Source organism: Heterocephalus glaber, unplaced genomic scaffold (genome assembly GCF_053883595.1).
Source record: "Heterocephalus glaber isolate CG9 unplaced genomic scaffold, H.glaber_assembly_v1.0 deba00001729, whole genome shotgun sequence".
Lineage (NCBI taxonomy): Eukaryota > Metazoa > Chordata > Mammalia > Rodentia > Bathyergidae > Heterocephalus > Heterocephalus glaber.
The window spans coordinates 7,354,202-7,498,380 of NW_028258440.1; the positions used below are offsets into that span (position 1 = coordinate 7,354,202).

At 34.6% G+C, this 144,179-nt stretch overlaps 1 pseudogene; it reads right to left on the reverse strand.

Annotated features, from left to right (window-relative positions):
- Nucleotides 1-5,832: 5,832 nt before the first annotated feature.
- On the reverse strand, nt 5,833-48,856 carry LOC147821578 (actin-related protein T1-like; annotated as a pseudogene).
- Between the last annotated feature and the right edge of the window lie 95,323 nt (nt 48,857-144,179).

Consider the following 144,179-nt stretch of genomic DNA (forward strand, 5'->3'; position numbering starts at 1 on the left):
GTATTAATTTTTATCCATTCTACAAATGTCTGTGTTCTGATCTCACTTTGTCTCTTCTCTGAAAGCTCAACAATCAAGTAATTGTTTACATGTGCTAGTTTTCTGCATTAATGAGATTAACTGCCATATTTCCATATATATATATATATATGTTATATATATGTAACCTGCAGTGATGATAACCATATGCAAATACACTTACTTCCACATTAACCTCTTTGAGCCCTTTTCAATCCCCAGTAATCATTATTTATTTTCAGGTTGACATTTTCTCATTTTTCACAAAAGAGAGAGAACATGCAGCACTTATCCTCATATAACAAAATAACCTCCAGTTTCATCCATTTTGCTGCAAATGACAGGATTTAAATTTTTATGGCTGAACATAGTCCAGTGTGTATATGTACTATACATTCTTTATCCATTAATTAGTCGGTTTTCCCATTCCTTAGCTAGTGAGAAAAATGCTGCAATGATATGGAAGTGCAGAGGCTTCTTTGTTACTCTGATTTTATTTCCTTTGGACATATACCCAGGAGTAGAATAGTTGCATCATATAATAGTTTTATTTTTGATTGCTTGAGTAACCTCAGTACTATTCTCCATATAGTTATACTAATTTATATTCTCATTAATAGGGTATGAGAGCTTTTTTTCCCACATCCGCATCAGTCTTTATTGTTATAATTACTTTATAACAATTCTGAATAGAATGAGATGATTTATCATTTTAGCTTCAGTTTACATTTCACTGGAGGATAAAGATAATGAGAATTTTTTCTTATATTTACTTGCTTTCTGTAATTTTTCTTTTGAGAAATAATTCCTTATATAATTTCCCATTTTAATGAGATTCGTATTTTTTATTAATTTCTTGAGTGATTTATATATTCTGGACATGAACATTTTGCCAGATTAATGGCTGGCAAATACTGTCTTCCACTCTATAGGTTATCTCTGTATTTTGTTGATATATTTTGTTGTACAGATGCTTTTACTTTAAATTAATAGGCTTTTTCAATTTTTCCTTTGGTTTCCTGTGCTTTAGTGGTCCTATCCAGAAAATAATTGAGTGTATTAATGTCTTGAATTGTTTCTCTGAGGTTTTATTCTAGTCTTTCAGATTCAGATCTTACATTTATCTGCAAGTGGTATCTTGAGTTGATTTTTGTTCAAGGATAGAGACAGGGCTCAGGTTTCAGTGTTCTGTTTATGGATATTCATTATTCCCAATACTATTTGTTGAAGAGTCTGTCCTTTCTTCAATGTGTAATTTTTTCACATTGTCAAGAATGAGCTCCTGGGACAGAGATTTAGCTCAGTGGTTCTGGTGCCTGCCTCGCAAGCACAAGGTCCTGAGTTCAAGCTCCCCGACACCAAAAAAAAAAAAGGATGGCCTCCTTCTAGATTCACTGATACGTTATTTGGATCTATATTCTATAACAATGATATATATGTTTGTTCTTATGCAAATACCATGCTGTTTTTACTGTTGCTTTGTAGTGTGTCTTTAAATCAAGGGTTATTATGCCTCTAGTTATGTCCTTTGAATGTAAGATTGCTTTTGTTTTGGGGCATTTTTGTGTTTTCATTTAAATGTTAGGATTATTTCTACAGCTCTATGAAGAACATCATTAATATTTTGAATTGGATTGCACTGAATCTTTAAGTTGCTTTTAGTAGTATGGCCATTTTAAGAATCTTAACAATTCCTATACAAGAACATGGCAGGTCTTTCCAACTTTTAGTTTCCTCATCAGTTTGTTTTCACCAGTGTTTTGTAGTTTAGTCATAGAGGACTTTTCCTTCCTTAGTTATTTTTAATACTAATTATTTGCTATTTTAAGCTATTTTCAGTAAAACTTCTTTCATGATTTCTTTCTCAGCAAATTTATTACTGGTATGTATGAAAGCTGCTATTTTATGTGGGCTTTGTTATGCTATTTTGCTGAATTCATTTATCACTTGTCATAGTCATATGGTGGAGTCTCTAGGTTTTACTAGGTATAGATCAAATTATCTTCAAAGAGGTAAATTTGGATTCTCTCTCTTCCTATGTTCATTACCCTAACTTCTTTCTCTTGCTAAATTTCACTGGCTAAATTTTCTAGTCTACTGAAGAAGAGTAGTAAGAATGGACAGTGTTATGGTTTAAATTGAGATGTACCCAAAGAGCCTCATGTGCCCATAGGTGAAGTTTTGGGGAGATGATTGAATTATGGGGACAATGTACCTGACATGTTGTTAGGAAGCAGAGTCTGTTCATAAGAAACAGTCCACTGGAGACACAATATAGAAGGTCCTATCTCCCTTGCCAGCTCTTTGCTTCAATTCACTTCTTGGCTACCATGACATGAATAGTTTTCCCCCACTAGGCCTCTCTATTATGCTGTTCTGCCCTAAATCCAGCTACCTATGCACTGAAAATATAAGTCAAAATAAACCTTTCCTCCTTTAATTTGTGGGAGTGGGGTATTGTGCTTCAGTGATGTAAAAGTAAGCAAGACATATTTAGCAGCAGAGAAGTGGGATTGTTATTGTGACTTACTTCACCATGTGGTTTAGAAGGCTTTGGAAATGGCTTGTGGGATGAGTTTGGAAAGCATTGGAGATGCTGGCTAGTGAAGTTCTAGAATGTTGTGAGCCTAGCTTGATGTGAGATACTGGTCAGAGATCAGAAGAGCAGATGCTAATTAGAAAAGCAGACTGTAAAGTCCGGGCTCAGAAGGTTTCAGTTGGGAACAAAGATTTCATTGGCAGTTGGGCTTAAGGCCATGCATGCAATGCTCTGGCAAAAAATTGTCTACATTTTGCTGTTGACCTGAGATTTTTCAGGTGAGATGAAGGGCAGTAGACTAATCTGGAGGGGGAAATTGTAAGTCAGCACAAAGTTCAAGCTGTGGTATGGATATTGATTGGAAATTCTGGAGCAATACTCCATTTGAAAAGTTTTCAGCTTGGCTGGAAATGAAGCAAACATGGTACTCTGGAGAGTTAGGTTAGTGAAAAATATTAAAAAGAAGCCAACTACTTTGCATCAGAACAATGGGAAGATTAATTCCAAGGCATCCCAAGAGTCAATAAGACTCCACCTTTTGCAGGCTAAGAGATGCAAATGTGAAAGACTTTGCTTTGAGAAGGGACACCCATGGCACCCTCCTTGATAAGAACCACATAGGAAATTGGTTCCTTGCAATTTGTTTCATAGTGCTCCATCACTTAGGTGCTCAGAGGTTTCTCCAGCCATGACACAATGTGGCTTGTCTAATGCTTGAGCTGGCAGGAGACATTGGCATCATCCATATGTTGCTGGTTTTACAGGAATGCAGAATGAAAGAGTTTGAGATCAGAGAGACTTCCACCCAGCTTTCAACAGAATGTCTAGGACACTAGGTAGTGTACCCCAAAGAGGCCAGTGTGTGAGGCTGTGAGAGTGAAGCTGGAACCTGCAATGCCGTAGAGGCAGGGCCACCCACATGATTTGGAGTTCAGATCTTTGTCTAGGGCCCCAAATACTCAGCTTTAGGACCTAATGTTTGCACCACTGGGTTTCAGTCATGCTTTGGTTTCCTTTTGACCCCAGTATGCCTCTGTTTTGGAGTGGGAATGTTTACCCTGTGCCCTTGTATGTTGGTGATGTTTAACTTTCTTTGTGACTTTTACAGAGGTTGTTCACACATAACAGTTTGGCTTGATTGTCAGAGGACAATTTGGACTTGGAAAATTTATCACTGCTAAAACTGGAAAGACTTTGATCTTTACAGTGCATTTTAGAGATGGACTAGACACATTTTGCACAAAGAGATGCATATGAATCTTTTGAGCACCAGGATTGGAATTTTATTATTTAGCTCCAGAATGTCCTCCCAAAACCTCACCTGCTCATAAACAAGGCATTTAAAAAGTTGTTGGATCGTGGTTTCAGAGCTGAGTTAACTGTTGGAAGGTGGGGACTGAACTGAAGAGATGGACCACTGGGTGTGTGACCTGGAGGGTATGTGCCCCTCTCTCTTTACCCTTCTCCTTCCAAGCTACCATGACACGAGTAGATTTCCCATACCAGATCCTTCCAACATGTCTTCCTGCCTTAAAATTGGCCAATGATGGACTAAAACTGAGCAAAAATAACCTTCTTCTCCTTTATTTTGTGAGTGTCTAGCACTGTGACATACAGCAGTGAGAAAATGACTAAGACAAATTTTGGTATAAAGAATGCTACTGGGTCTTCCACCTCCCCAGGATGCAGATAGCCATTTTGAATTCTTCCACTGAAAATCTTCTGACTTTAGTCCTGTAAGCCTACCTCATAAATACCTTGTATAGTCATACATATATTTTATAATTAATTTCTCTCTAGTGAACCCTAACTCATATGGACATACTTGACTTGTTACTTATTTTAAAGAAAATAACTTTTTCCTCATTCAGTATGATGCCTGCTGTGGGTTTATATAGCCTTAATTATATTAAAGTATGATGTTTCTACACCTAATTTGTTCCTGGCATTTATGATAAAAGGCTGTTGAACATTATAATCAATACCCGCAAATATATGTAAATATAAAAATACATGCATTACACTGATTTATAGATATGACTATTTTCGTGGTTGAACTCAAGTTCCACTCAACATGGAGTTGGGAAGATATGTGCGAAGTATGACTCATTTAGGTGAATGCTCTCATTTCATTCAGGCTGATATTCATAATGTAGTCCTTCCTTTTGGATTTGTTCCTCCCTTTAATTCCAAATGGAAATCTGTTCCTAACATTTACCATACACAACTAATGTGTTTATTCTTCAGTGCTTTTCTCCAAGTGCTTAGCATCATATAGGAATGAATAATCATTTCTTTATGTATATACAGATAATCATGGACATATTACTATGCGAGAAAGTAGCATTGTATTGTTTATAAAAATAAATCATATTAAAAAGATTTCTTTACATTTCCCATTTATCATTCAGCAACACTTCGGTAAATATGAAATTAATGAAAGTAAATATTTATACATAAATTACTCAACAGTTACTTTTTGGACATTATGGTTTCATTCTACTTTTCGTAAAATTGTACTATGGCTATTCTTATAAGTAAAACAAACAAATATATAAAAGAAAAAATACAATAATCCAGTGAAATAATTATTAAATCCCAAATGCAAACAGAGTTTCTTAACTTAGAAAACCTGAAACAAATGATAATTTCTGTGCCCAATGTCACTTTCCATCTACTTGACAGCTTGATCTTTTTATTTTTTGCAGTACCAGGGATCGAACTCAGGACCTTGCACTTGCGAGGCAGGCACAGTGCCACTGAGCTAAATCTCTAGCCCAGCCTGATCTTTTTTTAGAGTAACAGTTCTTTTGTGGTAACTACAGACCAGCCCGATGAAATGATTTGGTGAACCCTAAGAATGAGTGACATCCATATTTTTCTTCATTCATTGTCCTTCACACACTTTCCTTGGAGATTGTATCTCAAGTGCACTGGGTCAATTATAGTCCAAAGACAGCTTCTAGGTATGAAGACCAGGCACCTTTAAATACTCCCTATAGGTACACAAAGCATCACCATGTAACACAGGGTTTTCTCTGGAGAAAACAACTTAAGAGGCTCACTTGACAATAATGGTGGATTAGAACCAATTAAAGATCCATGACTTGGAGCAGAAACTATTCTGGAGCCAAGAACAAACTGAAACCTGAAATGGGACAGCTCTTTTCAACTGAAGTGCTGGGGAGGATGTTACCTCCCAATATTAGGTATTATTCCTGTACCAGAGAATTTTGAGGTGCTGTCCAGCCGCCCCCCCCCATACTCAGCAACATTTACAAACACTTTCTCTGTACAAAAATTTATCCATAATCCTTGAAATCCACAGAGGGGCCCCACATCTGTTTGAAACTGCTCCTAAAGGCCATTATGAATGCACAAATCCAAGCAGACAAACAACTGTCAGGAGAATCCCTGAATTTGATTGGGTTCCCTCTGGAAGCCACAAATTATAATTCTTCCTTGAGCTTTTGTGCCAGCCCAGGGAAGAGTATGGAATCCCTGGAGAGTACAACATCAGCAAAAAGGCTTTTTTGGATATCTCTGTCACATTTCATGATACTGCTACAGACCGTTTTTGAGAAACCCAGGTTCTGGATGCCCAAACTGTCATGGGAAAAATCCACCTCAGGCACCTAGCACACATGGTCCCTGATGTGGATGACATTCTCATCTGGCAATTTGTATTAAGTCAGGAATGTTTGCATGGAATGCAGAATGCTTGTATCCCTTGCATGGTTCTTTCTCTGGCTCCAAGTTGATGTAGCAGAGATTCTTTTTGATTTCATCTACCAAGGCCTTGTTGTGGATGCAAGGTTGGGTATGTTCTCTGGCCAGGAAGAGCCTTATTTGGTGCGCTGTGATGTCACTTCCTGCCACATAGACCTTGGTGACTGCATGATTCAGGGAGTAACCCTCAAAGATGGGGACAATACAAGGGACTTCATCCCTGCTGTCCAGTGCCAGGCTTGTGCTCCTTTCTACTGGCACTCAGTGCCAGGCACAGAGTACTGGCACTGTACGGTGAACAGGTAGAAAGTAGGAATGTTGAGATTCTCAGACATGATTTCTATGGTCTTCCCTTCAGTATGCCTTGGATTCAAGGAAGATTCCATTATCAGTACTGGTTGTACACTGAGTTTAACTCCCAGATCCCTCTCAAAAGTATGTTTCCAGAATTTCTCCATGTCATTCTATATTGTTACCATCTCATACTCAGTGGGGTAGTTTAAATACAAGGGATCATACCGGGTTTCCTCTCCTACAAAGTATTTCTTCTTACTCGGACTTGTTGAAGAAATATTGAATTTAGGGTGATGCACACTAGAGTTAATGATATGGCTGTGTCCAATATAACCAGACAATCCTGCTTTATAGAGCCCTGAACTAATGTCAAAAATCACTGGTGGACTTTACAGTTCATGTGTAGTGGACAATTTTGTACCTGATCTGCATTTCACCAAAATAAAGACCACTTGAGCCACTTTGTGAGACAACAGGTCTCTGAAGCCACAGGATTCTAAAGTTCTCAAGTTTTCAACCTGGGAAAAGTGGCAGTTTGTAGCCTAGTCCAACAGAAAACCTTGTCTTTGGCCCATGAATGTGATCTCATTTCCAGAGGCTCAGGGACTGCTTGCCTGGGATATCATAATACAACCAAGAAGTCAATTATCTGCCGTGACTGTCAGAGGGAGGCCCCTTGAGCCAGCCATATTCCTTACTTAGTGAGATATGAAGCAGGAAAGGGCACACTATCCCAACACACAGCTGTTCTTGGCCTTAGAAACTAAAGCAGAGGTCTAGTTTTAGAACATACCAAGGTTATCACACCATGAGTTTGTTCCAGATAACTACCTTCTGTGCTCTGCTGAGCTGTGGCATGTGGGTTGACAAAAGTATTCCTTCTTTTGCCCAAGGGAGAAACTAAGCATAAAACACACAGGTTCAGGTTTGGTACAGGTAACATAATTCACTCATAAACCACTCTGCTTTATTTTTCTTACTTTTGGTTTCTTGATGGTAACTGTTTATTGAGATAAATTTCACATACCATACAATTCATCTATTTAAAGTGATTTTACTGTACTTCCATTTCCATGTGTTTAGATATTCACATATATGTTGAAACCTCAAAGAAATCAATTTTGAAATGTTTTATTCACCTCATAAAAGAATCCCAAAACAGTTTAGTTATGATCCCTCATTAGACCATCCTATTGAGTTCTAAGCATCAGTAAAACCACTTTCTCTCTTTGTAGATTTTATGTTTACTTAATTTCTCCTAAAAACCAAACAATACAATTTGTGGCCTCTTTATCTCTGGCATCATTCACTCTTTATATTTCCTGTTTTCTTCTCAGACTTGCACTATAATTCTTATAGGTATAATATCTTGAGCTAATATTTGCATGTAGTGTGAGATGTTTCCAACTTCATTCCTTTGATTGTGCCCATCCAGGTATTCTAGTACTATCTGTTGCAGATACCACATTTTCCCCCAATTGAGTGGTCCACATTCTTGTCATAAAACAGTTGACCATGGACACATGAGTTTATTATTGTACTTTCAATTCTGTTCTATCTATATTTCTATTATTGTGTCAGAAACATATTTCACTGATTTTTGTTGCCCTATTATGGATTTTTAAATTTTAATGTAATACAAATAGATAAGACTCAAATTCATGCAATTAAGAATGAAAAGGGTAAAATCACAATGAATTTTGTAGAAAAACAGAAGATCATCAATACCCATTTTAAGTGTCTGCACTCTGATACAATGGAATGCACTTAAGAACTGGACAAATTCCTAGATACATATGAATTATCAAAGCTCAATCAAGAAGGTATAAAAATGCTAAATAACCCTATATAAGTAAATTAAATTGAAGATGTAATTAAAAACCTACCAACAAAGAAAAGCCTAGGCACTGATGATTTCACTGCTGAATTCTACAAGAAATTTATTGAAGATCTAATGCCTCTCTTCAAAATCTTCAGTGACATTAAAAGGGAAGTAATACTCTCCAAATCATTTCTGGAAGCAAGTATTACCATGATAACAAAACCAGAGAAAGACCCAATCAAAAAGAAAACTACAGGTCAATCTCATTAATGAACAGATGTAAAACTCCTCAGTAAGATACTGAATACCAATCAGTAGGAAATCAAACAGAATGTAGCAAATCATGAAAAACATTACACAACATGACCAAGTAGGATTCATCCCAGGGATGCAGGGGTGGTTCAACATATGCAAATCAATAAATGTAATGCACCATATCAACAGAGCCAAAGACAAAAATCACATGATCATCTCCATAGAAGCAGAAAAACATTTGACAAAGTCCAACACCCATTCATAATAGAACCCTACAGAAAATTGGAATAGATGGTCTTTATCTCAATCTGATAAAAGCCATCTATGACAAACTAACAGCCAGCATCATATTAAATGGTCAAAACTGAAAGCTTTTCTAAAATCAGGAACAAGACAAGGATGTCCACTATCACCACTCATACTATATAGTTCTGGAAACATTATTCATAGCAATTAGACAAAAGAAAGAAATAAAAAGTATAAAGACAGAAAGAGAAAGAAGTTAAATTATAATTATTTGTGGATTACGTGATACTTTACACAGAAAACCCCAAAAACTCCACCAAAAGACTTCTAGATTTAATAACCAAATTTGGTAGCATACCTGGATACAAAGTGAAAGCTCAAAATCATTAGCATTCCTGTACACAAATAACCTATGTTAGATTTTGAAATTAGGAAGTATGAGTATTCCTACTTTCTTCTTCTTTATCAAGGTTATTTTAGATATTCACTGTCCTCTACAATTTCATATAAATTTTAGGATTATCTTCTATCAATAAATCATCTGGAATTTTGATAAAATTTGCCTTGAATCACTAAATACATTGGGGGTGTATTATCATTAACATTATCACATCTATGAATATGAGACATTTTGTCCATTTATTTAGATCCACTTTAATGTTTTAAAGTGATGTCATTTTCATAGTAAAATTTTTTACTACCTTTGTCCATATTTTTCCTGACTTTTATTAGCTTTATTTTATAATTGGAATTGTTTTCTTAAATTGATTTTCAGATTATTTAGTGCAAAATTGTAGAGAAATAATTTATTTTTATATATTAATTTATACTTTTAGATGTTGCTGAACTTAATTTATTCTAATTCTAAATTACATATGATTTAAATATATCTTATTTTATATAAATGTAAATATATATTTATAAATAAATACACATAAATTTGTATATTTCCTTCTCATCAACATATATGTAATTTTATTTTTTTCCAATATACACATCTTTTCTTTTCTTTTCTTGAATAAGTGTCCATGTCAAAATTTACAGTGAAATGTTGAATAGAATTGGTTAGAGCAAACATCTTGTCTGATGGAGGAAATCAACAATCCTTTAACATTATTATCAGAGTCATAGATTATTTATAGATGTCTTTTTTTTTTGTACTGTGGAGCGAACTCGGAACCTTGCACTTGTGAGGCAGGCAGTATAGGTGTCATTTTTAAACTGAAGGAATTTATCTTTTTTTTCTTTTAATTGTTTTAGTCATGAAAATGTGATAGTTTTTGGTCAAAGGCTTTATCTGTATATGTTGAAATGATAGCATGAATTGTAGTTTTTAATTCTACAAATGTTATAGGTGACTTGATTTTTAGATTATCAATAAACTTTTATTGCAGGCGTTAATCTCACATGTATGACACAAATCTTTATATATGTATTGCTGGATTTGGTTTGCTAGTATTTTAGTGAGAATTTTTATGTATGTATTGATAATTAATATTGATCTGTTGTATTTCCTTGTGATATTTTTATCTGGTTTTGGTATTAGGATAATTTTGACCTAATAGAAGGTAAGAGGCATTCTCTCACTCTATTATTTGAAAGAGTATATGAAGAATTGGTCTTTTTTTTAAGGTATTTTGTAGAATTGATTGAAGCCATCTGGTCCTCACCTTATCTTTTTCAGTAGTTTGTTGTTCATTAATTCAATTTCTTGTGTCTAATAGGTGCATTCAGATTGTCTAATTTTTCCAAAGTCCTTTTTAGTTCTTTGTGTCTTTCTAGGAATTTTCCATTTCACCTGTGTTATATGATATATGTCATACCATTATTAAAATTTTTTATGATTTTTATTTCTGTGAGATTATTGGTAATACTCCTTGCATTCGCTTAGCTTTTTCAAAGAATTCATGTTTGTTTTCATTAAGTTTTGTATTGCTCTTTTTATGCTGTATTTTGATAATTTCTGCTATAAGGTAATTGTGTTCCTTCTGTTATGCTTTTAGTTCACTCTTGTTTTTCTGACCCCTAAAAATGTGAAGATAAGATGTGATCATGTGATCTTTGTTCTTTTGTAACATAAACTACAAAGATTGATTTTATATACCTACTTTGCTAAACTACTGTGCCTAGTTCTTTGGTTTAACAGTAGATGATTCTTCAAGGTATTTTAGTTTAAACACCATAGACTGTCATTGTTATTATAAAATTTCAATTTATTTTGTTGAATAAGTGATCTTTCATTTGCTGCACATATTTGGGGACAATATTTTAGAAATTCAATGGTTGTTTTTAAAAATGAATTTGCCAGTTTTGATTGAAGTATATCTTTCTATAATGCCTATAAAATCAGATCAGAAAAGAAAATATGAACTGGCTCAATCATACTAATATCTGTAAATATGTTTATCAATACTTTATTTGATTGTATAGTTTCTCTATTTGACTGTAGTTTCTAACTTCTATAGCTATAATTTTAAAATATTTTTCTACTTTTCATTCATTGAGATAATTTGTTTGTGAACTGGTCTCTTATCAATTTTAAAAATCTTTTAATTTCAGCTAATATATTCTTTCTTTCATTCTCCCACTCCTCTATAGCATTCTTCCGAGCTGCGGTTGAACTTCTATTGCAATCTTTAACTATATCTTTTGCATTTGAAATCTCTTTCTATGCTCATTTCTGGATAATTTCTCTTTTTGTTTCATTAATGTTCTATGTAGTAATGTAAATTAACATGTAACAATCCATTGGATACCCAATATTATTATATTTATAATATTAATAATCACATTACCTATTTTTTTTTGATACAAGGGATTGAACTTGGATTCTTCCACTTATGAGGCAGGCGGCAGAACCACTGAGCTAAATCCCTAACCCACATTACCTATTTTTAAAAGTGTGACATATTCATTTCCAGATGTGCCTTATCATGTTTAATAGTTATATGTTCCTTTATTATACATTTTCTTATTAAAGTAATTTACTTATATGTATTATACTTTTATACAATGAAATATATATTGTAAATTCTGCAATATTGTAGGTTTAATAATGATACTTTGTGGGGTTTTTTGGTGGCTCTTATACACAATAGATTCTTTATATTTTAGTAATATTTTATTACGAAGTAACGCTCTTGGCCAATTGCTATGATTTGAATGTTTGCTTCCTCCAAAATTCATCCTAGAACTAAACCCCAAATGGGATAGTATCCAGAGGTATTTAGGAGCTGATTAGAGGGATTAGTAGCCTCATAAAAGGGTTTGAGAAAGTCTGTTATTTTCTTTGGATAGTCTACCCTTCCACCATGTGAGAATGCAGTAACAAGGCACCATCTGTGGAACATGCAGCAATCCTTAAACAGCAAATCTAATGGTTCCTTCATCTTGGACTTTCCAGCCACCTGAACTGTGAAATTAATTACTATTATTGATAAATTTTCCAACTGAAGGTATTTTGTTAAATCATTCAAACATCCTAACCCATCCTTCATCTGTAAAAATTTATTACATGCCAAATCAACCCACTGCAGACAGGCAGGTCTGCACACACCCTGCCCCTACCAAGGTCACAAGTCGCGTGGAAGACACTGAATCACTCCACTGCAGACAGGCAGCCACGTGGTTCCACACTACAAAGACGCAGAGGACACCAGACCACCAGACCACAGTACTCAGTCCCACTGCTCCCGGCCCAGAGGTAGGGGCTTCTGAGCTGCGGTCCCACTGCTCCTGGTCCAGAGGAAAGGGCTTCCCAGTCACCATCCCTCCTGCTGCCCTCGGCCCAGAGGAAAGGGATTTTGGGTCACCTTCTGTCCCGTTGCTCCTGGCCCAGAGGAAGGGGCTTCCGGGCCACCATCCCTCCCACCACTCCCGGCCCAAAGGTAGGGGCTTCTGAGCTGCCATCCCACTGCTCCTGGTCAAGAAGAAGGGGCTTAATGGCCACCATCACTCCCGCTGCTACCAGCCCACAGGAAAGGGCTTTTGGGCCACCATCCATACTGCTACTCCCGGCCCCTGTGCCACCTCTCCCAGCTCAGAGGAGGTAATCCATGCAGGCCCTAACAGCCTCCCGCCCCAGTTGAAATGAGAAAATAAGAAAATAAGTCTCAAAACCAGACTTCCAGATCACTTACAGCAACCCCAAAGGGAAATGAGATGGAACACTCTGATACTCAACCACCTAGACCCAATGAACTGGCAACAAAAGGGGATCTGGAAAAAAAGAAATCAGAAATAATTTCTCAGTTAGCAGGAGAAATTGTGCCCCTAGTATAAGACATGATTAATAAATCTAGAGAGGAGCTGAGGAACATGATGGAATCCCAAAATAGGAAACAAATGGAATCCATAAAACAGATGCAAATAGATTTCCAGGACATGAAAAAGTCTATTGAAAGTCTACACAGCAGAATGAGCCAATGTGAGGATAGAATTTCAGATATAGAAGATAAGATTGCAATTAGTGACCAGGAAAAGAAAAATTGCTTCAAAATTATAAGGGAACATGAGAAATCAATCCAGCAGCTGCTAGATGATGCAAAGAAGAATAACATAAGACTGATTGGAGTCAATGAAGAAACAGGAGAGAGTGGAGATGACATAAAAAAATCTCTTCACAGAAATAATGGCAGAAAACTTCCCAAGCAGGGGAAAAGAGCTTGACATACAGCTAAGTGAGACATATAGGACTCTAAATAGCCTTGAACAAAAAAAATCTACCCATAGGCATATAATTGTTAAGATTCCAGAAACTCAACAGAAGAATAATGTTCTACAAGCAGTCAGAGAAAAGAAACAAATCACATACAAAGGAAAGCCCATCAGAATCACAGCAGACTTCTCAACACAAACCATCAAGGCAAGAAGAGCTTGGAGTGACATATTCCAAGCCCTAAAAGAAAACAGCCTCCAACCCAGATTGATGTACCCTGCAAAACTATCTTTCAAAATTGATGGAGAAATAAGATACTTTTATGACAAAAAGAACCTTAGGAACTTCATGAATACCAAACCAGCACTCCAAAGAATTTTACACAATATCCTAGGAACAGACATTGAGGATCACAGCCCCAGGAAACAAAGCAGAATGAACCCATCTGGAATGACAAGAAATTAAATGTAAAGGGGGAGAACCCAACAAAAAGAAAAAGTCATGGAAATGACAAGTCAATAAGTTTCAGTTATAACCATCAATGTTAATCATCTCCATTCAACAATCAAAAGAAATAGACCAGCAGAATGGGTCAAGAAGCAAAATCCAACAATATTCTGCATAGGAAAAACAGACTTAATTCAAAAGGAAACTCATAGACAGAAAGTTAAAGGGTGGAAAACAATACTCCATGCAAGAGAGACCTGAAAAAAAGGAGGAGTAGCTATCCACTTTGAAGATCAAGTAGATTTCAAACCAACACTGGTTAAGAGAGATGGAGAAGGACACTACATCCTTGTAAAGGGAAGAATCCAAGAGGAAGAGATGACAACCATAAGTATCTATGCACCAAACACTAGTGCACTCAATTATATAAAACAAATACTAACAGACATGAAAAATCATATATGCACTAATACAACTGTAGTAGGGGACCTCAACACCCCACTGTCACAAATAGATCAACTAGACAAAAAATAAGGAATGAAATACTAGAACTCAATCGAACTCTTGAACAAATGAACTTAACAGATGTTTACAGAGTCTTCCACCCCACAAAATCAGAAGACGCATTCTTCTCAGCTGCACATGGATCATTCTCAAAAATAGACCACATACTCACACATAGAACATGTTTAAGTAAGTGCAAAGGAATTGAAGTTATCCCAGGTATATTATCAGAACATAGTGCAATGAAATTTGAGATCCATAGCAAAAGAAAATCAAAAAATTTCATAAACACATGGAAATTGAACAACAAACTTTTGAATAACCAATGGGTCACAGAGGAAATTAAAGAAGAAATCAGACAGTTCCTTCAATTAAATGACAAAGACAAAACAACCTATCGGAATCTGTGGGACACAATGAAAGCAGTCTTATGAGGGAAATTCATAGCAGTGAATACGCATATTAGGAAAACAGAATGAGCCCAATTAAACAACCTAATGCTGAACCTCAAGCTTCTAGAAAAAGAAGAGCAGGACAACCTCAAAGCTCATACAAGGGAGAAAATTATAAAGATCAGAGGAGAAATCAATGCAATGGAGACTAAGAGAATGATACAAAAAATCAATGAAGCCAAGAGTTGGTTCTTCGAAAGAATCAACAAAATTGACAAACCCTTAGCCAACCTTGTCAGAAAAAGGAAGAAAAGGCCCAAATCCATGCAATTAGGAATGAAAAGGATGAAATTACAACAGACCCAGATGAAATCCAGAGGATCATCAATACCTACTTCCAGAACCTGTATGCCAATAAGATGGAAAACACAGAAGAAATGGACAGATTCCTAGATACATATGAATTACTAAAGTTGAATGAAGAAGACCTAAAAATTCTGAACAACCCAATATCAACCAATAAAATTGAAAATGTAATTCAAAACTTATCAACTAAGAAAAGCCAGGGCCCTGATGGCTTGACTGCTGAATTCTACAAGACATTTAGAGAGGAACTGCTGCCACTACTGTTTAAACTCTTCAATGAAATTGAAAGGGAAACAATACTCCCAAATTCATTCCTGGAAGCAAGCATCACCTTGATCCCCAAAGCAGAGAAAGACCCAACTGAAAAAGAGAACTATAGGCCAATCTGACTAATCAACATAGATGCAAAAATCCTTAATAAGATAATGACAAACAGAATGCAGAAGATCATCAAGAAGATCGTACACCCTGATCAAGTGGGATTCATCCCAGTGATGCAGGGATGGTTCAATATATGAAAATCAATCAATGTAATACACTATATCAATAGAGCCAAGGACAAAAACCATATGATTATCTCCATAGATGCAGAAAAAGCATTTGACAAAATCCAACATGCATTTATGATAAAAACCCTACAAAAAATTGGAATAGATGGTCTCTGCCTCAACCTGATAGAAGCCATCTATGAAGAATCAACATCCAGTATCATACTAAATGGTCAAAAACTGAAACCCTTCACACTAAAATCAGGAACAAGAGGAGGATGTCCGCTATCACCACTCTTTTTCAATGTAGTTCTGGAAACATGAGCCATGGCAATTAGACAAGAGAAAGAAATAAAAGGAATAAAGATAGGTAATGAAGAAGTCAAACTGTCATTATTTGCAGATGACATGATACTCTATATAGAAGACCCCAAGAACTCCACCAAAAGTCTTCTGGACTTAATAACCAAATTCAGTCAAGTAGCTGGTTACAAGGTCAACACACAAAAATCAATAGCTTTCCTCTACACCAATGACAGACTCACTGAGAGAGAAATAGGGCAAATAATTCCTTTCACAATAGCATCCAAAAATACTGAAATATCTAGGAATCAACCTAACAAAAGAAATCAAAGACCTCTTCTCTGAAAACTATGGCACTCAGAAAAGAGAGATTGAAGATGATATCAGAAAATGAACAGATATCCCCTGCTCCTGGGTAGGAAGGATTAATATAGTGAAAATGGTCATACTTCCAAAACTGCTATATAGATTTAATGCAATTCCAATTGAGATCCCAGCAGCATACTTCACGGACCTTGAGAAAACAATCCAAAAATTCATTTGGAACAAGAAGAGACCCAGAATAGCAAAAGCAATTCTAGGTAACAGAGACATGGCAGGGGGTATCACAATCCCCAACCTGCAACTATACTACAAAGCCACCATGATAAAAACAGCATGGTACTGGCAAAGAAACAGAACCAGGGACCAGTGGAACAGACTAGAAGATGCAGAAACAACACCAGACACACTCATCCATCTCATTTTTGATAAAGGTGCCAAACACTCTCACTGGAGGAAAGATAGCCTCTTTAATAAATGGTGCTGGAAAAATTGGGCTTCAATTTGCCAAAGATTAAAACTAGACCTATATCTCTCACCATGCACTAAACTAAAATCAAAATGGATTAAAGATCTAAATATTAAAATAGAAATTCTGAACCAGTTGGAACAGAGGTTAGGTAGAACCCTTGAAGACATCGTTGTATCAAAAGTGGGATCTCTTCTTATTAAAAGGCTTCTGCACAGCAAGAGAAACCACCAGCAGTGTGAAGAGACAATCCACAATGTGGGAAAAAATCCTCACCTGTTCTTCCTCAGACAAAGGTCTACTATCTCGAATCTATAAAGAACTTAAAAAGATCAGACCTCCCAAATTTAAAGACCCAATCCAAAAATGGGCATCTGAAATGAAGAGACATTTCTCAGAAAAAGAATTAGAAGTAGCAAATAAATACATGAAATAATGTTCAACATCACTGGTCATTCAAGAGATGCAAATGAAAACAACACTGAGATTCCACTTCACTCCAGAAAGAATGGCTGCTATCATGAAATCAATCAATAACAAATGCTGGTGGGGCTGTGGGGAAAGAGGGACCCTGCTCCACTGCTGGTGGGAGTGTGGACTGGTGCAAGCACTGTGGAAATCAGTATGGAGATACCTCACAGAACTAGGACTGGAAGTCCCATTTGACCCCGCTATTCCTCTGCTGGGGATCTTCCCCAAAGAATTAAAAGAATCATACCACAGTGATATATGTGCACCCATGTTCATAGCAGCACAGTTTGTGATAGCTAAAAGTTGGAAACAGCCCAAATGCCCATCAACTGGAGACTGGATAAAGACAATGTGGTTTTTTTAATAAAATGTAGTACTACTCAGCCATAAAAAATGAGAAATTAGAGACATTTATAGCTAAGTGGATGTTCATTGAGGGAATACTCTTAAGTGAAGTAAATAGGACACACATATATAAATACCGAATAGTTTCTCTGGTGTCAGAAACTGAAAGTGTAAATAAGGAGTAAATGTATAATAGGTTATGTGAAATAGGAAGAAAAGGGGCAAAGGGGAAGGAAGTGGGAGGGCTAGGGGAAAGGATAGAAGGGAATGGGTTAATATGAGAAAATGGAAAAATAGGAACAAAATCTTGTAAATAGGGAGGAATGGAGGCTTTGAAGGGAGGGCTGGGGAAGGGTGAAAAATAAGAGCCAAGAGAGAATATGTAAAGGTGCAAATTTCCAATGATGAATGTCATTATATTCTATACCTAAAAGGTACCAATGATTAGAATGAATAATTGATAATGTAAAATAGGAAGAAATGGTCCAAAGGGGTAGGGGTAGTGGGAGGGGCAGGGGAAAGGAAAGAAGGGAAAGGAAAAATGATGAGAAATGGAAAAAATGGAAATAAAGTTTTTGTAAATAGGGAAGGGTTGAGAGGGTGAAGGGAGGGCTAGGAATGGGGAAAAAATAAGAACCAAGATGCATTATGTAAAGGTACAATTCCCAGTGAGAAATATAATTGTGTTGTATACCTAAAATGTACCAATAAAAGAATTTAATAAAAAAAATTATTACAGTCTGTATTTAAAGTGAATTTCTCTGAAGAGTACTGTATTTGCTTCCCTTTTGATACTGCAAGGCTAGGATCACTCCAATCTAAATTTGGGCTCTGTGTGTTACAAGCCATATAGGTGTAAAAAATTCTGTCCTTGTAACCTGTACATATGGAATATGTGTAAGAAAAAGGAAATGCAAAAGTTATAAAGGAAAGAATAAATTGCCACAACTCAGAGATGAGAAAATATTCTTTGAAAAACTTAAAAGTGGCTATAAAATATGAGAATTGAGACAATTTATAATGTTTGGACATAAAGTATAGTTTAAAAATTCCTTTTAATTTAATTGGATCTGCAACAATTAAAATGAATTTAGAAACTTATTTGCAACAGGATTTAAGAGTATAGTATATTTAGAAGTAATTACATGTACAAGTACTTCATGATGGAAATTTTAAATTTGTTTTAAAATTATTAAATACAATATAAAAAATGGTAAGTTTCACCTTGCTTGTTGATAGAAAAACATTCTAAATCAAAAGATGATGTTTCTCCAAACAATGATTTAAAGATTCAATATATTTCAACCTTAATTTCAATATAGTTGTGTGGTGTTATTCTACCATTTAGATGTAATATCAAAAGCAAATATATTCAAGACAGTACACAAATAGTACCAGGTTATGGAACTTCATATAAGATATTAAATATTAAAATTAAGATAATGTGGGCCGGGGATTTAGCTCAGTGGTTTTGCCACCTGCTGTGCAAGCACAAGGACCCGAGTTTGATCCCCGGTACCAAAAAAAAAAAAAAAAAAAATTAAGATAATGTGGTAATAACTCAGGGATAAATAGATAAATGTGACAATAATCAGAGTCCAAAAAGAAATATAAACTGCTTTAGAAATCTGAAGTGCTGAAATTCAGATCAGTTGAATTTGGGTAAATAGGTTATCTTCTGAAAAAAATAAGTACACATATACATCACAGCATACACAAATACACTGAGAGCATAAAGAACAGGCAAAAGACAAGGAACTGAAGGAGGAAGTGTGAAAGAGGAATAAAAAGAAAAATAATTATAGAATAATCAAGAATTCAGATATGAAAGACAATATTTACCATTTTAAATGATAAAGTACAAGAATGTCTTTTTAATTTGGGATTAGTGGCACAGATTTTTATTCTTTCTTTTAGAAAGAGTTTCAGCAGTCATTGTAGAGTCCTCAGTACAAACTTAAAATGCAAAGCAGGAAGGCAGATACTCATAAAAGCTAGATTTAGTAGCTCCATCATAGTCTGTCACTTGACAAGCAGCAAGTTGTGAGAAGTATGACCCTGGGATAAACATAGTGACTTATCTCCATGTGTAGTAGGTGAGGTTCTTGGCCAGTTAGGCCACCAGTAGTTAGATGTCTAACACATCGTTTTGACCTTCACACCAAAAAAAGTAGTCAGAATCAACAGTGCACATGGTACGGAAAAAAATGCAGAGATTAGTGCTACCCTTAATGGCCTAAGACAGACTGGGGTTGCAATTGTCATTTAATTCACTACTCTAACCAATAGAAAAGCTAGAGTAAGCCTTTACGATAGCAGTGAACTACTGCAAGTTCAAACAAATGTTCTTCCAATTCCATCTTCTGTCCCAGATGTGTTTTTTCCCTTACAGCAAATTAACATGGTCTGAAGTATGTGGTTTGCATCCAGCAATATTCTGAATGTGCTGTATTTTATCCTTATCAAAGAGGAGCATCAGAAGTAGTTTTTACTCACTCGGAAAAGGTAATTATATAAATTCATGTGAGGGGCTGGGAATTTAGCTCACTGGTGCTGACTCCTGCCTCACAAGCGCAAGATCCCAAGTTCGATCCCTGGTACCAAAAAAAAGTGAATTTTATAAATTCATGTGAATTCCTTCACCCTTTGTGGTCTAAAGGAATCTGAGCCCTCTTTACAATCTAGATTATTGGACATTGATCCAATATATTAATGTGATCATTAATTGATCTGTATGAACAAGGGACATCATCTATATTAGGTGACTTGGTGCAAACCATGTATTCAAAAGGGTGCCATATAAAATTTAAATCAAAGGCTTGTCTCATCCCTGAAATTTTGAAAGTTCCAAAAGTCTGAAAAATTCTTGGCATACTCTCCAAAATAAAAGACAAATTATTAGTTCTTTTTTTTTTTTTTGATACAAAGGATTGAACTCGGGACCTTGCTCTTGTGAGGCAGGTGCTGGAACCACTGAGCTAAATCCCTGGCCCAAATTATTAGTTCTTGTAACCTCCACTACTAAGAAGGAAGCATGAGGCCAGATAGACCTTTTTAAGAACTGGAAATATATCCCACATTTGGCAATACTACTCCAACCAATGTACTACATTTACACAAAAGGCAGTCAGATTTAAGTGAGTCACATATGAAAGCATTTGATCACAAGTCCAGGTTGCTGTTTAAGGAACGCTGCTGCTCACCCCAAATGAATTAGTACTCTATGGTACTACACTAGTCATGGGAAAAAGGACACTATGAAATATATGGAGAATCCCAAAAGGATATTCACAGCATAGACATCTTATGCATATTTTTTCTGATGTTTTCACTATACTAAATGCTCAAATAATTTTTTCACTATAGATTACAAAAAGAGAAACATATTCTAGGCCTATTCAAGTTATGTTTATTGTTGACTGTATGGTGCTCTTGGCTTGTCCCAAACTGCATGGGATTTTATGTTATCTTCCCATAGCTAATAATTTGTTTCCAAAAATCAAGGGTAATTTAATACAGATTTCCGTATCTCAACATCTGCCTAACTCAATCTTTTCAAATACCTGGTCATACCAACATGCAAGGTGCATCAGAGTCCCTGTAAACTAATCAATTTCTCCTCAAACAATGAAATTATCTGTTTTGTTTGGATTCCTTCTTTCTGTCCCAATGTCTCAAAAATTCTTGAAGGCAGAAAAAATATTATGATTGATCACTCCTTTCATTTACTTTTTCTCAGTGATCCATGTTTTAAATTATATGTTTGTGTATAGGAGATCTTTTTTCTCTGTTTTTCTAGGTTTTGTGTTTTACATCAAGGCAACTGATTTATGGTACCATTTACAATGATGTGATTGAAGTACAGTTTATGTATTGTTTGAAAATAGACTTATTAAATTTGTATGTCAGAAAATACATTAGCTTGACATACCCACTGACTGTAGGGTTCTCAAAGTTCTGCATGAAATATTAAAGGCTCATATACAACTGTATGATTTTATATTAATTTATAGGTTAAATTATATATATAGTTGAAATATCTGAAATGAAGGCAATCTTCATACATAACAAATTAAATACTAATACAGTTTTAAAATAAAAATTAGAGCAGAGTTTTCTCGATAGCACTTTGGCATTGTTTTGATGAACTTTAAAGTGACAAAAGGTAATGTTTAGTATTCCTATGTATTAGGAAGTAAGATGTAAGAACGTTTGATAAAGTCACAAATTCTTAAGTGCTATAGTCACAATCTAAATGTAAAAATACAGAGCTAGGGCTATAGCTCAGTAGTAGAACACTTACCTAGCACATAAGCTTTCTGTTGCAACTTCACACCAAAATAATAAATAAATTAAAATAGAAAGAAAAACATACTACAGAAGACAATGAATGTATTCTAATTCAACCATTATACAGAGAAAATGAAAATAAATACTCTCTCATAAATGCGCAAGTATTTTGTGATATGTGATTCAGATTCTGAGAATATTATGTTCAAAGATACACAAGACAAAAATTTAAGTTATTTACACTTCAGTGTCTTATTAGTTAATTACCGATCTTTAGTCTCTCCAAATCAATGCACACTTATCCCAAAGCTCAAGTATTTCTTCAGATACGATTCCAAAATTCCTTGCATTTTCTTCTTACATGCAAAAGCATAAATCATAAGGATGGGTTTATATAGATAAACAAGAATGAATGAAAGTCATTTAAGAAAAAAATAAACAAATAAAGTCACAAAATAAGATTAAAATATTATGGTTCATGTCTAGATGTCCCTCCAAAGTCTCATGTGCTCATAAGTGGAGCTTTTCAGAGGGGGCTGGATCTGGAGTGTGAGGATTAAAGATGTGATGCTGGGAATAATTCATGGCACAATGCTAGGATTAAGGGTACCACACCCTGGATGTGAGTGCTACCTACCCTAAGGGTTGGTAGCTTGGACAGAATATAAGGGACAGAAAAAGGGCCACTGCACTCACTTACTGCTTGCTGCCTTCTGGTTGCCATCAAATGCTTCTGCTGTGTGATCCCCCTCTACCATGCCACCCCGCCTTGGAGCCAGCCAACTTTGGACTGAAACCTCTATAAACTATGAGTCAAAATAAACTTTTCCTCCTTTAACTTTGTGCATTGGGTATTTTGTCTCAGCAATAAATAAAGTAACTAAGATACAAGGAATCAATTCAACAAGAGTATATAATGACATAAATTAATATGCACCATATATTGTTATACAGCTTCATAAAACACATACAATTAGACCTAAGGGAACATATAGGCTCTAGTATAATAATAGGGGGTGATGTTACCATCTCACTGTCATAAATAGATCATTCATACCCAAAGTTAAAGAAATATAAGAAATAATCTAGACTATAGATGAATTATACTTTACAGACATTTACAAAGCATTACATCCAACATCTGAAGAATGTATATTCTTTTCACTAGTGCATGGAAATTTTTGAAGAACAGATCATGTACTAGGCTACAAAATATGCCTTACAAATTTAAAAACAAAGTGAAATTTTATTCAGTAATATTTTTGATAACAGAATAAAACTAAAAGTCACAAAGGGAAGAATTTTTTTAAATTATACGAATAACTGAAATCTGATCAATACTCTTCAGAATAAGTAATGGCATGGAAACTATCAACTGGGAAATCTGAAAACATTTCTCACTACATACAAAAATAAAGAAATAACTTCCAAAAATTACAATCAACAAAAAAACAACTTCCAAAAACTTGAGACACAATGAAAGTAATGAAAGTGAAGTTTATAGCAGTATCTCTACAAGAAACATTAAAAAGATTTCAAATAAACAATGCATCATATAAATCTAGAAAAGCAAGGAGAAACCAGAGAATTAGAAGAAAATAAGTAACATAAATGAGAACCGAAATAATCAAATCAAGACTAAAGGCTTAAAATATATAAGTGAAACAGAATTAGTTCTTTGAAAAGTTCTGCAAATCATTAGCTGGACTAATCAATAAGAGAAATGACCCAAATAAATAAAATCATAAATGACAAAGGAGACATTACAACTGATACCACAAAAATAAAAAGAAAGCATCAATAAGGAATGTTATGCAAAAATGAATGTTAACAATATGGGAAACTTACCAAAATGGACAAGCTTCTGGACACATATGATCTAGAAAACTTGAAACTTGCAGACATGCAAAACCTGAATAATATAATAACAATTAATGAGATTGGGTCAGAAATTAAAAGATTCCCAACAAAGAAAAGCCCAGGATCTGATGGTTTTATTGATGAGTCTTGCAATATTATAAAAGAAGAAGCAATGCCCTTTCTCTTCAAACAAATCAAGATAATTGAAGTGCCAATAACCTCTAAAACTAATTCTATGACATCAATATTAACTTGTAACCCAAACCAAACTAAAAAACAACAAAAAATAAATCTATTCATTAATATCACTGACAAATATAGAAGCAAAAGTGTTCAAAAAATCAAATTATAATGAACATCAAAAAATAATTCACTATAATCAAATTGGTTTCATTCCAGATATGTGAGGAATGGTCAACACATATAAATCAATAAACAGAATATATTCACATCAGTGGAATGAAGGATAAAATTATATGATCACTTCAATGATGCTGAATATTATTTGATAAAATACACTACAAAAGTCTTAAGAAATCAGAATATAGAGCAATCATACCTCAATATATAATAAAGACTATATATGAGAAACCCAGAGGCAACATCATACTGAATGAGGAAAAGTTGAAACCATTTTCTTTAAGATCAAGATGAAGACAAGGTTGTGTACTCTCACCCTCTTATTTGTTGTAGTTCCAGGTATTTTAAATATGCTAAAAAGTAAGAGAAAAGAACAAAATGAAAAAATTGGAAGAGAGACAACCAAATCACACTTACCTTCTTGTGATATGATTTTCCATACAGAAAACCCTAAGGCCTCCACTAAAGCACTATTAAAATTGGCAAGCAAATTCAGTAGTCAGAAAAAGAAATCATGAAGCAATCTCATTTATAATAGCTACAAAAATACTAAAATACCTAGGAATAAAGCTAACTAAGAAAATTAAAAATCTCTAAATGAAACTAACAAATACTAATGAAAGAAACTGAAGAAAATGCTAAAAGATGAAGACGTCCCATATCAGGAATTGAAAGAATTAATATTATTAAAATGTCCATACTACTCAAAGCAACCCAAAGATTATGTGTAATTTCCATCAAAATACCAATGACATTCTTCACATAGTGGGAAAAAAACAAACCTAACGTTCACATAGAACCAAAAAATTCCATAAATAGTCAATGCACAAAGCAAGATGCTTCATAATGCCTGATTTGGAGGCATACTATTGAGCTAAAGTAAACAAAAGAACATGGCTTTAACATAAAAACAGCCAAACAGAGCATGGAAACAGATTAACATACCTATGAATAAACCAAAGAATCTACAGCTAATTTATTCTTTACATAGGTGTGTAAGATATATTAGAGAAAAGACAGCCTATTCAACAAATAATGATGGGTAAAAGTGGATATTCATATGGGAAAGACAGAAACTTAACAACTATTGTTCACCCTGTATGAAAATCAACTCAAAACAATAAGAGCTAAGTATAAGATCTGAAACTGAACCTTCATCAAAAAAAGAAAAAAGTATAGAGAAAACACAAGATATTGGCACTTTCAATGATTTTCTGTATAGGACTCCAAAAGTATAGGAAACAAAACCAAAAATTTACAAAGGGGATTACATCAAACTGGGACACTAATCTTCAGCAACAGAAATCATGAATAAAGTGAAGAGACAAACTATAGAGTTGGAAGAAATATCCCCAAACTGTTTTTCTGATAGAGTTGCTAATATTCTGAAGATATAAAGAAATGAAATATTTAACAACGAAAAATAACTAATCCAATTAAAAGGGCAAATGTGATGAGTAGATACTTTGAAATAGAACAAATACAAATAATTAATATATGTAAAAATGGTCATATTTTAAACAGTCAAATAAATGAAACTTAAAACTACAATGAGATATTACCTAATTCTAGTTAGAATGGCTACCTACAACAAAAAACACAAATGATAAATTTTTAGATGAATTATCAAGAAAAATAACTCCTAGACACTGTTTTGTGGAAGAAAATTTAATAAAGACAGTATGGAGAACAGTATGGACATTCCTCAAAAACTAAAAACAGATCTGTTATATGATCTAGCTATTCCAATTTTGGGTATACATACAGAAGAAATGAATGTCAGTATAGCAAAGCGATCCCTGCAAGCACCATTAAACACAGCACCATTCACAATTACCAGAGTATAAAAATAGCATACAAATTTTGATAAAACATAAGGTGTATGTTTAAATATTTAAAAAATTATAGGAAGAGTTACATTGACATTTATCCTCATCAAAATACCGCCTCATTTCAAATAAAGTTATCCCATCATCCTTTCCACTTTCTGAAGCAGTTCTGGGAGTCCTCTTTTGGCAGTTGCACTGTCATGGCTGTCTGTATGTCCTGAATCAATTCAAAAAATTTACCATTCATGGTCATCTTGACTTTGGTGTAAAGCCACAAGTCATACAGTGCCAGATCCAGTGAATAAGGTGAATGAGGATACATCATCATGTTTATAAGAGCCTGCCTTTCCGTTAGGTACCACAGGACAGCAGCTTTCGCTATATTTTTGAAAATCAGACTCAAGAAAAAAAAAAAGAAAAAAAGCATTTCCAGAACTGCTTCAGAAAATTTCAAGAATAATGGCATAATTGTGTTCAAAGAGAGCATGAATATTTTCAGGGGTATTAATAGCAGTGCCTTTAATGTAGTAATTTTTAAAATTTACAAATTAAGTCTACATTTTGATTACACCTCATAGATTCTCCTTTGCAGATGAATGGACAAAGAAAATGTGGTATATATACACAGTGGAGTATTGCTCAGCCACAAAGAAATATTAAGTCCTACAATTTATACAAAAATGAGAGAAACTTGAAGACATTGTTATGTGAATTAGGCCAAAGAGAAAAACAGTTACCACATGTTTTCTTTCATACATGGAAACTAAAAGAAGTAGACCTGAAAAGTAGAATTGTGACTATTTGAAATTGTAAAGATTTTTGGGGAGGGTGGAAAAAGGGAAGTTGTTGTTAAACATTGTGTGAGGAAATACCACACTGAACTCCATTAAACTGCAAAATTAATACTTGTGAATACAAACATTAAATATATATACGCTACTTTATTGCATCTACTCAACTGCTTTGTAATATTTACTCAATTTTATTCTCACTGCCGGTTTTGGGGCTTAAAATGGGCCTCCTTAATTTATTAAAATATATCTTAAGTAATATTATTTGACTTAAATTCAAGGAAACAATTTTAGAACCTATTATTCTACTATTTACTATTTAAAATATTTTCAATAATTGTATATATATATATATATGAGTTCTATAATACCCTCAATATCACTATTGATTTTACATCACAACTCTATTATATTTAAATATCATTTTATAGTTACCCTTATAAATAACATTTCCAAGGCTTTGCTTTAATTTTTGTAGGTGCAACTTAATGTCTGGTTCATTTTCTTTTTTTTTTTTTTTCTTAAGTTCTTTTATTGGTACATTTTAGGTACACAATATGTTTACATCTATCATTGGGTGTTTGTACCTGTACATGATGTATCTTGATTTTTAATTTTCCCCGTTACCTGTGCGCCCTTCACCCCATCCACCCATCCTTATTTACATAGACATCATTTCCATTTTTTTTCTTTTCTAATAATTTTTCCTTTCCCTTCTTTCCTTTCCCTTTCCCCTCCCTTCACCCCTACCTCTTTGGACCTTTTTTCCTATTTCAAATTATCAATTATTCATTTTAATCATTTTAACCCCTATTTACATTTTCAGTTTCTCACACTAGAGAAACTATTCTGTATTTACACGTGCATGTCCTATTTATTTCACTTCAGAGTATGGCCTCAATATGCATCCATTTAACTATAAATGACTCTAGTTTCTCATCTTCATGGCTGAGTAGTACTTCATTTTATAAAAAAACCCCACATCTTCTTTATCCAGTTTCCAGGTGATGGGCACTGGGGCTGCTTCTAAGGTTTAGCTATTACACACTGTGCCGCTATAAACATGCGTGCACTATATCTCTGTGGTATGATTATTTTAATTCTTTTGGGAGGATACCCAGAAGGGGAATAGCTGAGTCAAATGGGACCAATAGTCCTAGTTCTTTGAGGTATCTCCATACTGATTTCCGCAGTGGTTGCACCAGTGTGCACTCCCACCAGCAATGGCGAAGTGTTCCTTTCTCCCCACACCCCGAACAGCATTAGTTATTGGATGATTTATTTATAACAGCCATTCTTTGTGGGATGAGTTGGAACCTCAGTGTTGTTTTCATCTGCATCTCTCGAATGACCAGTGATGTTGAACGTTTTTTCATATATTTCTTTGAGAAATGTCTGTTCATTTCAGATGTCCATTTTTGAATTGAGTCCTTGAATTTAGGGGGTCTGATTTTTTTTAGTTCTTTATCTATTCTAGATAGTAGACCTTTGTCTGAGGTACAGCTGCTAAATATTTTCCCCACATTGTAGGTTGTCTGTTAGCTCTATTGGTGGTTTCTTTTGCAGTGCAGAAGCTCTTTAATAAGATGAGATGCCAGTTGTTGATTCTTTGTGCTAATTGCTGTGCTACTGAGGTATTGTTCATAAAGTATTTTCCTATGCCAGTGTCTTCAAGAGTTCTACCTAACTTATCTTCCAGCAAGTTTAGTGTTTCTGTTTTAATATTTAGATCTTTAATCCATTTCGATCTTAATTTAGTGCATGGTGATAGAAATGGGTCTAGTTTTAATCTTTGGCAGGTTGAAATCCAGTTTTTCAAACACCAATTATTAAATAGGCTAACTTTCCTCCAATGATGGTAGTTGGCTCCTTTTTCAAAGATGAGGTGGCTGAATATGTCTGGAGTTGATTCTGCATCTTCTAGTCTATTCCACTGATCCTCAGGTCTGTTCTTTTGCCAGTACCATGCTGTTTTTATGAAAGTAGCTTTGTAGTATAGTTTCACAGATACCCCTAGCCATGTCTCTGTTGCTTAGAATTGCTTTTGTTATTCTAGGTCTCTTCTGGTTCCAAATGAATTTTGGATTATTTTCTCTAGTTCTGTGAAGTATATTGTTGGAATTGCAATTGGCATTGCATTGAATCTATATAGCAGTTTTGGAAGTATGGCCATTTTCACTATATTGGTTCTTCCTACCCTGGAAAAAGGGATGTCTTTCCATTTTCTTATATCCTCCTCAATCTCCTTTTTCAGAGTGCTGTAGTTTTCAGTGTAGAGGCCTTTTCTTCCTTTGTTAGATTGATTCCTAGATATTTCATTTTTTTGGATGCCATTGTGAAAGGAATTGTTTCCCTAATTTCTCTCTTAGTGAGTCTGCTATTTGTGTATAAGAAGGCTATTTTTTTTTTTAGTGTAGACCTTATATCCAGCTACTCTACTGAATCTCTCAACTAAGTCTAGAAGTATTTTGGTAGAGTTTTTTGGATCTTCTATGTAAAGTATAATATCATCAGCAAATAATGACAGTTTCACTTCTTCCTTTCCTATCTTTATTCCTTTTATTTCTTTGTCTTTTTGAATTGCTATGGCTAATGTTTCCAGAACTATATTGAACTGAAGTGGTAACAGTGGGCATCCTTGTCTTGTTCCTGATTTTACCATGAAAATTTACAGTTTTTGACCATTTAGTATGATGTTGGCTGATGGTTTTTCATAGCCTTAATCAGGTTGAGATAAAGACCTTCTATTCCAATTTTCTGTAGGGATTTTATCATGAATGGATTTTGGATTTTCTTGAATGCATTTTCTGCATCTATTGAGATGATCATGTGGTTTTTGTCCTTGACTCTGTTAATATAGTGTATTACATTTATTGATTTACAAATATAGAACCATCCTTGCATCTCTGGGATAAATCCGACTTGGTCAGGGTGTATGATCTTCTTGATGAACCTCTGTGTTCTGTTTGCCAGTATCTTGTTGAGGATTTTTGCATCTATGTTCATTAGGGAGATTGGCCTGTAGTTCCCTTTTGGGGTTGGGTCTTTCCCTGGTTTTGGAATCAAAGTAACATTTGCTTCCAGGAATGAATCTGGAAGCTTTGCTTCCTTTTCAATTTCCTTGATGAGTTTAAAGAGTAATGGCAATAGTCCTTCTTTTAATATCTTGTAGGTTTCAGTATTGAAGCCATCAGGACCTGGGTTTTTCTTTGTTGGTAAATTTTTTATTACAATTTCAATTTCACTCATTGTAATTGGGGTGTTTAGAATTTCCATATCTTCTTCATTTAACTTTGGCAATTTGTATGCATCTAGGAATCTGTCCATTTCTTCTGTGTTTTCCATTTTATTAGAGTCCAGGTTCTCGAAGTACGTATTAATGATACTCTGGATTTCTGTTGGATCTGTTGTGACTTTACCTTTTTCATTCTTGATTGCATGGATTTACGCCTTTTCTTTCTTTTTTTTGATAAGGTTGGCTAAAGGTTTATCAATTTTATTTATTCTTTTGATGAACCAACTCTTCAATTCATTGATTTTTTTTGTATCATTCTCTTAGTCTCCATTGCATTGATTTCTGTTCTGATCTTTAAAATTTCTTCTCTTGTAAGAGCTTTGGATTTGTTATGTTCTTCTTTTTCTAGGAGCTTGAGGTTCTGCATTAGGTTATTTATGTGAGTTCTTTCTTTTTTCCTAATATGGGCATTCACTGCTATGAATTTTCCACGTAGTACTGCTTTCATTGTGTCTCATAGATTCCTGTATTTTGTACTGGCAGTATTATTTACTTGTAGGAACTGTTTAATTTCTTCTTTAATTTCCTATGTGACCCATTGGTTGTTCAGGAGGGTGTTATTCATTTTCCATGTGTTTGTGTGTGTTTTGTGGTTTATTAGGTTATTGATCTACAATTTTATTGCACTATAGTCTGCTAATATACAGGGGGTAACTTCAATTCTTTTACATTTACCTAGACATGTCTTATGAGCTAGCATGTGGTCTATTTTGGAGAATGACCTGCGTGCAGCTGAAAAGAATGTGTATTCTGATTTTATGGGGTGGAATACTCTGTAAACATCTATTAAGTCCATTTGTTCAATAACTTGGCTCAGTTTTAGAATTTCCTTGTTAATTTTTTGTCTAGACTATCTGTCTATTTGTGATAGTGGGGTATTGAGGTCCCCTCTACAATTATGCTAGTGCTTATTTGATTTTACATGTCCATTAATGTTTGTTTTGTATAGTAGGGGCCATTCGTATTTGGTGCATATATATTCATGTTTGTCATCTCATTCTCTTGGATTGTTCCCTTCACAAGGATGTAATGACCATCTTTGTGTCTCTTAATTAGTTTTGGTTTGAAATTTACGTTGTCTGCCAATAAGAGAGCTACACCTGCTTTTTTCTGGCTTCCTGTCGTGTGAAGAAATGTTTTCCATCCTTTTACTTTCAGTCTATGAATTTCCTTTTGAGTTAGGTGTGTTTCTTGTATACAACATATTGCTGGATTTTGCTTTTTAATCCATTCTATCAGTGTATTTCATTTGATTGATGAATTGAGGCCATTAACATTGATAGTTATAATTGATAGATATTGACTCATCCTTGTCATGAAGTTTTACTTTTGTTGACTCTTTTATTTCTTTTCCCCCCTTTCCCTTTAGTTTCTTACCTTGCTTGGTGACTTCCCTCTGTTGGCCCTCATGGAGTTGTGACCTTCATTGTTTTTTTCTAGGATATTGTTTAGAATTGCTTGTAGTGCTAGTTTGATGTTCATGAAATTTTGCAGTTGTTCTTTGTTGTGGAAGTATCTAATTTCCCCATTGATTTTGAAAGATAATTTTGCAGGATACAACAGTCTATGTTGGAAGTTATTTTCTTTTAGGGCTTGAAATACTTCACTCCAGGCTCTCCTTGAGTTGAAGGTTTGTGTTGAAATGTCTGCTGTGATTCTGATGGGCTTTCCTTTGTAGGTGATTTGTTTCTTTTCTCTAACTGCCTGTAGGATTTTGTTCTTCTGTTGGGTTTCTGGGATCTTGACTATTATAGGCCTAGGAATAGTTTTGTTTTGATCATGGCTATTTGGTGTTCTATATGCCTCACTTATATGTATGTCCAATTCTCTATCTCTGTCTGTGAAGTTTTCCACTATTACTTCTGTGAACAGTTTTTTTATGTCAATTGTACTTTCTCCTGTTTTTTCGTGGACTCCTATCAGTCTTATGTTATTCTTCTTTACATCATCTAGCAGCTGTTGAATTGATTTCTCATGGCCCCTTACTATTTTTAAGAAATCTCTGTTTTCATGATCCTTCACCGCAATCCTGTCTTCTGTATCTGATATTCTATCTTCAGATTCCCTTAATCTGCTGTGGATACTTTCAATGGAGTTTTTAATCTCCTGAATGTCTGCTTGAATCTGTTTCATGGATTCCATTTCTTTCTTATGTTGGGTGACCATGGTTTCCATTTCTTTCTTATGCTGGGTATTCATGGCTTCCAGCATGTTTCTGAGCTCATCTATTTTTTTTTATCAGTTTCTGTTCTAGAGACTCTAATCATGTCTTTCACTCTGCTTACCATCTCTGTAGCTATCTGGGAGATTATTTCTGCTTTGAATTTTTCTAGAGCCTCATTCATCTGTTTTGTTACTTCCTGTGCTTTCAGTTCAGGGTGTCAAGGTGGTTGATTGTCGGACTTATCCACCTTGTTTCCCTTGGGGTTTACCCTTGGTGGGGTGGAAGTCTGAGTTTGTGCCTTCCTTAAATGTCTTCTCATTTTTGTTTTTGGTACTGTCCTTGGCTTAACTCCTGGGTTAATCCTTCAAAATTGCTTATTGTAAGTATCTTTGCTGCTTGTAATTAGAACCATTATGGAATGATTGTTTCTCAGATGTGTCTTCCAGATATAGCTAGTCTTTAAGTTTTGAGTCTCTAATGACTCTGAGATTATCTCATTTTCATTATACCAGGAAGGACCACTGACTAGATCAATAAGAACACCTTAGCCCAAGTGATACAATCAGCAACCCCATAGCATCAAGTACATCTTAGAAAATGACATTTTATGGTAGTTATTAATCTATCACCTTTAACTGTGTGAATTAAATCAAAATTGCGGACCAACCCAATATATGTTTAGAGTGAATAAAAGCTTCAATATACCAACTTCACCCTTCAGGTTGGGGAGCTAGAAGGAGTTGGGGAGGGAGGGATAGATAGGTAGAATGATAGGGGAAGGTTAGCAGTGAGGCCAGAGGACACAGGTGAGAGAAGGAAAAAGAGAATAATAGAAAAATAAGGAAGAAATCTGAATGAGGGCCAGAACAGGAACAAAAAGGGAGATGAACAATGTGAGACAGCAACAGAGTGAGTGTAATAGAGAGAGAAAGGAAAGAGAAAAGAAGAAAAAGAAGGAGAGAAAAACAAAAAAATTTCAAAGAGTAAGAAAAAAAATTAAAGTAAGAGGAGAAAAGAAACACAAATCAATAATAGTAATATTGGAAATAAAAAATAAAAGTGAAAATGAAGGGCCTCCTTCAGAGTATGTCTCGGCTGTCACAATAGACGATGTGGTTGGCAGTGTGCAGATATAAGTCAATGAGTCTCAGCAAGCCAGTTGCAGATCCATGAGATTCAGGTAGATAACTGGCTGCCAGTCCCAAGTTGTGTTCCCTGTCCTCCTGTAGGGTTGAATGCTGCAGGGTTGTACTGCAGGTTCTAACTGCTCTTCCCCTGAGGATAGTCCCGGTTCGATGGGAGGAGATGATCCCTCCAACTTACCCAGTACGGTGGTCTGGTGGTCTGGTATCCCCTGTGTCTTTGTAGTGTGGAACCAGGTGGCAGTAGAGCCAAGAGGCCAGAGAAACAGGGTGGGGGGATCCTGCAGGCAACTGCACAGCTTAGAGGATCACTGCCGGGGACAGGCTGGATGGGGCGGGTTCCCTTCAACCAGGGACCCTCTGTGGCATCCGTGGAGGAGCCAGGCTGGCGTGGGCTGGATGGGGCAGGCGCCCTGCGACCGTGGACCCCTCTGGATCATTTTCTTTTAAACTGAACTCTTCCTTTTAGGATTACTTTTTCATTTGAGTCAGCTATGAATGAATTATTTCAGCTTTGATTTAATATATCTATTTTATTTAATTTTGTTACTTGTCTATTTTTCCTTAATTTTGAAGGAAATTTTTGCTAGATATTGAACTCTGAGTTGACATTTCCTCCTTCAAGATTTTGAAGATTTTATTTTACCTTACTGTGGTCTTCAGACATTTCTCAGACAAAGTGAATGCAGAAAATAAACATATGAAAAAAAGTTTCAACATCACTGATCTTTCAAGATATGCAAATGACAACAACACTGAGATTACACCTCACCCCAGAAAGAATGCCTGCTATCAAGAAATCATCCAATAACAAACGCTGGTGGCATTCTGGGGAGAAAGGAACCCTCCTCCACAGTTGGTGGGAGTGCAGGCTGGTGCAACTGTTGTGGAAGTCAATATGGAGATACCTCAAAGAACTAGGATTAGAAGTCCCATTTGACCCAGCTATTCCTCTGCTGGGGATCTTCCTAAAAGAATTAAAAGAATCATACCCCAGTGATATATTCGCACCTATGTTTATATAAAACAGCACAGTTTTTAATAGCTAAAACTTGGAAACAGCCCAATTGGCCAACAACTGGAGACTGGATAAGGAAAAAAGAATGGGTTTTCATTGTTTCGTATGAGAAGTTAACAGTGTTTTCATTAGTACTTCCCTGAAACCACTTTCACTGTTTTCTTGACTATATTTTACATCTTCTATTCATCTTTGGTTTTGTGCCATTTGATACTATTTTCCCTAGGTATGCTCTTCTCTATAGTGTTGCTTTTTTGGATTTCTAGAGTTTTAGATTTGTATTTTATGTTTCTTTAATTTGAGGAAAAAACTCTTATAGACTCAAATACATAAAAGCTCCTAATGCTGTTCTCTTTCCCTTGTGGGAATCCAATTAGACATGTGTTAATTCATTTGAAAACATTCACTCTGACATTCATGGCTTTTCTACCTGTGCTTCACTTTTAATGTTGAATAATATCAAGTAATTGAGCTCAAGAATCTCCATTTCTAGTGTTTTTCTGATATTAAAACTATTCAATGAATGTCTTACTTCAAATATTTTCATTTTTAATTGTATAAATTTAATGGATCCTTTAAAAGGTTTTGGTTTCTTTAAATTGTCTAAATTCTTTTCACTTTCTTTTATGAAGTTTGAATACGTGTACAATAACTCGTGGGTATATTTTAGATTTCTTCTATTATCTCTTGGGTTTTGATCATATTATTTTTTCCTGTTGGAATATAGGGTTTTTTTCAAACTGGATGTTGCTTATAAATATTGTAGAAATAATTTGGGGCGCTAGATGATGTTGTTTAATTATCCAAAAAGAAATTGCATTTGTTGTGCTGGGCAAATAGTTATGATAAGAACAAAAATCAATTAGACTCAGAATATGAGATGAATTTTAAAAGGATTTTGTACCATGAAAGTCTTATTATTCCTTTTTCTATTAATATATTCTTTATCTTTTCACTTTCATTAGCTCCCCATTTCCCTGGTTCTTTAAAATCTTTGCATCCCTACAGCAACTTAGATGTATGTTATGCAATTCCTCAATATCTCTTTTTTGTGTGTGTATACCGGGGGTGGAACTCAGGACTCTGTGCTTGGCAGGCAGGCAATGCACCACTGTGCTACGTTCCTGACCCTAAATATCCCTATTATCCAAATTCCTGGCTAATATCTAAGATTTTTTTTTGTAGATCATGGTGACAAAATAGTTTTGGGCTTTGTTGGTGATTTGATGACTTCTTATCAATGGACATGTTCATATTTATTTCTTGTATATCTATACATGCAAATATAGATAAATATACAAATAAACATATAAATATTAAACTATATCTAAATCTTCTGAGTTCTGTAGGAGAGTTCTTTAAATTTTCTACTTTAAAACTATTTTAAGGCTGAACCTCCTACATTTCATTGTTGTTGCTTTCTTTAGTTGTGTTCTGTCTGGAGAAATTATTTCAAGTTGTTGGTGTGATTTGGGAAGATATGCCAGGTATGTTCTAAACTACCTGGAATTTTGTTTTATACAGAATATAAAAAACATTATATGAATCTATGACTTTTTCCATATTGTTTCACCTTTATTTCTCTCTGACTTTCAACAGTGGTACCTTTATTGTTTTTTATACAGAGAGTCTCAATGCTGCATAATATATTGACAGATTGCTTCCTGTATTGTTGGCAAATTTGTACTTATTACTTGTTATTTTCAAGTATCCTATTACAATTAGCACCTAGAGAAGCTTTTGTCACTAAGATGTGCAAAACAGTAAAAGTAAAACTTTTGAAAGTAAGGAAAATAATTCATTTTCAGTACTCTGATTTGATACTGCATTAGCCTTTACCATGGTTTCATGCTACCAAAAATTCCATTTTCATTTATGGTTTCCAAACGTTAACAGAAAAATTATAGCTATGAGCCATATATAGAGAGATTAAAGTATATGGTGAATATTTAAAAAATATTTATTATAGTAAATGAAACATTGTTTGAATCCTCCTGAATGTACTGCAACCTCAATTGAACCACTTAGTCCATCATATTTACCACTTTCTTACCATATTTACCATGTGTCTTTTACTGTAATAAATTGTTTCAATTTAATATTCAATGTATTTCTTGCTCATACCTTGTATATAACCTGAGTTTGTATCTAAAAATTAAATATTCAATGTATTTTTAAAATAGCTTTTTCTCTGCACTACCATCTTTAGCAGATTAATGGTGAAAAGTTAGATAATTCATAGTTTGTTTATTTCTCTATTTATTTATTTATTTTGTTCATTTGTTTTGCTGCCCTGGTAGCAAAATCTAATGGATTTCCTTTATTCTCAAGATTATGTTCCTCTGTCAGTAAATCTGCATACTTCTTGATTTAAGAACTAATTTCAATGCTTAAAATATCTGTTTATGAATCTATTTGTGAAAACAATGATTATTTCCAAATTTTCATGTATTTGAATATAAAGAAAATTTAACTGAACATAATTGAAACTTTGGAAAGTACTTTTTCCACAGTAATTTTTGGAAAAATATTATAAATGTGAATGGTTGATTTAATTTAAATTTAATTTTTTGTATTTAGACTTTCTCAAAGCAATATGTGCAACATATAAACCACATTGTTCTTCTTAAATGTTATTGGCACCTAATGTTGTAATAAAATTTTTGATATCTATAATAATAATTACTATGGAATTCTAAAATAATTTTAATAGCATAGATTATTTAAATTTTTTATCTGATTTTTAATTTTTTTGATATATTTAAGATGTACAACATGAATTTTGATGTATATCTACATAGTGAAATGATTACTACAAACAAAATTTTTCCCCCTTAGGAAAGAAAAATTTATTAAAATTATAGGAGACCTAGGCCAGCAATATTTAACTTAGAATATTTAAAATAACCTTCCACAGTAGATATGTATGTAGGATGGTGTTTCAAAGATGAATACAGCAGCTTAATCTGATATTTGTAGTATACCTGACACCAATTTTCCCCTTAAATGTTATTTACAAGGCTAAATTTGGAAGTATAATTTAAATAATTTTTTTAGCTTAAATTCTTTTATTGGTAGATTGTAGGTACACATTATATTTATATTTATCATTGGGTGCTTGTACCTGTACATGATGTATCTTGGTTCTTATATTTTCCCCATTACCTGTGCACCCTTCACGCCTCCACCTTTCCCTATTTACATACTTCGTTTCCACTTTTTTTTTCTTTTCTCATAATTTTTCCTTTTCATTCTTTCCTTTCCCTATCTCCTCCCATCACCCGTACCCCTTTGGACATTTTTCTATTTCAAAGTATCAATTGTTAGTTATTAAATCTTTTAATCCTTATTGCACTGTCAGTTTCTCATATTAAAGAAACTATTCAGTATTTACACGTGTGTCTTATTTATTTCACTTAAGAGTATGGCCTCAATATGCATACATCTAGCTATAAATGACTCTAGTTTCTCATTCTTTATGGTAGAGTAGTACTCAATTTTATAAAAAAATCCCATGTCTTCTTTGTCCAGTTTCCAGTTGATGGGCACTTGGGCTGTTTCCAAGCTTTAGCTATTACAAACTGTGCTGCAATAAATATGGGTACACATATATCTCTGTGGAATGATTCTTTTAATTCTTTTGGGAAAATACCCAGCAGGGGAAGAGCAGGGTCAAATGGGACCTCCAGCCCTAGTTCTTTGAGGTATCTCCACACTGATTTCCATAGGGGTTGTACCAGTCTGCACTCCCATTAACAATGGAGAAGGGTTCCTTTCTCTCCACACCCCCACCAGCATTTGTTATTGGTTGATTTCATGATAGCAGCCACTCTTTCTGTGGTGAAGTGGAATCTCAGTGTTGTTTTCATCTGCATCTCTCAAATGACCAGTGATGTTGAACATTTTTTCATATGTTTATTTGCTGCTTTTACTTCTTTGACTGAGAAATGTCTGTTCATTTGACTGAGAAATGTCTGTTCATTTCAGATGCCCATTATTGAATTGGATCTTTGAATTTGGGGGTCTGATATTTTTAAGTTCTTCATATATTCTAGATAGTAGCCCTTTGTCTGAGTTATACCTCCTAAAATTTTTCCCAACATTGTAGGTTGTCTGTTAGCTCTGCTGGTGGTTTCTCTTGCAGTGCAGAAGCTTTTCAATAAGATGAAATCCCAGTTGTTGATTCTTTGTGCTATCTCCCGTGTTACTGAGGTTTTGTTGAAAAAGTCTTTTCCTATGCCAATATCTTCAAGAGTTCTACCTAACTTATCTTCCAGCAAGTTTAGTGCTTCTGTCGTAATGTTTAGATCTTTAATCCACTTTGATCTTAGTTTTGCATGGTGATAGATATGGGCCTATTTTTAATCTCTGACAGGTTGAAATCCAGTTTTTCCAACACCATTTATTAAATAGGCTATCTTTCCTCCAATGAGGGTGGTTGGCTCCTTTGTCAAAGATGAGGTGGTTGTGTATGCCTGAAGATGTTTCTGCATCTTCTAATCTATTCCACTGATCCTCAGGTCTGTTTCTTTGCCAGTACCATGCTGTTTTTATCACAGTAGCTTTGCAGTATAGCTTCAAGTTGGGGATTGTGATATCCTCAATGATGTCTCTGTTGCCTAGAATTACTTTTGCTATTCTAGGTCACTTCTGGTTCCAAATGAATTTGTGGATTATTTTCTCTAGCTCTGTGAAGTATATTGTTGGAATTTCAATTGGCATTGCATTAAATCTATATAACAGCTTTGGAAGTATAGCAATTTTCACTATATTGATTTTTCCTACCCAGGAACAAGGAATGTCTTTCCATTTTCTTATACCCTCCTTGATCTCCTTTTTCAGGGTGCTGTAGTTTTCAGCATAGAGGTCTTTTGCTTCCTTTTTAGTTTGATTCCTAGATATTTCACTTTTTTGGATGCTATTATAAAAGGAATTGTTTTCCTAATTTCTCTCTCAATGAGTCTCCTACTTGTGTATAAGAAGGCTATTGTTTTTTGAATGCTGACCTTATATCCAGCTACTCTACGGAATCTGTCAACTAAGTCTCAAAGTCTTTGGGTAGAGTTTTTTGGGTCTTCTATGTAAAGTATCATATCATCAGCAAAAATGACAGTTTATCTTCTTCCTTTCCTATCTTTATTCCTTTTATTTCTTTCTGTTTTCTAATTGCTGTGGCTAATGTTTACAGAACTATATTAACAGGAGTGGTGATAGTAGGCATCCTTGTCTTCTTCTGATTTTAGCATGAAAGTTTTCAGTTTTTGACCATTTAGAATGATGTTGGCTCTTGGTTTTTCATAGAGAGGCTTAATCAGGTTAAGATAAAGACCTTCTATTCCAATTTTCTGTAGCGATTTTCTCATGAATGGGTGTTGGATTTTGTCAGATGCCTTTTCTGCATCTATTGAGATGATCATATGGTTTTTGTCCTTGACTCTGTTAATATAGTGTATTACATTTATTGATTTATGGATGTTGAGCCATCCTTGCATCCCTGGGATAAATCCGACTTGGTCAGGGTGTATGATCTTCTTGATGACCCTCTGTATTCTGTTTGCCAGTATCTCGTTGAGGATTTTTGCATCTATGTTCATTAGGGAGATTGGCCTGTAGTTCCCTTTTGGGGTTGGGTCTTTCCCTGGTTTTGGAATCACAGTCACACTTGCTTCCAGGAATGAGTTTGGAAGCCTAGCTTCCCTCTCAATTTCCTTGATGAGTTTAAAGAGTGATGGCATTAGTTCTTCTTTAAATGTCTTGCAGAATTCAGCAATGAAGCCATCAGGACCTGGGATTTTCTTTGTTGGTAAATTTTTTATTACACTTTCAATTTCACTCATTGTAATTGGGGTGTTTAGAATTTCTATATCTTCTTTATTTAACTTTGTCAATTCATATGTATCTAGGAATCTGTCCATTTCTTCTGTGTTTTCCATTTTATTAGAGTAAAGGTTCTTGAAGTAGGTATTGATGATCCTCTAGATTTCTGCTGCTTCCGTTGTGACTTCCCCTTTTTTGTTCTTAATTGCATGGATTTGAGTCTTTTCTTTCCTTTCTTTGATAAGGTTGGCTAAAGATTTATCAATTTTATTTATTCTTTCAAAAAACCAACTCTTTGATTCATTCATTTTTTTGTATCATTCTCTTAGTGTCCATTACATTGATTTCTGCTCTGATCTTTATAATTTCCTCTCTAGTACGAGCTTTGGGTTTGTTATTCTCTTCTTTTTCTAGGAGTTTGAGGTTCTGCATTAGGTTATTTATCTGAGTTCTCTCTGTTTTCCTATATGGGCATTCACTGCTATGAATTTCCCACATAGAACTGCTCTCATTGTGTCCCATAGATTCATATATGTTGTACTGGCATTATCATTTACTTGTAGAAACTGTCTAATTTCTTCTTTAATTTCCTCTGTGACCCATTGGCTGTTCAGGAGGGTGTTATTCAATTTCCAGGTTTTTGTGTGAGTTTTGCAGTTTCTCATGTTATTGATCTCCAATTTTATTGCACTATGGTCTGATAATACACAGGGGGTAATTTCAATTCTTTTACATTGACTTAGACATGTCTTGTGGGCTAGCATGTGGTCTATTTTGGAGAATGACCCGTGTGCACCTGAAAAGTATGTGTATTCTGATTTTGTGCGGTGGAACACTCTGTAAGTATCTCTTAAGTCCATTTGTTCAATACCTTGGTTCAGTTCTAGAATTTCATTGTTAACTTTCTGTCTAGATGATCTGTATATTTGTGATAGTGGTGTATTGAGGTCCCCCACTACAATTGTATAAGTGCTTATTTTGTTTTTCATGTCCATTAATATTTGTTGGGGACATTTGTATTTGGTTCATATATATTTAAGATTGTCATCTCTTCCTCTTGGATTGTTCCCTTCACAAGGATGTAATGACCATCTTTGTCTCTCTTAATGAGTTTTGGTTTGAAATCTACTTTGTCTGCAAATAAGATTGGTATTGCTGCTTTTTTCTGGGTTCCTGTTGTCTGGAGAGCCTTTTTCCATCCTTTTACTTTCAGTCTATGAATTTCTTTTTGAGTTAGGTGTGTTTCTTGTATACAGCATATTGCTGGATTTTGCTTCATAATCCATTCTGTCAGTCTACTTCTTTTGATTGGTGAATTGAGGCCATTAACATGGATAGTTATAATTGATAAATATTGACTCATCCTTGTCATGATTCTTTAGTGTTGTTTGCTCTTATTTCTCTTCCCCCCTTTCCCTTTAGTTTCTTACCTTGTCTGGTGGCTTCCCGCTTTTGGGCCTCATGGAGTTATGACCTTCATTGCCTTTTTCTAGGATATTGCTTAGAATTGTTTGGAGTGCTGGTTTGGTTTTTATGAAATTTCTCAAGTGTTCTTTGTCATGGAAGTATCTAATTTCCCCATCACTTTTGAAAGATAATTTTGCAGGATACAACATTCTAGGTTGGAAGTTATTTTCTTTTAGGGCTTGAAATACTTTACTCCAGGCTCTCCTTGATTTGAGAGTTTGTGTTGAGAAGTCTGCCTTGATTCTGATGGGCTTTCCTTTATAGGTGATTTGTTTCTTTTCTCTAAATGCCTGTAGGATTTTGTTTTTCTGTTGGGTTTCTGGGATCTTGACTCTTATATGCCTAGGTGTAGATTTTTTTGATCATGGCTGGGTGGAGTTCTATATGCCTCACTTATCTGTATGTCCAATTCTCCTCCTCTGTCTGAGAAGTTTTCCCCTATTACTTCTGTGAACAGTTTTTTTTTATGTCAATTGTACTTTCTCCTGTTTTTTCGTGGACTCCTATCAGTCTTATGTTATTCTTCTTTACATCATCTAGCAGCTGTTGAATTGATTTCTCATGGTTCCTTACTATTTTTAAGAAATCTCTATTTTAATGGTCCTTCAACACAATCCTGTCTTCTATATCTGATATTCTATCTTCAGATTCTCTTAATCTGCTCTGCATGCTTTCAATGGAGTTTTTAATCTCCTCAATATCTGTTTGAATCTGTTTCATGGATTCCATTTCTTTACGTTGGGCGATCATGGTTTCCATTTCTTTCTTATGCTGGGCATTCCTGGCTTCCAGCATGTTTCTGAGCTCATCTATTTTTTTTTTATCAGTTTCTGTTCTAGAGCCTCTAATCATGTCTTTCACTCTGCTCACCATCTATGTAGTTATCTGGGAGATTATTCCTGCTTTGAATTTTTCTAGAGCCTTATTCATCTGTTTTGCTACTTCCTGTGCTATCAGTTCAGGGTGTCCAGGTGGTTGATTATCAGACTTGTGCACCTCATTTCCCGCAGAAATTGCCTTTTGTGGGGTGGAAATCTGGGTTCGTGACTTGCTTAAATGCCTTCTCATTTTTGGTTTTGGTACTATCCCTGGTTTAGTTCCTCGGTTGATATTATGAAGTTGTTTATTGTAAGTATCTTTGTTGATGTATTTAAAACCCTTATGGAATAATTGCTTCTCAGAGGTGTCTACCAGATATAGCTGGTCTTTAGATATTGAGTCTCTAATGACTCTGAGGCTATCTTATTTTCACTATACCAGGAAGGAAAACTGTTTAGATCAATCACAACACCTTAGCACAAGTCATACAATCAGCAGCACCATAGCATCAAATACCTCTTAAAGAATGACAATTTGTGGTAGTTATTAATCTATCACCTTTAAAAAATAAAGGGCCTCCTTCAAGGTGTGTCTCTGCTATCACAATAGACAACATGGGCAGCAGTGTGCAGTTATAAGTCAATGAGTCTCTGTAATCCAGTAGCAGACCTGTGAGATTCAGGCAGATTTCTGGCTGCAAATCCCAAATTGAGCTCCCTGTCCTCCTGCAGGGTTGCACTCTGCAAGTTTCTACTGCAGGTTTTATCTGCTTTTCCCCTGAAGAATGTCCAGTTTCCGATGGGAGCCGATGATCCCTCCAGCTTACCAATCACCGTGGTCTGGTGTGCCTTTATTGCAGAGATTCCCTTCACTTTTCCAGTGGGCTTGTTTTCATCGGGATCCTGAGACAGGCGCTCTCTCTGTTGTTCACTTCTGGTGCTCTGGACAATGGCTTTTGTTTCCCTGTGCCTCTGCAGTGTGTAAGGAAGTAGCTGCACAGCCAAAAGGCCAGAGGCTGGGGTGGGGGGTGTTGTTGGAGGCGCTTTGCATGGCCAAGCCTTCAGCTGGTAGGCCTGCCCCGGGGCAGGGGGGAGGTCCTCCTCACACTGTCCTGGTGGCGAGCTGGTGGAGCAAGCCGGAGGAAGCAGGTCCAGGTCAGCCTCCAGCCTCTCGGCCCACTCCTCCCAGCCTGGCTCTGTTCAGCTGAGCCTTCAGCTGATCGGCCGGCCTGGGGGGCACAAACAAAATATTGACATTTAAAGTACATCAGTAGTCACTTTAAATGTCAATATTCTCATGCTTGATTGGAGGAAACGTTTCACTATGTAGATATTCATCAAAATTCATGTTGTACATCTTAAACATATCAAAAAATTAATCTCCCTCTGTTTTCTGCCACCATGATTTGTGCAGCTTTCTTCTGTCCAGGCCCTTCTACCATGCCAATCTGTTTCCAAGCCAGCCAACCATGGTCTGTAACCCTGAGCCAAATCAAACATCTCCTCTTTAAGTTGTGAGTGTCAGACATTTGTTCCAGTGATGAGCAAGTAGCTAAGACAAATGTTGGTACCAGAGAAGCGGTGTTGTTGCTGTGACTCTTACTTGACCAGAGGGTTTAGAAGACACTGGAATTGGTTCACAGAATGCATTTGGAAAGTTTTGGAGTTGCTAGTTCAAGAAGACCTAGAATGTTTCAAGCTGAGCTTAATGGGAGACTGATCAGTGCTCAGAAGAAAAGAATGCTTATAGAAATGCAGAGTGTAAAGACAGGCTCAGGAGGTTTCACTTGTAATTAACACTCTATTGGCAGAATGGAGAAGGAGACAAGACAGAATCTCATGGATTCTGTAATTGAAGAAATTATTAAAATGAGAATCTAGCCACCAAGACACTCAGAGTTTGTAGCAGAGAACTACTACATATCAGAAACTAGAGAGCTGTATAGAAAAATTGGAAATCTGCAGATAGAGGTGCCTCCTTGAGTATTCTGTCAATTAATTATAAATACATGCAAATTATATGAAAGGCTGGTGAGGAAAAATATACAGTGACGAGAGGTAAATGTGCACTGTATTAACACAGGATGGGAAACATTTCTAGTTCTCACCAATGATACTGGAAAAACTTATAATTAACAAGTCACTGGGTAAAGTACACAGAGGTGTCATACCTCATTAGTAGGGGATAATTGCCACTAAACTGAGAAAATGTGTGGTCATCCTAACAAATCTTAATAAAAAGACATAAGAGAAACAACCATTTTATAAGTAATTTCATTCCACACTAAAACAATAAAGGGTGTTTATGAAAATACAAAAGTATTCAGCCTTCAGCAATGCAAACCTCACATTATTTTCACCTAATCTAAAATTGCCAGGTATACAAAGATGCAAAAAACTATGATTCATCATTAGGACAAAAACCACTTGATACAAAATGACACAAAATGATGCAAATGTTAAAATTAGAAGAAAGCAGGTTAGAAAAGATATTGTAAATATATTCTGTTGGTTAAACTAGTTAAGTAGATCAAAGAACACATAAATCTCAAAAGGTTCGAATGAAAACTTGTAGATATGAAGAGTGCAATGTATATATTGGCTTGGTGGTAGATTAAATATCGTAGGAAAAATAAGTGTTCATTAAAACATTAATAAAATATTCCCCAAATAAACACAGCATAAAGGGAATAAAAACAATAAAAAGAGCATTAATGAGCTGTGGGAAAAAAACTTATTGCAGCCTAGTAAGTGTGTAATGGGTATACTCAAATAAAAGGAGATAGAGACCATAAAAGATATCTGGAGAAATTAGAGCTGAAAACTTTTACATTTGAAGAAAACTATTAAATTACATAAATAATGAGTTCAATGAAACCAAAGCACTACAAATGAGAAAATAGTCATCATCAAAGTAAACTGTGCTAGTTTCCCAGTGCTATTATAATAGTATACCACAATCTTAGTCCTTAGAAAAGCAACAAACAAAACAAAAACTTTTTAAAATAGTTCTGGCCAAATGTCTGAAATCAAGGTGATGCTTCCTAGCTTTTGGTTGGTCCCTGAAATGCTTGGCATTCATTGACTTATACCTACAATATTCCAGTCCCTGTATCCATCATCATATTGTTTTCTTCTAGTCACGTCAGGCCTCATATTTAGTGCCCACCCTAATCTCATACAAACATGTTTTAATTTATTACATCTTCACAAAACTTATTTTTAGATAAAATTACATTCTAAGTTTCTCCTTTTCTAAGTTAGCATGACAATTGGTGGGACATTTTTCAACCCACTCTGCTCATTATACATAATAAAGACACAGACTTACAAACTATCACAACAAACACACATTTTAAGTACAGAAAAAAAAGGTGACCACACTTTCTTGTTTCTTTGTATTTTTTTTTTTTTTTTGGTACCGGGGGATCAAACTCAGGACCTTTGGCTTGCAGGGCAGGTAGTGGCACCACTGAGCTAAATCCCCAGCCCCACACTTTCTTGAAACTATGTGACAAAAGTGTGGGACAACATGCTTAAAATACTGAGAGAAAAAAGGAATTCATGAACTAGAATTTTATATTCAATGAAGAAGCCTTTTAAGAATACATATGCATTGAAAACTTTTTCAAAAATACAAAATCTAAAATATTACTCATCAATTAATACATTAAAATATTAGAGGAAATTCTGCAGGCTGTATGACAATGATTTCAAACGAAAATTCAAATTTACACAAAAGGACACAGTGCACTGGAAATGCTAACAATGTGGCAAATGCCTCACTTTGGCTTGATACATTTCTTTCAAAGATAGTTGACTGGAAATATAAAACAATAGCACTATGGTGTGAGTTTTATAACATAAGTAAAAGAATATATTTGATAATAAGTGCAAATATCAGTAGGAGAAGAATGAAATTGTACTATTGCACAGTTATTATACTGTAAGTGAAATAGTATACTATCACTTATGTGTAGATTTTGATAAAGTAAGGATAAATAATGGCATTCTAAAGTAATCATTAAGTTAAAAATATATCATTATTAAGACAACAAAGAAGTTAAAATGGAACACCGAAGCATGTTTTGTTAATCCAAAAGAAGTTAAAACATGGGCTGGGGATTTAGCTCAGTGGTTCTGGTGACTGCCTCACAAGTGCAAGGTCCCAAGTTCGATCCCCGGTACAAAAAAAAAAAAAAAATTAGAAGTCAAAACATAAAGACCAATGTGATAACCCACACATGAGTTATAGATCATCAGTATTATTACATTGACATGAAAATTACTGAATAACCCAATTATAGCACATTTGACAAGTTGGATTAAAGTAAGGCTTATTTACAGGTAGCCTTATATTAGTCAATTTCAATATAAAAAAGTAAGGTAAAAGTCAGAAAACATATACAACTCATCTCTAATTAGCATAAAGCTGCAGTAGCTGTGATAATTTGAGACAATGTTGGGATCAGAGCAAGGAAGATTGTCAGAGACCAACACATAATTTAAAAATTTTGAAATACTAATTCATCAAGGTGCATATACATGCTAAATGGATTTTCGCACAATAACATAACTTCAAAGTATATGAAACAGAAGCTGAAATAGACAAATTCAGTCTTAATGATTTAAATATCAATCAACAGGAAAAGTGAAATTTAATGTTCATACAGAAATTTGAAAGTAACCTATGAACTTCAATTGACATCTGTAGAACATTCCACTGAATAAGAGTAAAATAAATATTGTTTACAAGCATACACCATTGTGATATTGTGATCGAATATATTTTGTTTTTGTCCCAGTTTTATGAAATGCAGCTAGACTCCTTGGAGTCGCCAGAGTGATGTGCTTTTTGCATTCTATTGAGGTGGCAGATAACTACTAGCCCCTCAGCAGCTTCAGAATGGGAACTGGTTACAAAAAAAAAAAAGAAGAAAAACCAAGGTATGAAAAGGTGGTAATTTTCAGCCCTACCCTTGACTTTTAAGCAGAGAAAGGGCCAAAAGGTTGAGTTGATCACCCATGGGCAGTGATACATTAAATCATGCCTCAGTGATGGATCCGTATTTAAGTATTAGGTTATGCTATAGCAACAAGCATATTAGAAATATTGGAGGAATAACATAACAAAGGTTATGTAGCAGATTCTCATAGAGAGAGCCTGGACACTGAGGCTTTTTCCAGAAAGTAGCTTTTATTTGTGCCACCACGGGACTCGGTGGGTTAATACTGAAAGACTGAGCCCTAAACATGGCAGGATTTTGCATTTTATACAATTTCTGTGTCTTTGTCTCCCATAAATGGTAACACATTTACATACTACAGACTAACTGGGTACAATCTATGTTACAGAGCAGCATGAGTATTATATGAGTTTCTTGATCTAATTGAGCCATGTTGTCTTTCTTGATTATGAGAAACCCCCCCACACACACACACACACACTGTATTCCTTCAGAAAGGGCCTGGATACACTCCGCCGGGGAAGAATCCTGCCATATTTCCCCCTTTGATACTCAGACCCCCTTAATTTTGGGTCAAAGAGCATCATCTTTATCTAAAGGTTTATACTTCCATAGCATCATCCAGTATGTGGCTGTTTTTCTTTCCACCAATGTCTCAATGAGGCTAGAGACAGACCTAAAACCAAGGAGTTAGGCAGGGTAGGATTAGATGAGCTCCTCAAATTAGGAGCACAACACCTATGAGGAATTTGAGTCCATTAAAGGTTGAAAACCATCCTCCAAACAATTTTCCAGGGTCCCAGCCTTTCCAGGTCTGGACCAGAATGTGAGCAATTTTTCTCATCTGATCTGTGAATTTTCTCTCATCATCTCTCTGTAGGAAGCAGTTGCTCCAGTTAAACTTTCCACAAACTCCTCCCTCTGAGACGAGCAAGTAGCCTAACCACTGCACATTTTGGACTGCTCTTTAGCCAACAAGTTAAGAGCTTTGGCAGTTTTGTTAGTCATAAATTTTACAATTGTTTATAGTCTGATTTTGTGGTTCAGCATCTACATAGGGGTGCGGTAGCCCCAAGACCTATCCTCTGCCCAGATAGCAGGGCCATAATATTGGATTATATGCTTGGGAGGCCATTCTTCATTCTTCCAGTTGCCCATTTGTAGGGAACACTGTTTTCTCTGAGTTTTTCTGTCCCCATACACCTGGACTCCCACATGGTCTCCCCAGGAAAATGGGAGTGGGAAAAAAGATGGGTGAATTGTTTCTAACACATATGATCCTGGCCAGTTCAGGGGAGTATACTGTGGGCTGTTCTCCCACATATTCAATATAGTCCACCTGGGACTCGCCATTTGATTGTTGCACCAACATTGTTCCAGGCCTCTCAGAGATGGGAGAAATTAGAGAAAAGGTGGGAATCTCGTTCAAGATAATCTGGGGACCCCTACCATTGGGTTTCCCGGGTGGTTAAGTTATAAAACATTTGACGTAGGCATGTTGGGTTTCCAATAGGGACAGTGAACCTTTTCCCCCAATGGGCAAGGCAGTTCTTTTGAATGATTGTGCTCTTGAGAAGCCAAATCCTAGGGGTACAGATGAGGTACCCTGATCCACTATAAGATTTGCTAGGATCTAATTCTCTAGCCACTCATGGCCATTGATGTCCTATGTTGGTTCCCCCACATACATAGTAAGAAGAGATCTTTAGAGTTTGGACTATAGTCTTTGCTAAAGCTAGGAACAGGTTTCTAGTTGTGACTGAAATGAGAGGGGGGCTACTTTTCACTTCCTCATAAAAAGAATGAAAAACCTAATGGAATGTGGTCGAATTTGTGGTAGAAACTCTCTTGAAATATATCCCAGTCCCTGGGTCGTTTTTCTGCCCACACAGCCAGATGTCAACAAGGATCCCTCATTGCCATCTGAAATCTCCTGGATTAATGATGGTAAAACTTCATGGTTATAGGCTTTTGATTGACAATCTAATGTAGCAGCTCCCTTGTGAAGGAACACTGTTGTGCCACCTTTTTCCCAGTTATCCCATGAAATGTAGCTCCAGCTGGGGTATAAAACTCAGGAGTATACGCACATACACCACTTTCCTCACACATGTAGTTGTCATTGAGTCGATATTCTTGCTCCCAGTCTAGGCTTCCACAAGGTATATCAAGAGTCCTTGGTCCCTGTATGGCAAGTGCCCATTTCTTTCATATGACAGTTGCTTCAGAGCCAATACTAACAACTGCACACACATCAAATTGTACTGACACTGAACATTTTGGATTATTAATTTGTCCAGTTGACCAATATCCCCCCTTCTTGGTAAGACAGGACTTCTCACCAATCTTTACTGGGGGACTATAGTTGGTCAAAACAAGTACATTGACTTCCCTGTTGACCGACAGAGTATGTTGTCTTGTTATGGGTGCAGGTTCCCTGCACCCTGCCCTGGCATGAGAAGTGGGTGTGGTAGAGTAAAGTCCAAGTAACTCCATGGCCTCACTTGATTATGTAAATACATGAGTGACATGATGGGGAGTCCAGGTCTACCAACGTGGCCTTCAGTAAAAACAGCCAATACCAGCAAAATATCCTACCCGTAAGAGGAAGGTGAGGGATAGAAGGCACCTTTTGTCCAATTTCCATTTGGCCATGGGGGTTTTAGCAAGGACTATGGCAAATATCAGAGCTAGAGTTCCAAGTACAGTTAAGAAATAGGGATGGCTGTGCATAATAGATGGCCAGTCACAGAAAGGGATGCAGTCAGTTCCTGTCTCCAGTCAATGGAGTCCTCGTGCTTCTGCAGTTTGCAGACTAGACTGCCTCCAGAGTTACTAGAGCAAGCCTATTGTCTCATGATTGTGTCTCTGAGGTAACAGCCAGCTTTTGTTCAGTTGCCAACTTACACAGCATTGAAGGGTTGAGATACACTCCTAGTTCTGAGATATGGGCTTTACTCTACTGTTGGAAATCCAGGGGACTATCTTGGCCACATTTACTGCAGTGAAGGTGGATAGGATAACAGTGCATGGACTCTTCCAAAGGGGTTTTAGGAGCTAGACATTCCATTTTTTCACCCACACAGCTTGTCTTGGTTAAAAGGAATGAGCATATGTGGTCAAACTCATAGGTAATCATTCCTTAACCCTTTGGTGTTGATTGGCAAAGATTGAACCTAACACTTGCATTTGTTGCCTTTAAGTCCCCCCTTATGCCCTTAGTAAGAGAAGGAGGTCTCACATAGAGAATTTCACAGGGGGAAAATCCCATTCATTTAGAGGGACCAGACCTAATACTCAGCAGGGCTATTGGCAAGAGTTGGTCTCAGTTGAGTTTCCCGAAAGTTTGCTCAGCTGTAGCCTTAGAGTCCAGTTAATTTTTTTCACTTTCCCTGAGCTCTGAGGATGGTATGCCATATGGAATGTCTAAGTAATCTTTACTCCTTTGGCCACCACCTGCACTACCTCTGCAACAAATGCCAGCCTGTTGCCTGGTTCTAAGGTAGTGGAGATTCAAAAATGGGGAATACTCTTTCTCAAAAAGAAGCAGGCCACCTCAGATGCCTTTTCCATACTGGTGGGGAAGTCCTCCAATCAGGCCGAGAAGGTGCACACAAAGACTAACAAATACTTGCAACTATAGGCTCAGGAAGTTCAGTGAAGTCCACAACCACATTTTCAAATGGGGATCCCCTGACATTCTCCGCCCTACGCATGGCCTTGGGTCTTTGATGCAGGTTATTGTAGAGAGTCATTCTACATAAATTTTGGGGAAAATTATTTCATAATTGAAGTATGACTATAGCTGTCTAAGACTCAATGTCACCTTGCCTGTGAGCCAGCCATAGCATGTAGAAACATAACTCCATTTTGCTTCCATTCACAGCTGAGCCCTCAATGGTCCCATGATGCTGTGGTGCCCAATGGCAAGATTGCATCAGCTGAAGACATACTGGTTCTTTGAGACCTAAGTAGTAATTTAAAAAAAAAAAGAAAAAAAGAGATAGGTTTCACCTGGAGAGGGACAAATTACTTATCAACCTAACTCTTTCCACCTTCTATTGTAAGAATGCTCTCCTTACAATCCTCAACATAAAAATCTCATGACCTAAGATCTTCATCAGCAAAAGATCCTCATCTACATAGGATTATTTTCACTCCTCTAAGTCACCTGATGTTCTCTCCAATTATTGTATGTACCCCATAAATGATGGCTAGCTTGGAGAGTCTTTGTATTTACCTGCTCTGAGGCACTGACTTCCCAGCCCTCCATATAGTTTGAAATTACACAACTCTCTATTGTCTTTTTTCACTTTCACCCTTGCCATCCCCCTTTCTAGGCAGTTGGGGGACTGATCACCCTCCAATAGGTTATGGCAGCCACATGTTTCACATTGTTCACACACTACAGGGGCTATGCTAGAGAGCCATGGGGCATAGAAATACCGACTGATGATGGTCTCAAGAGCCCTCCAGCCCATATGGGTGTCCTGATGAAACTTTTTGAGAAATGTTGGAGATAGTACTTCGGGGATTGAAACCCTGTCATCTTCAAATTTCCACCATCTACTTGGAGGTAGTTTCCATTCTCCTTCTTAAACCAAGTACTCTCATGTTATGAGTAATTAGGATCCTATTCTGCCAATGGACTAGGGAACAGTGTGGATGCCACAAACATTCGTTTTGTTCCCCTAAGGCCATGAGCTTTGGTTTCTGTCTGCTTTACAGTTTCCTGGAGCATCCACAGTGTTTCTCTTATGGTCTCTCCAACAGTACATGACTAACATCCTTTAAATGAGGCCAGTACAGCATCTAGGAGTTCAAGAATTTCTCTATAATATTTTATATTTTTCCTCCTTAGTTTATTCAACCCTTCTCATTATATAAATCTCGATGTATGTGCAAGGTGGTAAAGGCATACTTGGAGTCTGTATATATATTTACATGTATCCCTGCTGAAAGTTGCTGGGCAAGGTTTAGCGAGATAAGCTCTGCCTTTTATGCTGAGGTCCTTTTGGCAAAGACTTTGCCTCAGTGATGGAATTTGGGGTTATCATGGAGTACTCTGAAAGGCATTCTCCCTCTTTCACAAAACTGATACTGTCAGTGAAATGCTCAGTGTTGGGTCCTTCATATCCAGTCAGCTGGAGAACACCTCATACGTGACCTCAATGCAGTCATGGTCTGGCTGGCTTGACCCAACAGGCAGTAGAGTTGCTGGGTTTAGGGTCTGGACTGCTTCAAAGTGTATGCACAGATTTTCACATAGCATCCCCTGATATTTAACCATCCAGGAGTTAGCCAGTATTGTCCCTTATACTCATTAATTTCAATACTGAGTGTGACACTCAGTCATTTTTTGTACCATGGTCAGATTGTCAGCTTCTGCCACCAATAGGATCATAGATGCAAGGACTCACAAACAGGGTAACCAGCAATGAACAACAGAGTTGTTTGGAGAGGTATGACACCGGCCTATGCCATGACCCCAACAAAATAGAGCCTGGTCTGTCCTAGTCCTCCTCATATTCTCCTAGGGGCGCTAGCCTTTCAAAATCATCTTCTGGCACCCCATATGGCTTCTGAGTTGGTGGGTATCACCTCTGGACTACCTGTTCTTTGCTTTCTGGTTGGGGGTAGGGGGAAATTTTTCTATCTGGTAGGAGCATTCATTCTTCCAGTGCCTGCAACTGCAATAGTGGGCACATTGATTCCAATCCAGCTTTGTTCCCGGGTAGGGTGGCCCTTTCTGTCAGCTTCCCGTTGGGTGCCTCATTGGCCCTGCCCTTTGCCCCTGGACATATCTTCATGGGGGTGTTCAAACAGTTCCATCAGAGCAGGTGAGAGCAAGTCTGCCTTTTTCTTCATCTTGCAACCCTACTCCAGTCAGGCCTCCTGTTCTTGATTGACAAACACTTTTGCTGCGACCTCCAACAGTTGGCTGGTGTTCATTCCAGCAAAACCCTCCAGCTTCTGTAGCTTGCACTGGATATCTCCCTGAGCTTGGGTGATGAATGCCATATTTACCATCCTTTGGTTTTCAGCTGGTTCAGGGTCAAAGTTTACCAATAAAATGCCTCACATAGCCTCTTGTAGAATTGGTTTGGACTTTCACCCCCTGGAGTACCACTCATTTCTTGCTCATGTTTATGGCCCTCTTTCTCTGGCCTTCAGACCATTTAGGAGGGCCTCCTGGTACTATTTTATCTGAGTGAGGCCCCCTTCTGCAATTGGGTCCCATCAGGGGTCTTTTTCTGGGAAACCTTCATGGGCATAAGCCTGGGGGTCCAGCATTCCACTCCAGGCATTTTTTCCAACCAGTGTATGGCAGCCTGAGTGACCCAAAAATGCTCCTCAGTATTGAATAAATTCAGAAGGAGTTGTCAGCAATCAATCCATGTGGACCAATGAGTCTGGATAATAGACTGCATCAACTCTGTCATTGCCTGGGGCTTCTCTGTATATGAAGGGGTGTAATTCTTCCAATTAAGGAGGTCAGTGGTGGTGAAGGTGAAGGGTCCGTTCGCTATCATTTGTTCGCCTCCTTGGATCTGCCCTTGTTGGTCATGGTAAAGGAGTCCTAACAGTTAATGTAAGGAAGTTCAGCCTGTGTCCCCTACAGCAACCCTGTACACTTGGCTAATTATCTCCTTATCAAGTGGGGCCTCAGGAGACCAGCCCACCCCAAATGATGGCCAATCAATTTCACAGAGTGCCCAGAGTCTCCCAGGAGTTAATTTAACACCATAATCACCCGAATATCCCTTTAAAAATTTTTAAATATACACTCTAGGAAAATTGGTTTAATCAGTTCATTCTGTTTTCCACCCATATCCTCCCCCTAGCAGACAGTTTTTGCACACAAGAGAGGAAAAGGAGAGAAGGGAGAGGCTAATGTGGAGGGACACATTCCCTTCACCTGTCTGCAACCACCCTCTTCACGGAGCTATTTCAGGCACCTCTTAGCCACTGTCGGTCTCACTCACAGGCAAACACAAAAGGACTCCAATCCATTATCCAGCATCAAGCACCCAACACCTTAGAGTTGCAGTTTCCGTTTCGGTGAACCTTACTTGGACAACCCTAACCCTGGGAGATGATCAGACTTCCCTTTTGCCTCTTAGAGGCAGGTTTAACAGAATGAACCTGGGCTCTTACCAATCTGATGGATGTGCTCCCCAAGCTAGTTCCCAAACCTCACCCTTTTCCATTGGGAGGGGCCAATCTCCCTACCAATCAAAGCATCCACCACAGACAAGTTCAAATCTCCTGTTACTCTGAAGTCCACACCCCTGTGACAAAGCATGTGGAACACACTGTCTCAGACTCTCCTGGTCCCAAGTGAGACCCCCAAAAATGTAGCAGTATTCTCACAAAGAAAGCCTTGGCACCGAGGGTTTTGCCAGGAAATAGAATTTATTTGTGTTGACAGGCGCAGGACTCAGTGTGTTAATACCCAAAAGCCTGAGCATCGAACATGGCAGAATTTTTCCTTTTATACAATTTTTCTCCTAACATACTAACATACTACAGCCTGATTGGGTACAATCTATGTTGCAGAGCAGGGCTAGTACTACACATGCATATCTAGGAACTAACTGAGCCATGTTGTCTTTCTTGATTCTGAGAAAGCATTCCCCCTCCACCATATTCTTTCAGGAGGGGCCTGGCCACACTCCTCAGAGAAGCATTCTGCCACAGTTTAAAAAAAAAAATCATCAAATAAAAGGTGACTCGTTTTAGCTCCTAAATTTGATAAAATACTTCATTATTTGATACTGCGAGTCACTATTCTAGAGGCAGTTAAAAGTAAGCTTTGGACTGTCTCACATTGGCACTTAAAGGTTCTGATCAGAAAAAAAACATTCCAAAGCCCAACCCCTCAGTTGAACAAGTCAAAAGACACCATGGAAATGCAAATAAATCCAGAGAGTGCAATTCTATCACGTTCATATAGACCATGATGTTGTAAAGTTTAAAAATAATCAAAAAAACATGTTTCAGCCTTGAGAATGTATTAATGGTACCAAAAATTTACATGAATCCACAATTGATCACATGCTTAGTGATTCTAGTGAATTTAAATATTTTTCTCTTGACAGATAATAGAACCTTTATTAGTGATATCATGTAAAGCTTATTTTGTCATCAGAAACTAGAATTACAGATTTTGGTAATGTGGCAAAGTCTTTATTAGTCTTTTTCAATCTACAGTAGTTTCTGTCAGAAATTGAATATCAAACCTAAGTAATAATTTTGCATACCCATACATATTGACAGTACATAAGCAAAATAAGTCCTAACAGTGACACCAAATTGTGTCATTGTGTATTTTTGTTGTAGATTGCTATTTGAATAAATTCATAATTAAAAGTACATAGAGCATCAATAATTAATTTACAGGCAGTGTTTTTTTCAGCCTACTTTTCTGATTTTCTAATTAAAAACTATATGCAAACCAAATTCAAAAACACATTACAAAGACCATTCAGCTTGACCAAGTGAAATTCATCCCAGGGGCTCAAGGATGGCTCAACAAACATAAATGAATAAATGTTCTAACCATATTAATGGAATGAAAGATAAAAACCATACAATAATTTTAATACAAACACAAATATATTTGAAAAAATTCTACATCCATTTGTAATAAAAACGGTTACCAAATTATGTATAGAAGGAATATGCCTCAAGAAAATAAAGGCTAAATAGGACAAAAATCACAACTCATAACTTACTGTAGCAGGGAAAAGTCATACCTTTTTCTCATACGTAAAACAACAAGAATGCCCCATGTCATCCTTTGTATTGAACATATTATTAGAAGTTCTAGCCAGAGCAATTAAGCAATAAAAAAGAAATAAAAATAGTCAAAATTGAAAAAGAAAAATTATATTACATCTGCCGGCAGATCACACAATCCTACACAAAAACCTCTAAATACTCCACTAAAAATTAGAAGAAATAATAAAAATATTCAGTACAATTGTAGCATAAAATATGAACATATAAAAATCAGCTTATAAATACACACATAGTCATAGTAAAAAAAACTGTACGTGTATCAAAACTTCATATTGTACCCTATAAGTATGTTCAAATATCATTTGTAAATTTAAAATAAAATAAGGCATTTGAAAAAGGTGATGTAGCTTGATTCCTTATTATAAAGGGCTCACAATTTGCTTCAAACTTTTTGTGACCCAATTTTTGATATAATATTAGTAAAGTTAAACCAATAATATCAAAGACAAGTATAACTTTACTATATTTATATCCCTGGCTTCATATTTTATTTTTGTTATGGCACAGATATGTTTTGGCTCCTCTTGATCATCAATTGCTTCATCAAATACTGATTGTGATCATACTATATTCCATATGTATAAAAAAGGTTATTGTTTGACTTTGTGGCACTTATACTAAATAGAGGAATAAATATTAATTACATGGTTTCATTTTTTTCTTTTTCATTTCCAGTGAATACACTAAGTAAAAAGCATCCTATCTTCTATTCATAGAGTTTTTACAGTGGTGTACAGCCATATAAACTACCATCTAAAATGAGATATTAAATATTCCCAATACTTGAGAACATTCCCTTAAATCAATTTCTAATAAATACCAACTTCCCCACCCAGAAGTCCTTCCATAGATTACATATAACAGGGATAATTATTTTTAGATGGAGTTATGTTACTCAATATGGTAATGAAGACATCAGTATGTATCATTGATATATCAGCAATTTGCTTGTATTTATTACTGGTTGTTAAAATATGCCCTATTTTGTGTATTTACAGACTTTCTTTGCCTCCATCCAACACGTCTTCATCCTCCTTTTCTTTCTTCATCTTTTTCGTCTCCTTCTTTACTAGTGCGGATTCAACCTAGGGCCTCATACACACTAAGAACATGCTCTACCACTGAGCTATATCCCTAGCTGTCCAATATCTTCTTGAATATTTGATTTATTCCCAGTTGAGAGATATTATAAATAAAGATTCTAAGAACTTCTTTTAGAAGTATTTTTGGAAATATATTAATAATAATATGCATGCCTTTTACAGTTTCTCACATTTAGTTTCACTTTAAAGGCTTTCAGCACAATATTGATAATGAAATGCTGAGATGCAATAACATTGTCTTCTTCCCAAAATTATGTGAGAACAACTAATTACATGACTGTTACCTTTAATGTTTGCTATCTATTTTCCAAGAATCATTTTACTGTATTGAAGCAGGACCTTTCTTTTTCCTTTTAGTTGAAAGTTTTCATCATGAATAGATGTAAAATATTATCAAGTGATTTTCATTACTTACTAGATTTCTCCTTTTTTCTGTTAATATGTGGAAATATACTGACTGTCAAATATTATGCAAACCTTGCATTCTTGTTATAAATTACTTGGCTCTGAGATATTATTCCTGTCATATATTAATGCATATGTTTTGCTAATTTACAGTATTTTAAAATCTATATTTATGAATGATGCTGTCTCCAAAACAATCTGTATGATATCATCATGAGATCTTGATATAGCATTATACTGAGCTAATAGAAAGAGTTACAATGTTCTCACCACTTGCTTATTTTCTGAAAGAGTTTGAATAAGATTAACATAAATTTGTCCTGTACATACAAGATAATTCACTGGTAAAGTTATTAAGGATTGGATGATTATTTTTTAGGACAGTGTTCTATTAGGATATTTTACTTACTTATTACATCCTTAAAGAGACTACAGTCTGCTTAATTTGAAGGTCCAGATTTGCAAAAACAAAAACCTTTAACACTAAGGTAAAGCATTAAAACAAAGTTTAATAAACTGTTAATTGACATATACTCAAAGATACAGAAGAAAATACAGAATAAAAGACTACATCACCAGATTATAAGAGCTTCAATGCCTGAAATTCCAGTTCCAATGTCAGAGAATCCTTTTATCTGACTTCAAGATTCTGACAAGGAAAGATCTGGGCAGAATGTCCTCTCTATGGATCAGATTCCAATGTCCCCCTGCTGTTAAGGCCCTTTAAATAGCAGCTGAGACAAAAATGGCAATGTCCCAACTGTGTGGATGACCAGAGGCAGGGAGTTTATCGCCTCCGAGAATGACCAAGTGCCTGAGGGAGCAAACATCTGTGTCTTCTAGATAGGTAAGAAAGAGACTGTTCTTGGGACCAGATCAGGCTCACAAGTAGTCTGGCATCCTGACATCTAATGACATCTAATCTTTAGAACAAGGTCAGGGCACCGTTATGAACAAGGAAGATTTTTCTACATTTAATTTTAACACTTCACTTATTGGATAAATTGCAATTTTTTCTTGTTTTACCTTTGGTACACTGTGTTTATCAAGAGCTTTTCAATTTTTTGGCTGAACATAGCAGCACACATTTGTAATCCCTGTGCGCTGGTAAGCTGAGGCAGGAGGATTACGAATTCAATTGCAGCCTAGGTAACTTAGAAACCTAGAATGATTCTGTCTCAAAATTTTAAAAACAAAATGAAAAAGGGTTGGGGACATAGCTCATTGTGAAGACTATGAGTTCAATACTTAGTATTGCAAACAAACAAACAAAAAGAAATAGCTTTAAGTTTTTCAGAACATTGTATTTTAAATTATTTTTAAGTTTGTTTAGATTCTAAGAGTATTTCCCATTTTGTTTCTAACATTAGGCATTTACAATTTACTTTTCTACTTAACAGTGTTAAGTTTGTTGCCAACTTTTTTCATCCAATCAAAAAAGGGAACTTTCAGTTTTCTTGATTATAGCTACTACATTTCCATTTTCTATATCTTTGATAATTTCCTTTTAATTCTCATTCTCTTTCTCTTCCTGTTTTTTCTTCTTGTTCATAGTTGTATTAGTAAGCTTTACATTACTGTGAAAAAATAGATGAGAAAAACAATTGATTGACTGATTGATTGCGGTACTAGGAATTGAACTAAGGACCTTCTGCTTGCCAGGCAGGTGTGGTGTCACTGGGCTACACCCCTAGCCCTGAAAATAAAATTTAAAGAAGGAAAGTTCTATTTTGGCTCATGGTTTCAGAGATGTCAGTCCAGGGAGAGCTGGCTTTACTGGTTTTAGTATATGAGCTGCTGAAGCGAGAACAAGAATATGCACCTTAGATTCTACAACATACTTTTTTTTTTTTTTGGTACCAGGGATTGAACTCAGACCCTTGTGCTTGCAAGGCAGGCGGCGGAACCATTGAACTAAGTCCCCGGCCCAGGCTTTATTGGTTTTAGGCCCGTAAAGAGGTAGAAAAATCAGAGGGAAAAAGTGTGATGGAGGAAAGCTGCTCACCTCACGGAAGCCATGAAATCCAGAGAGTGTCAGAGAGGACAAGGCTGGGGACAAGATATAGGCCCCAAACTCACATGCTCAGGATGCACGCTGGTCAGTTAGGCCTCATCTTTTCTTACCTCCCAGTAATGCTATTTAATTAGAAATTCATAATATAATTAATCTAATGATGAATTTGGCTCCATCACGATAGAGTATGTTTTAAAATGTCCCATCTATGAATACATGAGATCTTTGGTGAGTATTTTTTTCAATTTTTATTTTTAAAACAACTTTATCATCAAACACACACACATACAAAAAATTAAAACCATTCAAAGAAGAATAATGCAAGGGAAAAAAAACCACAATCGTATTCAAATACAGTAGAACTCAGCCAAAACAAAACTGAAAAGCACTTAAACATGTTTCCATATAACTTAAAAAAGCATCTCAAGCACCAAGAAGCCACCAGAGGATGTGATTTGCTTCAGAAATATCCCCAAAACTAAAACTGAACAAATAACGATCTTGAAAAAAACTCCAGTTAACAGACCCCATATAAGCCAAACTTCTCCCTAGTTTAAATTTCGATACAATCATATGACAGGCAATAGAAACAAAATCCAAGAAATATGTTATTAAGCCATTTCATCCATGTGTATCCTTAATTAAAATTTCAGTTTCTCATGCAAGAGAGACTATTCAGTTTTTACACATTTGTATCCTATTGAATTCACTTAAGAGGATGGCCTCAATATGCATCCATTTAGCTATAAATGTGTCTAGTTTCTTGTTCTTCATGGCTGAGTTTTATAAAAAAATTTTATCCATTTTATAAAAAAATACACATCTTTATCCAGTTTTCAGTTGATGGGCACTTGAGATGTTTCCAACCTTTCACTATTATCAACTGTGCAGCTATAAACATGGGTGCACATTTATCACTGTGGTAAGAAAGAATTATTTTAATTCTTTTGGGAAGATACCCAGCAGAGGGATAGCTGGGTCTATCCTCGAATGAGACCTCTAAGCCTAGTTCTTTGAGGCATCTCCATACTGATTTCCACAGTGGTTGCACCAGTCTCCACTCCCACCAACAATGGAGAGGGATTCCTTTCTCCCCACACTCCTGCCACCATTTGTTATTAGATGATTTCTTAATAGCAGCCATTCTTTCTGGGGTGAGGTGGAATCTCAGTGTTGTTTTCATGTGCATCTCTCAAATAACCAGCGAAGTTGAATATTTTTTCATATATTTATTTGCTGCTTTTACTTCTTTGTCTAAGAAATGTCTGTTCATTTCAGATGTCATTTTTAAATTGGGTCTTTGAATTTGGGGAGAGGGGTCTGATTTTTTTCAGTTCTTTATATATTCTAGATAGTAGTCTTTTCTCTAAGGTACAGTTGCTGAAAATTTTTTCCCACACTGTAAGTTGTCTCTTAGCTCTGTTGATGGTTTCTCTTGCAGTGTAGAAGCTTTTTAATAAGATAAGATTCCAATTGTTCATTCTTTGGGCAAGATCCCGTGCCACTGAAGTTTTATTCATAAAGTCTTTTCCTATACCAATATTTTCAAGAGTTCTACCTAACTTATCTTCCAGCAAATTTAGTGTCTCCCCGCAGGCCCACCGGCCACCGGCTTCACTGTGCCAGTGCCTGTAACAACAGACCCACCCCCCGCCCCCGCCTCTGGTCTCTTGGCTGTGCAGCTACCCAGTTGCACACTACAGAGCCACAGGGGGACATGAAAGACATTGTCTTGAGTTTCAGAGGTGAACAGCAGAGAGAGGGCCTCTCTCAGGCTCCCTGATGAAAACTGAAGCCCACTGGAAAAGTGAAGAGAATCTCTGCAATATAGGCACACCAGACCGCCGTACCTGGTAAGTTGGAGGAATCATGACCTCCTAATTGATCCTGGACTATTTTCAGGGGAAAGACAGCTGGAACCTGAAGTAGAGCCTTGGGGGGGGGGGTTCTGCTCTGCAGGAGGGCCGGGAGCTCAATTTGGGACTTGCAGCCAGAAGCCTGTCTGAATCTCACGGGTCTATGACTGGCTTACTGGGACTCAGTGACTTATAGCTGACATTACCAAAGACAAAAATGAGAAGATACTTAAGCAAGGCACAAACTCAGACTTCCACCTCACAAAAGGCAATTTCTGGGGAAAACCAGGTGGAAAAGTCTGATAACCACCTGGACACCCTGAACTGATAGCACAGGAAGTAACAAAACAGATGAATGAGGCTCTAGAAAAATTCAAAGCAGAAATAATCTCCCAGATAACTACAGAGATGGTAAGCAGACAAAAAGACATAATTAGAGGCTCTAGAACAGAAACAGATAAAAAAAATGGATGAGCTCGGAAATATGTTGGAAGCCATGAATGTCCAGCATAAGAAAGAAATAGAAACCATGATTGCCCAACATAAGAAAGAAATGGAATCCATGAAACAGATTAAAACAGATATTCAGCAGATTAAAAACTCCAGTGAAAGCATGCATGGCAGATTGAGGGAATCTGAAGATAGAATATCAGATATAGAAGACAGGCTTTTGGTTAAGGACCATGAAAACAGAGATTTCTTAAAAATAGTAAGTGACCATGAGAAATCAATCCAGCAGCTGCTAGATGATGCAAGGAAGAATAACATAAGGCTGATAGGAGTCCACAAATATACAGGAGAAAATAAAATTGACATAAAAAAACTGTTCAAGAAGTAATAGTAGAAAACTTCCCAGACAGAGGAGGAGAATTGGACATATAGAACTCCAATTAGCCACGATCCAAAAAAATCAACACCTAGACACATAATAATCAAGATCCTAGAAACTCAAGAGAAGAACAAAATCCTACAGGCAGTTAGAGAAAAGAAACAAATCACCTATAAAGGAAAGCGTATCAGAATCATGGCAGATTTGTCAACCCAATCCCTCAAGTCAAGGAGAGCCTGGAGTCAAGTATTTCAAGCCCTAAAAGAAAAGAACTTCCAAACTAGACTATTGTATCATGCAAAATTATCTTTCAAAATCGATAGGGAAATTAGATACATTCACGACAAAGAACACTTGAGAAATTTCATGAACACAAAACCAGCACTCCAAACACTTTTAACCAGTATCCTAGAAAAAGAGAATGAAAGTCACAACTCCATGATGCCCAACAGAAGGAAGCCACCAGGCAAGGTAAGAAATTAAAAGTAAAGGGGAAAAAATAAGAAATAAAATAGCCAACAATAGTAAAACATCATGACAAGGATGAGTCAATATCTATCAGTTATAACTATCAATGTTAATGGCCTCAATTTATCAATCAAATGAAATAGACTCACAGAATGGATTGAGAAGTAAAATAAAACACAATGCTGTATACAAGAAACACACCTAACTCAAAAAGAAATACACAGACAAAATAAAACGATGGAAAACAGTTCTCCACACCACAGGAACCCAGAAAAAAGCAGGGGTAGCAATTCTATTTGCAGAAAAACTAGATTTCAAACCAAAACTATTTAAGAGAGACAAAGATGGTCACTACATCCTTGTGAAGGGAATGATCCAAGAGGAAGAGATGACAATCATAAATACATATGCACAAAATACGAATGGCCCCTACTATACAAAACACATATTAATGGACATGGAAAACCAAATAAGCCCTAACATAATTGTAGTGAGGGACCCCAATACACCATTATCACAAATAGACAGATCATCTAGACAAAAAATTAACAAGAAAATTCTAGAACTGAACCAAGATATTTAACAAATGGACTTAATAGGTGTTTACAGAGTGTTCCATCCCACAAAATCAGTATACACATTCTTTTCAGTTACACATGGGTCATTCTCTAAAATAGACCACATGCTAGCTCATAGGACATGTCTAAGTAAGTGTAAAAGAATTGAAGTTACCCCCTGTATATTATCAGACCATAGTGCAATAAAATTGGAGTTCAATGACATAAGAAATTACAAAACTCCTACAAACACATGGAAATTAAATAACACCCTCCTAAACAACCAATGGGTCATAGAGGAAATTAAAGAATAAATTAGACAGTTTCTACAAGTAAATTCTACTGCCAGTACAACATACCTGAATCTATGGGACACAATGAAAGCAGTTCCACATGGGAAATTCATAGCTGTCAATGCCCATATTTGGATAACCTAGAGAACACAAATAAATAACCTAATGCAGAAACTCAAGCTCCCAGAGTAAGAAGAGCATTACAAACCCAAAGCTCGTACAAGAAAGGAAATTATTAAGATCAGTGGAGAAATCAATACAATGGAGACTAAGAGAATGATAAAAAAATAATGAATCAAAGAGTTGGTTTTTTGAAAGAATAAATAAAATTGATAAACCTTTAGCCAACTTTAACAAAAAAAGGAAAGAAAATGCTCAAATCCCTGCAATCAAGAATGAAAAAGGTGAAGTCACAACAGATCCAACAGAAATTCAAAGCATCATCAATACCTCCTTCGAGAACCTGTACTCTAATAAAATGGAAAACACAGAAGAAATGGACAGATTCCTCGATACATATTAATTACCCAAATTAAATGAAGAAGATACAGATATTCTAAACACCCTGATTACAATAAGTGAAATTGAAAATGTAATAAAAATTTACCAACAAAGAAAAGCCCAGGTCCTGATGGCTTCACTGCTGAATTCTACAAAACATTTAAAGGAGAACTATTGCCATTACTTGATAAACTCATCAAGGAAATTGAAAGGGAAGTAAAGCTTCCAAATTCGTTCCTGGAAGCAAGTATTACTTTGATTCCAAAACCAGGGAAAGACACAACCCAAAAATAGAACTACAGGCCTATCTCCCTAATGAATATTGATGCAAAAATCTTCAACAAGATACTGGCAAACAGAATACAAAGGGTCATGAAGAAGATCATACACCATGACCAAGTTGGATTTGGTGAATATTTTATATTCAAATCATAGTACTATTCAACCTCATCTTCATTTTATTTTTATATATTTTTTTTAATTTTTAAAGTTTTTGTACCAAGAATCTAACTCAGGATCTTGCGCTTGCCAGGCAGTTGCAGCAGAGCTGAACTACATCCTTGGCTTCATTTTCTTTTATATCAGTTCTTTTTTTACACTTTTGTTGTTATTTTCCATATTCTAACTTTTAGGATTATTTATATGTTTTTACCTGGTAGTTGAAAGTAGTTTGTTTCACTGAATGTAAACATTTATTTTCTGTAAAATGGATACTAAATTGAAAAATTTACATCTATGTATGGTTTTCACAGTATCTTTCAATTTTGACATGTTGTAGCTTCTTATCATTAAGTTCAAAATATTTTATAATATTCTTCTCTGATTTGTTCTTTATCCATACTTTGTTTCAAAATGTGATATAGAATTTTAAAATATAATCTAATTTTCCAGGTGTAATACACCTGTAATTTTATCTCATTTTGGTTAAATATTTTCCGTATGATTCAAATCTTGAAACTTGAGACTTGTATATATAGTGACACATATTTTATCTTGACAAATGTTCTCTATGTCTGTGAAAAGGATATGAAGGATTACTGTGAATAAATGTATCCAAATTTAGTTTCTTTTACTGTTATCTTAATTAACTGTCACTATAAAACTACCATACATTTCTCTGTAAATGCTCTTTCTTGACTTACTTTTACATTAATATGGCCATATTAGTTTTTTTGTGGCTTATGTTATATGGCAAGATTTTCCTACCATTTTAATTTTAACCTTTGTCTCTATTTTTAAGTAAAATAATACCTACAGTATAGCGGTTGTTCACAATATTGTAGCTTAACTAATTATAATGTACTTTTAAGTACTGTAAAAGTAGACAAAAATATTGTTAGAATGCTGTAATTTATTTTACTGAAACACACATATTAGGTCCTACTCTTCATATATTTTATCTCCCTATATAATATAAATATCCTGTTAAGTTATAGTCATATTTATGTCACATTGTCAATAATCTCAATTAATTTTATAGAAGTATATTAAATGCACTTTCAGTTTCTCACACTAGAGAAACTATTCGGTATTTATACATGTGTGTCCTGTTTATTTCACTTAAGAGTATCACCTCAATGTGCACCCATTTAGGCAAAATGTCTCTAATTTCTGACTTTTTATGGCTGAGCAGTATTCTGTTTTATAAAAAAAACCTCTCATTTTCTTTTTCTTTCTTTTTTTTTTTTTTGTACAAGGGATGGAACTTGGGTCCTTGAGCTTGCACAGCAGGCAGCAAAACTACTGAGCTAAATTCCCAGCCCAAAACCTTCATATTGTTTGTCCAGTCTCCAGTTGATTGGCAATTGGGATGCTTCCAAGTTTTAGTTATTACAAATTGTGCTTCTATGAACATGGGTGCACATATATCACTGTGGTATGATTCTTTTAATTCTTTAGGGAAGATACCTAGCAAGGGAATAACTGGGTCAAATGGGACTTTCAGTCCTAGTTCTTTGCAGTATCTCCATCCTGATTTCCACTAAAAGGTATAATAGATCATGTGAAATAGGAAAAAGAGGGGCAAAGGGCAAGGGGAAGTGGGAGGGGTAGGGGAAAGGAAAGAAGGGAATGGAATTAATATGAGAAAATGAAAAAATGGAAACAAAATCTTTGCAAATAGGGAGGGATGGAAGGGTTGAAGGGAGGGTAGTGGAATGGGGAAAAAATAAGAACCATGAAAGATTATGTAAAGGTGCAAATTTCCAATGATGAATGTCATTATATTGTATACCTAAAATGTACCAATGAAAGTAATTTTTAAAAAAGAAGTATATTAAATATATATATGTATATATATGTATATATACTATATATGAAAACATAAACATGGTATATTCTTTCTTTAGGTGTACCAAATTAGCTGATGAGCCTGCTCAAGTTATCCTTCATATTCTGAAAAAATGTCAGCTTCACTTAACAAAAGGCATGATAGCAATAATCTGAAGCCTGTGGCACACTGAGGGTAAGCTTACCAACAGTAATCCTCAAATACAGCCAAACTCAAATATAGTCAAGCTCCTAAGTCTCATCTCTCATTATTATAGGCCTAGAGGAAGGAAAAACTTGTTCAGATCTAGCATATTTGCTTCATATACCAAAAAAAGGGGAATGGGATCAAGAAATGGGCAGAGGGAAGCGAAAGGGGAACAATAAAGGAATTAACATGTGTTGTGTACATGTACCAACTTCCCACAAGGAATGTAAACATTATGTACTGCAGATAAGTGAAAATAAAATATTAAAAAAACTATTTAATCTCCAGAGTCTAAAAATAGTATGTAAATTTCAAAAAGACTACTTATATACCATTAAAATACAAAACTAGGAGCCAGTCGCAGCACCCAGAAGGAAGCTCCCCCACCGCCATCCCAAGCTTCTAGGGAAGAGAAGGTGAGCCACGTGGGTGCCAGAAGCATGGCCTCCTCCGTGGAAATGAGAAGACATGTAAACAAGCCTCAAAAACAGACTTCTGGATCACCTACAGCAACCCCAAAGGGTAACAAGATGGAACAATCTGATACTCAACCACCTGGACTCTCTGAACTGGCAACAAAAGAGGATCTGGGAAAAATGAAATCAGAAATAATTACTCAGATAACAGCAAAGATTGTGCTCATGGTGCAAGACATGATTAATAACTCTAGAGAGGACACAGATAAAAAAATAGAGGACCTGAGGAACATGATGGAATCCCAACATAGGAAACAAATGAAATCCATAAAACATATGCAAACACATTTCCAGGATTAAAAACTCCATCGAAAGTCTATACAGCAGAATGAACCAATGTGAGGACAGAATTTCAGATATAAAAGAAAAGATTGCAATTAGTGACCAGGAAAAGAAAAATTGCTTTAAAATTGTAAAGGAGCATGAGAAATCAATCCAGCAGCTGCTAGATGATGCAAAGAAGAATAACATAAGACTGATTGGAGCCAATGAAGAAAGAGGAGAGAGTGCAGATGACATAAAAAAAAAAAAACTGTTCACAGAAGTGATGGCAGAAAACTTCCCAAGGAGGGGAAAAGAACTTGACATACAGATAAGTGAGGCATATAGGACTCCAGCTAGCCTTGATCAAAAAAATCTACACATACGCATATAATAGGATTCCAGAAATCCAACAGAAGAACAAAATTCTCCAAGCAGTGAGAGAAAAGAAACAAATCACATACAAAGGAAAGCCCATCAGAATCACAGCAGACTTCTCAATGCAAAAACCCTCAAGGCAAGAAGAGCTTGGAGTGATGTATTTCAAGCCCTAAAGGAAAACAGCCTCCAACCCAGATGGATGTACCCTGCAAAACTATCTTTCAAAATTGATGGAGAAATAAGATACTTTCATGATAAAGAGCACCTCAGGAACTTCATGAATACCAAACCGGCACTCCAAAAAAGTTTAGACAATACCCTAGGAGAAGACAGTGAGGATCACAACCCCAGGAAACCCAGCAGAATGAATCCATTGGGCATGACAAATTGAACGCAAAGGGGGAGAATCCAACAAAAAGAAAAAGTCATGACAAGGCTTTTAAAACTTTGAAGTTCATCTTCATAATTGGTGTATAATTCAATCTTGTTATTGTACTGATTAGTATTTTTCTGATTCTAGAGTTGCACACTTTTCCTTTTGCTGTACTGGCTATTTATCATCTTCTTGTGTCTACTTTTTAATTGGGTTGTCTATTAATGAGTTCTAAGAATTCTTTCTATATTCTGCTCATAGGTTATACGCATTGGAAATATGGTCTGTTTAAGGACTACTTTTCATTTTAATGATGTCATTTAAAGTTCTAAATTGTGATGGAATCTCATTTATAATTTTTTTCTTTTATACTTCATGTCTTTTGTAACCTAGGTAGTTCTTTCCTACCCTGAATTCATAAACATTTTCCCTCATAATTACTTCTTAAAGTTTTATACTTTTAGGCTTTCATATTTAGGTTCACAGATCCCTTCAGGTTATTTTCATGTATGGAGATAAAGGGTTGAGATTAATTTTTTATATACAGATACCAGGTGTTCTAGTGCTGTTTGCTGAAAACATTATCTTTTCCTCGGCTCTTGAATTGAGTTTATATACTATAAAATGTTAATGTTAAATAATCTTTCAAAACTCAGTGGACCATATATATGTGGTTCTATTTCTAGATTCTCTGTTTTATTCAATGAGCTATATGTCTTTCCTTACACCAACACTGCCTTGATTACTGTAGCTTTAGAAGAAGTCTTAAAATTAGGTACTAAACGTCTTCCAACATTGTTTTATTTTTCTCCTTTTCTTTTGACTTTTCTAGGCCCTTTGTACTCCTACATAACTTTTAAATTTCAATATCCAATTCTTCATTTATAGCAAGTATACATCGACCTGAATTTTATATATACCTTGTATTTTCTTATCCTGCTAAATTCAAGTACAAGTTCTCGGGCCTCCTAGAGATTTCTTAGTATTTTCTCTGTACATGATCATTTCATCTACATAAAAAGACTTTGCTTCTACCTTGCCAATACTATTCTAATTGTGTCATTTTATTGCCAGACTATTTTGATGGGGCCTAGGTTTCAAAGTTTAATGGACAGATGAAGACTAAGCATATCTGCCCTTGTTCCCCACCTTAAGGAGAAAGAATTGTATCTTCTCCATTCATATAAGGCGTTCTCACTGGAAATATGGAGTACCTGTCTTTAATCTGTTGAGAAGTTTCTGTTCTACTTCTAGTCTTCTGATAGCTTTTACCATGAACAGCTGTAGAATTTAGTCCAATACTTTTTCTCCAACTAGTGGGAGGATCATATGGCTTTTTCCTTTCCTCTGTTAAAATGATGACTTTTGGGTGTGGATCTTCCAATGCTGAACCAGCACTGCCATCTCTATAACAAAACCACTTTCTACATCCTGCCAGATCTGACTTCTAATAGTTTTGTTAAACAAATTCTATCTATGTTCATACTTTTTTCTTCTATTATCTTTTTCCAGTTTTAGAGTTAGCACAATTTTGAGTTCCTTCAATGAGGGGAGAGATGTTCCTCCTTTTTTCTGCTTTAATTGTTTGATATAACTTATCAGTTACAATGTTTATGAGCCTGCTGTTGTCATATAGGTAGGTTTTCAAACTATGAATATACTTTCTTTCATAGGTGCTATTCAAATTTTATATTTCCTCCAGAGTTAGTTTCATTAATTTGTCTTCCAAGGTACTTCTTAGAAGTTGTCAAATTTATTTCACAAAGAGTTTTGTAATATGCTTTGTATATCCTTTTAAATTCTGTAAAATCTGTGGTAATGTCTCCTAGATCTTGATATTGTAATCTAGAAAATGTATAATTGATATTGCGTACCAGGAAGAAAAGGTCTAAAGCAGCGGGGGAATTGGAAGGTGTAGGGGAAAGGAAAAAAGGGAAAAGAAAAAATATGAGAAAAGGAAAAAATGGAAATAAAGTCTTTGCAAATAGGGAAGGGTGGAGGGGATGAAAAGGTGGAAGGGAAGGGGAAAAAAAATAAGAACCGAGATACTCATGTAAAGGTACAAGATCCCAATGACGAATGTAACTGTATTTTATGCCTAAAATGTACCAATAAACTTAATGGGAAAAAATAAATAAAAAAATAAAATAAAATATAAAACTAAACAGACACTGTCCAAAGACAAAGCAATCATCAACAGACTGAGCTATGATAGAAGATTGGTGTACATGACAGAATATGTCAGTTAATTATGATTAATGTGATAAAGAATCTAATGTCTAATGGAAAAATGAGATCTAATGAAAGATCCAGTAGGGCTCAAATCTATTATGAAATATATTGGAATAAGTATGAATGAAAGATATTGATCAGTTCTGCTGCTATAAAATATCCAACACCTGCTGCTTAAACAAGGAGAGGTTTAATTTGGCTCACTACTTCACAGTTTTCAGGCCATGATTTTCTGACTACAAGGCAGGGCCATAGTGAACTAAAGGCATGATGGAAAAAAGCTGTTCAGTTCATGGTAGCTGGGAACCAGAGCACAGAGAGTTCTTGGAGAAATATGCCTTCTTAAGGTATTATATGGTTAATTATTTAAATAATTTTCATAACAAGTCTATCAGGTAAATATTCTTATTTTACCAAATATCAGGATAGTCAGTTTCCATTATTTTCCAAAAAACCCCATATTTTTAAAAGGTAGAAATGAAAAATAAACCCTGAGAAAGACAATATAACTTTGGAAAATTATCACTAGTATAATTATGCACTTATATTTAACATGCATAAGGTTTACCATACTTAGTATATATTTTCACATAACAAAGATAATTATATTTTTATTGTTGCCCATGGAAATGGGTTTCTGACTCCTTTCTCTCCATTTACACCCTATAAAACTTCAGAAAATTGCCTAACCTTCAATGACTCAGGATCACCATGTACCTGATAGCTGTAGTGATAGCAATGGTTTCACATAGGTATTTTGAAGACTAAAACACACAGGTCATTTAAGTATTTATCATAGTACCTGTAATTTAGTATAAAAGCTAATTTTAAATGTGTAAATATAAGTACTATCATTTCTTACATGTAATTTATTTCATGTGGTTGTTGCTAAAAGTAACAGAATTTTTGACTTCCTAAAAATATCAGTTATTAAACAGAAAAAAGTCCTCAATTTACTTTCTCTCATTACATTGCACATATTTTGACTCAGAGAATTAGAAAAGTTTCTATAGGCAAGAATACTGTAAGCTTGTCCGAATTATATAAAAATTGCTTCAAATGTGTACTTAAATTTTTCTACAAAGATAAAAACGTGATTTTTAAATGACTATTATAAAATTGTGTGAAAAATAGTACTTGTTTTTTATTTTGCTTCATTGGAGGTACCCTCTTATATCTAGCAGCTTTTCTCAACAGTTAGAATTCTTGCCTATTATCTCTTTCCCTGGAAAAATTAACATTTCTTTTTCAAGATCCTGAAATCTAATATTTGAAGTAAAGGAGAACAATTTAAACCACTATCACATCTGAGAGGTTAAACACAGAGAAGAAAATAATAATGACATAAATGAGTTAAAAACACAAAAGGCTACTACTATATGAAAGTTTAAAAAAAGGAAAACAAATGAAACAAATGGAGTATAAAACATGAAGGTAGAGTAAATTGTAAGAGACAAGGCAAAACAAAGAAGACATGTTATGGTTTGTGTCTACATGCCCCCCAAAGTCTAATGTGGTCATAGGTGGTTTTTGTCCAAGGTGGCTGAATCTAGAGTGTGTGATGCTAGGATTAAGAGAGTATGATTACTAAACTGGTACACTGATTGATTTGGCACTGCCATAATCCCAGTATTCTGGACAAGATAAAAGGGGCAGAAAGACAGTGATAAGATTTCCTTGCTGCTTTTGGTACCTTCTGGCTGCCATGAACTGTTTCTCCTCTGTGAAGCCCCTATGCCAAGCTACCCTGCCTTGGAACCAGCTGATTATAGACTGAAATCTCTACAAACTGTGGGCTAAATAAACCCTTTCCCTTTTAACTTTGGGTGTTGGGTATTTTGTCTCAGCAAGGAGACAACATACGTGAAAGTAAAATATTATTTGTTGTTATATAAAAAACATGAATATTAGCTGACTTATCAGATGGTAGCCAGTTACTTCTTAATTTATATTTAATACTTTTTAACTTAGTAAAATTTACAAAGCAAAAAGCTAAGCAAATATTAAATTCAAGTTAAACATTTCTACCATTCACATTATCAGATGATTTAAATTTTTTAAATACAGCAGTTATACTCCAAAAGCAAAGATTTCATATACTTAGGATTTTTATTATTGTTTATTTGCAAGATGTGTAAGTAATATAGAATGGAACAACAGTAAAACTATTGATAATATTTATTGTAACCATGTGAGGTGAAATTTCATCCAGTGTAAACCATTATAAAAGAAAGTTCCTCTGTTTTCTACCTCAGCTATCTGTTGAAAATTAGTGTCCTTTACACAGACTGTCATATTCTCTCATCACTGGTCCATTAAATTTCATTATGTATAGCTCCTTCCAAGAAATTCTCCTTAAGTAAAAATGTAGAATTATATTTAAGATGATTTTGCTAGGGAAAATACGATATTTACAGGATTACCAACATTTCTGGAAATAGTGTTCAAAAGGCTATGAATATTAGGCTAGGCATATGATATTCATTTCTATTATTTCAATCCATCACTAGAGTTTAATTTTTAGAGACTTTGTGAGTTATAACTGTAGAGAATTTAGGAATGAACCCTCAAGGATGAATTTTCAAAGCTAATGGTTTCAAGTTATCAAAAGACGACTTGTATAGGAGTAGCATGCAGACTTTGGAAATGAAACTGGGTGGAAGGGTAAGCACTACTTGGATAGACCTGTGAAAATGTAAGCATTCTTAGAAACAAATAGGGAGAGAGAATTGTTTAAAGACCTGAATTTTTATTTAGAGGAAACTATTTCAATATGAGACATTGCATAAATAAAAATGATGAATAACTTAAAGAACAAATTGCATTTTGTTATGCTCTTTTCTTGCATTATGTTCTTTAATCTATGTGTATAATGCAGTACACATAAATTAGTCACTTCTGTTATTTTATTTTTCTAGATGACATAGTTTGTATAAGGCCATACAGGTACTTAATGGCAATTACTTATTCAAATCTAGATAATCTGTTTCCAAAAGTTTCACTCTTAAAATTTATTGACTTCAAGGATATGACTTCTCTGATATATTTATTTTTTATAAGAAAAGCCAATAATTAGTAACAAAACACTTGAAGCAAAATCCAGACACATTTCAGGAAAAAGGATTTGGGTCACACTCTCAAAAGACAAAGTTCTAAGTGTCATAATTCCAAATGTTTATTGTTATCCATTTGTGATACATAATTACACTAATTTTGAAGAAAAAAATATATAGAGAGAGATTATATGTCTTGATAATTGTGATCCCCTTTGCCTCTGGTCTTTGTCACGTTCTTCATTACCTCATTGTCTGGACACGATCTCTGACAACAATTTAAAGATGAAGAAGTTTAACTTGGCTCATGATTTCTAGAGGATTCAGTCCATGCTTGGCTCACCCAGAGGGAAACATTGGTAGGGACTGGGTGGAGAACAGCTGGTGATCCTATGGAAGAGAGAAAGTAGAGAGAGTTATAAACTTTCTGGTTATGGCTCTAGTGACCCACCTCTTTAAACCAGATCCACCTCCTAATAGCACATTTACCTTTGAATTATTCAGTGAATTCATCTACTGTTGAAGAAATTGCCCACCTGACCCATCACCCCATCACCTTCCAAAAGCCCAATCTCTGGGGGGTGGGGGGGAGGAGAGGAAGGGGAGAGAGAGAGAGAGAGAGAGAGAGAGAGAGAGAGAGAGAGAGAGAGAGAGAGAGAGAGAGAGAGAAAGCATTTGTTTGAGAAACATAAAAACATACCACTTCATGGATCACTTTACATAATAAGACGAACCATAATAGCGTACTTATCTTTGCAAGCATAGGCACTCAAGAATACTTACAGTTGCACTGGTGAGACAGTTATAGTCAGACTAACCTTGAGAAATTTTTACTCATCCATTGCCCATTTTTGGAAAGAGCTTTGATGTTTATGTCTATCTTTTTGTATGTTTATATGCTCTAGATATCAGGCCTTTCTCAGAGGTGTAGCAGGCAAATTTTTCCCATTCTGTAGATAATTTGTTTATCAATTGTCTCCTTTACTGTACAGAAGATTTTTAGTTTGACATAATACATTTTCATAATTGGTGCTATTTCTTGGGAAATTTGGGTTCCCTTCAGGAAGTCATTGCTTATGCTTATGTCATCAAGAGTTTTACCAATTTCAATAAGCAAAGATAGATTAAAATCTGATATGTATCTGTAATAATTCCCCAAGAGGGGGATTATTAGTATTATAAATATATACTACTAAGAAAAAAGAAGGGATGCCTGTTTTAATACCTTTTCATTTTTTAGTACATGCTTCCAGTACGTAAAGATTATATTCATCATCGGGAGTTGGTTCCTGTACATAACATATTTTTATAATTTCTATTCCCCTTTCAACTCCTCTCTCTTCCTCTCGCTACATCTCTAGGTCCTTTGCCAATTTTCTAAAAGATCTATCTCCCTATTTCTTAATATATATCTTATTTTGTTCTTTATACTTTGTGTTCCTCACATAAAGAAGTCATTTGATATTGAAGCTTGTGTATCTTACTTATTTCAGTTAATATTACAACCTCAATTTTACAAGTTTATCCTTATTTATGATATGGTAGTGTATTGTATACCACATTTTCTTTATCCATTCACCTGTTGATGGATATATAAGTTGTTTCCAAGCTTTAGCTATTAATAAATATGGGTAAGCATGTATCTTTGTAATATGATATTTTTAACTCTTTTGGGAAGACACATAGAAGAGGCATAGCTAGGTTGAATAGAATTATTAATTTTAGATTACTGAAGAATCTCCACATTCATTTCCATAATGGTTGTCCTAGTTTATACTCCTACCAACGACGTAGAAAATGGCAGCTTCTCTGTAGCATCACCAGCCTTTGTGATTATCAATTTCTGGATGATTACCATTTTTTCAGGAGTAAGTTGAAACTTCGATTTTTTAAATTTGCATTTCTCTGTAGGACAGGGATGTTTACAATATTTTCATGTTTTTAATGGACATTTGTTCTTTAGAGAAGTGTCTATTCATTTCAGTGCCCTAATTTTCAATGGTCTTTTATTTGTAGGAAGCCAATATTTGATTTCTACTTATATTGTGATATTAGTCCACAGTCAGAGGAATAGCTGAGAAAAAATTTTATCTATTCTGTAGTTTCTCCCTTTATTATGTTGATTTTTTCTTTTGTGGTGCAGAAACATTTTAGTTTTATATAATTACACTTGTTGATTCCTGATGCCATATTTTATTCAATTGGAATAGGAGGTCCTTACCTTCTAAGGTCCTCGCTTTCAAGATATTTACCTATTTTACCTTCCAGTACATTTTGTGTTTCTGTTTTAATATTTAGTACTCCAATTCATTTTGGTTTTCCTTTGATACATGACGAAAAATATGTGTCTAGATTCAATCTTCTACATGTGTATAACAAGTTTTGTCTGCACCATTTGTTAAAGAGCTCATCTTTCTTCCAGCATATGATTTTAATCCTTTTGCAAAGACTGGATGATTTGATATGTCTGGGGCTTATTCTTGCATCAGCTATTCTGTTCTTATCATCTGTATGTCTGTTTTTATGTCAGTAGCATGCTGTTTTTTTATCATTTCTGCTTTGTAATAGAACTTTAAATATGGGATTGTGATACTTCTTGTTTTGTGCTTCTTGATGAGCATTGCTTTTTCTATTCTAGGATTCCTATTTCTCCAGAAACCATAAATTTTTTTTCTCTGATTTTGTAGGGAATGCTGTTAGGAATTTTTTGGATTGCATGAAACTTATGTATCAGTTTTTTGCTTTTTTTTTTTTTTTTTTTGGTACAGGGGATCGAACTCGGGCCCTTGCACTTGTGCAGCAGGTGGCGAAACCACTGAGCTAAATCCCTGGCCATATGTATCAGTTTTAATAGTATGGCAATTTGGACAATTTTGGTTCTGCCCATCCAGGAACACGGGTATGTTTCCATTTTCTAATATCCTCTTTGATTTCCTTTTTCAGAGTACTGTAGTTTTCAATGATATGCTTTTTTCACTTTCTTTGTTAGGTTAATTCCTAAGTATATAATTTTTTAGGTTATTGTGAATGGTATTGTTTTCTTTTTTTTTCCCAGTGGGTTAATTATTGTTGTGCAGGAACTCTATTGATTTCCTTCTGTGTTGACATTGTATCTTGTCACATTGCTCAATTTGATTATTAGTTCTGAGCTTCTTATAGTAAAATTTTCTGGATCTTCAATGTATAGTATCATGTAATCTGTGAATAAAGAGAGTTGAATTTATTTCTTTCCTATACATATCAATTTATGCCTTTTGTTGACTGGTCCATCCGTCCAAATTTTTGAGTATTATATTTAACATGAGTGATGATAGTGGACATCTTTATGTTTTTCCTCATTTTATAGAGAAAGCTTTCATATTTTGCCATTTAATATTATATTAGCAATAGGTTTATCATAAAAGGGTTTTATCAGATTGAGATAAGGTCCTAGACCTATTTCATTCAGAGTTTTTAAAATCAGGAATATATGTGGGAATTTGTCAAAGACTTTATCTGCATCTATTTATATGATTATGTATTTTTTCCTCCCTTTTGTTCTTGTGATGTAGGACACTTGTTGATTTGCTTATGTCAAAACATTATTACAGGGCTAGAGATTTAGCTCAGTAGTTCCGCCGCGTATCTCACAAGTGCAAGGTCCTGAGCTTGATCTCAGGTACCAAAAACAAACAAACAAAGAAACAAAATTATTGCATCTTTGGGATGGAGTCTACTTGGTCATGTGATATGATATTATCAACAATTTATTGCATTTTGTTCACCAATATCTTGTTAAGAATTTTTAAAATCTATGTTCTTTAAAGATATTGGCATACAGTTTTCTTTTTTAGTTGGATCTTTGTCTTGTTTTGGAATCAAGGTAATGTGAGTTGTATTTTTTCCTTTTCCATTTCATTAAAGATTTTAAGGAGTGTTGGCATTATATCTTCACTTACATTCTTACAGATTTCAGCAGTCAATCCATCGTATCTTCAGATCTTGGGCTTTTATTCATTAGTAAGATTTTATTATTAGTGCTTCAATTTCATTGCTTCTTATTGGACTGTTTATGGATTTTATATCTTCTTGATTCAGTTTTGGTAATTCACGTGTGTCCAGAAATCTGTACATTTTTTTCTAGATTGTGCAATTTTTTGGTGGTCAAGTTTTTCCAGTGATTACTAATAATATTCTAGATTTTGGTACTTTCTGTTGTGTTTGTTATCTTTTTCATATCTAATTGCATTTATATAGATCTTTACTTTCTTTTGGTAAGTTCAGGTAAGGATATGTGTATATTCTTCATTCTTTTGAGGACCAAGTACTTCAATTCCTTGATTCTTTATATTGCTTTTTTCATTCTCAATTTCATTAATTTTCACTCTGATCTTTACAGTTTTCTTCTTGTACTCAGTTTGGACTTACACTGTTGTTGTTTTTTCAGGATTCTGTGGTGCATCATTAGCTCATTTATTTGACCTTACTTTGTTTTCCTAATATGAGCATTCACAGCAATAAACTTCTCAAGTAGGACAGAGTTTTTGTGTCCCATAGTTTCTGACTTTACTGGCATTATCATTGGATTCTATGTACTGCTTGATTTCTTCCTTCAGTTCTTGTGTGATACAGTTATTATTGAAGAGTCTTAGGGTTAAAAAGGGCTTTATTTAATGTTTGCAAAATTTCTGGGCTTTCTTTTGCCATATATTTATAATTTCAGTGCACTGTGAACTGATAGTAGACCTGGGATACTTTCACATTTTTGTATTTATTTGAGCAAGCTTTATTGACTATTATTGGTCTATTTTGAAAAAAAGTTCAATGTGAATTTTTCTGTCGTTGAACAGAGCTTTCTGTGGATCTCTATTAAGTCCATTTGATCAAAAATGTGTTCATTTTTGCTGAATCTTTTCTAGTTTTTCTAACTATTTGTGAAAGTGGGGAATTAATTTTCACTGCGATGACTGTGTTTATTTTCATATAACCTTTTAGGCTCAGTAGCAATTGTTTCATGGTGTTGTGTGCACTGGTATTTAGTGTATATATATTTACAATTGTTATCTTTTTCTGTTGAATTATTCCCTTAACTAGTATGTAGTGACTTCTTTGCCTCTTCTTATCAGTTATAGCTTGAAGTCCACTTTGTCTAGAATTGCAATAACTAACCCTGTTTCCTTTCATGTTCCTTAATGATGGAATATTGTTTTCTCTCCTTTGGTTTTTCAGCCTACAAGTTTATTTGGATTAGTTATTTCTTTTGTATGCAGTATATCATCAACTCTGAGAGATGATGTCACTAACATTAAGAGTTATTACTGGGCCGAGGATTTAGCTCAGTGGTTTTGCTGCCTGCCTAGCAAGCTCAAGGACCCGAGTTCGATCCCTGGTACCAAAAAAAAAAAAAAAAAGAGTTATTACTAAAACGTATTTACTTACTCCTGTCATTATTTTTTCTTTTTCATTTATTTGTTTTAGTTTTTGTTTAACTGTTCATTCTGCATTATGTATTTATCCTATAAGTCATTTTGATATTGTTAGCTTCATAGTCTCTAGGATATTCTTAATAATGTTTTGTAGTGTTAATTTGGTGGTCATGAACTTTACAAAGTTTTTTGTTGCTGTTATTATGAAATGGCATTATTTTTGCATGAGTTCTGAAAGATATTTTGGCAGGATACATTAGCCTGGGTTGAAAGTTGTTTTATGTTATGTCTTCAGATACACTACATTCTCTCCTGACTACTAAGATTTGTGTTGAGAAGTCTGCTATAATGATAATGGGTTTAAAGTAATAAGTAATTAATTGCCTTTCTCTGACAATTTTTAGCATTCTGTCCTAGTGTTGAACTTGTGGGATTTTGACTATGACATGTACTGGAGAAATTCTGCTCTGATTATGGCTATTTGCAATTGTGAGAAGGATACAGAGGGAGGTAGTTGTAATCAGACTTTGAAAGTTTTAAATAAAATAAATAAAAATAAAGAACCAAGAACCAAAACAAAACCAAAAACAAGCAAAGAAAAAACCCTCAGGCAGTTCCTATAGCATAAAATGAAATTATCCATAAAGATCTGTTTTTCTGCAGTAAGAGACTTCAGGCAGCTCAGCCAGTTTCCCCCATCCTTTGTTTAATTGTCTGCCAAGGGGCTGTGGAGCTTACAGATGCACATGGCTCTCTTGGCCCACCTCCTGATCCAGGCTATGCTTTGGTCACTCCTAACTCTAAGCCCTTGTCTCTTTACCAAGATCAGAATATTTGAGTAAATTTGGGAAGGATATATGATGTAGTTTGTCCAACACATTTCTCTGTTGGCTTTCACCATGGACCTAGCATTTCTGCTTCCTTCACTTCAGGGAAACCCCTAAATTTTACTCCATATTAGTCTTCCAAAGGCCTTTTGCATCACCAGACATATATCATTGCAAGTCTTCTGACCTGGGTGATACTCTCTATCTCCTCACTCATGGTCCCTCTTCAGTCACTGTGCCAAGGGCTCTGCTGTCAACATGCAGATCTGGGTGTAGCCCCCAGGGTCATCCAAATCCAACTTTTACCAGCATGGCATGGTGGGCAGTGGCAGGGCTTCACCCTGTGTCAGATATTCCTGGTGATTCTGACAACAGTAGGAGTGCACCTCCTGTGGTGTGGCTCTACTGAATCTCCTGCTATCACCTCTGTCTCCTTGGATGCAGTCTGAAGCTCCATGCCAGTAAGTTCTGTGGCTCCTATGGATGCAGGGTAGGTTTGTACATAGTCAGTGACCCTCTGGTTGGGGCAGAGCCTTCCCTTGCCAATGTGGGTCTAGTGTCACACTGTCTCAGATCACCCCTGTGTTTGGGACAAGAAATCTAAGGCACTTTCTCAGGTTTTTTATTATTATTTATTTTATTTCATTTTACTTTACTAGTTTTGGTTTCTCTATTCTATTTTCTCTTTTGGACTTTCTTCTTTTTCTTTGCAAAATTTTTTTTCTACCTATTGGTTTTCTTCACTCTATCCCATTTTTATACTCAGTTATCTCTTTTCCCTTTCTTTCCAACTTCCATATGGCATATATGCAGGATATATCCTAACATGTATAGAAAAGAATAAGAATTAATCATTGCTTTGACTTAAATAGTTATGTTCTTGGGGACTTACCAAAATTATGCAAAGCAAACTAACTATAAACATATTAACAAAGTTCAACCATATCAAACTTTCAGTCTCTAGTTACAATTACCTCCCTCTGTATCCTTCTTCTCACAATTGCAAATAGCCATAATCAGAGCAGAATTTCTCCAGTGCATGTTATAGTCAAAATCCCAGAAGTCCAACACAAGGACAGAATGTTAAAAATTATCAGAGAAAGGCAACAAATCACTTATTACTTTAAACCCATTATCATTAGAGAAGATTTCTCCACACAAATCTTGGCAGCCAGGAGAGAATGTAGTGTATCTGAAGACATAACATAAAACAACTTTCAACACAGGCTAATGTATCCTGCCAAAATATCTTTCAGAGCTTACGGAAAAATAATGCCATTTCATAACAACAACAACAAAAACTTTGCAAAGTTCATGACCACCAAATTAACACTACAAAACATTATTAAGAATATCCTAGAGATGATGAAGCTAATAATACCAAAATGACTTATAGGATAAATACATAATGCAGAATGAACAGTTAAACAAAAACTAAAACAAATAAATGAAGAAGAAAATATAATGATAGAAGTAAATATGTTTTAGTAATAACTCTTAATGTTAATGGCATCAACTCTCAGAGAATAGTAGACTAGATCAAAAGAACAAAACCCAATGTTATGCTGCATACAAGAGAAATAACTAATCCAAAAAAATCTTGTAGACTGAAAAACCAAAGGAGAGAAAACAATATTCCATCATTCAGGAACATGAAAGGAAGCATGGTTACTTACTGCAATTTTAGACAAAGTGGACTTCAAGATATAACTGATAAGAAGAGGCAAAGAAGGTCACTACATACTAGTTAAGGGAATAATTCAACAGAAAAAGATAACAATTGTACATATATATATACACTAAACACCAGTGCACACAACACCATAAACAAATGCTACTGAACATAAAATAAAAGATAAATAATAGGAAACAGATTTAGACCTTGTGGAAATGACAAAGGAATCTGTGCATGGGGTGAGACAGGACAGCAGGGAAGGGAAAGTGGAATTAAAGTGATTAAGATGCAATATGTATGTGTCATACTTCCCTAAGATGAATATAATTATTATGCATCACAAATATAATAGAAAATTAATAAAACTTTTACACAGTATTAGTATTTCATTATAAAAGTGCATTATCTATTTTCCTTGTTCTTTTCCATGTGGAAAGTCATCATTTGAATATCAACTCTGTCTCTAGAAATGTTTTCATCCACTTTCCTGTACAAAAGTTCCCGTGGCTATATAATTTAAATAATCCTTTGTGAATGACTTTCTCTAAGAATAACTATGTTCGAATGCAATTGAAATTATGTTGCTTTTTATTTGGTTTAAAACTTTAACAGATTTTTCAAGAACATGAATACTACAAGTCATTTTCATATTTAACAATCTTACCAATAGTCCGTTGTTTTGGTACAACATAATTTACATTTAGAATGTTGGACATTTACCTAACCATAGCTGTTCTCTGAGCAGCAACCTTTATGGTACATTCTTAGAAAATAAGTCATCAGAATAAAATGAGTACTTAACCTGAAGCTTTGGCTTTAAATCTTGATTTATAAATTATCATCTAAGTTTTCTTGTCACTATCTTGTTACACCCAAGAGACTGTACTACCATGAAATGACATGGAGGGGACAAGAGACTATGAACTCCTGAAAATGAAATAGAAGCATGCACAAACTCACAAAAATGTATTCTTATAAAAGTTCATCCCAGAATCCATAGCTTAGCTGATCAATGAAGGGTTCTCTGTATAAGAAGCCAGTCATTATTTTATCAAATGCTCACAGGTTCAAGGAACGACCACTAAGTATGCAGAAACAGAATTAAACGACTAAAAAGAAATATGTCAATCAAATAGGCAAATAAATCTTCATGAAAATCTGAAAGAAATGGAGATATGTGAGTTATCTGAGAAGGAATTCAAAATAGCTATCTTTAAAATAATCAATGAGGTAGATGAGAGGGCAGAGATATAATTAAATATATATCAGAAAAAACAGCATATGACCAAAATGAGAATCTTAGAGATATAAAACTCAAAAAAGAACAAATGAGAAATCATGGAGCAAAATATATAATAATCAAATATGAAATTTTACTATAGGGATTCAACAGAAGACTTAAAGGAGCAAAAGAATAATTAGTGTACTAGAAAACAATCCTTTGGAAATTCTTGAAATACAGAGCAAGATCAGAAAAACAATGAATAAAGGTAAAGAGAGCATAATCGACTTCTCAGATACTATCAAATAGACAAAAAAATATATTATGGGGATTTGTGAAGCAGATCTCCCTTTGAAATTTAATTAGAAGAATCTATGAGCTCACACCTCTCTTCTTCTACTACAAACAATAACAAAATACAGTTATATGAGAGGAATAAGTTCTATTATTCTACAGAACAGTAGGTAAATATAGTTAAAAGCCATTCATTATCTATTTTATAGAGAAGTAGAAAGGAGGAGTTCAAAAGTTTCCAGCATAAAGAAATAATACACGTTTAAAAAATGAAAATTCTAATTATGCTATTTGATCAAAACACATATATCTGTATGAAATGATCACAATGTACGTCTAAGATGTCTACACATATTATGTCAAAATTAACCATAAGAATAGTAAAAACAAAATTATAAAAATAAAAAAGTATGTACTTATAAAAAATTCCAATAATTTTTAGTGTATCTTGATCCTTATATTTTGATGATTCTTTCTATAAGTTCACTAAAATAACATCAGGCAAAAGTTATGTGCAGTTTTAGTTTCTTTAGGTATTTGCCAAATTGATTTTATTGTTAGTTTTTAGTATATATTTATGTCTACAGCAATTACAAGGGGAAGGTATGGAGATATCTCATATATTCCTGCCCTTACACATGAAGACCTGTCCCTGTTGTCAATATTCCTTGGCATAGTTGCACATTTGTTGCCATTGGTGAGCCTAATTTGACACAGCTCTATCATCAATATGATTTGTTTGTTTGTTTGTTTGTTTTCTGGGTACTGGGGATCGATCTTGGGCCCTTGTGCTTGCACAGCAGGTGGCGAAACCACTGAGCTAAATCCCCGGCCCATCAATATGATTTTAATAAAGAATATTTTATATTTATTTTACTCATAGTTCTAAAGATGCCTGCCCAGTATTTTCTCCTCTTCTCTGCTCTAGACCAATCACTAATCTATGAATGTTGTAAAGCATCTTTTCAGAGAGAATTTAGGTTGCTCCATATGTTCATCAACAGATGAATGGATAGAGAAAATGTGTCATTTATACACAATAGAATGCTACTCTGCCATAAAGAAATGAGTCATTTGGAGGAAAATGGATGTGCCTTGTGACCATAATGGTAAGTGAAATAAGACATACGTGCTTCAATATTGCATGGTTTCTCTAATGTGAGAAACCCAAAATAAAAATAAAGAGCAAAATAAAAGACAGATAATAGGATGCAGGAAGACAGGTTGTTTTTAAATGGGAAGCATGGAAGAAGGGAAGAGGAAGGGGAGATGGAGAGGATGGAACTAGGATGAAAAAAGTATTAAGATGTGTTATGTTCATGTTCCAACTCCACACAAGGAATGCAAATATTATGTACTACACACATGCACTAATAAAAAATAGAAACTGGAGCAAAGAAAGAAATAAAACTTAGGTGCCACAAAAGATACAGAGTTTAAACTGGAGTAACTGGATTGACTAATGATTATTAAAGAAAAACTCTTCTGATCTTTGTTAAAGATAACAAGAAGAAATTTATTTAAGACTATAGTAATAGTGGTCAAGACTAACACAATAGTGAAGAAAACTTGACCTCAACAATACATGCAGCAAAGAAAGATAAGAATGTAGAGGATTTGGTGGATGGAAAATAACTAAGAGAACCTTGATTAAATATCAAGTGGAGGGATTCTTGCTAAACTGTCTTGTAGAATCTTCTGCTAAAATCAGGCTCTTCAGGCCAAGGTGCAGGAAAATTAAGAAATCTCAGAGATGCCGGAATCAAGTATGTTCAAGGAAGGCCTTTTTGTATTTGCATGAGCCCTTAAAGGCAGAAGGGAAATATTGAGGAGCTGATCAGAAATATGTAAAATAATCAGAAAGCTGAGAAGAAATAATGCTGAAGGAATTGTCAGTGAGACACTCAAAGTGAGAAAGACTCCACTTGGTATAGTGGGCTTTGCAGATGGAAGGAAGCTGATTAGGATATCTAGTAAGGAAATAAGGACTTCAGCCCTGCAACCTCAAAAGAATTTGATTCTGTTTAACACTGGGATGAATTGAGAAGGATTCAGATTAATCCTTTGACCTCCAGAGTGGAATACAATGTTGTTTACATCTTTATTTTGAACTCATGAGATTTAGAGCAGAAAATCAGCTTAAGCCTACCAGATTTTTGAGATAATGTATTTGCATTGTTTTAAATTTCAACATTTTGTAATAATTAGTCACTGAAATTATAGACAACTAATTCAACATTCTTATCAGTTATAAATGTAAAACATTGAATTGTATATTTTATAAGAAGACAAATATTTTGTCATGTGATTTATATGTCAATGAAGCTCATTTTACGTGCTTGCTAGCATTGGCTGATGTAAATGTAATTTTTGCAATTGTTTCTAAATCTAATTGGTGAAAATTCAAGGTGCTCTAATTTGATGAGATCTACTTATATTGAATATATTTTCATAAGTTATGGCAATTAGCACTTTCTCCTCTGTGAACTTGCTAATTCTCATTATTGTTACATTTTTCTATTGCATGTTTTTTTTTCTCACATTTACCATGGATGCTAGCTTTGTATTTAATTATGAAAATGAAACAATGACTGTCATACATATTGAAATATTTCTCCCACATACACATTTTTGTACAATTTTCATGGCCAATTGTTACATATGTCATTGTTTTAAAATTTAAGATTTTAAAGGAATGTCCAATTATATTTTTCATTATGTTTTCATTCACTTTTCAACCTTAACAAGGTCTTATCCTTCACTTTCAAAATATGTTTACAGAATTCATTTAAATTTTGTATACATTTTATAATATATTACTCTCTGTTGTATAAAATTTAATCTTGTTGACATTTATTTTTATACACCAAAAGTAAGATTCTACACTGCTTGCTTTTTTCAAAGAAATACCAATTATGCTGGTACATTATATTAAATGAATCATTTTCCTAATAAATTAAATATATATGTCAATTATGACATTTCCATAAATGAATCTATTTCTGTATTCTCCATTTGTTCTTTTGATATATTTTGGGATTATTGTATCAAATACATATATTTGGTTAGTCTAACTTTGTGAAATATAATATTTAATGCATGCATATTTATCACTATTTTTATTTTTAATGAATGAACTTTATTTGGGGAGACATTTTGATGTTTCAGAAAAATTGAGCAGAAAGGAAAGAGTTCATCACATGTGCTCCTTCACCCAATCTTCCATCCAGTTTCTGTTAATTAATATCTTATGTCTTTGCAGTACCTTTGTTAAAATTGATAAGCTCACATTAATATATTACCATATCATACAAGATAATTCCACTGCCCAAGAATTCCCCTGTGCTTCCTGTATTCATTACTGTCTCCCAGAAAACCCCTGGCAAATGCTGATCTTTTTACATTCTCCATAATTTCATCGTTACCATAATATTGTATACTTGGAAAATGCAATGTAGTTTTTGGACTGACTTTTTCAGTAGCAATGGCATTTAAGTTTCTTTCAAGTCATGTTTTCATGTCTTGATCTTTCACTATTTTAGTATGGAATGATATTCCATTTAAGGATGTATCTCTGTTTCCATTTACTTATTAAAAGATATCCTCTGCGTTTTCAAGTTTTGACAATTATGAATGAAGCTATTATAAACATAAATATGAAGGATTTGGATTAAAATAAATCGTCCAATCATTTGGGTTAATATTGAACTGTGGGATTAGTAGATCACATAGAACATATGTTGTTTTGTAAAAAAATGATGAACTCTCTTCCAAAGTGGTTGTAGAGTTTTGTGTTCACACCAGCAATGAATGAAAGGTGGTTTTACTCCTCATCTCTGCCAGCATTTGGTGTTGTCAGTATTTTTAAGTAATTCTAATGGTACTACCTTGTATTAATTCAAAAGTGCCTTATGTCCTATGATGTTGAGAATCATTTCACATGCTTACATTCTATCGTACATCTCCCCTGTTGATGTGTCTGTTCAGATCATAAGCCCAATTTTCACTGAATTTTTAAATTGTTCAAATTTAGATGTTCTTTGTATATTTTGGAAAATAGATTGTATCATATTTTTTTATGAACAGTTTCTCAGAGCCATGATTTGTATTTTCTTTCTCTTAACAGTTTATTTCACAGAGAAAAAGCTTTTAATTTTAATGAAACCCAATTTATACATTTTCCCCTGAATTGTGCTCTTGGTGCTGTGTCTAGGAAGTCATCACTAAAGTACGTATCATCAAGGGTCCCTAAGAGTTTTATAGCTTTTAATTTTATATTTTAGTTTATCAACTGTTTTCAGTTAATTTTTAATATGTAAAGTCTATGAGTTAGATTTTATTTTTAACATGTGGATGTGCAATTGCTCCACTACCATTTGTTATAAATTCTAGTCTTTCTTCATTAAGTTGCCTTTGTTCCTTTCCCAAATGGCAGTAAGATTATTTAGGTAATTTTTGATATATATCTATATTAACTTTAAAATAATCTCTTAAGTGCAAACAGAAAAGATTTTATCATATTGTATTCTATTTTCCCTTTAAGTAATATTTCTTTCAGGTGTCAGATTCTGTGTTTTTCAGTAAGCTGCTATCATCACTTCAAGTTAATCTTTAGTATCATCTTAGTTACTTTTCTCATTGCTGAAATAAAATACCTAACACTCAAAGTTGAAGGAGGAAAGGTTTCTTTTGGCTCACAGTTTTTAGAGGTTTCAGCCCATAATCATCTGGCTCCAAGGAAGCACGGCATAGCAGAGGGGCATCACAAAGGAGAAAGAGTTCATGGCAGACAAAAACATCAAGTAGCAAGAGAGACCAGCAGCAAACAACAAACAGCAAAAAGTAGCCCTCTTCTGTCCTTATATCCAGGCTACACACATTCAGGGTGGGTAACACTCATACCCAGGGTAGGTCTTCCCACTATCCACACTCAGAATTATGCCAAACCAATCAGTGGACTAATTTAGTAATCACACACCCTGAATCCCAGAATCCCACAGTCTAGATCCAGCCGTCTCTACAAAAGGTCCATCTATGACCTCATGAGGCTTTGAGGGGACATCTAGACACAAGCCATTACATATATCTTATCAGATTTGTCATTATTGTGAATGAGGTATTTTTACACAAAAATTCTGAAATGATTTTTGAAAGTATAGAAAGAAGTTAATTATTCTATATTTTAATCCATTACTCAATGTTTATGTATTTTCATTATGCTCTCTTGGGTTTTCCTGTTGAAAAATCAAATTATCTCCAAATAAACTCATTTATGTCTTTTCTCTTTCAATATTATGCAAAATATTTAACGATATTTTCTTATTGCATTTGTGAGATTTTACAAATTAACATTGAACAATTCTGATTATAGAAGAAAGCTTTTAGTTGATTATTTTTAATGGAGGTGACTTCAGAAATTTAAAGTTTAGAATAAAATTTGTTCATTCAGTTTCTAATGTGTAATATTTGTAACTTTCATTATTTTCCTTTAATTTCTACCTAACAGTGATTGATTAGAAATGTCAGAACGTTTTTTCCATTTTTTGATATTTATTCATGTAATGTGCTTTCATTTTTGTAATTATATTTATACAATAATTGATGGTCAAATAGTATTGTATTTTTACTTAACATGATGAGTTTTATTTTAATATATATGCAAATTTTATGTATTAATATTTCATTGATTTTTGGAATGCACCTATATGGGTAGGTAAGATAGCATTCTATTTTGATTTGTATTGTGTAAGGCTGCCAAATCCAATTATATCCGTGGAAACAAGAAAGGATAAATCATGAAATAATACTAATTTCTTTAAAATTATAAAACTCTGAAAGTGTCTTAATAGATTTCAGAAATATCTTGCCTCTTTGCTGGTTAGCAAATAGCAGTGGGCTTATTTCAAATGTTAGTTTAGATATTAGTTTTGATTGCGTGTGTGATGGTATATGGGGATATGTGGTAGGAACTTTGTGTGTGCCGTATGTAAAATGAATTGAAGTTTAAAGGAGAAGCTGGAGTTCAAAATTGCTAATATTTTGGATTGAAATCAGAATTATCAAAATAATTAACAAATAATTTGATCAGCTTAGTGGTATAACCATCTTCCAACTCACATTGGGAATTTTTATGCATAACTAGCAATGGAAATAAAGCTTGAAATCAGACGAAGACCGCATATTATTAGGTAGTCTATTTGTGTCTAAAATTTAGAGTATTACTTGATATTAGTCTAAATCTGAGTCCAAACTAAACAAAGTTGTAACTGAACCTATTATAAGCTCAAGATAACAAAATCAGTCATTTCACTCTCTAATCGGAGGAAGTTGTGGATAAGATTTACCTCACTGAAAAGCGCATGTGAATACAACTTAGTAAAAGCAGCAGCCTGGAAACTTTTCAACACATACTTTTTGGAATCTAAATGATTATTCCCTTACCTTAGTTACATGACATAGATAAAACTTTGCATTTTCTAAGTTAAAAAAATTAAAATATAACTAAACAACAATATTGTGCTTCAGTCTAATGTTCATCAATGTAGGAGAAAACTAGCATAGGAAAATAATCCATGAGGCATATAAATAAGAAAGAAGAGAATTTTGAATTATTGACAACCAAAATATAAGTAACAAAATCAGAAGAGCACAGGGTATAGATATTGAAATCAAAATACACAATGACTGCAGAATCACTATTAAAACAAAACAGTGGCTTTCCAGTAAAAGACGGGTAGAAGGTGTGAAGATATGGGCTTGTTCAGGAATAATATAAAAACATAGAAACAGAAAAATTGATATTTTAGAACTGAACAATACAATATTTTTGGTGAAAAATATTTTGGTTAAGTCAACAGCAGAGTGAACCCCAGAGAAAATAAATCAATGAACTTGGAATCAGGTGAACAACAATATTGCAAAGTGAAATGATGTACAAAAATACTGATATAATATGTGACTTAGAATATAATATCAAATAGATGCTTCTGTCCTAATTTTCCACAAAAGCAATTTTCATGTAACTACGGAAGCAGAGGTGAAGCAGCAGCTAGTAGTCGTGAAAACAGGCTTTGCTATTTATAGTGACACACAGAGCTGCCAGTTGGTTCCAAATTGTGCTTGCTCTATTCTGCTCTGTGTCCAATCTAGCGCATCTTCCTGAATCTTGGTCTTGTGGACCAACAAGATTCATAAGCCTACAGAGACAACATATACTCATAGATTTCTCCACCACATACTCCTTGCTATCCTGTAATGTATGCTTGCTTGCCTCATTATTTATTTATTTATTTTCTTCTGTAAAGGGTAATTTTTCAAATGCTACAACTGCCATTTTTTGACATTCCCTACTCCACATCTCTCACAGTCGTGCAATGGTAATTTCTACAATAGCCCTCTTATAATTGTAACTTACACTGATTATGCTTTTTAAAAAATTTACGTCTACAACAAAGTAAACATTTTAGATTTGCAATTGAATTAAAAACTCCTAATTTAAAAAAAAATTCCTTCATTCTAAATTTGAACAATTTAGTGTTGGATTCCTGACAAATTTCAATCTCAGTTACTTCATCCTGACAAAATAAACTTATACCACAATTGTGACATCCAAAATATTCACTTTTGCTTCCTATGTGATCAGGGATTCTTAGAATCACGAGCTAAGTAAAGTGAATGTTGAATACAACACATTGTAGAATAGAGTACTGGGCTGACACACTATAAACTTCCTTCCAAAAGGACAGTAGTGTATGTATTAACATGTTTTACCCTCAAATCTTTGTCATTCAAATAACAGAATGTGCAAAAACACTATTTATGTCTTTTATTGTGAAAATGTATGCATGATATTACCAAGTCAATCAATGTTAAGCAGCAAGCTTTTCCACAGTGCTGTACAGCCGTTAACACTATCAATTTCCCTGTCTGGAACATATTGCACCTGTCAGGAAATCTGTGCCAATTTAAAACAATGGATTTTCTCTTATATTCTATTTTCCACAAGTCTAACATTTTCTAACATTAAATACATATTTAAAATATGCTATTTCAGGGCCTGGGATTTAGCTCAGTGGTTTCCCGCCTGCTGCGCAAGTGCAAGGACCTGAGTTCGATCCCTGGTACTAAAAATAAATAAATAAATAAATAAAATATGCTATTTCAGAGCCTTGATTGATATTTCTGAACACAAGTAAATTACATTGGATTACATATGATTGTATACATATATTAAAATTGTACAAATGAGGAAAGTGATGAAAATTTAGACAGACATTAAAATATTATTCCCATACTAATAAACTTCTACTGTTATGTTTCTAATAAATATTTTAAACTTCATGGTAATGAACAAAAATATGTTTTTGTCACCTATAATTCTTTTATGTCTATATGAAATTGGCATAGATATGGATTATGCTTTTCTCCAAGAATTCACCACTCAAATATTTTCTGAAGCATTTATTCTGAAAAAATTTGGCAATTTATATGTTTTGCTATAGACACAGAATTAACGTCTCTTTCAAGCTTTACACATATATGCATATATATTTCAGTTTTGTAAAGAAGTATGACAATATTAGATAAAATATTTTAAGTAAAGTTATAGTACATAACAATAAAATAGTAAGTGATTAGGTTAGGAATATGTATTCAAAATAATCAAAGGACTTACATTTATCTCAGATCTTTTAAAAAATGATAATTTTGTGATATGAAATTGCTATCGCATTTTGATTGGAGTGGATATATTAGTTTAGTCACATGAAATTGCCATTTTTATAGGTTAAAATATTTCATGCATTATAATCAAAATAGATAAGGAAGCTAGAATAAAAAATAATAAACGTGGTAGAATAAGAATGTTCTTTCTGATAAGTGGTATACATTATTAGAGAAATTATTCCAACTATCTGAAAATAAAATTGCACATATTTATAGATTTAATAAATACATATTTGTCAGAAATATTAATCTTTCATGAAAATTGAAATACACCAGTAATTGTGTACTATATGGAGAAATAAGCATAATCATACGGATGCTATACAATAATGGAAATTGATATTGCCAAAAAATGAACTAACTGCTACTTATTTTTATATGGAAATAAGTTTCACAATTGAAAAAAGAAAATTTTAAAATGTGTAAAGCACTATCAAGTTTACATTCTTCAAATTAACTTTATTTTCAATCTACATTATTTTAATATTAACCATGTGTTGTTAACATTAGAACATTCTTGTGCTTTGCCTGAGTTCACAAAAGATAGTATTAGATTAAATGCTGGAAAGCAAAGGTATCTGTATGGTTCAAGATAATATAGTTCATAGTACAGTAACAACCACCCACTTACTTTAATGACTTAAAATATCTTCCACCTTAGTGCAGCTGAGGGCTCTGCTCCACATTGTTTTCATGCATATTCTGGAGACCACTATTTTGGGTCATTTCCTATCTGGAATAGTGTTGTCAACTGTAATGTATGAAAAACAGTATAAGCAAAAGCATACACTGAATCTGTAAGTTTCTTCCGAATAACAGGCCATAGTTTTTCCATTTGAATTTTATTAGTTATGGCAAATCTCATGATCCTGTTATGAAAAGAGAAAAAAAATACAGTATATGACCTCCAGAACTTTTGTGTCTAATTCGATGTTAAAACCATTGACCAAGGTGCTTTCCCCTGCAACCATTCTACATCAATAGCTCTTAATGTGTGTTCTAACCTTCCATTCCAGAAGTTTATGAGGTCCTATTTCTTAAACTATATATCATTTTGAGGCCAAATTATTTTCATGTAGTTCAAACAAAAAAGAAACGTGATAAAGGCGAAATGCAGATGTGAGATATTTAATCATCTTCTATTGAAATATATATTAAGAAGATTTTAAAATGTATACAGAAATTCACATCTCATATTATTTTTTTTTGCTTAAATTCTTTTATTGGTACATTTTAGGTATATAATAGAATTACATTTATCATTGGGTGCTTGTACCTGTACATGATGTATCTTGGTTCTTATTTTTTCCCCATTACCTGTGTGCCCTTCTCCTCCTCCACCCTTCCCTATTTACATAGACTTTGTTTCCATTTTTTTCTTTTCTCATAATATTTCCTTTCCCCTTTCCCTCCCCCTTCCCCTATCCCTTTGGACCTTTTCTTCCTATTTCAAATTATCAATTATTCATTTTAATCCTTATTTATACTTTCAGTTTCTCACACTAAAGAAACTATTTGGTATTTACACATGTGTGTCCTATTTATTTCACTTACGAGTATGGCCTCAATGTGCATCCATTTATCTATAAATGTTTCTAGTTTCTCATTCTTTATGGCTGAGTACTACTCCATTTTATAAAAAAAGCCACATCTTCTTTATCCAGTTTCCAGTTGATGGGCACTTGGGCTGTTTCCAAGCTTTAGCTATTACAAACTGTGCCGCTATAAACATGGGTGCACATATATCGTTGCGGTATGATTCTTTTAATTCTTTTGGGAAGATACCCAGCAGGGAAATAGCTGGGTCAAATGGGACCACTAGCCCTAGTTCTTTGAGGTATCTCCATACTGATTTCCACAGTGGTTGCACCAGTGTGCACTCCCACCAACAATGGAGAAGGGTTCCTTTCTCCACGCACCCCCGCCAGCATTTGTTATTTGTTCATTTCTTGATAGCAGCCATTCCTTCTGGGGCTCATATTATTTTTATAAGTATAATTTTCATAAAATTTTAATGTTTATATGTAGTGGGTTTATTAAATAAATATTTTAAATGATCTGGTTTAATACATGTAGTAAATATCTGTGAATATGAATCATATATACAAAAGTCTTTGTCTCTCCAATAATTTGTAATAATTCTTAGGATGAAAGTGTTTAAGGGTTGCTGTACTAGATCATTTAAAAAGATATATAAATATTAGTAACTAGATTGCATTAACAGGTTATTATCCAAAACTAAATATTTTGTTATTGAACAATACCAGTATTTTGAACTCAGTCATTTTGTTTGTGTGCTAGTGATTTAATATTTTCTTTCTTCAAGACATACATTTGAATTTATTTCAATGGTTCATTTTGATGTTTTTGTCAGAGTCAGGTGGAACTCACGTCAAATTGTAGCTCTAATATTTGCTATGTGTGGGACCTTGAAAAAATTACTTAACTTCTCTAGGCTTCAATGACTTTATCTATAAAACATAAATAATATTGCATATATGATTTATATAGTTTTTGTGAGGATATTTATATATAAAACTTTTTCAAACTTCCCGACAGATAGTATATGGTTAAATTTTTTTATTAATCTGCTCTAATAACAGATTTGATGAATAACTACGGAAATATGTCTGGAAGGAATATTTTCCACTGTCAGAAGTGATATTGGTAGTAAGGGAATCCTTTGGTGGTTTTTAAATCATACATACAATTCGTCACTAAATCTGACTAAATATGGAGCTTCCTTGACTACCTACTCCACACATCTGACAAATATGAAACACAACAATCATATATATGGAAAAATCTACCTGCTAGTAATTGTTATATTTCATAAAATAGTGCTACAGAAGAATACTAACATGAACTTCACTCAAGTTTAATATAGTTCTATTATTTTTTCTATCCAGGCACATAGTAAGATTGCATTTACTTCCTTTCCTGTTCAAGAATGACTATACACCTTGCTTAGTCCAATATATATGAGCAAAGATTATACACCTAACTTTTGTGTGGAAGAATTTGCTCAACTTCCTGTTGTCTTTTTCATGTATTTCCAACCAAAGGTGTTGTATATTTCATATAGTGTAACTATGGAACATTAAAACCTGCAATATTCTGGATTCTGAAATGTCTACATAGAGGATAAGTATATAACTGGAGTAATTGAATCTGTAGCTGAATTTCACAAATGAGAAGCCTGTGTGGGGTTAACTCACTGAGAGATAGAGATTAAAGTACCATACGGACCCTCACTAATTCCAGTCATGGCATAGATTCTGAGATGAATTGGATGCTTATCATTGTAAGGGTCTAATATCAAATAATGCATATCTAAGACACAAATAATATAATCTCCTGATTCTCGCCACAGCTGATAATCTATTCAGTACAATTTTGACATTACAACTTTTTTTCATTGGCAACATCCTTTGAATTTAGTAAAGCTTTCTAAAGCTTTCATTTTTCAATTACTCTATCTTTTCTAAAAGGCAATATGTTTTAAGTAGAGTAGACTAAATTAGCCCTTCTTACTTTTCTCTTTCTTCCTCACCAGGGCAGTAAAGTACATAGTTGAAATTCATTCTCATGCATGTGTAAGGCTTAGAAAGATTAGTGGATAATAGAGTCCAAATAAGGGGCTTTTGAACATTAATCCAGCTAGAGTTGAAGTAAGAAAATGTATCAACTTGTGAGCTATTGAGAATAATATTTAGCCAGTTAGGTTTGGAAGGATTGTATTGTACTTGGAAAGACATGTGGGCTAAGGTGGATTAAGAACTCATTTGCTTCTGCCATCTGGTACATTCACTTTTACTGCAGAAAAAATGTCTATGTTAGTGTTCTGCTCAGTGCTGTTCTCACAAACTTTGTCAATCACGTATGCTTGTACATGTCTAAATTTCCTGGTGTGACTATGATAAATAGTGATGATATCTATCTTTATGCATTCAGAAAGTGTAGTCAGGAAGGATTACACTAGGATTATTGCACTAAGGATTACATTAAAGATGATTGTTCTAAATAAACTCATTTTAAATTTGTGACCAGAAGTTATCAATAGGCATATGGTATTGTCCAATAATAATATCATATTTATCTGATGTGTTCTCTTTTCTATTATGCAATATGTTTAATTTACAGCCTGTCTCCTCAAATTTTTGTCCTTACCTTAGCTAATAACCTTATATACCCTTCGTGAATAAAAGCTGTGATTAGAAAACTCCTTCCTTTTTTTTTCTTAAATCTTGCCAACTTACCAGTTTCTATGCAAATCACTACCCTTTTTATATGATGGAAAATCACCTTCTTTATAAGTCCTATTATTTCATAATATCTTACATATTTGGGCATATTCAGGGTTACAACTATGTTCAACTATGTTCAACATGTTCAAGGTAACAACTATGTAAATGAATTTAAGTATGAGAATCCTTTTTTTCAATTGCTCAATTGTATTAGCTTACTGCCATTTCAGAGATTACACTACTGTTATTTCCTTCTTCTTGTAGCACCACTTCTGCATACCTTTTCAGAAATATCCCTCATCAAAGTTTCTATCTCAGCCTGGTGTTTGACTCATTCTGAGAATTTACCAAAGGAATTAAGCAAAAATTATGGTTCTCCTAAAATATGCTTGCATTCTCTTGTAATACTTGTTTTACTGAAAAAATAAAATTAATCAGTACTTGCCAGTATATTTATATAGGTTTTTTTGTTGATTCTAATCTAGGCTTGTTAGGATGCAAGATCCTTTCATGTAGAAATTATATTTTTCTAGAATGTTTAGGTATTAAATATGTGTAACATGGGTTGGTATAAGACCGTTCCATAATACTTTTTACTGACTTAACTCTTTTACAAGACAGTAAAAACACTAAATGATTATTTAATAATTTTATTTGAAGCAAATAGAAATTTTAAAGGAGCAAATCATTTAGCAAATATGGGCAATTTCTAAGTAATATTTTGAGATAATCTCATTGCAGATTTCTTTGGGTTTCAGTTAAGTATTTGATGGATTTAAAGTATGTATGCAGACATTCCTCATTTAATGACTGGGGTATGTTGTTGCCTCTAGATCATTAAACGACATGATCACTAAATGAGGAATTGTATATAGTATGTACACTACAACATTCAGAAGAAAAAGTGGTCAAAGGAAACTCCAACTTGATGACTTTCCTTTTATTTGCATAACTCTTACATGTAATACCTTAATGTATAAAATATAAAATTACAGTACTGCATTATACAGTAAAATTAGCAAAAATTACAGTACTCTAAAAACAAGGTCAACTGTACAGACAAGATATTGAGTTTTATAAACAAAGTACACAGAACTGTACAAAAATATAATGAGTCATAAGTCTGAGTGGAGAGTTATAAGTGTGAACAACACACCTCAGTTGTTAAGTTCAAAAATCATTAAACAGATCATTAAACAAGAAATATCTTTACTGTATTAGAAAATATATATAAAGGTAACTATTTTAATGTACACAGATTTTATAATCCAAACTTTTTATTGATAGAGTCTTGGTCAAGATTCACACTTTATTTTAAATTGTTTCATATATAACTCTATGTATCTATCTGTCATCTCTTTTGAAGTACTGAGGATTGAAGTTAGGGCCTTAGCACTGAACTATATCTTCAGCCCTGCATCCCTTTTTAAATTCTGAGACAGGGTCTCACAAAGTCAAATCTAGTTTGGACTTGTACTTCCAAACTTTCTGCCTCAGCCTATTGGAGTGCTGAAATTATATTCACAATTTATTTTAAAACTATTTCGCTAGTGTTATGATCATCATGTGTAGAAAATTGAGTGACATATTTTTATTTTATTTCCTCCCTATTCTAAAGCAGAACAATGCTCAGAAATTTATATACTCATGGTAATGAAAATACAAATATTTAAAAATTCAAGTTTAGATTTGATTGGTTAAATGACATGCAAATTCCTTAAATTTGTGTAGCTTTCTTATCAAAATCCCTAAACAAGTATTAGTGCTATACATTTTTATAGGGAACAGGGAAAGGGGACGTTACTAGAACCTCTGCAGTGAGTCCTAGTCTCCTGCGAGCCACGGCAGCACAAGGTGAATTATAGGAAAGGTAGAAAAATGAGACTGAGAAGAAGCTGAGCTTTGGGTCTGATCAGTGCTGCTCTGGGCGGCAAAGACGAAAGCCCCCAGCTTACCGCACCTTTTATTCAGTACATCGGGAGAAACAAAGTGTAACAAATGACTTGCAGAGATCTCTGTTCAGTACATCCTGCGTAAATAAGATGTAACAATCCAAGAACAAGGAGGAACTGAGTAGATGTTTGTTCCTCCCAGGATGTTTTCATCTCCCAGGATGTTTCCTGTCCTGGAGAATCACAGACAGCATCACCGGATCATTGAGGTCTCAGTCGTGACCGGAGGTCAAAATGCAATTATGTCTCAGAATTCCATAGCTGGGCTGTAGGCAGGAGAACTAGGCTAACCAAATGATTTTTCCCTAAAATTATGTAGCATTGCTCCCGACACATTTTGTTCAAATACAGGGCTGTAAGAGTTCTTATACAAACAATTTCAAATATACAAATTCTCTACCAGCTATATCCATTATTTCACATACCAAAATGCTAATAATATAACTTCATCTTCCATACACACATCTTACCTAACCCTACTCCAAGAATAGAGTTAAGATACCATATCTTGTCTTTGCTGAAGCTACACATGATCTTCTCAGTATACAGACTTATCATAGATAGATAGATAAGCAGACATCTTTATGGAAATTATCTGTTTTTAACTTCAATATTATTATCATCTAACACCATGTCTTGAATCTAATATTAACCAACTTCACTATATTGAAATAAATTTCAAATTTCTGTGATAGGGTAAAATTCGATTTGTCTTGCTTTTGTCAAATTCAACAACCCTTATAATCAAAGGCCCATTTGGAGAGTGGAACTTTTGTTCTTGGCCAGGTTCTTTTCTCAAATGAGGTCTACTTCACCTGACAAAATAGGACTGTACTCAAAGTATATCATATCTATATAATCACATGTTACTCATCACAATAAAATACTGTGATGTATGTAGAAAATTTTGTTTTCTCTATTATTTCTTTATATGTATATTCATACACTCATCATTCCAACAGCAGACCATATGTGTTCTTTACTTTGTAATTACCTGACATCACTTCCAGGGATCACTGTAGTTAGGAGGATAGATGGAGTGGTAAGGTTAGTTGTAACTGTTATGGAACAATTTTAGAAAGGCTGTAATATGAAGTCACATTGTTACAGGGACCAAGGTGTAAGTCAGGAGTAATTTTTTGCCTTACTGTGACTGTTGCTATAGCTTTCCTTTTTCAAGGGGTCTGCTTTTCAAACTTTGTTCCATAGAAGAATATCAGAATATTCTGTAAAGTTCAATTGGAATTCTTCTGTTATATCTACTTATTGAAAATATTTCATAAAATTTCTCATAAAATTCAGACATTCAGTGTAAGGACCCCCAGGCACACCCACCAGCTGCCTGTGGAGCTGCACAGGTGCCTACAACAACAGAGCACCCCACCCCCACCCCAGGCGCCTCTGGCCTCTTGGCTATGCAGCTACCTGGTTCCACACTACAGAGGCACAAGGGCACATAAAGGCCATTGTCCTGAGCTGCAGATATGAACAAGAGAGAGAGGCTCTCTCTCAGACTCCCTGATGGTAACTGAAGCCCACTAGAAAAGTGAAGAGAATCTCTGTAATAAAGGCACACTAGACCACCATATTTGGTGAGTTAGAGGGATCATCACCTCACATCAGAACCTGGACTATCTTCAGGGGAAGGGCGGCAGGAATCTGCAATAGAACCTTGCACAGTTCAACACTGCAGGAGGACAGGTAGCTCAACTTGGGACTTGCAGCCAGAAATCTGCCTAAATCTCATAGGTCTGTGACTGACTTACTGAGACTCATAGACTTATAACTGCACACTGCTGCCCACATTGTCTATTGTAACAGAACAGACATACCCTGAAGGAGTCCCTTCATTTTTATTTTTTATTTGTTATTTTCAAAATTATCACTATTTTTTGCTCTTATCTTTAAAATTTTCCCTTCTTTTTCTATTCTTTTAAAATTTTTATTTTTCGCTTTTTTCTTTCTTTTCTCTTTTCTTTCCTTCTCTCTCTCTCTCCCTCACTCCCTTGCTGTCCCACATTGTTCTTCATCACCCTTTGTGTTCCTGTTCTGGCCCTAACTCATATTTCTTCTTTATTTTTATTTTCTTCTCTTTCCTTCTCTCAACTGTGTTCTCTGGCCTCACTGCTAACCTTCCCCTATCCTTCTACCTACCTCTCCCTCCTCCCCAACTCCTTCTAACTCCACATCTAGAAGGGTAAAGTTGCTATATGGAAGAGTTTATTCACTATAAACATATGTTGGGTTGGTCCTTGATATTGATTTAATTCAGAGTTAGAGGTGATGGATTAATAACTACCACAAATGACAAAATTGTCATTTTCTAAGAGGAACTTGATGCTATTGTGTTGCTAATTGTAGGACTTGGGCTAAGGTGTACTGATCTAAGCAGTTCTTCTTCCTGGAATAATGAAAATAAGATAGCCTCAGAGTCATTAGAGACTCAAAACTTAAAGGCCAGCTATATCTGGAAGACACCTCTGAGAAGCAATCATTCCATAAGGGTTCTAAATACATCAGCAAAGATACTTACAATAAGCAACTTCAAAGTACCAACCAAGGAACTAAACCAAGGACAGTACCAAAAACAAAAATGAGAAGACATTTAAGCAGGGCACAAACTCAGACTTCTACCCCATAAAAGGCAAATTCTGGGGGAAATGAGGTGCAAAAGTCTGATAATCAACCACTTGGACACCCTGAACTGATAGCACAGGAAGTAACAAAACAGATGAATGAGGCTCTAGAAAAATTCAAAGCAGAAATAATCTCCCATATAGATACAGAGATGGTGAGTAGAGTGAAAGACGTGTTTAGAGACTGTAGAACAGAAACAGATAAGAAAAAAATAGATGAGCTCAGAAACATTCTGGAAGCCAGGAATTCCCAGCATAAGAAATGGAAACCATGATCACCCAACATAAGAAAGAAATGTAATCCATGAAACAGATTCAAATAGATATTCAGGAAATTAAAAACTCTGTTGAATGCATGCAGAGCAGATTAAGGGAATCCGAAGATAGAATATCAGATATAGAAGACAGGACTGCAGTGACGGACCATGAAAATAGAGATTTCTTAAAAATAGTAAGGGGCCACAAGAAATCTATCTAGCAGCTGCTAGATGATGAAAAGAACAACATAAGTCTGATAGGAGTCCAGAAAAAACAGGAGAAAGTATAATTGATGTAAAAAAACTGTTCACAGAAGTAATAGGAGAAAACTTCCCAGACAGAGGTGAAGAATTGGACATAGAGATAATTGAGGCATACAGAACTCCACCTAGCCATGATCAAAAATATTCTACACCTAGGCATATAATAGTCAAGATCTCAGAAACCCAACAGAAGAACAAAATCCTACAGGCCATTAGAGAAAAGAAACAAATCACCTACAAAGGAAAACCCATCAGAATCAAGACAGACTTCTCACTACAAACCCTCAAATCAAGGAGATCATGGAGTGAAATATTTCAAGCCCTAAAAGAAAATAACTTCGAACCTAGACTGTTGTATCCTGAAAAATTATCTTTCAGAATCATTTTGGAAATTAGATACTTCCAACAAAGAACACCTGAGAAATTTGATGAACACCAAACCAGCACTCAAAACAATTCTAAGCAATATCCTAAAAAAAGACAATGAAGATCACAACTCCATGAGGCCCAGAAGAGGGAAGCCACCAGGCAAGGTAAGAAAATAAAGAGAAAGGGTGAAAAATAAGAAATAAAAGAGCCAACGACAGTAAAACATCATGAGAAGGATGAGGCAATATCTATCAGTTATAACTATCAATGTTAATGGCCTCAATTCACCGATCAAAAGAAATAGACTGGCAGAATGGATTAAGAAGCAAAAGCCAGCAATATGCGCTATACAAGAAACACACCTAACTCAAAAGCAAATTCATAGACTGAAAGTAAAAGGATGGAAAACAGTTCTTCACAAGACAGGAACCCAGAAACAGCAGGCATAGCAATCTTATTTGAAGACAAAGTAGATTTCAAACCAAAAATAATTAAGAGAGACAAAGATGGTCACTACATCTTTGTGAAGGGAACATTCCAAGAGGAAGAGATGACAATCATAAATATATATGGACCAAATACAAATGCCCCCAACTATACAAAACAAATATTAATGGACATGAAAAACAAAATAAGCACTAATACAATTGTAATGGGGGACCTCAGTACCCCACTATCACAAATAAACAGATCATCTAGTCAAAAAATTAACAAAATTCTAGAACTGAAGCAAATTATTAAAAAAATGGTCTTAATAGATGTTTACAGAGTGTTCCACCCCACAAAATCAGAATACACATTCTTTTCAGCTGCACACGGGTCATTCTCCAAAATAGACCACATGCTAGCTCATAGGACATGTCTAAGTAAATGTAAAATAATTGAAGTTACCACCTGTATATTATCAGACCATAGTGCAATAAAATTAGAGGTCAATAACAGAAGAAACCACAAAATACCCACAAACACATGGAAATTGAATAACACCCTCCTAAACAACCAATGGGTCACAGAGGAAATTAAAGTAGAAATTAGACAGTTTCTACAAGTAAATGAAAATGCCAGTACAACATACAGGAATCTATGGGACACAATGAAAGCAGTTCTATCCGGGAAATTCATAGCATTGAATGCCCAAATTAGGAAAACAGAACTCAGTTAAATAACCTAATGGAGAACCTCTAGCTCCTAGAAAAAGAACAGCATAACAAACGCAAAGTTCATACAAGAAAGTAAATTATAAAGATCAGTTGAGAAATCAATGCAATGGAGACTAAGAGAAGGATACAAAAAATCAGTGAATCAAAAAGTTGGGTTTTTTGAAAGAATAAATAAAATTAATAAACCTTTAGCCACCTTATCAAAAAGGGAAAGAAAAGACTCAAACCCATACAATCAAGAATGAAAAATGTGAAGTCACAACAGAACCAGCAGAAGTCCAGTGGATCATCAGTACCTACTTTGAGAACTTATACTCTAATAAAATGGAAAACACAGAAGAAGTGGACAGATTGCTAGATACATATGCATTCCCAAAGTTAAATGATGAAAATATCGAAATTTTAAACACCCCAATTACAATGAGTGAAATTGAAAATGTAATAAAAAAATTACCAACAAAGAAAAGCCCAGGTCCCGATGTCTTCACTGCTGCATTCTGTAAGACTTTTAAAGACAAACTATTGCTATTACTCTTTAAACTCATCAAGGAAATTGAAAGGGAAGCCAAGCTTCCAAATTCTTTCCTGGAATCAAGTGTTATTTTGATTACAAAACCAGGGAAAGACCCAACCCAAAAAGAAAACAGCAGGTAATTCTCCCCAGTGAACATAGATGCAAAAATCCTCAACAAGATACTGACAAACAGAATGCAGATGGTCATCAAGAAGATCATATACCCTGACCAAGTCAGATTTATCCCAGGGATGCAAGGAGGGCTCAACATCCATAAATCAATAAATGTAATACACTATAGTAACAGAGTTAAGGACAAAAACCATATGATCATCTCAATAGATGAAGAAAAGTCATTTGACAAAATCCAACACCCATTCATGATAAAAACGCTACAGAAAATTGGAATAGAATGTCTTTATCTGAACCTGATTAAGGCTATTTATGAAAAACCATCAGTCAACATCATACTAAATGCTCAAAAACTGAAAACTTTCATTCTAAAATCAGGAACAAGACAAGGACCCCCACTATCACCATTCCTGTTCAATATTGTTCAGGAAACATGAGCCACAACAATTAGAAAAGGGAAAGAAATAAAAGGAATAAAGATAGGAAAGGAAGAAGTTAAACTGTCATTATTTGCTGATGATATGACACTTTACATAGAAGACACAAAAAACTCGGACAAAGATCTTCTAGACCTAATTGACAGATTCAGTAGAGTAGGTGGATACAAGGTCAACACTAAAAAAATAATAGCCTTCTTATACACAAATACCAGACTCATTAAGGGAGAAATTCAGGAAACCATTCTTTTTACTATAGCATGCAAAAAAATGAAATATCTCAGAATCAACCTAACAAAGGAAGCAAAAGACCTCTACACTGAAAACTACAGCACTTTAAAAAAGGAGATTGAGGAGGGTATAAGAAAATGGAAAGACATCCCTTGTTCCTGGGTAGGATGAACAAATATAATGAAAATGGCCATACTTCCAAAATTAATATATAGTTTCAAGGCAATGCCAATTGTAATTCCAACAATATACTTCGCAGACCTAGAGAAAACAATCCAAAAATTTCATTTGGAACCAGGAGAGACCTAGAATAGCAAAAGCGATTCTAGGCACCAGATACGTGGCTGGGGGAATCACGATCCTCAACTTGAAACTATACTGCAAATCTACTGTGATAAAACATCAGGGTACTGGCAAAGAAACAGACCACAGGATCAGTGGAAGAGATTAGAAAATCCAGAAACAACTCCAGACATACTCAGCCACGTCATCTTTGACAAAGGAGCCAACCACCCTCATTGGAGGAAAGAAAGATAGCCTATTTAATAAATGGTGATGGAAAAACTGGATTTCAACCTGCCAAAGATTAAAGCTAGACCCATACCTATCACCATACACTAAACTAAGATCAAAATGGATTAAAAATCTAAATATCAAAACAGAAACACTAAACTTGCTGGAAGATAAGTTAGGTAGAACTCTTGAAGACATTGCCATAGGAAAAGACTTTATGAACAAAACCTTAGTAGCATGGGAACTAGCACAGAGAATCAACAACTGGGATCTCATCTTATTAAAAAGCTTCTGCACTGCAAGAGAAACAACCAACAAAGCTAAAAGACAATCTACAATCTGGGAAAAAATTTTTAGCAGCTGTACCTCAGACAAAGGTCTAATATCTGGTATATTTAAAAATTGAAAACATTTAGACTCCCCCCAAATTCAAAGACCCATTTCAAAAACGGTCATCTGAAAAGAACAGACATTTCTCAGAAAAAAAAGTAAAAACAGCAAATAAAAATATGAAAAAATGATCAACATCACGGTCATTTGAGAGATGCAGAAGAAAACACCACTGAAATTCCACTTCATCCCAGAAAGAATGGCTGCTATCAAGAAATCAACCAATAATAAATGCTGCCAGGGCTGTGGGGAGAAAGGAACCCTTCTCCATTGTTAGTGGGAGTGCAGACTGGTGCAACCGCTGTGGAAGTCGGTATGGAGATACCTCAAAGAACTAGGGCTAGAGGTCCCATTTGACCCAGCTATTCCCCTGCTGGGTATTTTCCCAAAAGAATTAAAAGAATCATACCACAGCAATATATGTGCACCCATGTTTATAGAAGCACATTTTGTAATAGCTAAAACTTGGAAACAGCCCAAGTGCCCATCAACTTGAAACTTGATAAAGAAGATGTGTTTTTTTTTTTAATAAAATGGAGTACTACTCAGCCAAAAAGAAAGAGAAACTAGAGGCCTTTATAGCTAAATGTATTCGTATTGAGGCCATACTCTTAAGTGAAATAAGTAAGACATACATGTATTAATACCAAATAGTTTCTCTAGTGTGAGAAACTTAAAGTGTAAATAAGGATCAAAATGATTAAAATGAATAATTGACAATTTGAAATAGGAAAAGGTCCAAAGGTGTAGGGGTGGTGATAGGGGAAGGGAAAGGGAAGAAGGGAAAGGAAAAATTATGAGAAAAGAAAAAAAATGGAAGCGAAGTCTATGTAAATAGTGAAGGGTGGAGGGGCTGAAGGCGCACAGGTAATGGGGAAAACAATAAGGACCAAGATACGTCATGTACAGGTACAAACACCCAATGTTAAATGTAAATGTATTGTATACCTAAAATGCACCAATAAAAGAATTTTTAAAAGTTCAGACATTCGAGTATGTACACATTGTCTCATTTGTGTGGAGATTTCAGTAAATGAAAGCTTCCCTAGGCCAGGGATTTAGCTCAAGATCTTGAGTTCGATTCCTGGTACAAAAAAAAAAAGAAAGCTTTCCCTGATCTTTTTTCATAAATTTTAATATTGAAATCAGGAATTAGAAGTTGTGCAATGATTTATTATTGTTCAAATCTTTGGATCTCTACCCTTGCATAATTATACAAACGAGCATTTCAATAGCACACATGCCATGCTCAATAAAAATATCTGTTTTCTCAAATGCTAAAACTAATTCAAATATTTTATTGTTTAAATTACCACCTGTTGTCATGGTGCTGACTTTAATTTCATGATCTGTTTGTGCCAAGCAATTGCATCTGAAGAAAATTGAAAAAGTAAAAGCTTTGATGCTGTTTTTAAAATCCCTGTTTGATACCAAACTATCCTAAGTACTTCCTAAAATTCAGCTAATACAATTTTTAGCCTGAAAAAGGTGGTTGATAAATAGATTTGTACCATATTAAGAAGTTATATGATAAATGCATTTTGGTGCTTCATAGAGGAAGGGTAGCAAACAGAGTATGGTGTTCTATTTGTCACTTACATCTCTCTAGGTTAAAGATGAGGTATACAAGACCTGACTTTGACTAAATTCATCTTTTGAGTTTTGTGACTATTGTTAATAATCACCTTTGAAACTTATCTTGATCATACATAAATGTTTAAACCCACACTTCTGTAGAAGTACTTGTGTTTACTTTGAAATATTAGATGCATGTGTATTTTGCTCTTTGTCACAGGGACAGTTTGCTAAGACTTTATAACTGTGCCTTATATGATAAAAGTATAAGAGCAGATAGAATGCATTTTCTCTAGCTACTGCAGCCTTGAATAGTAAATATGCATGATATATATGTTATTTAAGCTATCAATTACCTACAATCAATGTAATTGGTATTTACAGCAAACATGTATTAATAAAAGTTAAAAAATAAATGTATGAAATAGAAAAAATGTAAAATATTGTGTAAAATTTCTAAAATATAATGCTGTAAATGTATAAAATTTTAATGTAGTAGTATGATTTTGTAACTTCAAAATAATTTTGATATTTCTAGAATTTTTCTGCTACCTGAGCATAAAAACTATTACTTAAACAATAACATTTATTTTTGTTTTAACAATGAACATAAATGAGTTTTTCTTCTGATTAGTGATTTTCTCTCTGTGAATTGCAGGAAACAATTGGAATATTAAAGACTTGTTTCTTGTTTTCATATTCAGAACTATGTCTAGTTTCCTTGGACAGGTATGGTTTAGTAACATACAGATTTATCACTTACATTTTAGGCATCCTCTTCATTATATTCTTTATCCATTAACATAGATAAATGCTATTATATGATCCTAATGTGAATCTGGATTTGGGAAGGAGAGTAGTGAACTGCTTTGTGAGGCTATGTAAAGATAACTTTGATGGACAGCAGTAATATTTCTTCACGAATGTGATAATTATGTCAATCTTATTGGTTCATAATATTATATTTTTAAACAACTCTATGAGTTTAGAGAATCAACAAACTTTTTCAAATAAAAAGAATACAAATTGCAATTTTCCAAAGAAATGAAAGGAGTTGTTGAACTGTTTAGAAATAGCCCAAGTTGCCAATTTACCCTTGAGGTATTATTTGCATGTGATCAGTAAAAAATGTTTAAGGAAAGTTTGAAAGCTTTGAATTTAATCAGACATGAAATTTTACAGATAACAATCCCTTACTATGTGTTCTAAAAACTTTAATCTGTGGTCATTCAATTAATCATACTCAAAAGTGCACATATGCCTGTATCCATCTGCTGAAAGCTGTCGTCAAGTAACATTGTCTGGTAACTAGATTTTGGAATTATTTGGCATGCCTACAACATCACTAAATTCTCTTTTGGCCTATAAAAGAGATGGTTCAATTGCCCTTTCCTCTTTGCTATAATGATTTATACTACTAACATACTAGACAATATTCTCCTATTTTTCTATGATATTTTCCATCAAATTCATGCTTTAGTTTTAATTTCTCTTATCACTAAAGCAAGGCCTACACTAATGGGTGGCATTATCAACAAAGAAATCACTTATTAATTTTCTATTTACTTAACATTCACTACTATTAGATAAAATCAGTATAAAATAAAAATTAGCTATGTGAAAATTAATTCTACCTATAAATTAGATTATTATTTACTAATATCTTACATATAAAATTGACTGATTTATTCTCTTTTAGTTTTTACTTTATACTTAACAGTTGTACATATTTATGAGGTATTATGTGATATTTTGATTCATGTATACATTGAGTAATGATCAGATCATAATAATTACAGTATTCATCATTATCAAATTTTATGAGGAGAAAGTACTGACACTGACTAGCCCTGTGGGGTGTATATAGCTAACAATAATGCATAATGTATCTCAGAATTGCTAGAAGAAAGAATTTTAAATGTATTCTCCATAGTTTACTGATTGAAATTTTCCAAGTCAATGAGCAACCACTATAACAATCATAAAAATCAAGATATACAATGATGTTTCCATCGTTCCTACAAGTCCCTTTCTGACCAGTGTCTTCATTGTGAAAGCCACAGATAGATGTAAAGACAAGATACAAACAGAATTTCTAAAAATTAATATGTATATACATATACATGTATATAAGTATATCTGCATGTAAAACACCATAATAAAATAGACTGTGTAACAAATAAGACCAAACAAAAATAATTAATGAATTATTAATGGATTAAATGTTAGATATGAAGGTATTTAATAAAAATGAAAAGTAAGGCATAACTATATCGCTGGAGACATGAGAATCTAAGATATGGTATGAAGTGTCTTTTCGGGAGAAATAAGATTCAGAAGTCTTTGTCCATCTTAATATCAGAAATAAGAATAATGTTCTTTTGGGGGGGGTACCGGGGATCGAACTCTGGTCCTTGCGCTTGAGCAGCAGGCGGCAAAAACCCTGAGCTAAATCCCCAACCCAGGAATAATGTTCTTTTAAATGTAACACTAACATCATGAAGAATGAGAACCTGTCCTCAAAGTTGATTACCAGGATAGAAGATGTGTTGCAGAGTTTCAAATGTTGCAGTATCTGAGGAAATTACCTTCAGCCATAACATTGGTACTATGGGAGAAATATTTTCCAAGTTTAAAAATGATCAGTAGGATTTGAAATTTTAAAAAACAAAATATTTGCCTGTATGTCACACACTTCTTATATCTGTATATTCTTGTATTATTTAACTGTATTCTTTTTCCTACATTCACACCACAATATTATTTTAAAATAGTAAATTTTTAAATATAGTACAAAATGTAAAAACATTCATCAAGTGATGTCATTTATTTTCTTACCTTAGCAAATATTTTGTTTTGTTCTAAGACAAATATATAAATTCATGATTTACCTATTTTATCTATCCATTAGCATTTAATATCAAGATAAAGAATAAGAAGAGAAAGAGATTAAATGTTTTAAAATTGTGAACGTGAAATGGAGAAATCATCTCTTATTTTTGCATATTACTTATACTTTTAAATAAGGATCAAGAGAAAGAGAATTTATCATATATTAGTGAAAGTTTGACAGTAAACTATTGCTTCTTTCAAGGTGTTTGAATGGCAATCATTTTCTATTGGTGTTCTGCCTTGAACAAAAGCTTATTTTCAGTGTATGAGAATTATTCCTCCACTCTGATCAAGTTAATTTCCCTTCAATTAGATTCAATTATGATTTTATCTATCAAATCACTCTGTTTTAGAAATACATTTTTTAATTCCTTTCATTTATTGTATCTCAAATTCATATTTAAGATTCTAGAATACATAATGCTTTTTTGACTAGGACTCATTTAAACTTTTAGAGTGCAAAAATATAATAAAATACTGATTGCCAAGGCTGATTAAAAAATAGACATTGTTTAAATGTTCTGCTTTAATGAGTACTAAGCAAAAAAATTTTGTTTAATTTTTGACATTTAATGCTTTTCTAACATGCCCGTGTTTATTTTGTACCATCTATAGTAAAATGAGCTCAATAGGTCTCTTTGAAAAATCCTATAGCCTTTCAGGGACATCAGTCAGTATGGAAATTTATATTGTATAAGTGTTTAGATGTCAAGGATGTGGGGAACTAAGCTACTTGTTTGTTAAATCTTGAGTATCTTTTAAAATATACCTGTGGGTGGAATTTTTCTTAGATTAGTATATTATTATTCTATTAGCCTTTTCTAGGTTGGTTGAAATGCCAAAAACACTGATTATTTGAGAGTTCTGGTAAATTGAATTCTAATTAACATTTAGAGCTAAATATGCAAAATATATTCTAATATATCCCCATACCTAGTGACAAAATTCTAACCCATTAATTGTTCTTTCATGTTACACAGGATAATGTACCGCTTTTCATGGAACTATGCAAAGGCCACAAAAATTTCTTCTAATTTCTGTAAGTTCATGTCACTAGTCTTCAGAAAGGTCATTTATTTTTATTACATGTCGATCTATGAAAAGCTTTGGATTTACTGTTACTAATGGAATATTATATAGTAGATGATATTTTATCTTGTCCTAAACATTACAAGTTGATACCCTTTTACTTTATGGAAAGCAGTCACTGGAAGAACGAGTCCAAATATAATACCAGATGAAACATGAGTGGAAAGAGGTCTGTCAAGCTCTCAACTAATTCCCGCTAAGGTAAAAACTTTGAGAGAAATCATTTAGGATGTTTTGCCCCAGGTAAACTTCTTGATTAATGTGTCATCTTCAGGAGTGACACCAGCACATATGCTGTTGGAAAGTACACAGAAAATTCAAGACAATCATATAATTATTATAGGTCATATTCATTGCAGTTCAAATTATCATCTATTGGATGTTTTGTTATGCATCAATGAATATGCTATACAGAAATTAATATTTGAAAATAGAATAATTCCCTAAGAAAAAACTACAACATGTATATTTGTTTTGAAAACAAATGCTGGTTAGAAGTTGAAAAGTTGATAGGGAGATTGGTCTTGGAGACCAGAATGGTAAAAGAGTCACTATTATTGAAATCTGGAAAAAAAGTATTGCACCAGAGGTAATGGAAAAGAAAGAAAATGTACCTAATAAATTTCTGAATCTGTGGGAGGAGCTTATTGGCCAGAAAATTGAAATGGTTAAATGTTTTCCACTATGATAAACATGAGAAGTAATGTAATAGAAAGCAGAGATAAATAAGAAAATTTGTATTTTCAAGTAGAATTTGGACCCCAGACATTCTCTTTAGTGGGAAAACATTTTAGAAGAAATACCAAAGCAAAAAAAAAATCATAGTGAAACCAATAAAGTGTAGCTTAAAGATTAAGATAAAATTACACTTATAACTCAAAATTATTTGTAAAGACCTTAACAATTTGTTTTAGAAGATCTGCTTCACTATACAAAATTAATACTAAGAATTTTTAAATCTGTTCTTGCAGTAGCCTGAGATTACTACAGTAATGAAATGTAAATTTGAGAAAGAATTATGAATGTAGCATGGAATGATTCCAAATAACATTCTCAGAAAACCCGTAGGTATTTTAATTTTTAATTATGTCTTCAAAACCAGTCTGTAATAAAAGTTATAGATACAACTCAAAATGAAAACAAACTGATGGCAATGAGAAGGTTAAGGAACTTGTTCAATTGCAAACATAGCCTCATTTTATGAAAAATTATGAAAATCCAAGAGAATGCAACCAAGAGGCCCTGAGAACAATGTATTATTGAGGAATTATTCCCAAAAGCAGAATTAGATGGCAATCAAGTCTTTCCACTACGAAGGAGCAATTCATTGCTTATTCCTGGCATAATTTTAATGGACTGGCATACTGGTACCTATGTGCTTTCTTTTCTCCTTTTTGAATGATAATAACTATGATGACTATTTTGCTCCTGTATTACCATAGTATGTTGAGTGTCTAGAGAAATATATCCTGTCATTTTTGTTTATCCGTTCTAGAAAAGGATGACCTATATTTAAGGGGTCTCACACACTCCCGACCTAATGCTGAGGACATTCTTGACTTTTAGTTGATGTCACAGTCGGATAAGACTTTGGAGGAAATAGTATATTTTATGTGTGAGAGAGATTGTGATTGTTGTAGCCAGAGACTGTATTGTGAAAAAATGTTTCAAATTATGCCACAAGTAATTTTGCCTATACTTGTACTGTATATTGCTGCCTATTTTCCTTCAAAATGTAGGTTCTCTACTTTCTTAATGTCTAGGCTTGGCTTTGACTTACTTTGATCAAGAAAATGTCATGAAAATTATGGCCTCACAATTCTAAACACAGAATTTTTAAAAGGTCTTGTATCCTCCAGTTTCTGTCCCTTGATAACCAGACGCCATATAAAAATGTCAAACTACTGAATGATGAAACACTACTTGGAAAAAGAGAGCAAAGGCTTGTTGCCAGCAATTCCAGATACCCTTTCTGAGGCAGCAGATGGGTGAGTGAAACTATCTTGGGCATCTTAAGCCCAACTTAGCTCAAAGAAAATATAGTTCCAGCTGAAATCATCTTGTGCAATACTGCTCAGCTGATCACAGGAAATGAAAAAAAAATGTGAGTAAAATAAACAGCTTTTACTTTAAACCACTAAGTTTTCAGAAAATTTTCTCATGTAACAATAGAAAAAGGGTACATTTCCTATTCAAGAATAATCTTCAACATGACTGGCAGATGTGTTTCTGAGGATAGTTATCACGATGGATGCATTTTTGTGGGAAGTTTTTGTTTTTCAAAATTTATTATCTTTGTAGGAATATTATGCACTGATCAAGGTTTTATGTTTGGCAAATGAAGGCATTCAAAATTTATTAATTGCTAATGGAATTATTCATTGAAATATTAAAATATTTTGTTAAATAGTGCTGTGTTTACTTGATATGATAATTAATTTACCCACATTTGCTTCCAAACTACTATAATATTTTTCTATAAATTATAAAATTCCTACTTAAAATATCTTTGTGGCCTGAAAAAAAATTCAGATTTAGACTCAGGCTTCTATCATGATAAAATACAAACACATATACACACACAGAAATACAAACACACTCAAATCACAAACATTTCTTTTTTCACAGACTAGAGGTCTAGACAAAAACCCAGAGTTTTACAGTCAAGTCATTTTCAAAAAGGTGCTATGAACATATGCTGAGAAGAGTTTGTTCAATAAATAATGCTAGCACAACTTGATTTCGATATTCAAAAGAATGATGCTAGAACTCTATTTCTAGTCACAAAAATCAACTCAGAATAGATTAAAAAATTTAATATTGAGACCTGAAACCATAAAATTAATAGATAAAAACAGGGGATATGATTCAGGTTATTGGGAAAAGCAAGGACTTTTTAGAAAAGACTCCAAAATCTCTGCAAACAATAGTAAAAGTGGGCAAACAGAATGGCATCAAACTAAAAATCTGCACAGCAGTGTAAAATATTAGCAGAATGTAGTAATAATCTAAAAACAGGAGAAAATGTTTTCAACCTATATATCTGACAAAGGATCAATATTCAGAATATATAAGAAATTTCAAAAACTCAGTAGAGATGCAAAATATAACAAAAACACAAACCCAATGATAAGCAATAGACAAATTTTTTAAAAAGTCTTAAAAATGGTCAACAAGCATATGAAAAATGCTTAACATCACTAATCATCATGGAATTTCTGATATGAAATAAAAAGACACCTTCTCCCTCTAGTTAGAATGTTTTCTTTTAAAAAAAAAGTGAAGGTTTAGAAGTGCTTGAAAGGTTTTGGAGAAAGGAGAACCATTACACACTGTTGGTAGGTTTGTAAATTAGCACAGTTATAGAAAACACAATAGAGGCTCCTCAAAAACTTAAAAATAAGACTTCCATATGATCGAGTAATCCCACTGAGTTATATTGAAAGCAGTATGTTGAAGAGACATCTTCATTCCAATGATCATTGCAGTCCTACTCATATTAGGTATGAAATGAAGTGAAACTAAGTCTCCAACAACTGATGAAAAAGAAAAGAGAATGTGAGATATGTACACACTGGAACAGTACTCAGCCATAAATTTTGTAAAATTCTGTTATTTTTAAAACATGTATGGACCTGTAGCACATTTTGTTAAGTGAAAGCTACGAAGCACAATGAGAAAACTTGTCTAAGATCTCACACATATGTTGTATTTCAAAGAGGATTATCTAAGGAATTGAAAGTAGAGTAGTGGTAACCAAAATCTGGGGAAAGTTAGAGGAGTTCGAGGAATGAGGAAAGTTTGGCCAATAGTTACTATGCTACTGTTAGATAGCAGAAATAAGTTCTGGTGTGCTATTGCATAGAAGCATGACTACAGATATTCTACTTTATATTTCAAAAAGTAGAAGAATTTTGAATGATCTCACCACAATTCCTAAAGGAATTTTTGTTGTTACTGAATATAGAATCTAGTATCGACTGATGTTTCCCTTCACTACTTTAAAAGTAGTGTGTTACTTCTGATCCTAGACGTTTCTCAGGAGATAACCACTGTTTCTAAAATTCTTTTTTTCTGGTAGCTTTCATAATTTCTTTTCTTTGCTTTTTATTTTTTTGCAGAAGTTTCACTGTCATAGATCTTGGTGTGTATTTCTTTGAGTTCATCCTGTTTGAGCTCTATTCAGTGTCGTAAATTTATACCTTTATATCTTTCACAAAGTTTTATGAGTGTTCTCAGTCACTATTCATTTAAAAATTTTCTCTCTGCCATTGTTATCTGCCCTTGAATTTTGATGACAGAAATGATATAAGTGCTCTGAATGTACCACAAATCTTTAAGGTTCAGTCAATCATTTAAAAATGTTTTTATCTATTTGCTCAGATTAGATTATTTCTATTGATATAACTTTATATGCATTGATTATTTTTTTCACATACATTCTGCTACTTTACTCTCCCTCACAATGAATTTATTTCAGTTTTAATGATGTTTATCTGTTCTAAATTTTCTAGTTTGTTCTCCTTTATAACATTTATTTATTTCCTGCAATTAATTTTTAATTACATTATCAATATATGAGTGGACAAATAAAATATGGTATAGACATAAAATGAAGCATTGGTCAGTTATATAGAAGAATGAAATTCTAAATTATGCTACAACAAAAACAAACCAGAAAATATTATGTCAAATGGAACAAGCCAAATATAAAAAGAAAAATACCAAATGATTCTATATATTGTTATTTTTTTTTTTAATATACCGGGAATCAGACTTGGGTCCTTGTGCCTGTGAAGCAGGTGGTGAAACCACTGAGCTAAATCCCCAGCCCCAAATGATTATATTTAAATGAGTCATCTAGCTTAAACAAACTCTTGTGTGTGTGTGGTTTTTTTTTTTTTTTGGTACCAGGGATCAAATTCAGGACCTTGCGCTTTCGAGGCAGGCACCAGAACCACTGAGCTAAATCCCCGGCCCTAGCTTAAACAAACTCTTAAAGACATAAAATAGAGTTTATCAGGTCTAAAAAGGAGAAAGAATTATTCTTCAGTAGATACAAGGTATCTATTTGGGAAGGTAAAAAGTTCTGGAAGTGGATAATAGTAATGGTTGTACAAACTTATGAATTATATACTTAACATTGGTTAAATAAATTTATATTTATTAAAATAATATATTAAAATAAAATTTGCATATAATGAAAATAATAATAAAGAAGACTTGAAACTACACCAGTATTAGACTAAGTATACTTAAAGCAAGAAAAAATATCAGAGATATTATAAGATAATAACAGGCCCAATGCACCAAGAAGACATGATAATTCTGAATGTGTATAAACACAATAGCACCTCAAGAATCATAAACAACAAACTTGTCAGATTTACATGATAAATAGAAAAATGAAAAATGTTATGTCAAGCAAGCCAGGAAATCACCAAACACAGGAACAAAGGCAGAGTTAAAACTAAAAGGAATTTATTCCACCCTCTAGGAGAAGTGAAGCCCAGAATCAGGGGACAGTACAGCTTTTATAGATAACTCAAACAAAGAAGTTCAGGGGGAGGCCAATATGTCCTTCAACTAGTTGCGAAATATCTTTCACAACCCAGTTCTATTTCATCCCACCTATCTTGTCAAGATAGGACATCCTGTGGCTACAAGGTTTGGCGGTTACAGGGAGGCACCAGGCACCATCTGTTCCTGGGGAGCGATAAAGCATGTTTATAGAAGCAAAGCCAGCGGCTATCTTGTGGGGAATTCCAGCACTCTATAAGGGGAGGAGTATGAGGGGAATTCATTCTCAGGCCAAGATGTCGTTTCTTAGGTTCACTTTGGTCTCACAAAAAACATTGATTAAGAATTTTTGGATGAGAAAACCAAAGGATCCTAGTTAGCAAGACAAACTCCATATTGCTGCTTGACCCACCTGCCTGTCCTTTAGATGAACTCAAAAGGAGGAAGCTTAGAAACCTCCTCCCCTTAAAAGGTCCCTTTAGAAATAACAATTCATCAACTATTATTTTACAAATGTTCTAACAGCAGGATGTTCCACTTCTGTACCTTTTGCTTGCTTTGCTAGTTCTATTCCATAGAGGGGCCTAGAAACTCTTGGCCTCAAAGGTGTATAAAACATGTTTGTCTCCCCCGAGTCGAGGCTCGAGTCCGATGCTCTGCTCTGGTCCCAGCCGGTAATAAACTCCTGTGTGGATTTAATATCGGCCTCTGGTTGGTTCTTTCTTGCTGGGTTTAACAAAAACTACATTGTTATTAATACATAAAACAAGGAAAAATAAAATTATCAAAGAAGTAGAAAACCTCAAGAACACTATCAATCAAATCTACCAATGTGATAGCCATCCTGACTCCATTTGTATAAAGTTGAGTGATTCCAGGTGGTCGCCTTCCCCTTCCCACTTGGGAGTCCCCTAAGTTAATGCATAACAGAGCAAGGAGCATCCTGTGTGAGTCTGATACTATGTTATCTTTACTATCTTGTAAACAGAAGACACCACACCTGTGTGATACTTTGTTCTAACTAAACTGTGGGAAACATCCCCGACCCCCACTAGCTTAGCAAAGTTCTGCCCCTGTGAAACTACTTGTGCTTCTGCTCTCCCTGAGCCCTCCCCAAATAGAAGAGCCCTTAAAAAGACCCTGCAAACTGTTTTTCCTTTATGTCGAGTTATTGGAGGCCTGAGCCCGCTCTGGAATGCCAGCTATGATAATAAAGGATTCCATTTAATTCAGAGTGTGGCGAATCTCTACAGTTCCAACTCGCCTGGCCCTATTATATAAATATGATATTCATAAATAATTACAAAGATCATCAGAGGCATGCATATTTTCCCCAGCACACAGAATATTCATATATATAAAATATTTATGATATATATATTTATATATACATATCAGAAAGGAAAACAACATAATCAACAGACATTTTGCACAGAAATATTTTTAAATTTACTAAAAGCATTTCAAGAAAGACTTGAGTATTTAAATGGTAATCCCCTGCTATGGCTTATATCTAAATGTCTCCCCAAAGCCTCATGGTGGGGTTTTTGGGAGGTAGCTGGGTCATGTGTGTTTGATATTGGATTAAGGGAGTGTGATAACTGGATTAGTCCACTAATTTGTTTGGCAAGTTTCCGGGTGTGGATAATGGAAAGGCCTACTCTGGTTGTTGGTGACATCAACCAACAGGTTTGTACCCAAATGGAATAAAAAGGAACAGGGAGGTGCACTGCTGTCTGCCCTCTTAACCATCATTTAATGAATGTTTCTCCTCTGTGATGCCTATCTGCCATGCTACAATTCCTTGGATCTACCCAACTATGTACTAAAACCTCTACAAACTGTGAGCTAAACCTTTTGTCTTTTAACTTTGGGTATCAGATAATTTGTCCCATAAATGAGAAAGTAACTAAGACAAATTTTGGTACAAGAGAAGTGGGGGTCATTGCTTTGATGCCACCAGGTCATGTGGTTCAGAAGTCCATGGAACTGGCTTGTGGGAAGAGTTTGGAAAGATTTGAAGATGATGGTTGGAGAAGCAGCCCTAGGATTCTGTGAGCCAAAATTGATGGGAGATTCTGTTCAGAGTTCAGAAGACCAGAATGCTGATAGAAATGTAGCAGGTAAAGTCCAGACTCAGGAGGTTTCTGTTTGGAAAAAGGATTGCACTGACAGTTGGACTTCATATAAGGTGTGTAATGCTATGGCAGAAAATTTTGTCTACATTTTGCCAGTGTCCAGGGATATTCCAGGAGACTTAAATTAAGGACAGTGGACTAATTAACCTGGTGGAAGAAATGTTAAGGAAATGTATTATAGAGGTAATGGCATGCCTCCTATTGGGGGCTTTTACTCAGCTTTACCTTGAGAATCAAGAGCAAACATCCCAGCAGACTGATTTAAAAAGTTCTGAGTTTGGCCAAAAGGAAAACTCCAGTTAAGTTTCTGACTACAAAGATGGACCAGAGGAGAATTTGGTTGCTGAAACAATTGGCATGGAAAAACCAAATACAGTGGTACCTCCATTCATGAACTTAACTTGCTCTATGATTTTGGAAAAGATAGCCAAGTTCATGATTGTGTGAGAAAGATGGTCTTAGTCATATTTGTCACCCAATGCAGTGTTTGCAAAGAAAAACAATTATTTGCTAAACACTTCTGTTTGCAAATGAAATTGTTTGCAAACAAAAGCATTCATTAATGAACCAAGGTAAGTACTTCAGAACTGGACTATAGAAAAGAAGGCCTCAGGGCACCACAAGAACCTGGAAAGACTTTGCTGTGAGAAGAGAGCCTCAGGACAATGCATTTCAGAGTGCTAGTGACCTAGATAATTTGTTCCTTCAGATTGAGTTCTTAGGGCTCAGCATTCCAGGCACTGGATCACTATAGCTAAGAGAGAAGGAAACCTGGCTACCGCTCCAGCTGCTGCAGACCTAGGCATCATTCACATCATGGTGGTTTTATATACATGCAGAGTGCAAATGCTGTGGGATCAGGAAGGATTCAGAAGAAGGCCCATGAGGCCAGGCATTGTGCCCTGAGGGGATAGTGGATGAAGCTGTGAGTGTGAAGCTGAAGGTGTAGTGGAGACCTCCAGAAGACTGGATAAGCCAGGAAGGTGGATCTTCTGGGAAAAGCTACATGGAGCCAGCTGAGCCAGCCAAAGAGAGCGGCCATGAGAGCTACAACCACCAGTATTGTCATAGGGGTGAAGCCACCCAAGCCCTTTGCAGTGCATATCTTACCAGAGATTGTTCTGCATGGTGGACATGGAATTAGGGACTTCATGTTGGCCCTGCTGGATTTTGGTCTTGCTTTGGTCCCCATTCCTACTTTTTTTGTTTGTTTGTTTTTGGTACCGGGGATCAAACTCCAGTCCTTGCACTTATGCAGCAGGCTGCAAAACCACTGAGCTAAATCCCCAGCCCATGATCCCCATTCCTATCTATCCTCCTATTTCTCCCTTTTTGGAATGAGAGTGTTTATTGTTTAACCAATTTATTTAGGAAGTTTTTAACTTTCTTTTCATCTTTACAGGGGCTTGCAAGTTAAAGAGTTTGCCATAAATCTCAGAGGAGAATTTGGATTTGGACCTTTCAACAGTGGTGAAACTGTTAGTACTTTGGCAACTCTTAGAGATGAATTAAATGCATTTTGGGCACCAGGGTAGAATGTTGTGGCTTATAGAGTAAAACTTTGGTTTTTAAGAATAATTCATACTGGAACCATGCTTGTAATCCAAATCACTTGTATATCAAAGTAAATTTCCCCATAGAAAATAAAGGAAACTCAGATGATTCATTGCACAACCCAAAAATATTTATATACAAAGATTAAAATGCTGTAATATAATACAAAATGATAAAGAAAATACAAAATATAAGGGAAAATATACATATTGACATGAACTTACCTTTGAAAACCTTTCAGGCTGGTGTGAGGGATACAAGAGAGTGGAGAGTTATTATGTAGGACAATTTTCACTATCACTAATGGAATCACTGTGATCTACTGGCTCAATTAAATTATTTTGTTTTTCTGTAACATTAACACGGAACCTATCCGAAGACACTTGCTTTTTCTTCCTTTTGAAGGTTTTGTGTAAATGTGATATTAAATTGTAGTTAAACAGATTCATTGATTACACTGGTATGGCCTTATTTGGGTGGTGCTTTTCTACAAAATTTTGCATTTTCCCACATTTTATACATCTCCTTAATATCATTTGAAGTGAGGACTCCTCTGCACTCTTTTCTTCATCCTCTGCAGACAGGATCTCCTCCATAACATCTTGCTGTTAGGAGACAATCACCCACAGTCCTGCAGTGAGAGAGAAAAAACAAAGAACTGTTGTCTCAGTTGTGAACAGGTGAGGTTTGGCATCACATACTATTGTATTGCAAGACACTGCTTTTTATCAAATAAAAATTTATTACAAGTGTTTGGTCTTCTTGTGGAGCATCCACAAAACAAGTTATTTGCAATCCAAGGTTTTACTGAATTTAGATGTTCCCCCATGCCATAGTCTGTTCTTTTCTGCCATGTCCCTCAGCCATATGGATTGAAACTTTTACAAACTGTGAGCTAAAATAAACCTTCCCTCCTTTTACTGTGGGTGTCAAGTCTTTTGTCCCAGCAATGAGAAAGTAACTAAGACATCAACAGAAAAATTAGAAAACTCTTATTGAATATAAATTAAATCACAAAATATCATAATTTGTTGGAGGCAGCAATTATGTCTTACAAATGCTTCAATAAGAATATAATTTCAATACTATAAAATCTCTTCTTGTAAAATTTATAATTCAGTTGTACTTAGTACATTCAGTGAGTTATCTAACTACTACACAATCAATCTTTGAACATTTTCATCAAGCTAAAGAGTCTAGCACACATTAACAGTCATTCCAAGTTACTCTTTGGCCTAGGCCTGTGATTTTAGTCCTATGAAATTTTTTGATTTTCCAATTTGATTTAATGCTCACTGATGTTTTCAAATCTTTTTCTCATTTTATTTTATAGTTGAATTTTGTATGAACAAACTCAGGTGAAACATCTTCCTTTAAGATTGGATAAGGTTTTCTTCCTTCTGGATATTCAGCAATGCATCTACAAATTATAATGTCAGGTTTTTCTATTTTGGGGACAGTCACTGTCAGTGATCTGCATTATTTGTTTTCTCAAATTTAGTATTTTTAGTTATATATGTATACACATGTACATTATATTGTTCATGATATTACAGGGACATCATGATATATATACTATAATGTACTATATATACAGTATAATCTCACTATGAATATACAGTTTATATATAGTATACATTATAGTTTATCTATAAATTATATAAAATAACACATTAAATTGGTTTTATTATGCATGTAGTGTATAAAGTTTGACATGGTGTGTGTTTAAATTAAAAAATATTACAGAAAAAGACACATTGTCATTAGTACACCTTTCAATACACCCTCTTGCCTCAAATGTACTTATTCCATCATTCTTGACACTTTCCAAAAGGGTTTTGGAAGTCCTCTTTGGTGGATGTCTTTTTTTTTTCCATTAAGTTTATTGGTACATTTTCAGTATAAAATACAGTTACATTCATCACTGGCATCTTGTACCTTTACATGAGTATCATGGTTCATATTTTTTCCCCTTCCCTTGCCCTTCCTTCACCCCCTTCACACTTCCCTATTTCAAAGACCTTGTTTCCATTTGTTTTCCTCTTCTCATATTTTTTCCTTTCCATTTTTTCCCTTCCCTTTTTTCCCTTCCCCTACCCTTCACAATTCCCCTGCTCTTTTAGACCTTTTCTTCCTGTTACACAATATCAGTTAAACATTTTTTAAATTACAATATTAAGATCTAGTAGACATTACCACAGATTTTAGAGAATTTAAAAGGATATAGAAAGCATATTACAAAAATCTTTTTTGAAATAAATTTGACAAATTCTAAGAAGTACCTTGGAAGACAAATTAATGAAACTAACTCTGGAGGAAATATAAAATTTGAATAGCACCTATTAAAGAAAGTGTATTCCTAGCTTGAAAACCTACCTATATGACAACAGAAGGCTCATAAACATTGTAACTGATAAATTATATCAAACAATTAAAGCAGAACGAACACTTCTCCCCTCATTTTAGGAACTCAACATTGTGCTAATCCTAAAACCGGATAAAGATAATAGAAGAAAAAAGTATGAACATAGATAGAAATTTGTTTAACAAAACAAACTATTGGAAGTCAGATCTGACAGTATGTAGAAAGTGGTTTTGTTATAGGGATGGCAGTGTTGGTTCAGCATTGGAAGATGCACCCACAAAAGTCATCATTTAAACAGAGGAAAGGAAAAATTCATATGATCCTGTCACTAGTTGGAGAAAAAGTATTGGACTAAATTCTACAGCTGTTTATGGTAAGAGCTATCAGGAGCCTAGAAGTAGAACAGAAACTCCTCAACAGATTAAAGATATGTACTTCATGTTTCCAGTGAGAATGCCATATGTCAATTGAGAAGATAAAATGCTTTCTCCTTAAGGTGGGGAACAAGGGCAGATATGCTTACTCTTTATCTGTCCATTAAACTTTGAAACCTAGTCCCCACCAAAATAGTCTAGCAATAAAATGACACACCTAGCATAGGATTGGAACTGTAGAAGCAAAATCTTTATATGTAGATGAAATGATCATCTACAGAGAAAATACTAAGAAATCTCTAGGAGCCCCTAGAACTTCTATTTGAATTTAGCAGGATTAGAAAACACAAGGTATATATAAAAATTCAGGTCTATGTATACTTGCTATAAATGAAGAATTGGGTATTGAAATTTAAAAGTGATGTAGGAGTATAAAGGACCTAGAAAAGTTAAAAAAAAACAACAAAACACAAAACCAGTGTTGGAAGATGTTTAGTACCTAATTTTAAGACTTCTTCTAAAGCTACAGTAATCAAGGCAGTGTTGGTGTAAGGAAAGACATATAGATCATTGGAATAAAACAGAGAATCTAGAAATAGGACCATACATATATGGTCCATTGAGTTTTGAAAGATTATTTAACATTAGCATTTTATAGAATATAAACTCAATTCAAGAGCCAAGGAAGAGATAGTGTTTTCAGCCAACGGCACTAGAACACCTGGTATCCATATATAAAAAATTAACCTCAACCCTTTTTTTCCATACATGAAAATATCTTCAAGGGATCTATGAACCTAAATAAGAAAGCCTAAAAGTATAAAACTTTAAGAAGAAATTATAAGGGAAAATGTTTATGAATTCAAGGGAGGCAAGAACTACCTAGGATACAAAAAACATGATGTATAAAAGAAAAAAAAATGATAAATGAGATTCCATCAAAATTTAGAACTTTAAATGACATCATTAAAATGAAAAGTAGTCCTTAAATAGACCATATTTCCAATGCATATAACCTATGAGCAGAATATATAAAGAATTCTTAGAGCTCATTAATAGGCAACCCAATTAAAATGTAGACATAAGAAGATGATAAATAGCCAGGATAGCACAAGGAATGGTGTGCAATTCCAAAATCAGAAAAATACTAATCAGTACAATAATAAGATTGAATTATACACTCATTGGGGAGATGAAGTTCAAAGTTTTAAAAGCCTTGTCATGACTTTTTCTTTTTGTTGGATTCTCCCACTTTGTGTTTAATTTGTCACACCTAATGGATTCATCCTGCTGGGTTTCCTGGGGTTGTGATCCTCACTGTCTTTTCCTAGGGTATTGTCTAAAATTTTTTGGAGTGCTGGTTTGTTATTCATGAAGTTCCTGAGGTGCTCTTTATCATGAAAGTATCTTATATCTCCATCAATTTTGAAAGATAGTTTTGCAGGGTACATCCATCTGGGTTGGAGGCTGTTTTCCTTTAGGGCTTGAAATACATCACTCCAAGCTCTTCTTGCCTTGAGGGTTTTTGCATTGAGAAGTCTGCTGTGATTCTGATGGGCTTTCCTTTGTATGTGATTTGTTTCTTTTCTCTCACTGCTTGGAGAATTTTGTTCTTCTGTTGGATTTCTGGAATCCCAACTATTATATGCCTATGTGTAGATATTTTTTGATTAAGGTTAGCTGGAGTCCTATATGCCTCACTTATCCTTATGTCAAGTTCTTTTCCCCTCCTTGGGAAGTTTTCTGCCATCACTTCTGTGAAGAGGTTGTTTTTTTTTATGTCATCTGCACTCTCTCCTCTTTCTTCATTGGCTCCAATCAGTCTTATGTTATTCTTCTCTGCATCGTCTAGCAGCTGCTGGATTGATTTCTCATGCTCCCTTACAATTTTAAAGCAATTTTTTTTCCTCCTCAATAATTGCAATCTTATCTTCTATATGTGAAATTCTTTCCTCACAGTGGTTCATTCTGCTGTGCAGACTTTCAATGGAGTTTTTAATCTCTTGGAAATCTGTTTGTATCTGTTTTATGGATTCCATTTGTTTCCTATGTTGGGATTCCATCATGTTCCTCAGATCCTCTATTTTTTTATCTGTGTCCTCTCTAGATGTATTAATCATGTCTTTCAACATGAGAAAAATCTTTGCTGTTATCTGAGTAATTATTTCTGATTTCATTTTTCCCAGATCCTCTTTTGTTGCCAGTTCAGAGAGTCCAGGTGGTTGAGTATCAGATTGTTCCATTTCATTTCCCTTTTGGGTTGCTATAGGTGATCCAGAAGTCTGTTTTTGAGACTTGTTTATGTGTCTTCTCATTTCCAAGGGGGGGGGGGAGTGTGCTTCTGGTGCCTATGTGGCTCACCTTCTTTGCCCTAGTAACTTGGGATGGCAGCGGGGCAGCTTCCTTCTGGGTGATGGGACCAGCTCAGCTTCTCTGCCCTAGGAGCCTGGGATGGAGGCGGGGAGCTTCCTTCCAGGTGCCAGGACTGGCCTAGCTTCTCTGTCCTGGGAGCCTGGGATGGAGGCGAGGAGCTTCCTTCCAGTTGCTGGGACTGACTGAGCTTCTCTGCCCTAGGAGCCTGGGATGGAGGTGGGGAGCTTCCTTCTGTGTTCTGGGACCGGCTGAGCTTCTCTCCTCTTTGGTGGATGTCTTTACAGAGTGTGGCCAAAATTGTGATTTATATTGCTGTTTAATGTTATCCCACCAAAAGGCAGGCTCATAAAACATTATGGTGTGGCCTAATTTTCATGCATCACCAGATCTAGCTTTTCCACAAAGCCTAAAAGACCATGAAAGATAAATGTTTTGAATGGATTGAAGACAGTCAGTGCAACTAAAGACACAAGAGAGGAATTCAAGAACTGTTTCAGAGTGTGGCAAGAGTAATGGGGAAAGTGCATTCAAAGCAACAGAAAATGTTCTAAAGGTGATTAATGGCACTCTGGCATTTATTATAACTTCTTAAAATAAATTTAAAAATTCACTCTATTTTGTAATCACACTTCATATACATATATGAGAAATAATACATTTGTATGTCTATCTACCCCAATGTACACATGCGTATATACTGTGTCAGTGTTTCTTTGGGACAGTTAGAAATTCTTCTTTTTTATGGTTTGAAGGATTAAACACAGGTCTTCTAACATACTAAGCTTACCACTTAATTCCTTACCCCTAAACTTATAATTAGAAGTTCCAACACTTCATTCATATATTATGATTAAATACATATATATGTATATATTTCTTCCTCTCTTAAATCATGTATTTAAGCAGATCCTGTACTGCCTCTTTTAAAAATTACTCATCTTTGAATGTGTTGAGTTTTTCAGGATCAGCTATTGATTAGGTGGTTTTTGGTAGAGACATTTGGGCTATTTTTCAGGCTTTTAGTAAGGTTCCTTGATACTCAAGGTTCTTCATGTAAAAAATTTAGGTGTTTCTTCTATTACAGTTATGTGTATCTAGGACAATACAGAATGTGGTCTCTTTCCCCTTTGTGAAAAGCACAGATTGCTTTTGAAAATTTGACTTTTCTATACGTTAAAGCCTGCTTCTTTTTTTTGTGGAATGAAAATGTGTGGTTGCAAAAGCCCATCATCAACTGATGCAGCCTATTCTCATTGTTCCATAAAAGAAATTTTGGTTTTCCAGCTAACATGTGCCCCTTAACCTTGGATAAATATAGTATATTGGTTATTTCTGACATCAGCAGCCATGGGAATGTTTTTATCTGGTTCTTCCTATACCTTTGTTTGAACTGTAATGCTTTCAGCAATATTTTAGACCTTCTATATTTTTGTTCTCTTATTTTCCTTATTCTTTGCTATTTCTTGCTATTTCTGAGTAGAGAATTCTTTCCTGACATTGCCAGGCTAAAATGTATGTCACATTCTGCTTTTCAATATTTAGTTCTTTGCAATTTTTTCTTGCAAGATATATATTGCCTAAACAGATCTTAAGTAAATATATATTTTTTAATTATCCATTTTCTATAGTATATATCTCTTGACTATTGAAGTTTATTTTATGTTCTTGACTATTGAAGTTCATTTTATGTTCCTTAGTAAACTTTTTATTGTAGTTCTTAAAGTACTGTATAGACCTTCATAAGCTCCAACTCCACCCAGTGTTTTTATTACTCCAATTCACTGAATAAAACCTCCTTGTATTAAATTAAAACATTTTTTATTAATCAGTGTTATGGGTATTATTTGCCTTCCTCTCAGAACAATCACACTTTGTGATGTAGCTACTCAAAACATTAAAAATTCCACAGAAAAAAGAAGAGAATATAAACCATTTTTTATTTGATATTATTAGAAAAATTACCTTACCTGTCTGACCAACAAGCCAATATAGGAAGGGAGATGATTTTTAAGCACGTTAACAGAATAGTTCTATGTATATTAGAAATATAAGTTAATAAAGACACTCTTGATTCTGTTACATTTCTTTCTCTGAAATAATGCCCATATTTTTCAGTTTTTAAAACACTTTGTGAAACGTTTGAATTAATTTTAAAGGTCATTATTTGCATTTGCTTTTTTAAGCCTCATTCCTCTTATGGGAGATGAGCATATGTTTCTGCCAAGCTTTGATTTTTCTATGACAAGCATGGAAGAACACTTTGCTAATTAGAAAAGCATACATATTTCCTAATACTCAACCATTCATTTCATTAATCTTAGGCATTTCCTGGTTGAATGCGTATCTGAACGCTGAAAATATGGAAGAAAAGATGTTTTACAATTTGAAATGGCTGAATACTGCACAATAAAGAAATGCCATATAGCTGCACATTCTTCTCTAGACCAGCTTCAATACCTTTAGGGAAAGAAACATTGAAACAACTACATTTTTTAAAGAACAGAAGCCCCAGAGTCAATAAATTCAGAGATTGTGGCTTCTTTTAATCTTAGAGAGCATTTTGTCTTTGCACTCAATAAGATCATGCCTCATATTTATGAATTCTCTCATTTGATAATTTGATATAATTTGGGAGACTAAAATTTAAAGTCATTATGCTAAATTTCAACATCTTATAATTTTATTAAAATTAAGACTGCATCCTGGATTATATATTATTCAAATAGATCCACTTGTTAAAAGTACTTGAAAAAATAAAAGACATTTTCTAAATATGGATCATTTAAATTTTCATCAAGCATTATTTTTTGGTATTAGTGATTATTAAATCAAATACAGCTTTTCAACTTTTACTGGATATGCACAAAAATTATTATAGTTAAAGACATTGCCATTAACCCCCCTCAAAATGCTTTCCTTTGCTTCCAACATATGTATCCCACTGTTCTTGCTGCTTTCTGAAGCACTGTGGAATTCCACTTTTGTGAGTGTCATTAGCTGCGTCGTTATGGCTGCTTTGATGTCCTGAATCAATTCAAAATGTTTACCTTTCATGGTCATTTTATCTTCATGGAAGAGCCAGATAATACACGGTGCCAGATCTAGTAAATAAGGTGGATCAAGACACACTGTAATATTTTTATGAGCTTGCCTTGGTGTAGGATGACACTCATAGTAGTACTCACTATATTCTTGTGACACCTTGTAAAGACACAAAAGACTTCCAGAACTGCTTCAGAAAGTGGCCAGATCAGTGAAAAGATCTGCTTGATGCAAGAGAAATTACTTTGAAGGTGATTAATGGCAATACATATTTTACTGTAATAGATTTTTAAAAACAGTTAATTGTACACTATATATTTCACTATATATTTTCATCATCTCTTGTATATATGGTAATTTTACCTTCATTAGCACAATTCCAACACAAGGGTCATGTGAAAAAATACATTTTCATGGAATATATAGCAGGTTAATTTTGCAATCTTTGAAACAGTTTTGCTAAGAAGAAAATGAGAAAAAATCCTATTTATATTATATTTCATTAAATGATATTTTCTTAAGAATGTGATCTTTTCTAATTTATCAGAAATTTGAAACAAAGAGTATGATTTCATAGAAGCTCGTATGCATATTCCTTTCAAATTTATAGCTGGAGTTCAAAATTTTTTAGAGCTTCCTGACCCTTTAGGTGACCTTAAGCAAGTAATTTATCTCTTTCCACTCCATATATCCCACCAGGGATAAGGTTAATCATATTTACAATCTATTTACTTCACAGTTGGATTAAAGAGGAGATCATTGAAATGAGTTCTTGGAAGGTAAATGAGAAATAAATGCCAATTATAATGTACACTTTATATGCAAGTACTAATGAAGTAGTAAAATCAAGTTCACCCATTTTAAGCTGTTCAGGAAAATGTGATTATGAATATAGCATAGAAAGAACAAATAGTAATCCTGGAATATAGTTTAAGACTTTTGGTATAGTTCTTTCCCATGCTAGCCAATTCTTCTTACCATTTTAAAGACTTCTACTGTAAGCTATCACATAAAAATAAGAATCTGGATTATATGACACCAAGTCAGCTGCCTGCGCCATTCAGTGAAAAATTATTTCCATGACTTTATTAAAAATTTTCATAGAATTCAAATATTCCATATGATTTGATCTGCATATTTGGGTATATATACAGATAATTTTCTGTACTATCAAGAGAATTGGATGTTACTTTGAAGCTATAGTTTTTCACATGTTATTCAATTTTATTGGGTGAATCATATCAATATTTGTAAGGTAACATATGTAGACCTGAAGTGTCATGAGAAATATATTGGGATTGCATACAATGGACAAAACTGCTAATATTTTCTTGTTGGCTTTATAAATCAGTGCAAATATTTGTACAAAACTGAAGTCTTATTAATCAGTTATTTTTACATGTACTACCTTTAGGTAGCAGTTGTTTGTGGGTTCATGACATAAACACACCATAACAAAATTTTATACTTCACAACTCAAGAATGGACAAGAATGGAAAGAATATGATCCAGCTTTAGATGATCTTAAAAAGAAGCTCAGGAAATAGTGGAATTTTTACATTTTTTTAGCATTTTATGAGAATATCTTCAACTGGATTCTTCCATCAAGGATTTGAACCCTCTGAACTTCAGAAATGAACCTGAGTACTACAAAGATGATGCTCACATTAAAACAAAGTTTAAAAAAAGAAGATGCTCACTATAAAAACAATACATACTTATTTATGTAGCTATAATGTGATAATAAATTGGTAATTTTCATATATGAAATGTCTCTTATTTCTTAAAAATTTGGGCATCAGTACTGAGTAGAGCAAGTAGGTTTTCATTTAAAATAAATAAGTAATAAATGCCATTTTTATCGGTACCTTTCAATTATGTTTTATTGAGAATGTGTATGAATTTAGCTATTTATGATCCAGTTTGTTCTAAATTCATTTGACAAATTTGAAAAAATCTTAGCACCCAACTTGGAACACTATCAGTAGCATATAGATTTCAAGTTTCTGTGGAAAAACTTTACTCAAGTTACAAGTAACCCTACTGGCAAGAGGCTCTAAAGGGGAGTAATACCCCACTGAACATACTAAAATGATTCCTAACATTTTGACTTTCTTTACTGTTACAAAATGTAATTATTTCTGGGAAACATTAACAGAAAGATCTTTGTCAAGTTGTTGTTATTTTTTTAATACTTTTATTGGTACATTTTAGGTATACAATACATTTACATTTATCATTGGGAACTTGTACTTTACATGATGTGTCTTGGTTCTTATTTTTTCCCCATTCCCTGCACTCCCTTTACCCCTCCATCCTTCCCTATTTACAAAGACATTGTTTCCATTTTTTCCATTTCTCATCATTTTTCCTTTCCCTTCTTTCCTTTCCCCTACCCCTCCCACTTCCCCTACCCCTTCGGACCTTTTCTTCCTACTTCACGTTATCCATTATTCATTTTAACCAATGGTAAATTTTAGGTATACAATACAATGACATTTCATCATTGGAAATTTGCAATTTTATATAATCTCTCTTGGTTCTTATTTTTCCCCCTTCCCCTCCCCTCCCTTCAACCCCTCCATCTCTGCCTATTTACAAAGACTTTGTTTCCATTTTTCCATTTTCCCATATTAATTCCATTCCCTTCTTTCCTTTCCCCTACCCCTCCCAATTCTCCTTCCCCTTTGCGCCTTTTCTTCCTATTTCACATTGTCTATTATACCTTTTAGTCCTTGTTTACACTTTCAGTTTCTCACACTAGAGAAACTATTTGGTATTTACACGTGTGTGCTATTTATTTCATTTAAGAGTATCACCTCAATGTGCATCCATTTAGCTATAAAAGTCACTAATTTCTCATTTTTTATGGCTGAATAGTACTCCATTTTATTTTTTTAAAAATCCACATTTTCTTTATCCAGTCTCCAGTTGATGGGCATTTGGGCTGCTTCCAAGCTTTAACTATTGCAAATTGTGCTGCTATGAACATGGGTGCACATATATCACCACAGTATGATACTTTTAATTCTTTGGGGAAGATACACAGCAGGGGAATAGCTGGGTCAAATGGGACTTCCAGTCCTAGTTCTTTGAGGTATCTCCACAGAGATTTCCACAGTGGCTCCAACAGTCTACATTCCCAATAGCAGTGGAGTAGGATTCCTCTTTTCCCACAGCCTATCCAGCATTTGTTATTGGTTGATTTCATGATACCAGCCTTCATTCTGGAGTGAGGTAGAATCTCAGCATTGTTTTCATTTGCATCTCAAGAATGACAAGTGATGCTGAACATTTTTTCATATATTTATTTGCTATTTCTACTTCTTTGTCTGAGAAATCTCTGTTCATTTCAGATGCCCATTTTTGGATTGGGTCTTTAAATTTGGGAGGTCTGATCTTTTCAAGTTCTGTATAGATTTGAGATAGGAGGCCTTTGTCTGAGGAATAGAAGGTGGAGATTTTTTTTCCCCACATTGTGGGTTATCTATTCACATTGCGGGTGGTTTCTCTTGCTGTGAAGAATCTTTTTAATATGAAGAGATTCCACTTGTTGATTGTTTGTGCTAGTTCATGGGCAACTGATGTTTTGTTCATAAAATCTTTTCCTACACCAGTGTCTTCAAGAGTTCTACCTAACCTCTGTTCCAGCCAGTTCAATGTTTCTATTTTAATATTTAGATCTTTAATCAATTTCAATTTTAGTTGAGTGTATGGTGAGAGATATAGGTCTAGTTTTAATCTTTGGCAAGTTGAAACCAAATTTTTCCAGCGCCATTTATTAAAGAGGCTATCTTTCCTCCAGTGAGGGCGTTTGGTTCTTTTGTGGAAGATGAGATGGGTAAGTGTGTCTGGCGTTGTTTCTGCACCTTCTAATCTGTTCCACTGGTCCTCACGTCTGTTTCTTTGCCAGTACTGTGCTGTTTTTATCACAGTAGCTTTGTAGTATAGTTTCAAGGTGGGGGTTGTGATACCCCCAGCCATGTCTCTGCTGCCTAAAATTGCTTTTGCTATTCTAGGTCCCTTCTTGTTCCAAACAAATTTTTGGATCGTATTCTCAAGGTCTGTGAAGCATGCTGCTGGGATCTCAATTGGGATTGCATTGAATCTATATAGCAGTTTTGGAAGTATGGCCATTTTAACTCTATTGATCTTTCCTATGCTGGAGCAGGGGATGTCTTTCCATTTTCTAATATTTTCAATCTCTCTTTTCAGAGTGCTATAGTTTTCATAGATGAGGTCTTTGATTTCTTTTGTCAGGTTGATTCCTAGGTATTTCAGTTTTTTTGGATGCTATTGTGAAAGGAATTATTTGTCCTATTTCTCTCTCAGTGAGTCTGTTGTTTGTGCAGAGGAAAGCTATTGATTTTTGTGTGTTAACCATGTATCCAGCTACTTTACTGAATTTGGTTACTAAGTCTAGAAGACTTTTGGTGGAGTTCTTCGGCTCTTCTATATAGAGTATCATATCTTTTGTAAATAATGACAATTTAACTTCTTCATTTCTTATCTTTATTCCTTTTATTTCTTTCTCTTGTCTAATTGCTGTGGCTAATGTTTCCAAAACTATATTGAACAGGAGTGGTGATAGTGGACATCCTTGTCTTGTTTCTGATTTTAGTGTAAAGGATTTCTGTTTTTGACCATTTATTATGATTCTGGCTGTTGATTTTTCATAGATGGCTTCTATCAGTTTGAGGTAGAGGTAATCTATTTCAATTTTTTGTAGCATTTTTATCATAAATGCATGTTGGATTTTGTCAAATGCTTTCTCTACATCTATGGAGATATTCATATGGTTTTTGTCCCTGGCTCTATTGATATAATGTATTACATTGATTGATTTGCATATATTGAACCATCCCTGCATCTCTGGGATGAATCCCACTTGATCAAGGTGTATGATCTTCTTGGTGATTTTCTGCATTCTATTTGCCAGTATCTTAGAAGGAGTTTTGCATCTATGTTCATTAGTGAGATTGGCCTATAGTTCTCTTTTTCAGTTGGGTCTCTCTCTGCTTGGGGGATCAAGGTGATGCTTGCTTCCAGGAATGAATTTGGGAGTATTGCTTCCCTTTCAATTTCATTGAAGAGTTTAAACAGGAGTGGCAGTAGTTTCTCTCTAAATGTCTTGTAAAATTCAGCAGTGAAGCCATCAGGACCTGGGTTTTCTTAATTGGTAAGTTTTTATTTTTTTATTTTTCCCCCTATTAAGTTTATTGGTACATTTTAGGTATAAAATATATTTACATACATCATTGGGATCTTGTACCATTATATGAGTATCTTGGTTCTTATTTTTTTCCCTTTCCCCTGCCCTCCCTTCACCCCCTCCACTCTTCCCCATTTGCAAAGATTTTGTTTCCATTTTTGTCCTCTTCTCATATTTTTTCTTTTCCCTTCTTTTCTTTCCCCTACCCTTTCCACTTCCCCTGCTCCTTTAGACCTTTACATCCTATTACACAATATCAATTATACATTTTTAAAATTGTAATATCAAGATCTAGGAGACATTACCACAGATATTACAGAATTTAAAAGGATGTAGAAAGTATATTTCAAAATTCTGTTTTGAAATAAATTTGACAACTTCTGGGGAGTACCTTGGAAGACAAATTAATGAAACTAACTCTGAAGAAAATATAAAATTTGAGTAGCACCTATTAAAGAAAGTATATTCCCAGCTTGAAAACTTACCTATATAACAACAGGCTTGTGTACATTTTAACTGAAAAATTATATCCAACATTTAAAGCAGAAAAAAAAAGAAAACTTTTCCCCTCATTTTAAGGAAATAACTTTTTGCTAATCCTAATACTGGATAAAGATAATAGAAGAAAAAAATATGAACATAGATAGAAATTTGTTTAACAAAACAAACTATTAGAAGTCAAACCTGGCAGTATGTAGAAAGTGGTTTTATTATAGGGATGGCAGTGTTGGTTCAGCATTGGAAGATCCACCCACAAAAGTCATCATTTTAACAGAGGAAAGGAAAAAGCCATATGATCCTGTCACTAGTTGGAGAAAAAGTATTGGATGAAATTCTACAGCTGTTCATGGTGAAAGCTATCAGAAGACTAGAAATAAAACAGAAACTTCTCAAGAGATTAAAGACATGTACTCCATACTTCCACCAAAAATGCCTTACATGAATGGAGAAGATACAATGCTTTCTCCTTAAGGTGGGGAACAAGGGCAGATATGCTTACTCTTTATCTGTCCATTAAACTTTGAAACCTAGGCCCAAACCAAAATAGTCTGGCAATAAAATGACACAATTAGGATAGGATTGGCAAGGTAGGAGCAAAATCTTTATATGTAGATGAAATGATCAACTACAGAGAAAATACTAAGAAATCTCTAGGAGCCCCAAGAACTTGTATTTGAATTTAACAGGACTAGAAAACATAAGGTATATAAAAAAATTCTGGTCTACGTATACTTGCTACAAATGAAGAAGTGGATATTGAAATTTAAAAGTTATGTAGGAGTACAAAAGACATAGATAAGTAAAAAGAAAGTGTTGGAAGATGTTTAGTACCTAATTTTAAGACTTCTTCTAAAGCTACAGTAATCAAGGCAGTGTTGGTGTAAGGAAAGACATATAGATCATTGGAATAAAACAGAGTATCTAGAAATAGAACCACACACATATGGTCCACTGATTTTTGAAAGATTATTTAACATTAACATTTTATAGTATATAAACTCAATTCAAGAGCCGAGGAAAAGATAATGTTTTCAGCAAACAGCACTAGAACACCTGGTATCCGTATATAAAAAATTAATCTCAACCCTTTATTTCCATACATAAAAACAACTTGAAAGGATCTATGAACCTAAATATGAAAGCCTAAAAGTATAAAAGTTTAAGAAGAAATTATAAGGGAAAATGTTTATGAATTTAGGGTAAGCAAGAACTTCCTAGGATACAAAAAATATGAAGTATAAAAGAAAAAAATTGATAAATGAGATTCCATCAAAATTTAGAACTTTAAATGACATCGTTAAAATGAAAAGTAGTTCTTAAACAAACCATATTTACAATGCATATAACCTATGACCAGAATATATAAGGAACTCTTACAGCTCATTAATAGACAACCCAATTAAAAAGTAGACACAAGAAGATGATAAATAGCCAGTACAGCACAAGGAAAGGTGAGCAACACTAGAACAAGAAAAATACTAATCATGAACAATAACAAGATTGAATTATGTACTCATTGGGGAGATGAAGCTAAAAGTTTGAAAAGCATTGTCATGACTTTTTATTTTTGTTGGATTCTCCCCCATTGTGTTTAATTTGTCACACCCAATCGTTTCATTCTGCTGGGGTTCCTGGGGTTGTGATCCTCATTGTCTTTTCCTAGGATATTGTCTAAAGTTTTTTGGAGTGCCCGTATGGTATTCATGAAGTTCCTGAGGTGCTCTTTATCATGAAAGTATCTTATTTCGCCATCAATTTTGAAAGACAGTTTTGCAGGGTACATTAATCTGGGTTGGAGGCTGTTTTCCTTTAGGACTTGGAATATTTCACACCAAGCTCTTCTTCCCTTGAGGGTTTGCATTGAGAAGTCTGCTTTGATTCTGATGGGTTTTCCTATGTATGTGATTTGTTTCTTTTCTCTAACTGCTTCTAGAAGTTTGTTCTTCTGTTAGGTTTCTGGAGTGTTAACAATTATATGCCTATGTGTAGATTTTTTTTTTATCAAGGCTAGTTGGAGTCCTATATGCCTCACTTATCTGTATGTCAAGTTCTTTTCCCCTCCTTGGGAAGTTCTCTGCCATCACTTCTGTGAACAGCTTTTGTATGTCATCTGCACACTCTCCTGTTTCTTCCTTGACTCCAATCAGTCTTATGTTATTCTTCTTTGAATCATCTAGCAGTTGCTGGATTGATTTCTCATGGTCCCTTACAATTTTGAAGCAATTTTTCTTTTCCTGGTCACTAATTGGAATCTTATCTTCTATATCTGAAATTCTGTCCTCTACATTGTCTTATTCTACTGTGTAGACTTTCAGTGGAGTTTTTGATCTCCTGGAAATCTATTTGCATCGGTTTTATGGATTCCATTTTTTCCCTATATTATTATTCTATCATGTTTCTCAGCTCCACTCTAGATTTATTAATCATTTCTTGAACTATGAGCCCAGTCTCTGCTGTTACCTGAGAAATTATTTCTGATTTCATTTTTACCAGATCCTCTTTTGTCTCCAATTCAGGGAGTCCAGGTGGTTGACTATCAGAGTGTTCCATCTCGTTTCCCTTTGGGGTTGCTCTAGGTGATCTGGGAGTTTGGTTTTGAGAATTGTTTATGTGTTCTCTCATTTTGACCCGGTGGTGGCGTGGTGCTATTGTCCCCTGCACTGCTCACCTCCTCTGGTCTGGGAGCAGAGGAATGGTGGCATGGAAGTGCCTTCCTCTGGGCTTGGAATGGTGGAAAAGTAGTCCTGAAGCCCCTTTCTCTGTGCTGGGAGTGGTGGAATGGGAGCCTGGATGCCCCTACCTCTGGGCTAGGAATGGTGGAATTGCAGCCTGGAAGTGTCTTCCTCTGGGCTGGGAGCAGTGGAACAGCCTCCTGGAAGGAAGCCCCTTCCTGTGGGCTGGGAGCTTTGGAACGGCAGCCTGGAAGTCCCTTCCTCTGAAAAATGCCTATTTGAGGAAAGTGTCAAACCCTGTGGGGGAAGAAGCCTATTAAATCAATATCTAATTGTAAGAGGAATACAAGACCCCACATAGTCAGAAAAGGAAACTCTCCATGGAAAAACTTAATCAAAATTCCAGAAATTTAACAAAAAGTGAACATACTAAAAACCATTGTAGAAAAACAGTAAGTACCCAATTAAAGCAAGCCTACCAAAATACTGCAAATGCAGAACTGTCTACACAATCTACAAAGGCTAGGACAACTTGGAGTAAAGTATTTTAAGCCCTACATAAAATAATTATCAATTCAGAATTCTGTATCCAGCAGAAGTCCTTAAAATGGGTGAAAAATGAAGACTTTACATGACAAAGAAATCCTTGACTTCTAAGCCACTTGCAGAAAACATTTTAGGAAATCTCAGAGACAGAGAGATAGGGAGGCCATTAGCACCAAAAACACCAAAGGAAAAGTATCATCTGACTGAGAGAGTAATGAAAAGGGAAAAATAAAGGAATCAGCACTGGAAATATGATGCAATGGCACAATTTTGCAAATACCTATAAATAATGACTCTCAATGTCAATGGTCAAAACTCCACAATCCAAAGATCCAGACTCAATTCAAATAGAAAATGAAGAAGTCAGTCTTTATTTGCAGATGATATAAGTTTTCACATAGAAGACCCAAAAAATTTTACCAAAAGATTCTTAGAACTAATAAACAAATTCAACAAAATAACAGGATTCAAAATTAAAAATCAATACACAAAAGTCAGTTACATTCCTGAAAACCAACAAGATCACTGAAAAAGAAATCACAAAATCAGTCTCATTCATAATAGCTTCAAAATCTAAAGACATAGGGATTAATTTAATAAATGAAGTAAAAGATCACTACAATAAACACTATACTAGTCTAAAAAAGATACAGAAGAAGTCATTGTAAAATGGAAAGTCATCCCCTTTTCTTGAATAGTTAGAACCAATATTGTCAAGATGGCCATATTACCAAAACTGATATAAAGATTTAATGTAACACCAATCAAAATATCAACAGAATTAGAAAAAGCAATCTTAATATTTTCATGGAATCAAAAGAGACTTATAATAGCAAAAGTCATCCTGGACAATGAGGTCAAAGGAGGAAGCAACACAATCCCTCATATCAAAGGGGAATAGAAGGAAAAATGGAAACAAAACTTTTGTAATTAGGAAGAGGCAGGTGGGTTGAAGGGAGGGGAGGGGAATGAGGGAAAAAAAGAAGAATCAAGATATATCGTGTACAGGTACACATTCCCTATGATGAATGTGATCATTATTTATATCTAAAATGTACCAATAAAATTAATTTTTAAAAAAAGACATATTAGAAAGGAAAAAATGGAAACAAAGTCTCTGTAAATAGGGAGGGGTGGAGAGGTTGAAGGGAGGGCAGGGGAATAGCAAAAAAATAAGGATCATGATACATCATGTAAAGGTACAAATTCCCAATGATGAATGTAACTGTATTGTATACCTAAAATGTACCGATAAAGTTAATGAAAAAAATTTTAAAAAAGAAAGCTACAGTGATAAAATTAGGATGGTATATGCAGATCAATGGAACAGAGTTGAGGATGCAGAAACAATCCAAAGCACACTTAGCAATCCGGTGTTTGACAAAGAGGCTGAAACCATATGCTGGAGAAAAGATACTCTCTTTAATAAATGGTGCTCGGAAAAGTGGTTATCCTCATGCACAAAAATATATATTGACCTATACTTGTTACCCTTAACTAAAATCCAAACAAAATGGATCAAAGAGCTAGATATAAATAGAAAAACACTGAATTTGCTTAAAGATGAAATAGATAAAAGCCTTAAAGTTATAAGCAAAGGAAGAACTGTCTGAGCACAATCTGAACTGCATAAGAAATAACACCAACAATCGACAAATGGAATTATATCAAATTAAATAGTTTGTGATAGCAAAGGTAAAAAAAGTTAAGAAACAAGCTACAGATGGGAAAAATTTTCTCCATTGCTCCTCAGACTGAGGAATAATATCTAGAATATGGAAAAACCTCAAAAATTAAATCCCCAAAATGAAAGACCCAATCAAAAAATGGGCAATTGAAATGGATAGCCACTCCTCAAATGGCCAGTAGCTATATAAACAAATATTCAGTCTTTTCGCCATTACAGAAATACAAATGAAAACAACACTGAGATATAATCTTACTCCAGATGGAATGACTATCATCAAAAACTCAACAAGCAACAAATACAGGTAAGGTTTGGGGGAGAGACCTTCTACATTGTTGGTGAAATATAGTAATATAGAAGCACTACAGAAAACAATACAGACATTTATGAAAAAATTAATTTAAAAATTTCATTCGACCTAGCTGTATCTCTTGGTATCATCTGGTATCATCTGGTATCATCTGAAAGATTTAAAGACATAACATTACAGTAATACATACCTACCTTGTTCATAGCAACCTAACTTGTAATAGCTAAAATATGGAAGTGGGGTATATGCCCATCAACAGATGAGTGTATAAAGAAAATATGGTTTATATACACAATGGACTACTACTCAGTTATAAAGAAGAATAAATTTTAGCACTTTGTAGGTATATTATGAACCTTGTGTCCATAGTGCTCAGTGAAATAAATCAGACACAGAAAGTTAAAACTCATATGGGCTTTTTACGTGAGAAATCCAAAATATGTATAATTTAAAGAAACAAAATTAAAAAGATAGTAAAAAAGGAGATAGACTTTGTGGATATGGGAAGGTTATCTGGAGAAGGGGTATAGGGGCTAATGCAGAGAGGAAGTGATAAGGATTAAATGGGATATGTATATGTTCCAATACCCCATGTCAAATATATTTGTAATGTATCACAGACACAGACTCATACAAATTGCAAAAAATATAAAACAATTATTTGTGGGCTGCCCCAACCTACAAATGCCAGTGCTCAATGCATAGCTGTGATCCATCCCCACTGCCTGTTATAGACTCCTGAGCTAGAACTCCATGTGGGCTCACTCACACTTGCTCCTAAACGCCAGTAGTGTCCATGCATAATGGTCCTCTCTGAGGCACTCTAGGCCCCACTGAATATGGAGGCTCAATGCTGAACCTACAGAGGCCAGGACAGAGAACTTGAAATGGGCAGTATCAATGGGAGTTGCATAGCTCCATCTAACAGGGCTGCATGAGGGGATCTCAACTAAAGCATTGCAAGTATTGCCACAGAGAGAAGGGCATAGAGATTAAAGAAGTCCTTCCAGAAATCAGTGGAGAACCAGATGCTTGGACACTGATTGTTATGCCCTGACTCCCACACAACTGAAAGTTTCTGATATTAGGACAGAGACACAAACATCTGGTTAACCACATCCACAGGAAATCAGCTGAACTCCAACAAAGCTCTTCCTGGGGAGGGGAGGAGAGACCAATTTAGTGGACTGTCTAAAAAGTACTCTTTACCTTTGTGCCTGTGTGTGTGTGTGTGTGTGTGTGCGCGCGTGCGTGTGTTCGTGTGCATGCATTTGTGTGTATGTGTTTTTCATCTTTTTCTCCTTTCATCTTGAATAAATATGTGAAGTGTTGGTATATGTGAAGTGGAGTATAAGAATTAGCATCTTAGTTTAAATAATATAATTCATGGACCTATTAGATTACTTTCTTTTAAAAATTGTGCATGGAAGATTCAAACACAAGTTTCTATCAGTGTACTAATTGGTTCTGACCCTAGTACAGCTTTCTCCCAAAACTCCAATTATACTTCTTTCCCTCTGTTTCCTATTCTGTACCCTAGCATGCAACCTCTCAACTTCCTTCTTCCTGCTTCATCAAGATATAAAAATGACACCACAAATAGTGTATATCGGTTACTAGTCATTTTATTAACACCCATTTCTTTAGATTACCCAATATTTTACATGGTAATATTTTAAATAAATTTACAATATTTGAAAAAATTTAAAATGACCTCAGTGCTAAAAATTCATCAAAATTACCTCCTTTCACTGAATTTTTGTCTATTTTGTGGTAGTGGAGACTGATCCCAGAGGCTTTGCACTGATCTACAGCCCCAGCCCATTTATATTTTTAACTTTTTACTTGTTGATACAGGGTCTTGCAAATTTCCCTGCACTGAGATTGAACTTTCAATCCTCCTGCCTCAGCCTGCCAGAGTGCTGGGATTACAAGTGTACAGTATACACTGGCTGTCTTTTTATCTTTTAAATTTTATGGGTGCACGATAAAATGAAATTGTAAACAAAAAGATGGACCCTAACATAATTCAGGAAGAATAAATTTGATTTGCAACAGGAAAAGGAGTAGAAAGTCCATTGATGTCCAAAAAGTAAAATAGCAAGAGATATCTAGCTAAACTGGAATTCTGTGTGTGGAAAGTAGAAACTCTCTACAACTATTCTGGAATGGCCATATGTTGCATTATACCATGAAAATATACTTTTCTAAACAATTTTGATCGAAGCTTACTAAGGGATGTCTCTCAATGCTATTTTGTCTATCAGATGGTTCTTTTCTTATTGCTTTTATAGCTAGTAAATTGTTCATAGTTTATTGGATGGTAAACGAGAGTCAAATTTAGTATTATTGTACTGGAAAATATTTTTGTTTCTGCATTTTTATTCACGAATATTGCATTTTTGTAAATGATTACAAGATTTTCCATGTCACATAATCTTCTGAGTATGATCATATTAGATTTTGAAAGCTGCTTTAAATTACACTACAATGGGGTGGCTAAAACTACAAAATAAAATTTCTCTCTATTCTGAAGGCTATGTGTCAGAGATTAAGATGTTAAAGAGCTGATTTATTTTTTGTCGTCTCTTCTTGTTCTGTAGATGATAGTCTACCATCTATCTTCACATGATGATTTTTCGGTGTATGTCTGTGTCTTAATTATCTTATTGGGAGACCAATTTCATTGCATTAATATCCAATGTAATAACTTCATTGAACATCAATTTATTTTTTAAAGGCCCTATCACCAAATTTAGCACACTTTGAGGTATTTAGGAACACAGTTTGGACCATAGCAGTGAATTTGTGATTATACATTTTTAAGTTAACAAATATTAGCAATTTCATCATGACAAAAAAATCACAGGCAAAGTTAGAAAATAAAAACTAAAGTGGGAGAGTAATTAGGGCTCACATTGTGGACAAAGCATTCATTTCATTAATAGATCTCTGAAAGAAAAATATTTGCCGATGTGAATTTATGTTTGTCAGAAAAATAAATCCAATGATTTGTAAATATATTAAATGATTCTCAATATCGATCATAGTGTGAGAAAACTTAAATTATTTTTAACTGTAAAATTAGAAGCATGTAACTTTGAAAAAATATCTTGTTGTCAAGGTTACAGAGCATATGGCTATGGAAAGCAGAGTGTGATTATTATTAGAGAGCAAGTTGGCAATATTTAGTAAAATTACAAATGTATTCACTCCATGAACTCTTTACACCTTAAAACTTATCCTATAAATATGCTAACATGAAATAAATCTAATGTTTAAGAAGTTTGAATAGTCTAAATTCATGTTTGAATTTTGAACATGTATCACTTAGATTGTTCCTGCATTAGTAAAATACATTTCTTCCCAAAGTGTTAATACATTTATATTCAGAAACAGAAAATTATGTTTTCCTTGCCTGTACTTAACTTATTAATAAGTATGTGAGATTTCACCTTTAAAGGTGCTAGACCTCAGTAAAAGTAAGCAGAACAAAATGATTAATTTTAACATGCAAAAATAAGACAAAGGAAAACTTAAAGAAATCATTTTATTTTTACCTTCTCCACTTCAGCTTTAGAGAAAATTTTGCCCTTTGGAGTGCATTCTCTCTCATTATAATTAATTGCACACTCTAGTTCAGTGATGGTGAACTTTTCAGAGCTTTCAATAACAGCCTGTGAGGCACACTTCCAGCATTTGTTATTGGTTGATTTCTTGATGATAGTCATTCTTTTTGGAGTGAGATGAAATCTCAGTGTTGTTTTGATTTGCGTTTCTCGAATGGCCAGTGATATTGAACATTTTTTCATATGTGTATTTGCTGTTTGTATATATGTGTAAATATCACATTGTTTCTCCTGTGTTAGAAACTAGAAGCATAAATAAGGACCAAAATGGATGGTAGACTTCGGGAACAAGGAAGACAATGTTGAAATGCAAAAAGGAACAAGAGACAAGAAGAAGGAATGGAAGGAAAGGCAAAGGAAAAAAGAGAATGAAAGGAAAAAAATAGAAACAAAGCTTTTGTAAATGGGAGGGAGGGAATTAAAGGGTGGGGAGGGGAATGGGTAATAAAACAATTAAGATATGTTAAGTTCAGATCCAAATTTCCAATGAAGAATGTGATCAATATGTACAACAAATATGTACTAGTAAAAATAATGTTAAAAAATAACTCTGAAAAAATGAATCTATTAAAAATGTGATACTGACATTCAGAAAAATTCAGAGCAATGGAATAGAATGACGGACTCAGAAGTAATAATTCATCTACATAGTATATGTAAGAAATTTATTTTTAAAAAGATTTTAAGAACCTTCAATATAGAAATGACATTCTTTTATACAAATAGTTCAGGAAAAGTGGATGTCTCATGCAAAAGAATAAAATTGGATCATTACACCATATACAAAATCATCTCAAACACTTAAACACAAGAGATAAATCTTTAGCACTCTTAGAGAAAAAATACGATGCTGAATTTTACAAAGATTTTATGCATAGAATACTAAAAGCACAGATGTCTCAGTTTCTTCTTTCTGGAGTACAATAACTAAAATCTACAGCTTCAAAGAGGAGTGGTATATTTTGCCTCATATTTCAGTCCATAGCTGTTGGCTGGTTCCAAGACAGGATGGCATAGCACAGGGACCTGTTGGAGTAAAGCTTGTCAAGGCAAGCACTAGATTGAAAGGGGAAGGCAGAGAGGAGATAAACAATTCCATGCTGTTATGGTTTATATCTAGATGTCTCCCCCAAAGCTTCATGAATTTAAACGTAGGGCTTTTCAGTGATGGCTGGGTAGAGGGTGTATGATACTGGGATGAACTGTGTAAGGTACTGGATTAGACCACTAATTGGTTTAGTATAGTTCTGGGTGCAGATAATGGGAAGGCCCACCCTGGGGTGAGTGGCACCGCCCAAAAGACTTGTAGCCTGGATGGGATAAAATGGAAAGGGAGGCTTGCTGCTGCTGCTTGCTGCTCCCTGCCTTCTGTCTGCCACACAGTTTCTCCTCTGCAGTTCCCCTTTGCCACCTGAAACCTCTACAATCTGTGAGATGAAGTAAACTTTTCCAGCTTTGTGTTGGGTATTTTGTCTCAGCAATGGAAAAAGTAGCTAAGACAGATTCCATGGCCCCAGTGACCCAACTCTTCCAACCAGACCCTGCCTCTTAATAGCAAGCCAGATATACCACGCCCATAATCCAATAACCTTTGAAAATCCCATCTATCCATGTGTGAGGGGTATTTTAGATCTAAATTATAGCAAGCAACAAAATAAATTGAACTTTCCAAAAATAAGAAATGTTGTGCATCAAAGCACACTCACAGAAGTGACTAGATAATCTAGATAATGAGAGAAAATATTTGAAAATCATATGTGTAGTGATTAATTTTCAGAATAAACAATGCTTAAAAATCAACACCAACAAAATATTCCAATTATAAGGTGAGTAAAAGACTTAAATAAAAATTTTTTCCAAAGATATAATAATAACCAATAACTC